Genomic DNA, 138,688 nt, shown 5'->3' on the forward strand with positions numbered 1-138,688 from the left:
TTTATGGGAAATTTTGGCCTGGTTAGTATGTTTTCAAATATATGTGTCCACATCCAGTTAAGGACAAAACCAGGTTTCATATGTTGGGTAACACATTGCTGGACTTGCCCCATGCAGTACAGACGACCTCCGTATATAACTGTACATGAATGACAACCAGCAAAAGCACCCAGAGGAAAGGTTTGCTGCTCTGTTGTCACTATGTAGGGATGGCTAATAGCATACAGTCAAGTGCGAGGTAAAACCCAGGACAAAATTACCTTTCTGTTAACAAACTGTGTAAAATTACCCAGTCTGGCTAACCTTGAATTCCTCCTGGTTTCTAGGGAATATATGTCCCAAATTCCTTGAACTATATAATAAGATGATTGCTATAATGTTTTATTTTGGTTGTGTGCACATGAAATAGGGCAGACTGGTAATACACCAGAGACTGTGTAGAGCAGCAGCTGTTACACTTTCAAAGAGCATTACTGAGCTTTTTATAGTTGGCTGCAGTTGACATCACGGCTAAATAGAGTCTTGCTCTATAATATATTCCACCCAGCCCATGCAACCGTAAAGCCACGCATTGCTGGGAGGAGAGAAGGCCACAGGCAGCAATGCAATGCCAGCACAGAAGTGAAAGCACGGGGGGGATGTTTTCTTCTTTTTCCCGCATCCCTTAGGAGAAATGCTCTTGAAAGACTTCTTCAGGAAGAGCAGCCGCCTCTGCAGAAGAACGACAGGGTGAAACCTCTCATCTCAGGACCCGACATTCAGATCTGGCCCCAGTCAGCACTGACTGACAGCTATAGTGACCTAGCAAGTAGGTAGCTCTCTCTGTGCCTCACAGATGCCTGTCCAGACCAAAAGAGACTAATGTCACAGCTGCTGCTTTTATGCTCTGACCCCGGTGCCGCTGGGATGCTGCTAGAAGCTGGGTAAAAGCAGCCATGCAGTAAAAACCAGTGCTGAGGAGCATCACACACCCAATCCCCTTTACGGACCACACCAGCAGCTCCCAGAGCTTTTGGATGAGTGCTTCCCACTACACTCACTGTAAAGAAAAATAACAAAGCTGAGTTTGAGGGAAGCTTATCCAGAACTGCAGGGTGTTGAGATAGTGGTCCCTGAGGGGAGGATCTGCTGTGGCACAGACCTCCTGAATGAAACCTCTGCACTGCTTTAAATCCTGGTACCCCGCTGCCCTGAGGACCTGCTGCGGTAGCACGAGTGGACACAGTTTGGGTACAAGTTCCATAAACCTGAAGACAGGGACTCACCACACTGATTTGGAGCAACTCCTGCCTGTGCTCTGCAATCTCTGCAGCTAACTCAAGGGGACTGGCGACTAAGGGAAGAGTCCTCCACACTGCAATGCTCCATGAACTCACCTGGACTACTATAGCATGCAAAAAGCCACATATTACTTTCCCTGCCTGCTAGAGAGATACGGGATGAGATACATGATGTGCTTCTTCCCTCTGCCTGCCTGGCATTTCTGTCCAGCTAGCAGCAATGCCAGCTGGTGGATCTGAAATTACACATACTAATGAAGTATTTTTCCCCAAAGAGTCCAGACTGTTGCCCAGGTTCCATCCAGGCTCCCTTTTCTCTTTCCACCCTCACATCTGTCAGCTGACAACAGAAGTGATGATAGAAGAAACAGTGAAGCCGCTGTGATTGCTGTATGTAAGTGGTTCTTTTCCATGTGGGGTATTCAGAAAACACTTTTGGTTCAGTTTCTTTCAAGGGTGCTGCTCAGAATCACACAGAATCACAGAATGGTTGGGGTTGAGACCACTGGAGATCATCCAGTCCAACTCACCTGCTACAGCAGGTTCACCCAGAGCAGATCACACAGGAAGGTGTCCAGGTGGGTTTTGAATGTCTCCAGAGAAGGAGACTCCACAACCTCTCTGGGCAGCCTGTTCCAGGGCTCTGACACCCTCAAAGGAAAGAAGTTTCTCCTCATATTCAGATGGAACCTCCTGTGCTCCAGTCTGTGCCTGTTGCTCAGGGCACTGCCTGTAGGATACAAGACATGCAAACTAGGATACAATAAAATAAGGAAGACTGAAACACCGCTGAATAAAGGTTTAGTGCAGAGGTTTCACCAGTGCTGATTGTATGAGGTCTATCCCCCAAAACTTGTAAATCCACCCTCTGCTCACGTGAGTCTGAATATCTGTACCACTACATTAGTGGACATTTGCCATGGGAGTGGCCTGGAGTTCCTGAGGTACCTTTCCCAGCTTTACACACATGGCACCCCCCCTCTGAGCCTGGGACTAAAGACTGTTTGGTTTTCAGCAATGGTTTCTTTTGAGATTCTCAAAGACTTCACAGGAAAATGTTGATGTCTTACTCTTTCCCTGACCTGCTCTATTTCATCTCACAGGGATCCAGCATCTTGGCAAGAAGCGCATTTAACAGGCCAAGCCAGGGCCGTCCAGCCTGCCTTCACCAGGAGGGGCTGCACAATGCGGGGAGACAGAGCATCACCACAGCCTGAGAGCCCTCCCAGGCGTTGGTTAGCTGGCCTGCCAAAAATGTCCTGGGCAAGAGTTACTGGTGCTGCCCCTTTCACAATCTGCCACTGTTTACTGTCTCACAGAATGTCAGGGAATGGAAGGGACCTCAAAAGATCACCTAGCCCAAATTCCCCTGCCGGAGCAGGAACACCCAGACGAGGTTACACAGGAAGGTGTCCAGGCGGGTTTTGAATGTCTCCAGAGAAGGAGACTCCACAACCTCCCTGGGCAGCCTGTTCCAGTGCTCTGGCACCCTCACCGGGAAGACGTTTCTTCTCGTATTTAATTGGAACCTCCTGTGTTCCAGTTTGTACCCATTGCCTCTTGTCTTATCGTTGGTTGTCACCGAGAAGAGCCTGGCTCCAGCCTCGTGACACTCACCTTTTACGCATTTATAAACATTAATGAGGTCACCCCTCAGTCTCCTCCAAGCTAAAGAGCCCCAGCTCCCTCAGCCTTTCCTCATAAGGGAGATGTCCCACTCCCCTCATCATCTTTGTGGCTCTGCGCTGGACTCTCAAGGGTGCAATGGCACAATGTGACCTTAAAACTGCACAGACACAAACATTCTCTATGCTGGAAAACGTCTCATCCTCGTAGCCAAGCTCATGGGCACGTCCCCAGCGCAGCAGCCAGGAAACATCAGCGCTGCCTTCCCCTGCCCAAAATGTCACATTAATTTCTGCTGACACAGGTGACACCAGCAACCACAGCAGCCCTTTCCAGCCTCAGCCCACGGTTGCTGCTGCCCTCTTTACCCTGTGCTCCCACCTGGCACTACACAAGGGGCCCAGCACAGAGTGTCACACCGGAGAGTGACTGTCACACCAGAGTGTCCCACCGTCTCCTCACTGAGGCACACGCAGCCCCTGTGCTTCGTGCAGGGAAACCGGGATCTTTGCTCTCCAGCGTCCCCCAATGTTACACCAGCACTACCCTCCACTCTCCTGTGCTGTAATAAAAACGCGGTTCTAACAGAAAAGAATCTCTGATTTTACAATGTCGTGGTTTAACCCGAGGTAGCAATACAACCACGACAGCCACTCGCTCACTCCCCCGCCTGCCGCCCCTGAATAGGGAAGAGAACTGAAAGTGAAGGAAGAAACCTGTGGATTGAGATAAACACAGTTTAATAAAATAACAAAATAACACCAATATACTACTACTACTAATATATATAAAATAGAATATAAAATAAGATACTCGATGCAATTCCTCACAAATTCCATCCGAACCGAGCAGCCAGTGCCAGGCAGCAGCACCTGGTCCCAAACAGCCGATCCTGGAGATAGAACAAAGGCAGAAAGGCCCAGAGGCCTCTGCAAAATGACAGGATGGAAAAAGGCCAAAATAAAGAAAGCCCTCAACAGAACTCCCCCAAACTGGTCTCAGTCCTGGCTCTGAGAAAACCTATGTGGAATATCTCAACTCTCCTCAAACACGCAGCATGATGCTGATGGCATGGAATATTCTTATGGATCCGTGTGGATGTCAGTCAAGCTCTGCCCCATCTCTGCCCCCTTCCTCGGTATCTCACACCTGTGGGCAGAGCTCAGCGGCCTCGGCTCCCAGACCAGAGCAATTACAAACATTAACTCTGTCCCGGAGCGTTATCTTCTTGTTCTCAAACTAAATCTAAACAATGACCATGCTAGCTATGAAAAAGAAAGGTTTCTAACTGCATGAAAGAAAATTAACTGGTTTTCAGTCAAACAAGCACATACAAGCACTGCTTATTTTCCTCAGGAAGGAGGTGGAAAATAACACTTTGCTATATAACAAAAGCCACACCCAGAGTATTTTGCTAATGTAGTCAACCAATAAATAGGTCTAATGGAGGCATTTCCCCACCAAAAAAAAAAGTGCCAGCCAAAGCAGGTACATCCCTCACTTACTTCTGCTGTGCCTACTGGAGGCACTGCTGGCAAAGGTATTTTAGACTTAAATTTCTCCTTCATATTTATACTATGCTTAATGGTCAGTTCCCAAACGGCCCAAACTTCACCCAGCAAAAATAGCTGCAAATATCTACACTGTGGCTATTCTGCAAGTTTTCCAAAGAGCACTTCATGACTGCTTTTTTTTTTTCTTCATGAATTCTACCTGTCTACGTGAAGAAAAAAATAGTAATTCTTTCCTACTGTGTGATGTGGTCCATGGTTTCTGCACCTGCTGAAAACACCAGCAAGAGTTTGAGAACTGACCTGGGCAACGTGGACAGAGAACAGAGGTCAGGGGGGCCTTCTGAAGCTCTTGGTGCATACTCATTTTATGTGGTCCTAAGTAAAACTCCCATCTGAAACCAGCTCTTCCCCTCTGGTTAGCCAAAGGAATCTGGTGAAGCTGCATTGCTGCAAGATGAGATGGAGGCCTGCAGAGCAGGAAGCAGGCACTGATCCTGCTCTGGGTCGGGGATCTTCTAGGAACAACCCTGTGTCATGCACCTTCCCTTCTGCAATGGGGCCACAGGCAAGTCACAGCGACATTTGATATATACGTATGGATGGCCCAGGCTTGGCTATAGGCTGTTAATGGCCGCCTGCTGCTGTGGGAAGCTCAAACACAAAGACCTGTTTGAGATGAAGGCATTCAGCACTCACACACGTGTTCTGGACACTTTGTTATGATGAGGAAAGAGCACAGCATACAGCAGTTCGCTTGTGTGGGCACCTTCTCACCTCACAGCTAGAAATTATCCTAGTCAATCAAGCAGGAGCTGGCTCCATGCAGCCAGTGGGAAGATGAGCATTTGTCCAAAGAGATGCAACATCAGGCTCTGTGCGATCAGTCTTCGGTCTGTCAGGATTTTCAGTCTCAGCAGGTTCCAGCTTCTCCTGGACTGCTGTGTACATGCCAGGACTCCTGCTGTCTTATCTGATAAGAAACACAAAACACGGAGGAAGAACCATTCAACCAAGAGAGATTAATCAAAGGAAACTCCTTATCTTCTCACTTCTGCCCTTTGAAGACCACAACCTTTTCTATCCTGACAAGATTTGGGAGAAATACAGCCTTTTTGAAACACTAGAAACCCACGAATGCTGCTATGCTGGCACTGACCAAGGCCCACGTGACGTGAAACACCCAGGTGATGCTGTGACTGGCATGATATTGTGCCCATTTTTGCAATTTCCAGCCACCATCATAAAGACTTTGTCTACAGTCGTGCTTCAGGCATTGACAATGAGCCCAAGGGTGGTGACAAAAGACGACAGCAGCGCTGGAACTGCAAACAGAAACCTACGCTACGACGCTGCTGCACCCTTTTCTAATCACTCAGTCCTGCAGCAAACTCCTTTATACCTTCTCTTATCTCAAAGACATTAAGACAGCCTCCAAGATACGAAGATACGACAGCAAAAGAGGAAAAGCGTGGCCTCATAAGGATACGGGGGATGGCTCAGATGGCAGCACAGAGCTGCTGCGATCGCTGCCGCCTGGAGTCACTCTCGATCTGGGATTGCAGTTGTCTCGTTTGGAGTAATAAATGTATTTGCTCTTTGGCATGTTTCCAGCGGCACAGAGAAACTTCCAGGAGGGCGGGGAAGAAAAGCTGTCAAGGAGAAAATTCTTACAAGCCCCACGTAATGTGTATAAGACAAGCTTGGTCAAATGCAAAAGAGAGCGGAAAGAATCAAGGGGACTAGAAGATAACAAAGTACCAAGGAAAGGAAAGAGAGGAAGACCTTTAGACAACAAAGGAGAGGATTAGACTAAGGAGGTGACAAGGGAGCGCCCTTGACAAACGGGGCCAAAGTCAAACAGAAAAATAACCCCGCCAGAAACAAAAGCAGAGGAGCTGAGCTTGAATACTGGGGGAAGAAAAGCAGCGGCCATATAAAATGGGGATGAGAGAACAAGGGGCATTTGGAAGGTCTGGAGCAAGAGCTGCCCGAGCAGGGCAGCCAGGGGGGCACCGGCCCAGGGGGGAGGCAGGGACAGGGACGTGCCCCAGAGAGTCTGTTTGCGGAGAGGAGAGAGGGATGTTACCGTGTGGGATGGTACCTGATGTGCGGGATGGCACCTGATGGCTTTTCTGGGACAGCTGAGGGAGGAGGACGGGGATAATGGGGGAGGAAGACGCAGATACGTTTCTGTGCAAATGTGTGGAGCTTCTGCGTGAGTCAGACACCAGAAAATTGTGCCGTGGGCTTACAGAAATCAGGCTAACCCACAGGAATAATGCCTACTGGGTTCGTTGCGTGGTATTTTATTTCTTTTTTCTTTTCTTCACTGTGATTTTAAATAGCAAAGAAATATGAGTCAATTCCTGCATGGAAGAGAATTACTTCATCAAATGGCATAGTAACGGCTGCACTCCCCAGCTCTGATCACCCGAAACTGCTGATTTAACGATCAACTGCAAATCCACAACCCATGTGGAACTTCCCACCTTCCATCTACATCTTAACGCCGAAAATCTTCCAAACTGTACCGAGCCCTGAATATCTTTGAAATTAAACACCTCAGAAAAAAAAAATGCTAGAGCAAACCAAAATGGTGTTGTTGCAAATGCCAAGATACACGAGGGACCAATATTCCCTTGTTGACAAAACTAACCAGAAAAAGAGATGGGAAACATTTAGAATGAATGGTAAGACTGAAGCCAGAGCATCGGCCTTGGCACACCCTGGAGCAGCAGCGGGGAAATGCAGGGAAATCAGAGGGAGAAATCCCCAGTCAATACTACTCAGAGAGGGAAGACTTCTGGGATTTAACAGCACCAGATCAGCCCAGGGCAGAGAAAAGTCCGTGTTCACATGGTAACATGCACCTGACCTTACTGGGAAAGTTCTGGTTCTTTGTGTTGCCTTCCGCTTTTGAACCATTGGAGCAAAATTCTCTTCACATTTGTATCCTCTTATCAATAACCATGAGATATAAGCTTTAACAATAAAAAGAAGTGAAATTCTCATTAAAAAAATCTGTTAATTTCAGCAACTCACGCACTCAGATACATACCAAACACTGCACGAGAGAAAGGGAGGATCTTGTGACTGTGACTTGCTAAGTCAGGGTAGAAGGAAGACCTCACCACATGCAGGGGATGATGATAAGGGCTAAGGGTCTGCCAGGAAAAGATACAAAACAATGCCTGAACACTGCTTGCTAAGGTCAAGGAGTCTGAAAAAGGAAGAGAAGGGACTGTTTGCAGCTTATATTTCTGTATTTTGGTGCTATTAAAAGAGGACGTGGCCCCTCTGCTATGTGTCACCCTGCCTCCCAAGAAGGTGCTGCACAAAAAGGAGGCAGAGTCCTGTCTTTTTCCTTAGCTCTTCCATTCTTGTATTTTTTGTTGTTGTTGTTTTTTTGGTTCATCTGCAGAATAGAGTTTTTTCCTTTGCTTGTACAGTGAATTAATTAAAAATTACTGGGACTTCAGACAACCCCCTGATTTTATATATAAAACCACCTGCATCGACAGTAGTTATACAATTCTTCATTAAGGAAAATACCTCTAAGAATGGAGCACGGCCTTGTTCATAGCACACAAGTAAGCAAAGCAACACCATGAGCTCTATTAAACAGAGGCTTTAGGTTCTCTCACAGTACCATTTGCTACGAAATGGCTCAGAGATAAACTGCAACAAGGAATTGTTGAAGCCTAGGGCTTGCAGCCGCAGCAATCTTTGTGGGACTGCCCACTTGCTGCAGAAGCAACACTGAGAGTCAGGTACACGCATCCTGCCGTTCTCAGGGCATCTCAAAATTCAAAGGCACGCTGAGGTTTAGCAGTTTCTAAATTCAACCCTAAATATCCCATGCCCTTGCAACCAGCCTCTCCTACCTCCAGGTATCTTCATCCCTATTGCCCTTTCCTTTCCCTCTGCCCACCCCCACCATTTGCTCTTATCTCCCGCCCACTCCCAAATCCTTGGTCTTCCTGTCCCTCCCAAGGTCTGGAGCCAGCTGCAGCCATCAGGCATACTCTGCTCTTGCCCCTTTGCTCCCTCTGCGTCCTGCTGAACCTGGGCATCTCGCCCCAAATCTGTTCCTGTCGGGATTTAGCAAATGCAGCCCCTTGATCTTTTCATATGCATCTGCCCGGCTCTTACGCCTCCCCCACGGCCGCTTTCTTCAAGGCTTTCTGTGTGTCTGAAGCTCTTATCAACTCCTCGGAACAGAATACACCAACGGCACCACCAGGTCTTGAAGTCCTGTCTCACACCTCTCAGGAAATGGCTTCCCTCAGCAAGTCACATCCCCCTCCTAAGCATAGGGCTGAAGTCACAAGATACTATTAGTCCCTTGTTGCCAAACCCGAAGAGAGACAGCAGTTTAATTTTCAAAGGAAAACAGATCATGCATATATAGATATAATCAGATCCTAGCCAAGCAAGACAGCCATCTTTCAGGGAGAACACAACTACTTGTCACATCGCATTTATTTTAACTGTGTAGAAGATCTGGCCATCGAGCTGTTGGGCAAGACCAGCCCTTTGCTCTGTGATCGGAAATAACTGGTGGCACTGTGGCTGGGCTGGCCTGCACGAGCAGCGTCCTGCCTTGGGGATTCATGTCACCAGGCTCTGACATCGTTCTGGATCTTCAATGCCATGGTCTCCACCGCCTATTTCTTACCTGTAGGTAGAAAAGCCCTGAAAGCCCCTTGGTCACTGTTCAGGGCACTGTGGCTGCACTGCCATGGGTCATGCTGTCAGCCACAGCGCAGGGACAGCACCTCCATGTCTCACGGGTGGAGGTGAGCCCAAGGGTCAGAGACAGCTGTTTCAGTTTGACAGATGGAGCAGCTGAGGTGCAGAAGTCAGCATTTTGCCTGGGACCACACAACAGACCAGAGACGTAGCTGTGACTGCAGCAGCGGCATCCTCAGTCTGTGGCGCTTTTCAAACAAGTGCCCGTACTGATCATACTGATCCCCCTCGCTACAGGAAAGACATTGAGGTGCTGGAGAGAGTTCAGAGAAGGGCAACGAAGCTGGTGAGGGGCCTGGAGCACAAGTGTGATGAGGAGCAGCTGAGGGAACTGGGGCTGTTCAGCCTGGAGAAAAGGAGGCTGAGGGGAGACCTTATCGCTGTCTGCAGCTACCTGAAAGGAGGTTGTAGCATGGAGGGGGTTGGGCTCTTCTCCTGAGTAGCAAGTGATAAGACATGGGGAAACAGCCTCAAGTTGCAGCAGGGAAGGTTTAGATTGGATATCAGGAAACTTTTATTCCTGGAAAGGGTTGTCAGGCACTGGAACAGGTTGCCCAGGGTAGTGGTGGAGTCACCATCCCTGGAGGTGTTTAAAGAGGTTCTTAGGGACGTGGTTTAGTGCCGGTGTTAGGTTAGCAGTTGTGCTTGATGATCTTGAGGTTTTCTTCCAACCAAAATGATTCAATGCTCTACACCTGCTGCACACGTGCAGCAGGAAGGGCACAGCCCTAAGCGTGAGTGTGCCAGCCTCCATCCTCCTGAGGCAGCAGGAGCCCTCTACATCACATATGCTTCCTGGGCTGACCAGGAAGGCAAACCCCCCCTTCTCAGTAGGCCACTGGTCCCTGTCTCCAGGGAGGCTGGGATCTGTTCTGGGGCTCCCCCAGGAGCAGAGGACGATGTGGGGCTGAGGCAGCAAGAGCCTCCTCAGCACCCTGCCGGGGCTCTGGCCAGGAGGAGCTCCCGGGGACACAGCTGAACATCCAAGATAGACAAGCAGCTTAGGTCTCTCAAGGATACGCTTCAAGACATCTCCAAACTGCGCCAAAGTGAGGATTATACACAGCCCACCTCCTCAAGCTCTTCCTTGTCATAGCCGTGATGACTAAAACTACAAAACTATGAAATAACAACTTTAAATTAAAAACATGACATCACTGTGGGATCTCAGAACTCTGCCTAAAAGCCTGGATGTGCCTCAATATATAGATCTTGGTGTGTGTACACTGGGAAGACCTGATAAACCTCTAAAAGCATTTGGAGGCTGTAAAGAGCTTTGTCACAGTGACTAGAAGCAATCGGAGGGAAATTAAACATTCATCTGAAGATTTCCTCTTAGGCAGAACGAAAAAACCCTCAAAACCTAAGCCTAACGTGCATTAATGATTTTTGCTATCAGGGCCCTGCTGGAGAAGCTGGAAATTATACGGCATTTTCATGCCAGCAGCAGCTCTGGAGCAAATGTAGTTATGTGTGCAACCATAATAATGTGTCTGGTCTACAATTAATTTCATTTGTGAGATAGTTATATAGGCATTGCTTCTTCAATGCAGTGTAAACTTAAGCTAAGTCTTAACAGCAAAAATGTGTGTTTATTTTTCTTAAACTTTCCCCAAGGTAATGAGATCAGGTTTGTGTGACCACTGTTCCTTTTTTGGTCAGTCTCCTAAGATAAGCTTTTGAACCTGTTGGCCAGTTAAAACCAATATAGAAATTGGGATCTCCAAGATACCAAGTCTTCACAAGCTTAGTCAGAGGGATGAGACTGCTAAATGTGCACTACTAAAAGCTTCACCTCTGCAGAGGTGCAATTCAGTGACTGAGCATGAACCTGGAGCCTGTGTGTGTGGTTCTGGGCTGCATTAACCATTCTGCCCACATGATTCAGTTGCAGAACTAGTGGACAAGCCGCACTCCTATACAAGGTTTAGCGCAACAAAGTTTAGTACATAGAAGTTATTTTTCTTCCACTGTAACGAAGTGGACCCTTTTTTGTTTTGTTTTGGTCTACAAATGTTATATCTGTGTCTCTGAATGAACACATTCAGGCCTGGGAAATGTCTCCATTCATTTGCTCATCAGGAGCAGCGTGTTAGCTGCTGTTACAAGACAGCTGTTGGAACACCTCTGGTACTGTCAAGTGCAAGGGAACTGAGAAGGTTTTTGGCCCGAAGGATGTCACAGCAGTCGGAGATCAAAGACTCAGCCCATTTCCAGATTTATGAGTTGGCAATAGGTCTATTAGCCCCCAGTACTCGCTCTTTCCTGAGTATGTATTCAATATGCAATGATAAAGTAGTCGCCTTAATGGGAAGTCTGACACTGAAAACCACCACGCTCCCGGGCAGCCTGTCCCAGTTTTGTCCTCCCCTGGCCCAGCACCAGGTCTGGGTGTTGGCAGGCCCAGGAGCACCCCCAGATGGGGTTCCCTCTTTTCCCTCCTGCTCCTCCTGGCAGTGCCATCTCGCTTGTGCGGCGGTCCCAGGGCTGCTGGTGACCCACGGGAGGGGAATCCCAGGTCTGGAGTAAAAAAACCAAACCAAACCAACAATGCCTTTTACTGTACAGTTAATTTAACTCGGATTAGTGCCCTGATCACACTGTGTGGACCCACACACGGCTTAGCAACCCACTTAGCTAAAAGGAAAGCAGCAGGATGGGGGTGAACAGTAGGGGGGCTGTGGTGTCAGCAGCTACTTGAGCCTGGGCTGTTGTTGAAGGAAAAACGTCTGTACGTGTGTGAAAAAACACTTTGCCCTGAAAAAGCTGCTGTCTCTGCCTGGTGCACCTAACCCACCATAACCAAATCCTAGAAACTGAAGTCAATGTCCCTATAAGGGCATAATTCAAAGTAGCATTAAATCCTTCAGAAACCTAAAGGATGTCACATCTCTATTCTGCATTGCACGAGAAAGAAATTTTCGCTTATGTTTTTCAGCAAGTGTTGTTTGGCGTAAAACAGAGGAAAATACTCATCACATAAATGTAACATGGAATAATTCCGTTTTCGTGCCACCTGTGGAATTTTCTAAACCCACACAGAATTTGCGGAATAACACAACCCTCCTCAAGTCCTTTATTAAAAACCTAAAATACTGCTGTGCCCGATTTGTGGATCACCGCTCATCTGCGCCCTTTCTCACCACCGTGCCCTCTCGTTACACCACTGAGAACGCTGCATGAGCCTCACAGAATCACGGAATGTCAGGGATTGGAAGGGACCTCAAAAGATCATCCAGTCCAATCCCCCTGCCGGAGCAGGAACACCCAGATGAGGTTACACAGGAAGGTGTCCAGGTGAGTTTTGAATGTCTCCAGAGGAGGAGACTCCACACCCCCCTGGGCAGCCTGTTCCAGTGCTCTGGCACCCTCACTGAGAAGAAGTTTCTTCTCATATTTAAGTGGAACCTCTTGTGTTCCATTTTGAACCCATTACCCCTTGTCCTACCATTTCTGACCATCATCTGCAAACTACAGGCCATGATTTTGGGAACAAACGACCTAGAAACTGCAGTAACGAAAGCACTCAGATCACCACACCACGTAAAAGCACAAAGTACAAATGCTTTAGAAATAAAACTTTCAAATATAGTTTTTAACAAACAAAACACTATTCTTTCATACAAAATAACTTCTCATAGGAAATAGTTCTGTAAGGGCAAACACTTTTCAAGGCACCTCGGTGACAGTCAGGCACAGCCTTTTGGGGCACACGGGCAACGTTTCAGCGCAAGACCTCTCTAGCTGGGAAACAGTTATCGCAGAAGTGCCTGGGCTGTGCAAGCAGGAGTTCGCAGGCATTAGCAAGAGGGTGGAAAAGGTGATGACACCAGTGTCTGTCTCTGCCCCATCTGAGCTGCTGGGTGTCTCCAGGTGTGTTCAACTTGCATCTTAAAAAGAAAGAGCTGTTTTTGCAGCAGTGGGCACCACAGGAGGTCGTCAGCGGGCCGCACAGCTTGCAATGCAAACAGCGCAGCTGCGGCCATGGGAAGAGATAACTTCTGTTTACTTTGAGTCTCACACTATGTGAGATGCCTCACTTGCCAAAGCAGACAGCTGCTGGAAAACAACCACCTCCACACCAGTAGCTGGAGGGACCAAACTCCGTAACAGCCAAGATATTGTATAAGAAATAATCCAGCTGTAGGTCTGGGTCCTATCTGGGGTGTCCACCTCTCAACACCAAGTTGTTTTGCCCACCGAAGGCAGACGCAAGCCCCACTCCACTCCTCCCTTTGCTGCCATGTTTTGTGCAAGGGGTCAAGGGTCTCCAGCCATCACCCACCCCTTCGGGCACACGTGGGGCTGCGAGGCCCCGGCCGGCGCTGAGGCCTCCGGGCTGAGCAAGGCAGGGGACGGCCCAAGCGGGCACCCCCCAGCAAGCCCGGGGTGCGGGGCCAGGCGGCTCGGCGGGGTGCCCGCACCTCCGCGCCCACCTTCCCCACGGGGCCGTGCCGCCCCCATCCCAACCCCCGCCCCTGCCGAGCCCGCTCCCCGGCTATAAAGGTGGCGGGACGGCCCAGGCCCCCTCGTCGCCCGCTGCCATGGCCGCGCTGCGCTTCGGGGACCCCCCGGCGGAGCCGCCCGCGTTCCCCGCAGGCAGGTGGGCGGGGGCCGGCGGGCCCGGCCCGCTCCCGGCCGCCCTCAGGGCGCTACCCCAGGCGGATTGGGGTCGGGTCGCGGGGGCGGCGGAGGCGTCGGAGGGGGCGCCGGCGGCCTCGCAGCGTCGGAAGCGGACCAGCTTCACGGCGGCGCAGCTGGAGACGCTGGAGCTGGTTTTCCAGGACACCATGTATCCCGACATCTACCTCCGGGAGAAGCTGGCCGACGCCACGCAGATCCCCGAGTCCCGCATCCAGGTGAGCGGCGCCGGCTGTCCCGCACCACCCGGGGCCGCCCCCGCCCGCCCTCACCGCCGCCCTCTCTCCCCAGGTCTGGTTCCAGAACCGGCGCGCCAAGTCCCGCCGCCAGCGGGGACCGCCCCGGCCCGGCCCCGCCGCGCCGCCCGCCGCCGAGCCGCCCCCGCCCGGCTTCGCCCTGCGCGCCCCGGAGCGGCCCCGCTACGCCCTGTCTGGCCTGGCACAGGTCCTCCAGCTCAAGGAGGAGGGCTCGGCTCCCTACGAGTGGGCGCCAGCCGCCGTCTTCCCCCCCGGGCCCGGCTTCGAGGGCTTCCCCCCCCGGCAGCCCAGCGGCGCCGAGCCCGACGCCTTCGCGGGGCCGCCGCCGCCGGCCGTGGGGAGCGCGGCCGGTCCGTACCCGCCGGCCCGCGGCTTCTGCGGGCAGTACTCGCCCGTGTCGGACGCCGAGGACACCAGCGGCTACTCTGAGTCAGGCTCGGAGTGGGAGGAGAACGCCCTCGGCGCCTTCCGAGCCCTCTGAGCGCTGCCGCGGGCGGGACGCGGCAACGTGGCATCACCCCAAAATGCCAAACCCACGGCGGGGGTACACGGCTCAGGCGGGGAGCAGTCACATCCCGTGCTACCTCACTCCTGCTCTGCCACTGTTGCACTTTATCTGGTAGTAACTGATTTTACCTATTTATTTAAGAAAGATACGGGTCAGCTCCATCAGCTGAGGGCATCTTTTTTACCCTGTATTTAAAGATTTCTATGAGCAAGTTTTCTATTCCTATTTAACCTTCTTCAGCCAAAAAGCTAACCAAATCCACTGTGTTTTGGGGGTGGGGGCTGGGCTTAGAAAAGTAGAAGAGTGGGGTTCTCTGTCGGGATTTTTTGACAGAGGAAAAAAAAATAAAGGTTTATGTTTTTGCTCTACTTGTGTGTGTGTCTGGGGCAGGGAAGGGGTTGCTTACCTTGGCTGAGGTGTGGTACGGAGCAGAGGTGGTAGAAGTCTCAGCTGTGGGTTTCTCTTACTACAGCATGGAGAGCCACGGCTGCGGTTCAGGTGTGAATAACAGACCTAAAGGGCCTGAAAGACAGGTTACAAAAACTGCCTTAAACCAGCTGCCAGTATTTGCTTTAGATCTGCTCTAAAAAACTACCCTGTTCCCTCAACTCTGCCATTTAGGCCAAGGTTAAACTATAGAAAAGCAGGAGTGTTTTGTGAACACTGGAAAGGTGCTTCAGCTTTGAATTTGAATACTAGGGGCTACACAGAAGCTGTTTATGTGATTGGTGGCAGGTTGTATGGCTCTGCCCTGAGATACCTCTGAGAACGCCAAAACTGGTAGTAAGAGAAGCCTCTCCTGTAATTCAGTCCATTTTTTAAAGAAGGATATCACAGAATGTTAGGGACTGGAAGGGACCTCGAAAGATCATGCAGTGCAATCCCTCTGTCAGAGCAGGAACACCCAGATGAGGTTACACAGGAAGGTGTCCAGGTGGGTTTTGAATGTCTCCAGAGAAGGAGACTCCACAACCTCCCCGGGCAGCCTGTTCCAGTGCTCTGGCACCCTCACTGTGAAGAACTTTCTTATATTTAATTGGAATCTTCTGTGTTCTAGTTTGTACCTATTGCCCCTTGTCTTATTGTTGGTTGTCACTGAGAAGAGCCTGGCTCCACCCTGGTGACACTCACCCTTTACATATTTATAAACATTAATGAGGTCACCCCTCAGTCTCCTCTTCTCCAAGCTAAACAGACCCAGCTCCCTCAGCCTTTCCTCATATGGGAGATGCTCCACTCCATCATCTTTGTTGCCCTGCACTGGACTCTCTCCAGCAGTTCCCTGTCCTTCTTGAACTGAGGGGCCCAGAACTGGGCACAATATTCCAGATGTGGTCTCACCAGGGCAGAGTAGAGGGACAGAAGAACCTCTCTTGATCTACTAACCACCTCCCTTCTAATCCACCCCAGGATGCCATTGGCCTTCCTGGCCACAAGGGCACAGTGCTGGCTCATGGTCATCCTGCTGTCCACCAGGACCCCGAGGTCCCTTTCCCCTACACCGCTCTTTAATAGGTCATTCCCCAACTTATACTGGAACCTGGGGTTGTTCCTGCCCAGATACAAGCCTCTATACTTGCCCTTGTTATACTTAATTAAATTTCTCCCCGCCCAACTCTCCAGCCTGTCCAGGTCTCTGGATGGCAGCACAGCCTTCTGGTGTGTCAGCCACTCCTCCCAGCTTGGTGTCATCAGCAGACTTGCTGATAGTGCACTCTATTCCCTCATCCAATAGACATGTATTACTATATACATATTTTTTAGACAAGGCCAGTTTCTCCTGCCTGCAAAGCTGCATCTCAGAGCATTGCAGAGCAAGTTGTAAGGCTCCAGTGATGGAAGAGCACCTGAATACCAGAGGTTTTGCTGGTTTGGAAGCACAGAAAAGCACGGCGACCTGTGTGCTGGTGGCAGAAATACCCTATATTGGGAATCATGCCCCATAGAATAAGGTTACCAATGCACAAAAGCTTTCAATGCTACTCTGTAACATCCCTGTGCTTGCAAAATCTGGGACAGCTGAACTGTGGTTGATCTGCGAGTTTGTAAGGGTAAGCAGCATAGTGGATTGCTGATTAATATTCTCCCTCCAAAAAAAACAAGCTCTCCTTGCAAAAAACATCAAGCAAAGAACAACTGACCAACCAAAATCAGATCTATGCAGCCAAGGTGGCCTGGGTGCCTCAGGAGCCGTTACCTGAGGGGTCAGGAAGACCCCAGAAGAGCAGTACTTGCAGCAGAAGACAGAAAATGAGATGGTCACTCCTCAGGGGTGCAGGGTGAATTCAAGTTTACTGACTGTAATAAAGCAAACTAACTTGTTCTGCTCCTGCAGACTTAAGTAACAGTAATTGTAGTGAGTTCCTGAGATTCCTACTACGCTTAAGCCACATTCAGCAGAAACAGTCATAATTACTGTATTTCACCAAAACTCAGCAACATAACTCTGACTCAAAATACTGGTAATCAAGGAGAAATGCAGCCTCTTGAAGAAGAGTCAAGACTGGAGTGTGCTGGTCTGCACGGGCAGAGAACTAGACCAAAAAGGTGAGCTGTTCTTCCACAGTGGCACAGCTCCCCAAACTGGCACACGAGCACGTGGGATGAGCAGCAGTGACCAGGACAGGGCTGTGAGGGGCCAGTTCCTTTTCCTCCAGTTACCTTTAGATCACATTTGTTGCTGTCAGACTGAACCTCTGTGCCTTAAGTGAGGCTTTGGCACCTTCCTCTGTTTAAATGAAAAGGGTGGTGGAGAGGGGACAGTGCTGTTGTCTTTAACAAACAGACGGTAACATCACAAAATACCAGGCAACATAACTACAAAAGCAATTGCAGGGACCACTACAATGTTCTATTGTGTTATGAGAGGTAAAACTTGCAGAAAATTAGTGTTTAGCATTATTTTGTAATACCTTTTAAAACAGCTACTCACCTTGTCCTCATAACGTTTCGTTTTCAGCAATTAACTTAAAAAAAATGAGCTGAGACCATCTGCAAAAAAGTTTGCATTTTTGTGAAATATATCAACTCTCATAGGTCAATTTATTCAGTTACAAATTTCCTTGAGAATAAAAGATTTATGCATTTCTCTTAATTAACAGAACAAGTTTAGCTAAATATAAACTCTGCACTAAAGTTTTGCAGTGGCACAATACCAACACAGAATACAGAAGCATCTTTAAACTATACAAAATTTGAAAATTGAAAATAATCCTGTTTACATATTCTTTATACATTAACATATAAAAGACCTCATTTAATGAGGCATCTAAAAGAATCAAAAACATCTCTACAGCTATCTCTGAAAATTCATATCTGGAAACAATTCATTACACAGAAGCTTTACAAGACTATTTAAACAAACCAATACACACTTTTTACAAGATTAACATTCCAAAAGGTACTCGTAGGCAGGTTGTCACTTTTTATTTTTGCAGTTTACCTCACTGGTTATCTTTAATTATAAAAATGTTCGTATTTATACATGTTGGGTATTGTTGGATAACCAGTAATCTAATTTAAAAGTTGTGCAAAACAAACAAAAATTTGGAAAAACAATAAGTTTAACCAGTCGTTTATATAAAACACCAACTAAAGTGCTTCTTTTGCCCTGTGTGAAGGGGAAAAAAAGCCAGAACCAATCTCTTTCTGGACAGTTACCAGTTACATTTTAATATTCCTTCATTAGACTCCTTCTATAAGTTACGATAAATTAAAAGTTCCGACGAGACATTGACTGATCACTAGACCTGCCCAACATCGTCAAGTTTACAGCTTCTGCTTGCTGTCTCGTCCTTCTGCTGCTTCTCTAGGTCAGGAACACTCCGCCTGCCTTGTCACCACCCTACCTGAAAGCTGAAATGGCCAGTGGCGACACTGAAGCGCAGCTTTACACAACAAAGACCAGCCGTGCAGCTACCAATGCAAGCCATTTCCTCTTCATCACTTCCAACATACCAGGAGAGCCAACAGCAAGAGGTGTGCAGAATTCATCTGAACTTTTAAAAACTAAGTTCAAATTATATGAAAGCATGTCTTCAAGTTTATTATAGTAAATGCAATTACTAAGAGATTACCAGTTAGCAAAACTACGGTATGTGAATAACAAATGGAGAAATCTAATGTAACGCTGGCCAGTAATGCTGGTTTTCTTAAGAAGCAGATAGAATATATTTTAAAGGGTCCTTTCTGAGAGGTTTTGTTTTCTTTTCCCTTATCTTCTGGCAGTTAGGATATTTGGTGAAGCCCACATAAAGGAAGAGGAATTTCCAGAATTACTTGCTGTACACTTGGAAGAAAATGTTCAGTCTCTGTTGGTGTTATTAGCTGCAAAAGCATGTAAATTCCCCATCTGGCTCAGACCACTCTGAATATGTGCAACATGGATCTCAACGTTGTTCTGAAAACAACTGCAAGAAGAAAAGAAAACGACAAAAAAGCATTAAACTCCATATTTAAGAGCAGTGCCTGGATATTTCTACAGAGAAAGTCAAGATACAAAGCCAATACAAAAATTCAGATGAATCAGAGAGCAGTACATACTAATGCAACTTGATAGAGACATGTGCAAACAAGAGTTACTGACTCAGGTACTTTAAAGAAGACTTGAACATAACCAGAGTTAATGAAATAAAAATATCACTAAGAGATGCTAAAATGCCCTAAGTATGGTGAAATGGAAAGATCATCACCTTCTTCACAGTGCACATCAACCTTTAGTTGAATCCATTCCAATGTGTGATTTGTAGTGTTGATCATAGAGAAGTTTCACTAACGCTTGGAGTTTATTTTTGTTTTTACTAATGAAAAATGCCACAAAACAGCATTTCTTAATAGTTATTTTTAAATCAAAAGGTCATCCTGCTATCTTTGTCAAAAAAAAAAATCATGTGTGTAGCCTCTCACTATTATGTAGCAATTCAAGCATGGAGGATAAGGAAATACTTAGCATTTAGGTGAATTTTCTAAATTGTATAATTTAGCAACATTATAATTATTAAAAAAATCCCGGTCACAAGTTGCTGGAGGGGGCAGCGCACTCCAGACAAGTATCACTACATTCTTGCTATTTTTATAATGCTTCCTCAGGCACCTGCTTGTGACAACTGGGGAAAAAGTACCCATTTAGATCAAGTGGGCCTTTGATCTGGCACAATACGGCTGTTCTTTTGTTTCTTGGTTAAAATATATGTAATTGTCTCATATACCACCTTTTTATATCTACAGGCAAGATGTTGAGTAACTATACAAAAAGAACACTGAAATTTTACTGTTCTGTGGTTTAAAGAACTTAGAATACATTTACTAGTGGGATTTCAAAGTCTGAAAATGTTCTAAAATAACTTATTAGTTGTCATAAATGACTGAAGAGCAAGATAGTGCAGCTGTTGCTGCATCAATTTAGCACTTTTTTAAAAATCAAGTTATTTCACTGATGGGTTCAAACAGAAAACTGCTAATTTCACACTCCCTTTAAGAAGCCCCCCTTTAAATGGGATCATTCCTATAAGTAAAAGTTACCAGATTAAAACCCTTGATTATAATCAATGTTGACCTCTAAAATACCATAAAAATTGCTTGCTGGCACAAAATGAGTAATTAAGAATTAAATATTCAAAAAGTAATACCTGATATTTGAGGAGTCTATTGAATTCTTAATGTCATTTAATGAATCTGTTAGTGATTTAAATTCAAATGAATTCAGGTCACCTCCTTCTGCTAGACACTGTGGGAGAAGAAAACAAAAATGTTCTTACAGTTTGGCACAAAGAAGCTGACGGAGCCTTAATACTATCTATTTTATGAAACTGTATTTTTTGCAAACATTTTACCTTAATCTGCAGTAATATTGCTGTAAGCCTAGAGATAAGGTCAGTTAAATTTTCACTTTCAACACAAAGCTGTCCCGTTGTTGAAGTATTTGCTTGCCTGACGATCTCCTGAGCTTCCTCTTCACACCTACGCCTCAGATCTGTGGGCTGGTCTGCAGGCTGGAGGCCCTGGTCAGGAGCAAGCTGACAGACACAATAAAGATAAACAAATGAATGGAGATCTCCTCTGCATTTGGTATACGTGCAAAGTGACAAACAATTTCACAGAGAGTTCACGAGTATGTAACACACAGTATTTTTACTTCAATTGTGTACATGCACGTTTCAAAACTGACCACTGGCATCAGTAGAAGTGTCTGCGTTCTGGTAAAAGAAACAGAGACAGACAGACAAAGGCAGCGACAGAAAGAGAAGCTGCTGCTAGTTTGATTTCAAAGTGACTCCCACCTATGCCCTATTCCCAGGAATTTTTTTTTTTTTGTACTTTGGTTAAGCAAAACTAAACAAGTACATACAGACTCCATCAAAATCTTACCTCATAACAATACTGTTGAACTTTATGCAAAACCTTATTTAAGTCTTTGTTTAGTTGTTCTAGATCTAGGACGATAGTTGCGTATCTTCTCTGAAACTCAATGCCTATTGGCATAGAATAGGATTTCTGTGGAAAAGACAAAGCACATAAAAGTTAATGCAATACTTGACCTAAATATCTTTTGAACTCATCAAAAGGAATTTTCACTTGGAAATAATACCGAGATATCTGAAATCCCAGTGTTTAACAGAAAAATGCCAACATTCAAACCTAGTATTCCTATTTAGAACTCCAAGTGACAACTGTGCAGTAACTACCATGCTTCTTATTCTCTTCATAAAGTGCTACTATAATCTGTGGTGGTAAACACTACACATGACCACTGTGGTCCGACCTGCTTGTTTCTCCAGTGGTTGGGTATGGCTTCTCTCCAGTGTACCAACAGAAAACTGTCCTGTCAGTAGAACAGTGTAGGACAACATGGCCACGACCATATGCGCTGCAGGATGGGGGACACAGTTGTCTAGTAAGTTAGTGGTCACCTGCAGGTGACACAATGCTACATACCTTCTGTTATAACTAACAGCTCTGCCAAAAAAGAACGTTACTAGAGCTTATATTTGGTAATAGAAAAATTTAGGGTAAGCAGAGTTTTCCACAAAAAAATGAATACTATTCTTGCACTGTTTTCACAGTCTGTCTTGACACTGGGTGATAGTTATGAAATGGAAACAAAATATACAATATATGGTAAAATTTACAAATGGGCTCTTGCAAGGTAAGTACAATGGATTGCCACAGCTTCTCAGTCACAAGTCTGAGATAGAGGTACCTTATACAATCAGACTTGTAGCCACAGATTTTACACCAGAAGATGAAGCAAATTGCAAAGTCAAGAGCCTTCAACCAGGAGGATCGAGGTCAAAAACTCATGATCGAGGTTTCAGTTAACAGTTCAGTTTTAACTTTCTCAAAGGAAAGGAAAGGCTAAGGTAAGGTGTTAGTGACAACAAAAGAAATACTTTCAGCACCAGCACTATTTCTGCCCCAGGAGCCAGTCGAGATCTGGGAACACTGACAAACAGCAGAACTGGCAGACAAAAGATGGATGGCTTTTAGGAGATGGAAGCAGGTGACATCTCTGCCACTGAGCATCTGCATGCTTCTTTGGAATGACCAGCATCACCTCTATACCGTGTCTTTATCACAGGTCAAGTGAAAAAATGGAGTAGCCATCCTTTTTATTGCAATTTGTTTATCCAAATGGGTATCAGAAAAGCATCCACTGTTTTATGTACAAGATAATTTGTTTATAGCCAGTAACCACGACTAGCAGAGATGTCAAGATGCTTAACTATTAATAAGCAGTCCTTTCAGAAAAATCAAATAGAAAATGTGCAGTTGTATGTATTAATAGCTTCTCTGAAGGCATCCCCTGCCTCATGTAAATTTATTATTATTGCCAGATAATAGTGGGCCACATTCAGTACCAGTTCTGATTTTGGTCAGTTTTGTTTATTTCTATATTGGATCAGTCATTTAAAGAAAGCTTCCATAAAAGGATTGCTTTAAACCAAGCAGTGGTGTTATTCTAACAATTATCAAATCACAGTTGTATGAATTACTATCAAAGTCTGACAACTAAACTATACATGAACGAACTCATAGGATTCTATTTCATTCATGTTCAGGTATGTTACTGATGTTCAAGTGGATTGGTGCCTGAAACAGATGCTTGTTAAAAGGAAACACATTTTACAGGAGAAACAGGATATACTCAGTGACACAAATGTAGATTGGATTGCCAAGAGACAAAGAGGATTAGAAGATGGTCTAAGAATATGGCCTAACAGAAAGGTATTACATCCTCTATTTTTATCAGAACAGTCTTGAATAGTAACAGAGGTTGCTTTATGATTGCTGGTTTACATGGAAATAGTACAAGGGAAGAATTTCAAAAGTATCTCAAAGTCCTTACCTAGGCTACAGCTGAGCTAAAATATATAAAATTTAATGCTTATTTCTGGATTCTGTTCTTCCCTGTTGCTTTTTGCTCTTTCGATTTTGTTATTTTCCTTGATACTCTTATTTCACAATACAGATAATTTATTATGTAGTAGCTGAGTGACACGTTATCTGGATTCTTGTCAGAGGAAGGCGACTGTCACTCCTATGGATTTCCTTACCTATGCAGACGTACTAATATCTTAGTGAGCTGGTTTTGGCTGGTGGAGAGTTAATTTTCTTCATAGCAGCTAGTAGTGCAGGGCCATGTTTCGGATTTGTGCTGGAAACAGTGTTGGTAATGGTGAACACCTGCCTGTCCATGGGCAGTGGTGAATAAATTCTTTGTTTTGCTCTGCTTGCATGTACAGCTTTTGCTTTATCTATTAAACTGTCTTTATCTCAAGCCATGAGTTTTCTTGCTTTTACCCTTCCAATTGTCTCCAATCTCACAGGGGGGTGGGGGGGGGGTAACGAATGAGTGGCTGCGTGGTACTTAGTTGCCATTTGGGGTTAAACCATGACACTCAGTAAAAACAAAGTTTTTTAGTTTAAGAAGATTTGATGATTTTTCAGTATCAGAATTACATGTCGCAATGGTATGTTTTAGTCTTGCTTCTTTTGCATCAATTTTAGTTATTAATACGCAAAACTACAAGACAAAACAGTTGATGCACAGATAAAAAAATGTAGTAACTGAAATGATAACAAGGTTTTGGAGAGCAGCATCACAGCACAAAAGAAAACTACAGACATAAGGATGGGGTAGTAGGAAGCAGAGTAACAGAGTGTACATGTGCATGATTGCTGAAGGGACAAGGAGGGAAATCTTACCACAATAAAATAAATCCTTCAACATTCAAATATTTTACATGAAAAAAAAAATTGCATTTTTGGTTTCAAGATATAAAAAGGATTCCTCTTCCTCTCCACAAACCTTTAGCCTTCTGCATGTACACTGTAGAGACTGTCTGAATGGATGCTAGCGGAAGGTTGAGACTGATAGCGTTCCACTTTCACGTTGATTGATAGCCATGGGAGGTAGAAGAGGCACTCTTATCATTTTGATTTACTGACTGATGATTAGATAAAGCCTAGCAAGAAAAACTATTCTGCTGCTGCTAATTATGTTGTAGCTGCTCTGGTATTGTAATTTTAAATCCCAGTCAAGGGCACTCAGAGTTTTATATAAAAAAATCTCTGAAGTGAGTTATTGTTTTAGCGAGGAAGCTAAATAAGTACCTACCATCCGCAAAATAAAATTATGATTAATGTCTTACCATATAAACTTGTACCTGAGATTCTCAAAGTACACAGTATTTTCTTCCTTTATGTGTCAACTGACATAGGTTATTCTGTTGTTAACACTAATCGGTTTCCAAAGCATAATGCTTCCAAAGGAGAATCATATTTGAAACAACTGACCTCTCTGACTTGTCTTCAAAAAATAATTAACAAATTTCACGTTATAGAAAGCAATAAAATAGCTTATTTAGACTCTAGTTTTAATAGTACCTCTTCGCATTAGCTGTTAAAACACATCCTGTTTTAAGAACGGAAAAGAGAACATTCTCACCAGCTTTTCTGCTTCTGTATTCATCTCTCTCAATTGTTTGATGTGTTCCTTCTTGATCATAAGGATTTTCGATAACCTGGTCTAAAACAAAGGAACTATTTTTAGAATAAAAAGATCTTTAACCTGTTTTAAAATGCCATAGGAATTCAAGATAATAAAACATGTTTATTTCATAATTTAAAAACACATTTCTCAGTTGTTCATCAATATGCAGAAATAAAATTTGATTAAACAATGGATATTACAGAGATTTTTAAAGCATTTTCAAGTGCCCTGGATTGGAGAATGCTAAAATCCATCAGCCAATATCCCTTATAGGAAGACTAATATAATTTATGGCCAGCTAGAGGCTGAAGAATCAAAAATAATCTTTTTTTTTTTTTTGGTAGCCTGAAGGAAAGCAGAGGGTGTTATCATCCTGTACAATAATTAATATCAATCACCTTACCATACCTTCTTCTCACACAGCTCTCAGCCTGTTCCCACTGAGCCCTCAACTGAGCACCAGCCCTTTGTGTACACTCCTGCAGTAAAACCTGGTGTAGAGATCGGATCTATTTTAAATAGATCATCTCTAGGCCTTCCACTTGCCTCTTTTGCAATTGGAATTACCTTGTGTTTGCTGCCACTGGGACCTTGCAGGCTGAAGTGGAAATCACTGGGAGAGCTCTCAACACACACATCACTCCTAAAACTGTTCATCCTCTCTAGGGCCCCAAGAGAAATCCTAGCTCCACTACAGCTAGCAACAATTTTATTACTGATGGAAATAGAGCCAAGAATTCAGGTTTTATAAATTGCAAAGGGGTTAACTGCATTCTAGTAGTGGAACATGGCACTGGGAGAGATAGGAACTCCTACTTCAACATACCTCTGCTTATATACAATCTCCTTTTTTGATTTTCAAGTGCAGTCTTAAAGGAGCCATGTTTCCTGCTCTCACAAATCCTAACGGAAAATTGTTCCAGACCCTCTTTCGGCCAATTATGAATCTTCATGGACTTTCCATGTTAAATGCATTCTTGTTCACTTTGTACCAATTTAGAATCATAGAACCATAAGAATCATGGAATAATTTGAGTTGGAAGGGAACTTCAAAGCTCATCTAGTCCAACATCCCTCTAATGAGCAGGGACATTCTCAACCAGTTAGGTTGCTCAGAGCCCCGTCCAGCCTGGCCTAAGATGTCTCCAGGGATGGGGCATCTACCACTTCTCTGGGCAACTTGTTCCAATGCTTTACTACTCTAATTGTAAAATATTTCTTTCTCATGTCTAACCTGAATCTCCCCTCTTCTAGTTTAAAACTGTCACCCCTTGTCCTGTCATAACACAACCTTCTAAAAGGTCTGTCCCCATTTTTCTTACAGGCTCCTTTTAAGTACCAAAAGGCCATAATAAGGTCTCCCTGGAGCCTTCTCTTCTCCAGGCTGAACAACCCCAACTCTCTCAGCCTGTCCCCACAGCAGAGCTGTTCCAGCCCTCTGATCATTTCTGTGGCTCCTCTGGCCCCTCTCCAACAGGTCCATGTCTTTGCTGTGCTGAGGGCTCCAGAGCTGGACACAGGACTCCAGGTGGGGTCTCACCAGAGCGGAGCAGAAGGGCAGAATCACCTCCCTCGACCTGCTGGCCATGTCATTTTGCCAAAGCTGTTTTTCAACTAAATATAAGCTCTTCCTCCTTGTATTTATGCCTGTTTATCATCAATAGTAGAGCACTGCTTCTTGACCCTCCTTTCACCACACTAATCACAACCCAAGCACTTCCAGTCTCCCATAAAAGGCTCTTGATCTCCTAAACTTTTGTGGCCCTTTCTGTATATAAATATATATATATATATATTTATACACACACACACACATATACATATATATATATTTTTTCTTTTTCCCCATTCACTGTCATCTTTCCTGAATGCGAACAACAGGAAGCCTGTAACTACTGCAAATGACAGGCCTGTAAATCAGGCCTGTACAATGGCATTGATACTTCTTTCTACCACAAATACTTTGCCAGATGGATCTTATGAATGGTTGGCAAGCCCTGGTCAGATGCACAGAGGCAATACCGCATAGGTTATTGCTCTTCCAGTTCTAGCTGCTCATTCTGTCCTGGTGCTGCCCCCAATGTCCACACTGAGCCAGCACTTGCATTTTTGCAGCTATTAATACACGCAGAACCCAATCAGGGAACTGATAACGAAAAATAATAAATTCAGAAAAGCCAAGGGAAAAAAAGTTTTAAAGTTGTTACTTGCAAGCTGGATTATCTCTCTGATCTGGTTTATAACACACCACACAAATGCTCATGTTGGCAAAAAACACCTGTGAGGGAGGAGAGCACCATCTCCCATTGCTGCCAAAATGTTACTCTTCAGGCTCTGCTGTTGTCACCATCTGGCAACTGCCCACTTCTAAGTCCTTAATGCAGAATATATTATTTGTCCCCAAAACTTGCAAGGTATTTGGTGTTTAACTTCTACTTGGATGTTCAGACATATTTGAGGATTGCAGGGTCCTACTTCCTCAGTTCACAAGATTGGATTTTAGATCATATTCATCCTATTCCCAAGTTCAATCCAGTGATCAGGGTAATCTGATTCTTTCTACAAGAAACTCTGATCTATTACTGTATTTGTGACGTCTACCAACTTTCTCTCATTGGTACATTTTATGGAATAGACTTCCATTTTCATTTGCTGGTATCATCAGTGAATGCTTTAACTCACTTCAGCCCTATTTTCCTTGCAAAATTCTTTCTTAACAGCTCTATTTTCAGCATAACTCACCCTCTTTACTGTTACAGTTTATAGTTCTCATTAAACTGGAAGTGAGGTTTTAGTACAATGCTTTTCCACGTTAAAAGAGATGAAGGAACAGCCCAACCAGTACATTTAGATTTCATTTTTAGTCAAAAGAATATTTATAAGAACATAAGCATTTCAAATTGAAGTGTGTAATTACTTACTAGGGGATATTTTCAAAATTTTCATAAGCACAAAGCTGTCAAAACCCCAGTATCCATTTTTAGATTTTTCCTCATGCATTGAGGTTGAGAAGATCACCCCTTTCCCCACAGCAATCCCTGAAACATCAATTCACTTTTCTGAACGTGCTGCATTAACCTGCTCCCTCTACTGGACATGCAGTAACCCTGCAAACAAGCTGTTTTCTCTTGGATTGTTTCCTTCCCAATCTATTTTTTTTCCCAAAAAGAGGAGAAGGTGTGTGGGGGGAAGCTGTAACTGAGTGCTGGAAAAAGCATGCTCCAAATTTTCATAATGACTAGAATGTAATCTATTGATTTTGAACTGCAATATAGCCTACAAAATATGTAAGGATACATTACGCAGAGCATGTAAGCATGAAAAACTTAAAAAACCCAATTTATTACTTGTTTCTTGTTGACTTCATTCTTAATATCACAATGTTAATTCTTGAGACATTCTTCTCCTAATATGCATATATTTGTCCACAGTAAAAACCAGCAAGAATAGCAGTCTCTGATGGCAAAATGTAAACACTTAGATATTAATATAATGGCTAGAAAAACTAAGACTCATCAGTGTAGAACTGTGACTAAAATAGTTGTCACAAGTCCAAATGTTTGCTTACAACTGCAAGTTATACCTAAAGAGAATATCCCTAACATTTATCTGTCAGCGTCTGCACATGATTTTGGCTACGCTTCCTTTTGTTCTGTCAGGGAATAGCTTAGCAGTTCCAAATTAATTTCAGAACCCATAAGAGAAAACAAAGGGGCTGGGCTGAAACCTTATTCAACGTGCGCTGCATTTTTTCTGTTTCATCCAAAATCAAGATTCCCATGAAATTGTTTATTCATGGTTTCATAAATAATTGCCTGGCAATAGTTCTCCATAAAGTTTTTTTTGAATCAGACTTTGATCATTTTGAGGGCTTTGACTTTTTTACTGTATCAGTGTATAAACTCTAACACAAAATTACCTCTGGACTAGTGAAAGCATTAATAAAACAGTATTCACCAGTCCCACGTACTTCCTAACACTAAATTTCAGTACCATCCTTAAACTTCCAATAAAAAAAGTTGATACTTAAAATGTTTAAAATGCTACAGTTAAAAATAATGCATGATCCTTTAATAAATGTTAAAACTCACAATTCTTTATTGAAAACCTGAATAAAGTATTAGGATGCTCACATAAACAAATGCCAAAAATCTGTGGCTTGATTTTGTTCAAAATCTTTTGACAATATTCAAGCAAAAACACCTATTAATGCAGTACCTTTGTAAAATGACAACATCTGTAATACAAGCTAGCGGCCTATACTTTTAAAACTCAGATTTCCTTCTAAGTAATAACATACCACCAAACGCAATTGAGAAATCACACATTTTCAGGTATAAAATACTAAACCAATATCATGGACAGATCAACTGAATGCACTTAATAGTTGTAAAGCTTGATACACCTTAGCTACCCAGTTTCATTGATGATACCCAGTGACTCAAGTAGGCTTGCTGCAGATACAGTCTTTGTTTATGCTGCTAAAGTGTATCTGTTGTGTATTCCTTTTTTTAACATAATTAATCTTACAGCAATGACCACTACTTAAATTTTCTTAGCTAATCTAGATGCCAAGCCACCTTTTTCAAAATTAGCTTAATATGATAAGTTTCCTCTAAAAAAAAAGATAGATCATTCTGTCAAATAAAATTAATTCTGTCGAATGGCCAAAATATTAGTGTCTCATGTGAACTAGAAACACAACTTGATTCTTCTGACCAATTACATACACTTTAAAATTTAAGAAGCTTTTAGCAACGTTTTTTCTCCATTCTTAACATTTGAAAGAGAATTCTCCTTTAGCATGTTCAAAACAACTTTCATTGTTAAAGAACTCAATCACAGATCTTAAGCTAAGCCAATATGAGCAATTACTTTTTTCCATCATCCTGAAGGGTAACTTGCTTTGATGAGTTTTGACATCCAATGGATCTCAGCTTCCCAACATTACTTGTCTCTGCTCTTCTGAACTGGTATACAAAACCAGGTTGTTTGGGTTTTAGTTTGTTTGTTGTTGTTTTTTAAATTTACACCATGTATGTTTGCTTTCAGGGAAAAGAGTGATGCTTTTCTTCTCCGAGAGGGTAGGACATAACACAAATATTATACAATATATGATAATGGACATGGACAAATGTTCTTTGCACAATGCAAATATATTTTAAATAAAAAAGACTTAGCACAGTACAAAGTTCGCAGGTAGAAATAATGTATTTTTTTAGACCAGTGGTAGAGTTGGGAAAAATAAGGCACACTTCTGGAGACATAAGCCCCTTCTGCAGTCTGAAGAGCAGCATATTTCAAAGCTTATGGACAAGTGAGAAAATTAAGAGGGGACAGAGGGGAATTAAAACAAATATTACTAACATCTTTTCAAAAGTTAATTTGGGTATCACCATATCTGTCATAAATCAACAGAAGGTCATCTAACTGCAGAAGAGCTGGCAGAATAAACACAAAAGGACAATACACAAAATTAAGAGTTGCAGTTAACACTTACCACTTGAATGAGGAATTCTACTGGGAAGCCGCCTAGTGTTTCACTATCTGTGCCTGAAATTTTGCTTTTCCACGAAGATTGTCCTAATAAAGGATCACTATCCTATACAAGAAAGAACACTTAATGTAATAGCTTATTTTTAGAGGGATTTGCTAAAATTCTTATCTTGCTGAATAACCTCAGAAAATTAATCTTAAAAACTGTTTAAGGCAACAGCTTCAACACAGAACCACAGAATTTTAGATGGGACCTCACCAGTGCTGAGTACAGTGGGACGATCACTGCCCTAGTCCTGCTGGCCACACTATTCTTGATACAAGCCAGGATTAATATTACATGAAAATTAACTTACTGTAATTGGAGACTGGAGCGAAGGTGTATAAGGCAATCGGGGAGGGGTCATAAAGAACCTTGAAGGCCGTTGCTTCTGTCCAAAGGCAGCGATGGGCATGGTTTCATGAGGCTCATTACTCTGTTGGACACAAAAAGAAAGGATATACTTCAGTGGTCAGATTAATTAACGCAACCTGTTGGAATTAATACACCTGTTTCAATACATAATACATTTCTGGAATCTTGACTAGACATGCCCCAAGCCCAACAACATTAAAAGAATAATGTTTTGATTTTGGGCTAGCAGGAGCTTCAAAATCATATTCCATTGCTGGAGTTTTCCAAGTGTTATGGCATCATGTGAAATAAAACCTGTAAGAATATTTCCAAAAATTCTAGTGGCAAGTTGCACATAAATCCTGACTGAACAGTAGTTCAGCAGAGGCTCCAAACTTGGATCATGATAGAGATTAGTTCTTAAGACAAATTATGGGCCCTTAGTAGATTCAGCATTACAGAAGATACAAAATAACGTGAGGTCCTCTGAAAAGCTTGCAGTCTAGGTCAGACTGTTTGGCAGGAACATTTCCTAGAGCTCCTAAGTTGGTACAAAAGTCTATGAGCTAGGAAATAACCCCAAATTGTTTGACCAAAGCAACATCCCCACAGGCAGTTTCATTAGCATAAAAAGTTTCAAAATGAGGTCAAATCAACTCATAATACTTGCTTGTGCCTACCAGAAGCCTTTCCAGACTTTGGCAAATTATAAAGGGCCAGGTTTTCTTGAACATTTCATGCAAATCCTGACAGGATCCCACAGCAAAATTTTCTTTGGGATCTTACACTATTTGTTATGTTTCTTGATATTAAACTCAAGCTATTACAATAACCTATAACAGTAGGTCTAGTAAATTATTCCAGCTTGAGCCATTATGTTTTTCTCATAGAGGGTTACCCTGTTCTATAAAACCATAAACACTAAAAGCTCATTCCCCTGGAATTTCCCATGCATCTCTTATGCTTGTTTCTACTTTATGACAATACCATCTGGATGTAATATTTTGAATTATCTTCTTTTTGATTAAAGGACATAATTGTAGATTTTTTTTCAAATTACAGCTACTTTAAGAATGTGTCATTAATACTTACAAGAACTTCATAATCTGGGATTGTGTGTGTTCCAAGCCCTGCCCTGTCAAAAGTCACTCTGTACGTAGCATTAAGAGTGTCTACAGCGTCTATCTGCCCAGTGAATAGCCCATCATGGACACCTCGCAAACGTGCTTTAAAAAAAACAAAACAAAACAAAAACCAAAGCAAATATTATAATGTTCTGATATCAATGAGAAAAATAGACTTAATTATCTTTTGCAAGTTAATTTTTATATAGATTAAAAAGACACTAAGGGAAAAAAATATTAACTCAGAAAAGGAATAGCATGCAACAGAAATACCACACACATTTTTGTCAAATTTATCTTTGCAATTCAATATTTCCCAAATCTAATCCTTAGCACTACACTTGTGTCTAAATAAAACACTATTTAACACCAAATGTCTTCCAAATAGATTTTGCAGGCAAAAGTCAACTTCTGGATGACTTTGCACACAATTTCTCTTCTATCACTTCCACTGATGGCTGCATATTTAGCAAAAGACAATGAAGAATGCAGCTCAAAGCTACAGCTCCAGGAGAGCGAGGAGACGCAGTGCTGTGCATACCTGCTCCTCAGCACAAATTAAGAGCACTGATGCTGAAGAATGCAAAAAGCCACGAACAGCAGTGGTTTGAGTGGGAGATACTGTGCTTAACTGACAAGCATCTGGACCACAAACAGACAGGACTGAGGAATTCACATTTTTATAAAATTAGACAAAAACTTGTGGAATGTTTTTAACAATATTTCTTCTGCAGTTATATGTTTTTTCAGTAAAGCGATGGCACATTCAGTATGTATGTCCAACTACACTCCAATATCAATTGTATATCTGTTTCATAACAGATACTTTTATTTTAATGGAAAAAATAACGCTCTGCATTTCATATTAGGTTAGATCTCAGACTTTCTGACAGCACTTAGCTCTTTGCATTTAAGCATCTCTCTCTCTCCAGGATTTTAAATATACTAGACTTAAAAAAAGAAACAAACAAAAATTCTACAATTTGAACAGCAGAAATAATAAACCATACTGGGTTTGTACCTCAGAACTGTCAGTGTTTTATAAATACTAGCTAATCCTTACAAGCACCTTCTCAATGAGCTAAGAATAAAAACATAGCAGTTTTTATGTTTTAAATTTACTTTAACTATGTACATTAATTATATTATGGTTTACTAAAATATTTACAAAACATTCGGCTATTTTTTTGTTTAAGAAATCACCTGTAACTTTTGTTCCTATTACCAGTGGTAATGGAATTTCTTCTGGAAGATCTTTGAACTGTGAAATATCTGCAACTTTCCGCTGCTGCAAAAGCCTTATTTTCTGCCGTTTCTGTTTTAATGCTGATCTTTCTTCCTCAAAGAATGCAGAGGAACACCTGGAACACAATTAGGTAAAACTAGACTTCAATTCAGCACTGAAAACATACATATAAGAAATATCAAATAAATAGGCATCATTTACAACTCATTAAGGAAAAAATGAAAAAAGCTTGAGATGAAGCGTTCAAGAGAAGGATTTCAGCAAATGGATTTCGACAGTCTTAGTCCCCAAAATTATCACTCCTAAAATAACAGTTTATTTTCAAATAATACTCAGGAATGCTAACTGTTTGCATTAGTATACCAAGACAGTACAACTTTTTAGGACTTTTCCTGCTTATAGGGATCTACCTGGCATCACAACAAAGCTAAAGCAGGTCTCACATTCACTCTACTCCGAGTACCAGCTCAATGAGCCTCAGGAAGACTTTCGTGAGGTCCCCGGCTGCCATCCCTTCCTCATACATAGTAGATCCCTTTCACGTGTGCTTATAGCTCAATTAAACTAACTTAATATGAAAGGGCACCAGACTCAGAACATAAAAGAACACCTCTCTGTCTCTTTGTACTCTGCACAGATACAAGCAACACTCAGCCACAAAATCTCTGTTCTGCAGATGAATTGTTCCAAGACTGATCATAGCAAAAGTACAAATTTGTTTGAACTTGGGCTATTGAGTAAAATCAGATAATCTCTAGCAGCCCCCTCCTCCATTTTTGGGGGTGGTGGTGTCTTAAAATGTCATTTAAAAGATGAAAGACTCCCAAGGCCCTTAGTTGGTTTTATTCATTTCCACTTTTAACCTACTGGATAGGCATGATATATAACGAAGATACTGAAAGCATGAAGATGTTAAGGACTCAATCCTACATCTTGTTCCTTGTTAAAAAAAAAGTTCTATCATTCCTACGTCAATGAAAGAAGTAATTTAAAAAAAGGAGTAGAGATGCTATTGTAGGTCTGCTTAATTGCAGCAGCAGTTATTTATCAAATAATTTACTACCTTTGCTAATTGCTTTACTGCAGTCAAATGCAATTTAAACATTTTCTGTTGAATTCATACTGTTATATATTGATTACTGATCAATAAAAAGTCCTCTTTTATGAGGTTATTTTAGAAGATACTGACAATCTCTCCACTGGTTCCTCCTTCTATACTGCGAACAACTTTCTGTTTTAAATCCCTTCAAGACTGTGCTCATTTATTTCTCTCTCACTCAGTATTGCAGAGTCATCTCCAATTTCAAAGTCTACTTCTACTACTCTTTTATTATATGCCAAAACATTCTTCTGTTTTCTTCTGTATATCCCCTCAGCTCCACAAAGCCATTTCGCCATTCTGTAAAATTTCTCTTTCTTACAATGTGTATGAGAAGATCATTAAGAATTAGTGTATGAGAAGATCATTAAGAATTAGGCTGCCAGGGTGCTGAAGCCACTTTGTTTCATGCTGATCAGCAGTTTCACATCTCTTTATGTGCACATGTCAGTTGCCTTTTATTACCACGCCTAGTCTAGACACTGTACTGTAGATTGAGCGACTGTAGGTGCATGTCCCACTCAGTTTACCACTGCACAGCAGAATATATTTACCTGGAGTGGTGTATTGCCTAATGATCCTCATTAGGAAATCAAAATATCTGGAAAGGGATATGGCAGAGAGAGACAGACAGTGTCTGGGAGACTTATGCAAAACTAATTTGGATATTCTCATTTAAAGATGCTATTTGCTTCATATTTGCTACTGAGGAGGAACAAGTGTGAAATAATGCTTGCCGTGTGCTGTGAATATGAAGTAGCGAAATGCAGGTCAAAGCTTTTTAATTTAATTGAGGAGAAGAATGTGACTAATCACAGCAAGACAAGAAAAAAAAGGTAATATAAACTTTAATATTAGTCCTGGTCATGTCCAGGGCCTTGCATCAGAACATCAGACACTGATGTTCTTTGACTCCTACTCTTACAAATACAAATTCAGATGCTAATATACTAACTACTGACCTTGAAGGTCCCTACAACAGCAACTACTCTGTTACTACTAGCTCAGATGTCCTTAAGAAGTCTTTGTTCCCAATGCTGTAGGTCATGAAGGTAGAAAGTATTTGCAATATATTTCTGGTTTCTGTTCCAGGAAATCTCCAACCCCATGCCCCCCAAATATATTTAATAAAGATTATCCCATCTTCAGGCCATCTGTGTGAAAAAATGAAGATGAAAACTATAATACAGGTCACATTGCAACCTCATTATTTTTCTATAGAGGTTTTTAAAGAGGTTGAACATTTTCACTTTCTACCTTGGGCACGAGAATTTGAACTAGCAGAGGAATCATACAGTGGCAGGATAAGCAAATCTGAGCTTAATTCATATCAATCACTATTTCACAACCCCAATGAAGTTTATGCAGAGTACACAAGACTAACTATTACCTCTTCCTTTCCTTGGAGCATATCTTTCCTCACAGTCTACTGGAATCTTACAAGCTTTGCAGGTTCCCATGAAGGATACTGTTGTGCCAATCAACCACACTGTTTATGGTGTGATAGGACATTTAAAGTAGCAGCAAACATAAGAAAATATTACAATATATTTAAAACAAACAAACAAAAAAGATGATAACCACGTGCACAGCTCTCACACAGAGACAATTTTATCCTCTGCCATAAACACTGTGGATGCAAAATCTCTTATTTTTTTCTCCTCCCTCATGGGGAGAATATCTGTATTGACATGGTATTTGGCTTACTTGCATATGATGAGGACAGACAGCAGAAATTTCTAACAGAATAGTAATGTCGAAAAGCTTTGCTCTAGAGGTAGATGAGAATTATCTTCAAAAAACATTCAAATGATTTAGAATAATTAATAATATTTTAGAACTGAGCCCAAGGACCACTCTGAAGATCTAGAAAAAGTACAATTTTTAAAATTATTATTATTAAAGAAATGAAAAGCAAATAGGAATGCTTATCTTAGGTTGATAAAAAGTAAGACACCATAAACTTCTGGTTAACAAACCAGGCTTTATATCCAGCCAAACACTTGTACTTCAGAATTCAGATAAAACAACTTCCTGCCCATTTAGAGCTGTGGATCCTTCAGCATGAATCTCTCTTTTTAAAAAAACTACCTATATAGTAGCTTAATTAAAAAAACAAAAACCAAAAAACCACAACCCAACCCAACTAACACCACTCACCCCTTCAGAAAAAAATATCAGAGGTCCAACATACTGCTGAATGAGGCATCTGATCTTTTACAGTGGTATGCACTTTTGGCAAAAGTCAAATGAATAAATGATGATTTAACCTTCAAATGCACAGATTTCTTCTTTGCAGAAAGCCTAATGGTAGAAAAACTAAAAGCTATGATATGAACCCATGTATTAAAGGAACTATTTTAAGGAGGCTCTGCTGCCTTCGGACTAGCTTTAGTTATGTGAAGTTGCTTACAGGTAAAGAAGATGAAACAGCGTCCATCGGACAAAACGTAATCTGACTTATTACAATGATCTATCAAATGGATTCACTGCTTTAGTGTGTGTGTATATATATATATATATATATATATACAGAACAGGGTGTGTGGGTAGTGGGGTGCATGCTCAGGGAACACCTTTTCAATAAAATGTTTTTCTACTCTCAGTTATTATTTTGCTTTACTACCTGCATGCAAAATTATTTTAGAAGCAACAATTCCAGTAGTTATACACGCAGTTATTAGTTGAAAAAAAAAAAAGAAAAAATTACCTCCGTGGTTTTCCCATTAATCGTCTGATTTTCCCCCATTCTACTCTTGTCAATTTTCTGGTTTTCAAAGTTGGAAAGGATTCTTTCAGGCATATACAGAAGTCATTATCTCCTTCAAATAGTGGTCTGTTGAAACATAGTTGGTTCTCTGTTAACTACACTCAGTAAACTTTTGTCACGAGATTCAAAAAAACATCTATCATAAGAAATACATTGAAAATGAAAAGTATAAATTAGTCATATAAACAAGACACTCCTATTCAAAGGACAAATTCAACTTGAAATAAATTCAACTGAAAACAAAGACAGAACACTTCCAGGAATATTGTTCTATTTAAGCCTCAGTATCACTGATGTTTAAAAATGTTCCTCTTTTTTTGTTACTACATATGATTTAATCCTGCTTTATGATGTATATAAAGGCACCAAATGAAACTTCAGCAAAGCCAGCGCAGTGTCATGAAGATATTGCAACACACTGAAGAAAACCATAAAGATATAGGGAGGTACTGAGAATAAAGGGAGGGACAATGTGATACTGAGAAAGACAGTGCCTTTTTCATAAATTTATTCAATTATAACCTAGATTCTCAATAGAGGCTTCCAAAACACAGGAAATTGAGCCAACTTGTCATTCCCTACAGCTATACAGGTGAGACTTTTATTATGGCATACCATGACTTCATGGTGAAGCAGAGGATCAGTATAATAGAAATGACAGTTCAGAGAACCTACCCACACAACTTATGAATTTCTCTTTGATGCTATGACCTGTCTGTATCTCTACGTTTTATGAGTGCCTTTTTCTTTGTAGTACCATATCCTTCTTGGGCTGAAGAGACAAGGGAGCAGCAATGGATATGACCATCTAATGGCAGGTTAATCATTAAAGAGTAAGTGCAACTGAAATAGATCTCACCTGGTGAGAACAAAAGAATAACTGCATCCTAGATGAAGCCACTTTTCTCCACTCTCTGCAGGGCACTGGGGTTTTGAGGGGAATATCCCCAAGCATGGAACAAAGAGGATCTTGGAAGCAACACCGCTTTCAAGTGAGCATGAGGTGGCGGGAGAGAGGAGAGGTGCATGGAGATAAGGAGACTCAGGCAAGAATGGAAGAGAATATTTTTGCAGCAGAAGGATCTGCAGCTGTGGCATGAAGTGAAAAGGAAACCACAAAGAGGGATCAATGAGGCTCAGGAAACAGACAAGGAAGTGTATAGGAGAGTTTTGTATTATCCAGTTTTATTGTTGCTAATGTAAGATATCTGTGTAAAGAGCAACTGTGGGTTTTGGGTTTTTTTGAGAAACAGAATCTGTATTTGACTGTTTTTACTATGACGTGTCCCTAAGCAGGCAAAGCGTAAATCTACAGCATCCACCAGACTGAAAGCTCTTGGAAATGGTGTAAGCAAACTACAGCTGCATCTGGTTCTGAGGGTCTACGATCACTGTAGCAGTAAGTAGCTCTTCAGAAGTCTCTGCGTGTCGGAAGTCAATGGGATTTTACAGAAAACAGTTCTCTGCAGCAGCATAGCAAGAATCCAACTGAAACAGCTTCAATAATCTAATAACCATAGATGACAATTGTAGAGATTAAAACATTTCAAACACTTATGGTAGACATGGCATTTAAATTGATGATTTCAATTTCAAATGAGATAATTCAATTAAAATATTTTGAGATTTGTACAGAGAGCCATATTTTGCCAGTTGACAGTTGAGTCTATGCTTTAAACTTTAAGCTTCTCATTGAGTCTAGATCATATCACTCAAAACAAGATACATTAAAGTTTTTCTTCCAAAGATATGTAGTTTCTCAGCAAACTAGGTTATAATATCTTAATATGGGTATATCTTTCTAGTCTTACAAGTATACATGCATAACTATCAAAGAGGTTGTCAGAATTACCCGCTAAACTCAAACTCTAGTCTCCTGATAGACTTAAAGTTCCACAGACAATTATTTGAGAATAAACTAAAAGCTCTTTGACTGTTGTAAAAATCAAAATTATAAATGTCACGTATTAAAGTTACTACTAGGAATAAGTAGGGTTTTTGTTTGGTGTGGTGTTTTGTTTGGGTTTTTTTTCTCTCCAAATAAGAAGGGGAAGGCATGTAAAGACTACTTTCAAAGGAATTAAATGCTACAGATGACAAATTTAAAACTATTGAAAATGGACATGTCATTTTTCTACTTGTGATGAACATAACCTGAAATGTTTTTCTGTTGCTATGACTGCCGTCTCACTTAAGAAAAACAGCCACAGCAATCGTGATTAAAATAGGAGGGAAAACCAGTAATTATTCTGTTATGAATAAATTCTGGAAAAGAATGTTGTTAACTGTGAAGCCATTCTTTAGAATAATAAATACTTGTGTTTCATATATTAGTCAGTGTAGATTTTAAGATTCCATTCATCAATACTGATTTTTACTTTTCAGAATTTCTAGTTTTTCATTATTAGAGACTAAATTAAAATAGTTCTTTTAAAGAATTCACACAACCTTGCTAGTGGTGTTAAGAAAACAAGCGCCAAAGACACTGAGGCACAAATTGCAGAAACAGTCTAGGAGGCTCAAAAAGTACTCTGATATCTAGACAACAGCTAAATAGCCACAACCCGGAGCTCTGTTAGTGATCACAATAAGAACAGAGTGATGGGGAACAAATACCCCAAAATCAACATTTACACCTTTTAGGGAAGCAGCACTTTATGATGAAGCAGTCCCCTTCCCCGCCTCCCTGTGTAACACTGATCGAAGGGTTAAAAAAAGTCTAAGTGTTCTGATAACTTCACGCTTAAGATGCTAAAAACATTATGAATAAAGTCTCGTATCTGGTAGAGGCAGAAGTGTTAAAAAGAGAATTATTTCCATGAAGGAAGGATTTCCATGGAAAACTACCCAAGTAGGTTACTCATAAAACACAAAACCACAAGTAACAAACCAATGAAATAATTTACAATAACTAATAATTTAAGAATAACTTTTGGAGAATCTGACCAATATATGGAAATTTGCAGCTCAATTTCAGAAAACTACTTGTTTCTATACTAATAAGAGATAATGGTATAAAACAAACATACTTATCTATATTTGAATAGAACCATTCGTATATGCACCACTTGTGAGCTTTGGGAAGTTTGAGCAGGTTACGAAGCCGTAAACCAATCTTCTGTGATACTTTCTTGTCTGGTGTTGGCATTGTTGTATTAAACTTCTATGTAGTAAAACAGAGGAAACAGTTAAACAGTCTAACATTCTTCAATGGTCAAATAATTAAAATATATTTTCTTGATAGAAGTTTGCACATTAATAATTGTTACTTTTTAATTGCACATACTGTTTCATGACAATTTTTTTGTTGGACACCTATAATAATCCTTATTGTGTTATATCAGCAATGCAATCAAACATAACAGATAGCAAATTTTAGCAGGATTGATACAACAAATGATCTTTATACAAAGGTCTTCTAACAGAAATGTTTTTCAACACTAAAACTACATTATAGGTAACAATAGCAAGGCATTGAAGTACACACAGTCTTCAAAAGTTTGAGGCACCATTGAGCAACGTCTCAGGTGAGCATACGTGATGTTGTGGCTCAGATGCCAGTGACACCGACTGCCTCACTTGCACTAGTGCTTCTACTCTTGCTAACTTGTTAAACCAAGGATGAAGCTAGCACAGGAATGTAACACAGCCAAAGCTTTGAGCAGAGTGTCTGCTTTTTAGAAAACTGCAAGATTAACTAGGCATGGACATAAGCAATCAAGTTTTAACTACATTTGAAAGCTATTTTATAAACTGCAGAAAATATGTTGTCTTAGGTTGCATGCATAATACAGAGACCTGTGTCTAAAAAGACCACGGAAAAATAATTCAATAATTTTGTTGCAGAGATGGCTTTCTTAACTGACTGAAAGAAAAACTTGCTTGCAAAAGAACAGATTTTTGAAAATATTAGTTAACTGGGTCCCTGTGCCATAATCAGTTGTTATCCTTCCCCAAATGCTCAAACATATTTTGATCTTTAGCAGCAGCAATAATAGGATAAAGCATAAGGCAGGCACCTTCCTGGCTCCTCCTGTGCACTACCACTACCTTCCAGTTACAAGTTCACTTCTTCCCTACTGGAACCCCAGGAAACACAGTCCAGCAAGATCTGTGAGCTGTGGCAGCTGCAGTCCCCCACAAATATTTGGCTAGCAGTCGCTGGACCTCCTGATTCAGGCATTTAAGTACAAACCAACCGGACTTACAACATTAATAATCCAGGCCTTTCTACTCTTACGAAATCATGGTAACAAATAGAGAGAAATGTCATGGTCCTCATCTCTGACAAAACAGACCCAGGAAAATGGCAACTGCTATGTCTTCCCCATTCAACACTACACAGTACAGTTCAGAAAGCAAGACAGACCAGGATTCAAATAGTACTTCAGAGTGGCAAATTCAGGCTCACAGGGTGATAGTACAGAGAAGCGATTTGGATGACAAAGGTACTAAAGAGCCAGTTCTTTGAGACTAAGAGATGTTGGCCTGTCTAACATAGCAAATAAAGGCTATGAGAAATTACAGCTGCTCTTTCATGCTATATCAAGGAGTAGACAGTCAAGCACAGGAATAGAAAAAAAAGTTGTTTGGACGGGAAGACATTATCATTACAGGATCAAGACGGTATAGATGTCCATGAATACATTTAGGCTGCATATCTAGAGCAAATTCCTAACTGTTGGAATACATTAAGTTCTGTAGCAGCCTTCTAAATGATGTAGTCAGTGCTAGAAACCTAGTCAGTTTTTAACTGAAGCTGAATAAATTCATGCAGACTACAGGATAAAACTGTTTGCAGGGGCAAGATGGGCAGCTAGTCTGGAATCCTTTCTAGGTCTGTATGCTTATATCCAGGATCAAAAAGAATGGGTACTCCCATAAAAAAACTGAGGACCCAGTTGTAAGGAAGAAAAATATAAATCTGTTTTGAATTGTGGCTTACTCCTAGCAACAGCTTTCCTCACAAGAATATGCATAAACTGATAATGCAACTTGAAAAGCAAATGTATTCTAATTTTCAGCTAACACAGAAAGGCTTGTTCCTCTTTTTGGTAAAAATATCTGCATACATGTAGGTACCTGTGCAACCATCGCAACCTTCTGATTTCTTTTGGGTGACCTTGTGTTTATTTGTCTGTCATCATCTTCACAGAAGAGTCGACTCCGTTTTGAATTTCTGAAGGGCTGCATGTATCAAAATTAAGAATGAATTACAAGAAAAAAAAAAAATCTGATTTCACTGTTCATGCACAGAATTCACAGTGAGAGAAATGGAATGCCTTTTCTGTTGCCACCTGTTGGTTTTAAGGCACATAGTATACAATAAATAGTGCCTCCTAGCAGTTACAGATCTAAGGGCTGAGAAAAGAAAGGAAGGGATTTAAAATTCCAGGCTTTCCAATGCTAACTATAACCCATTACTATACTGCTGGCCCAGTTCCACGGAAGTATTTAGAACGTAACTGCCACTTGTTGCCAGAGGAGTTAGGTGTCTAAACACTTGTGTATCTAAGCTTAAAATAGTCCTTGCTTTGGTTATAAGCACATCTGTTAGAAAGTTTGTTCTGAGTTTTGAGTCCAAAAAAAAGTTAATTCAAACAGCCTATTTGTTTTGGTATGTTCTCAGTAAAAATGTCAGGTGGATGCAATTTTTTTTGCAAGGATTTCTTATGAGTCTAATGAAGTGTTGTGGATTTGCTGGTTGTTTTTTTAACTCCTTGAAAATGCCTACACTGCAAAATGCTAAGAAGCTGAAGTCTGAAGAAACTAAAGCTTGAAAACGTTATGTGAAAATATCAGAAAAGGGAAGAATTTAGAATTTATGCTAACTGAAATTTACTTGTGTGCTAAGAAGTTATAGCTCAAAGAGAATTACAAGGCTTTCTGAAAACAAGAAACCACATTGCAAATATGTATCATGAAAAAATATTTCCATTTAGTTATTTCTCAACATTTCAGCCTATGACAAAAAACTTGCACTTTTAATGAGGACAAAAGAGTAACCTGTGACTGACTGTTGGTGCTGAGGGCAAGCAGCTTTTCCTTCCATGAAAACTTTGTGGCCCAGCACAGGAACCAGCCACAACTGAAATGTGTCTCTGTTGCAGAACCCCAAGGCTGCACCCTGTAGTGTTTCCTGTACTTTAAACTATTTACAAAGGTGACAAAGGCAGAACAAATGCAGATTTTACTTCTTTCAGTACAGAGGGTGAAAGTGCTATGAATTGATATGGGTATGAAATCTGCAACACCCACAATGTGAAGAATACTGATAACAAAGATAAGGGCTTAATAGGAGTCAGAAACAAAATAAATCAATAAAGTGAAATAAAACTTCACTAATAAGTATTTACACTTAATAAAGACATTTAATAAGTTTGTGAGTGACAGAAGTATCTGTTTGAAAAGACATAATCTCTATTAAACTAACTAGTGGAAGCAAAAAACATCTCTCTGTCCCATGCCATGAGAACAGCCAGAGCTTTCCCAGAGAAACATGCCTTTTTTACTCTAAATTATATATATTTTATAAATGTAACTACACAAGAGTATTTAAGTAACAGTAGTGCCCTGTATGTGCCAGACACCCCAGCACATTTGGCACACAGAAGAAAACACCCATTCCTTGTAGATGCTACAAACCAGGAAAGAGACACACACTGAACTATATGTTAAGTGCCCACATCATATTAACATAGTAATTATTTTATCAATATTTTTATAGATGTTATTTATCTCTCTTCACCTAGATATACTGAGTTCTTTTCTTCACATCTTCCAATTGACTAAACCTTAAGAACAATCTTAAATTTCAATTACAATGTCTTTATGTTCCTTTATACCATCTCTGCCATCCTTGACAAATCATCATCCTAAAAAGAAAGTGCAGAACTATTCTGACTTTTGAGCAAGAAACCAAATTCACAACACTGTTCCAACAACGAAAACCTCTTACACTGCAGAACTCCAGGACTTTTTAATTACAGCATTCTGCCCACAGGATGAAGAGCTGGGTTCCTGTTGAATACTTGCAACTATATTTCAGTCTTGACATTTGAGATGCTGGTTCCAGAACAACATTTTTCTCCCAAATACCTACACAGTTCTTGATTTTCTGACACTATATCAGATGAAAAGCACATGCCAAAATCAAAACACAAATGCTAAAGCAATCTAGACCAAACTGAAGAGTTCATTCAATCTTATGCTAAGGCTATGCTCTACATCAAGAGAACTGTTTTACAACCCTCAACAGAAGCTGCCAAATTCTGTTCCAAGGAACTATCCAAAACGATGAGGGTGCTTCATCAGTCTGGACTGCCGGTGCCTCACACAAGAATAAAACAACAAGCACAGCAGAGAGGCATCATCCACGTTAGCTAAGTCAGTCAGGCACTTTTGGAAAGATTTTTCAACCAACAGTACAACATATCTGCAAAAATTCCAGTGTTCAGAGACCTCTAGTACAGAACGCTACGTAACATCCCAGCAACATGGGCCATTGCTAACACACCAGATTATCCTCTGATCTTTCTCCCAGCTTTCTATAGAATACTCAGCTACATTCAAAGTTTGACTCCTTACTTTTAATACCTACAGCCAGCATACCTAAAGATTGACAAAGTTTTCATACAAATGTTAAGGCCAGTGACTTTGGTTCTTCAGCATATGCGATGTAAGCTACTAGAAAGGCTTGTTTCTGTGAGAAGATGAGCATTCAGCAGAAGAGCTGAACACTGTGACATGAACTCCTGCAGGAACTAAGGGCCAGCGCAAAGCTCTGGTCACTGTCTGGAACTGCGTTTTGTAGACCTTATATTCTGTAGCATAAACACATAGCAACAGGTATGTATATATACCTGTGTGAATCCTACCAAAATAAATACCTTCGCTGTGTAAGTTTCTCTCTACAGGGAGATCACAGGACAAGGTACATGACAGATGTCAGTCACATTGCTTAATGCACTACTGGATGCTGCTCAGATATTTTGATTATGTGCAGAGCAAGCAAGTGCAATAGTTTTCAAACATGTTTCCTTTCCAATAAACAAACAGTTCACAAAAAATAATTTGAATCAAAAACAGGTGATAGTTGGCAAGTTGGTCACAATTACTGTAGAAGAAGGCAACACCACCCAAGTATGCAAGAAAGATCTGCCTAGCAATTGAAACAGTGGCAAAATGAAACCAAACTCACATAATTCAGTAAAGTAGAGGAGGCTGAGAATAGTCAAAAGCTCAAATGCGATACAAGGGGGAAAGAAACAACAATGGTGTATTTCAAAAAGAGTGAAGGAAATGGTCAACCAAAACACTAGACACATGCCATTGGAGGCTGCAGGCTTGTTACCTTTCATTCCCCTACCCCAAGGCTGCTCCTTAGCATAAGTTCTCCTATGAGAATCTCAGAATATTACATGACATTTCACTGACATTCCCTTATTTTTATTAAAATCTGTACCCCCACAGACACAATGATGGAAGTGCATTATGACATTTTCCCTTCCTTTTTTTTATGCATCAGTTCTCACCCATAATTAGAAGTGAGATATTTCACAAGATAAAACAAATGGTTGATCAGAAATGGCAATTCTTAAGTTCAAGGTGGTAGATACAGTACAAACATTTCACACCGCGCTTGCTTTACAAGAAAAGACAGAAAACTATTATGAGCTATCTTGAACAATGTCAGCAATTTACTTTGTCTGATTGTTCATTTATAAAATATGTTTTCAGCTCATATGCAAACTGTGTAGACTGCTTGTGAAGGACATAGTTTAACAATCAGAAATACGAAACTACAAATCTCAGCCAAATTTTTTGATCCTTAAATTTGATTCACTTCATGGTATTTTACCAAACCTGAAGTTGTCTTTTTATTGCTTCTTACCATTTCCACTGCGGAACCAGCATTCTTGCTTTTCCAAATGGATGTTTTCTGCAGAGAATTATACTTTTCATTCCACGAACTGGATAAACTTCCCTCTGTTGTGAAAAAATAATGTCATTAATATACATACATGTATGTTTAACATATACTAGTTTTTGCATAGTAGTTATCATCAACTACTAATACATTTTTGTTACTCGCAACATATTTGGATTCAACTACAAATGGATTTTAGATCTAAATATTTTTAAATTGTTCTGAACCGTAATTTTAAAAAAATGAAACAGATTTTCAGTATAAGGAGAAACATGAACAAAACATTTTTTACTCCTGACAACATTCAGATTTCTTAAAACCTCCTTTGCTGGAACCAGTTACTTCCACTGCCAGGTTGACACACAGCTAGACAGCTGTACTGTGGCTGTAACTGAAACTTACAGAAGGTAAAGCTCTGCAAGACCTGGCCTTCTTCTGGTTCCAAAAAATTATTAAGTAGGTGCACACCAACAAATAAATTTTATTGAAACAAACCTATCTTACAACATATGCAACTGACCATGTCTCTTTCCTTGTGTAACAGAAGTCTTATAATATAAAAAGAAACTTTTATTCTTGGCAGATTGTCAGTATTACTTATCAGCAGTCCTGGCTAACTGGGGAGGTCCCAGTTGACTGGAAGTTGGCAAATGTGACGCCTATATCTACAAGAATGGCTGGAAGGAGGATCTGGGTAATTACAGACCTGTCTGACCTCAGATTATGGAGCACATGGCACATACAGAACAACCAGGAAATCACGCCCAGTCAGCATGGGTTTATGAAAGGCAGGTCCTACTTGACCAACCTGATCTCCTTCTATGACAACGTGACCCACTTAGTGGATCAAGGGAAAGGCTGTGGATGTTGTGTACTCAGACTTCAATAAGGCCTTTGACACCATATCCCACCTGGATGGGTGCACTCTGATGGATCAAGAACTGGCTGGATAGCCAGGCCTGGAGAGTTGTTTAATGGAGTCAAATACAGTTGGTGGCTGGTCACAAGTGGTGTTCCCCAGGGCTCAGTATTGGGGACAGTCCTGTTTAATCTCTTTATCAATGACCTGGATGGGGGGATTAAGGGCATCCTTAGTAAGTTTGCAGAAGACACAAGTTGAGTGGGAGTGTTGGTCTGCTGGAGGGTAGGAAGGCCATACAGAGGGATCTAGACTGGCTGAATCGTTGGGCTGAGGCCAGTTGTATGAGGTTCAACAAGGCCAAGTGCCGGGTCCTGTACTTGGGTCACAACAACCCCAGGCAGCACTTCAGGCTCAGAGAAGAGTGGCTGGAAAGCTGCCTGGCAGAAAGGGATCTGGGGGCGTGAATTGACAGTCAGCTGAACATGAGCCAGCAGTGTGTCCAAGTGCCCAAAAAGGCCAACAGCATCCTGGCTTGTATCAAGACTAGTGTGGCGAGCAGGACTAGAGAAGTGATTGTCCCCTGTACTCAGCACTGGTGAGGCCCTACCTTGAACCCTGTGTTCAGTTTAGGGCTCCTCACTACAGGAAAGACATCGAGGTGCTGGAGAGAGTTCAGAAATGGGCAACGAAGCTGGTGAGGGGTCTGGAGCACAAGTGCGATGAGGAGTGGCTGAGGGAACTGGGGCTGTTCAGCCTGAAGAAAAGGAGGCTGAGGGGAGACCTTATCGCTGTCTGCAACTACCTGAAAGGAGGTTGTAGCATGGAGAGTGTTGGTCTCTTCTCCCAAGTAACATGCAATAGGACGAGAGGAAATGGCTTAAAGTTGCACTGGTGGAGGTTCAGATTAGATATCAGGAAAAATTTCTTCATCTAAAGGGTTGTCAGGCACTGGAACAGGCTGCCCAGGGAAGTGGTTGAGTCACCCTCCCTGGAAGGTGTGTAAAAGATGTATAGATGTGGTGCTTAGGGGCATGGTTTAGAGGTAGACTTGACAATGTTAGGCTAACTGTTGGACTCAATGATCTTAAAGGTCTTTTCCAACTAAAATGATATTATGACCCTATTCAAAATTTGTATAAACGTTCATGAAGAAAATTTCAAAGAAAAAGATACAAGAAACATATTTTTGAGTCCACAACTTCCTGACAGAAAACATGACATTACAAAATTCCTTTCTAATGTCAGTTTTGTCACATGTACAGGTCTCACTAAGAATCCTCCTCCTATCTCATCCTCAAGAGAGTAAAGATTACCTCAATCTTCTCATCAAACCTGACGCCTAGGCAGTACTTAAGAAGAAAAAAACACATTTCGGGAATTTTGCCTAGAAGTGCAGTGTCTAAATACACCACAACATACGTACTTTCAACCATCAAGGATTATTAGTGTACAGAACTAACAAATATCCACAATAAAACCAATCATATTTCAAACAAAAACCTTCTTCAGTGTTATTTTCTTGAACTTTTTGAAGCCAGAAACTAAGTATACCTGAAAGTCAGACTGGATACAAGTAAATAACACATTAATTTCTTACCTTTCAAGCTCACAAGTGCTTTTGCTGAAGAACCTGCAATATATCAAAAAGTCCATATAAATCATAAGTTATTTCAAACCATAGAACCTATGCAGAGTCTACTCATTCTTAATTAATTCTTAGGCAGAAAATGTAATTTAATATTAAATATTTCACAGCTGAATGAGCGAACCCAGTGCACCCTCTGTGGCATTATATGTTTATTACCCAGTAAACCTTGAAAGCATATTCATGTTTTGTTTTTTCTTTTAGTTTCACATCTAAAAACAGCTTCAGATGCTGAGCACTTTTGTTTAACACAGCAAATTCTAAACAAGCTTTATGTGCAAAATGCATACTTCCACGCAGCTGCTTGTTTGATGTAGTTGCAGTTATATTATACAACTGGCAAGGAAACTGTAATGAATGCTTCTTTTTTAAAAATTATTTTTATAAATTCAAAATTCTGCAATTCAAAAGATTTCCACAAAAGCAGTATTTTATGCTCTCTAAGCTTGGTTCACAAGTAGGAGATAGACATTTAGTTGCCTCCTGGAAGAACCTCCTTATTCAGAAAGGCACTAGATTCAGATATTATAAATGCAGACAAGGATCCTTAGTTTGCTTGAACTGCTCAAACTGTGTAACACATCCATTGAAATTTCATTGCTCCCCATCTACTGCATCTGTAGGACCTCTGCAGTGCTTCTGGGCCAGGAAGGACAAAACTGGACCAGACTGCTAACTTTATGCTCTCGAATTTTCAAACGTCTCTCTAAGAATGAGCTATTTGAAACAACTACATTAGCAGTGAGGAATGCTCCATACTTCCATGCTTTTCTTTCAAACCAACTTTAACTTTCCAGTTATGTTCCAGTGTTGCAACCACTCCTTGCATTGCATCCTCTTCTCCCCTTCACTTTCCCCACTCTCTCTCCTTCAGCTTCTCTTTGGAACCTGCTGTTCCAACAACATTTCTGACTCCAAAAGTCTGGAAATTCCTTTTCTTGTGGCTGTCCTGTATCTAGGTCCTAGCCCTGCTAACTGCACAGTGCCAGAGATCCTCGCCTCTAAGAGGGTGCATTCCAGAGAATATCAGAACCAAAAAAAAATTAATTATTGCCACTTTCCAGGGGAACAGAGCATTCTGGCTTGAGGTGGACTGTTAAAGAGAATACAGGTGCAGCAATGGCAAAAAAACCTTTACGTTCCTTATTTTTTCATCATATTATTTTGTTTGCTGTCATCTTATTATGCCACATGTTAAAAAGAGTTCAATAAAAAAAAAGAAAAAGGAAATAAAGTTCCTATTATTTTCAAAAACCTAAAAAAAAAGAAGTTTAAGATAGGAAATGGAACTAGTTTTGACTCACTGGTGGTTTAGTGGGCCTCGACCCCAGTATCTCCCAACCTGTTGAATCTATACCAGCTAACGCATAGGGGATTATCTGCCAAAAACAAGGTGACAAACCTGTGCTATACCACTCTTGCACATTTATTTTCTGACATATCACCTTTGTTGGGTCAGAGACCCAACAGTGACTGGTACAGGAACATGCTTCTGTGATGATCTGATTCACAGTGAATTCAGCTCTTGTAACTCAGCTGCATGCTAAAAGGTATCACAGGATAAAAGCCTTTAAAAAAAAAAAAATTCATAATAATAATTGAATGCTGTATACTGTGCCTGCATAAATACATGGGTACCCTGCTGTCAACCAAGAATGCAGTCCTGAGCAGCAACAGTAAGAACAGTGAAGTACTAGTGTCACTCTCAAATTAACATAAGGGGTGGTGGGAAATGTGTGCAGAGATTAAGAAGTATAAGTAGTTTAAAAACATGGGGAAAGTTCATGTCATTGGGGGTGGAAAGGCAGAAGCAGGGTCGTCAGGATTGTCACATGGAGTTGTTGGCTTTTCAGAGTGGACAGCTATTCCAGAAGACCTCAGGTACTCCATATGTAAGGCCAAACATACAAGCATTTTCCTCTTTTTATGACCATCTCGCTTATATGAAGCGAGTTCAATCAGTTCGGTTGAGGGTAAGAATGTCAACAATGGAAACGGAACAACTCAGCATGAGGCAGCCAAGCTTTATATGGGGGGTGGTGCCCATCTCACAGCTGAAGTGCCTGAGATCCTTTGCTAAGCATCAAACTCATGTGCTTCACCTGTGAGACTGACAATTGGCCAGCAGAGATGGGCATTAGATAGCTGGCATGAGAAACAATAGGTCAAGAAGTGATGGACAGCAGAATGTTAATGCACTGCCTTCTAGCTTTGTAAAATTACTACCCAAAACCAGTATCAGTTGCCAAGGACTTTTCCACACCAGAGACTTAATCTTCAACAGATGCATGCTAGAATAAGACTACCAATTTGTTTTGACCTAACCTGCAACTAAAGTAATGTAACCGCAAAAGAGCATCTTTAATTAGGAATACAAGTGTCCAAGTAAGAAATTCCTGTTCAAAGTTAAACTAAATTATATTAATGTAATAAGTTGTAGAACATTATTAACACTAACTGTTCTGTAGCTTGAAGAATTAAAGAATTAGAATACATGTAGGATATCAAAATGACAACAGAGATGCCCATAAGCTTAATTTTACCTTAAAGGCAACAATGTAATATATGGGTTTTCTTCTCAAGTTCTACTATATTGATTTTAGGAGCTACCTGCAATACCACCCAGCTTCAAGGAATATGGTTCATCTCCCTACTTTTTCAATTTAGTTTGGCAGTACCGCATGTACTACCAGAGACACAAAACTAGAAACTAGGATGATCTTCTAATAAATTAAGTGTCAAAATAAAAAAAAAACAACCAACATTTAATACAGATAAAAGCACTTCAGAAACTATAAAAATTGAAAAGTGAGTCAGGATAGATTATGTTTATTAAAACTACCAAAATTTTAGTTAAAATAATTATTAGATTTATGATATTCCACACTCACATTAAATACCAGTAATTTTGTACACTCCTGTTCTGAATAACACATATATAATCATAGGCAGTCTTTTTAACCAGCATTTTAATTATAAACAGAGATTAAAGTAGAATATAAACACATGGTTGAATGTAAATACCTATTAGGACAATGACACAGATTTCATTTCTACAGACATCAAACACTTAAATGGGTGGAAAGGAAGAACCAAGGCCTATGCATCATTTTGGATATTACAACCAAAATGTACTTGCAGCTCTTCTAGGTTCAGATGATCATGGAGATTACTTAATATTACTTAATATCGAGAGTAAACAAACCTCAGTGTAGGGAAGAAATACAGCCAGCTCACCACAGCAGTGGCTCAGGAATTGGAAATCCCGCTTTCAGTAGCCTACGCTGGCAATACTATTCCAGTGCAAACTGTACGATTGGCTTAGTCTCGCCCTAGTATCCTTTGCCTATGTTGTTAGTAAATTATTTACTTGAACACAGTGTTCACACTTGACTAAGTCTGAAAACTTAGGAAAGGATTCAGAACAGAGCTAGAAGAAAGGCTGGAAGAACCAAAACCATGCCTTATTACGAGAAAGTCAAGACATTCCAATCTTGTTCTTCCCAAAGAACTCAAGATCTGCACTGATCATGATTATCTACAAAGGAAGATAATTAGACAGTAAATAGCTCTGCAGCCTTCTTTTACAGGGAAAGGCGTAACTAGATCTATTTGTTGGAAAATGACATTGAATAAGTTCAGGTTAGCAACGAATGCAAAGTTTAACAGATTTTACATAACTATCCTAAAAAAAGGTATGTTGGGCTCCCTATCATTCGAAGTCTTTAAACCAAGTTTACATCTACTTTAAAAGGGAAAACTACAGCTAAAAAGGAAGCATGGAATTGATACACAGAAATTCCAAATACAACTATCCTAGCATGCTCAATGAAGAATGTAAGACAATTATAATGGCCTTTTCTGGCCTATAAACAAACACATAAAATACACGCATTACAGATGTGCATTAAAAGTAACTGTATTCTAGCTTATGATGCATTTAATAGTATGATAACAGGAAGCTCATTAGTAACTAGGAGTCAGGAATAAGTGTATTTATGTTTTTTATAACATTTGCAAGAAGTGATTTTCAGGAAGTCCATGTAAAACAGAATTAAATTAAAAAAAAAAAAATCAACCTTAAAATAATCTTGAGTCTGCCAAGTGTGTCATGATAAGGACTGGGGCTGCGGGCGTGGGCCGGGCAGATGGACAACTGCCTGAGCCACCGCCCTCCCTGCGCCCAGGAACCGCTCCTCCAGCACAAGGGACCACATACAGAGGATTACCATGAAAAGAACCTAAAAAACGTCCTCTAAGCACTCTGCAAAAGCAGTATGAACAGACTTCAAAAGGAACTCTGATAGTCTGCCCTCCAAAAAGGTATTTCCAATGTGGCAATAGGCTTGGAGGCATGGGGGAAAAAGTGCAAAAGCTTTTCTCCTTTTCAAAGATTAAATTCAGGTGTAAGTTTAAAAACAACATTGATTTCCTCCCCGCACCTGAAAATATCATAACTGAACAAAAGAGGTGGAATATGACTGCAGTTCAACAGGGGCAGCTGTGGATGCCCTGATGGATATTTTCAGTACTAACGTGAAGTAAAGCAGTTTAAATACAACTTCTCAACAGCTGATCTTAAAATTCAAACAGGAACACCAACAAGCACAATACACTTGTGAAAGTGTTTTCAGACTTTTTTTTTTCTTGTAATTAATTTGTAACAGCCGATTAAAATTTTGAAAATAAAGGTTACAAATAACTAAAGGGACATTCCATAGACACTGATTTTACTAATATGCGGGCATAAAGGGGCAAATCTAAATCATTAGAGAAGATTCCAAGACCCAGATAAGCAATTACATAATGTAAAACCTTTTCTCTCCAGATCATTACACTATTTTGTCTAAATTCTGCACAGGTGAGCAGTTATTTCAACACTGGTTGCACAACTAGCTCAGAAGCCAATGTAATTAAATTACATTGCCGGCACTAAAAATGGTGTGACAGAGGAAAATCATGGAGTAGAAGGGAAAAATATGAGCCTTTATTATAGATTGAGTCATTAACCCTCCGAGAGATCATTCATCTACACAAGCACTGCACAAGTTGTTTCAGCAGAGGAAGCATCTCAAATGATTGGCAACTAAAAGGATAGTTTATCTAGGAAAGCTTAGAAAGTAAAGAGTATGCATCAGAGGAAAAAGAGGCTTCAGGCAGCTTTTAAGCTCCCCCAAAACTTTTGTCTTATTGAAGAGGTAAATAAATAAATAAATACACAAACAATAACTTTCTCCTTCAAGCATGAATCCGTAGTTATGAACCCACTAATAAACTGGCATTTGTGTGTTTCCCAATCTTAATTTAACTACAAGTCAGGTTTTCAGCCATGTGCACACTTTCACAGGACTTGTACAGATGATAACGACAACACCAAAGCCCTCTTTTTGAAGCACTGTGTTCTCATGATGGACAATGCGCTGATACCATGGTAACATATGATTTTAAATGTATGCAGCACAAAGGATCCCAAAATTATTAGTTGTGGGTACTGTTTAGCAGCCACAAAACTAACCTTGAGCCTTCTCACAAATGCTGTAATCTCATATAATTCTGCTGACTTTTTTGCCTCAAATGCTCAGAGCACAGTAATGTTAGGCTCAAAGTAGCAAGGTGTGTCACATCCCTCCTGCAGCCACCCAGGGGAGCGTTGGAACAGAGCTGTGCAGGGACAGGGTGCCTGCGGACCACAGCATAAGGTTGTGCTGGGGGTAAAGGCAATGATTTCTGTGTGCAGTGCTGCCCTTGTGCTGCAGCCTCCATCCATGGAATAAAAGGCCATGTAGAAAGATCCTCGTCCCCTCTTCCCTTCTGCCCATCCTAAAACACAAGCCCCTAAATCCAGCAACGTCTACCAACATATATGTGGTAATATACTATTGTTTCAGTATTTGTACTGTAAAAGGTTAACACTTGACACCAGTCTGGCTTCTTTCTGCAATTCACCTGCCACTTGGTGTTTGCCTACACATAACATAGAAGACTGCACTCTGCAGCAGCTCAGAGGTTTAGTCTTGGCGGTGGTCCCATGCTGATGATCATTTAGTTAGCTAAGCATGCTTTCACTTCTATAAAAAATGGCATCTCACCTCACTTCTACAGAGCCGTCCTTCTCATTCAGACTCGCTTGTGCAAAAGAACGCACTAAGATGCAGCTTTGCCTGTGCTGCTGCCAGCAGAGCTCTGCCTCTATCAGGACTAGGACAGTCTTCTAGTCACATCTGCACGTGTTGTGTGTTTTATCAAAGTCCCACCTCAGCTTTATTCTGTGCACTTTATAACCAAGTAAACCACAAATACAATTGCTATTACTAGCAGCAAGAGACAGGGCAGCATTATGTACACTCCAATACAATCAACTGTTTTCCTTTTCTGAGACAAGACAGGCATCTGGTTTGCAGCAGGAAAACTGTCCACCATTTACCTCCCCTGCAAAACTACCAGGAGATAAGGAAGTGGAATACCTTGACTGAAATTAGTCACTCATTGGGCACCAACCCAACAGTCTGCAGAAACAAATTTTGTCTCCAAAATATAAATCAAATTATTTGTATTGGAAGTACTTGTGCATTCAAGACCTTCCATATTCTGGAATTTTTCAGTTACGAGTATTTGCCACAGAATTGTTCTTTCTTCACAGCACTCTGCTCCATCCCAGGTTACCATATCCCTTTTCCCTAGCAGCACTAGTAACAAGAGGCCTCAGCTACAAGAAATGCATGTAAACTCATGCACTGCCATCTTCTTCATTTTTCAGGTTGTCGACGTGAACTCTTTTGTCCATTTCAAAAGGACAATGTCAGCTTCAGAGGACAGGATGATAGGAACTTCAGCAGATAAAATAAGCACATATTACAAGACAACTACGTGCATTACATTCCTCTCACTCCTGGGTTAAGGAATATTCTCTGCCCAGCTGCTTTACACAACTTGCCAGAGGGCAAGTAGATGCTATCATAATACCCTGGGACAAATACCACTTAATCAGATTTCCAATTGGAAAGTGAAACCACATAGTTATTACCACACTGCAAAAATTCATTCTTCCTGTCATCAAGTACGCTGTGTTTACTTATAATTTTTTATGTGAAAACTCAGTTTTGGTCTACTATTTTACTATAAGCTATACAGGAGAAAATTCACAGGAATGATACATTAATCTGAAAGTCTTAATCATGAACTATTCTAACTTATTTAGAAACTCATTTTTACACCACTATGGAAGGTTCCAAAAAGAATTTTTGAATGTTTACTGTTGTTATACCTTATAAATTAAGTTTCAGACTGAAAGCTGCATGAAGTCAGTGTTAAGTCAGTCAGGACTAAGTTTACATCTTGGTTTTAAGTATAGGACTGGAAATGAAAGAACGATGAACAGCAATAGTTACAGTGTAATTTGAAAACATCTGATTCACCAAAATTGGAAAGAATAGGAATGGAAGCACAAGGCAAACATGCTTAGAAACTTTCACATTTCCAGCAGTTCAGCAACGCTACAGGAAACATAAAGCTCCCTATTTGATGGAAAGCCAAAACATCCCCTACTTGCACCAAACTTAGGTAAATACAAACCTCAGCGACAAGGTCAGCACAGCAGAAGCCTCTTGCCTTCACAAATACACACACTGTGCATCTGCTTCACCTGCCGAGCAGACACCATAACGATGACACTGCTGGTAAGGGCCTGCAGTACAGCACAATCCTAAGGGAAACTGAGTCACACTCTCTGTTCTAGTGTCTGTTACAGGTGAGGCAATAGACCTGTCAAACCTTCCTGATGCCCCTGTAGGCAATATAAAGGTGGCAGAGACAAAAAAATTATTTTTCATACTTCATGTTAACTTCTTGAAACACATTGTGCCTCCCATGGAAAATGGCAAAAGAAGGAACAGTAACTTAAACACTATCCATTCTAGTGAAGAGGCAAATTTGATTCAATAAACAATAAAATGCTGCTAATTATTAATTATGGTTATCTCAGTTGGTGCATGACTTGTATTAATCAGACTCTAACACGGTACACTGTACATGACCGAGCTGTATCAAACTGAGAGTGCCAGTTCTACCCTTAATTTACGATGATCCTTCACAAATCTGTTCAGTTAACATGACGACACTGGCCATGCAGGAATATTAGTCCATTTTTCTCCTGACAATTGGTGGAGTTGTAACAAAGACCCACACAGAATAGTCAGAAGAATGATTTCAATTCTGAGTTACCTCTCTCAATATAGAAATAGTCGGTATCTTCATTAATTTGCACAGTGATGCACAAAACAGTGTCATCAAAGCTACAAGTATATCCTGTTGTGTGCACGTTTACTGAAACTACTAAATGCCCTAGTTTTAGTATAGCATGTATTTACAGTTTGTAAGAAGACATACCAAGATAGCATGTAAGACACCTGTTACATTGAATAATTTCCTCCTCTATAACACTAAAGCACCTTGTATGTGAATCCATATACATAGCAACACGTGTATCTTTTTCATCTATATCTAAGTTTTTATCTAATCCTCCTATGCGTTGAAAACAACATCCACACAAAGTCTATGTAGATGTATAGGTCTGTATGTACGCAAGCCTGTATTTTCACGCTGTCTACCTACACAAGTAGTTTTCATTTACTGGCACACAATACAGGGTCTTCGAGCTCTTCCCTCTGCATTTTTCAGTGCCCCCTAGATGCAATGTACACGCCCCAGCCCCCCCAGTCCTTCAGAGGTACTCACACTGTGCACAACACACGCTATGAACACATAAGCCCCCCCTCCCCGCCAGGACGACAGCAGGGACATAACACCGGGCTACTCCCCCTTTCCCCGGGGCAGGACGCTCTCTGCCCTGCACTGCCCGCACGCCACAGGCAGGCCAAGCTGTCAGACGTGCCCCGCACACTCACGGCCTCCCCTCCCCGGCCGGTTCCCGCCCCACTCCCCACCCGCCCGACAGGTGACGCCGGGCCAGCCCCGCCGCCTCGGCCGGGTGGGGCGGGGGGCCCAGCGCCGACACCCCGAGGGCAACGGGGGTCGCACCCTCAGGAGGGAGCTCCTCGCCCGCCGCCCTCCCTGCGCCACCGCCCAGGCCGGGGCCTCGCCCAGAAGGGGCGACGGCGGCGGGGTGGGGGGGGCCGGGCCGGCCCGGTTGCCAGGGAGGAGGCTCGGGCTCCGGCCCCGCACAGCGCCCACAGCTAGCGGGAGGGAGGCGGGCTGGCGGCGGGGCGCGGCGCCGGTGCCCCGCCGGGGGGAGGAGGCGGGGGCGAGGGGGCGGCGGTGTCGGGCGGACGGCGGCGGCGGGGGCACGGGTCGCTACTCACTCTCGTCAGGCAGCTGATCGAGCTCCGCCATCTTGAACGAGCCGCGCCGCTTTTTCAAAGGCTGCCTGGCGCGGTGCATTCTGGGGGAGGAGACGGGGCCTTGCGCGAGGCGGCGCTGGCGCGCGGGGACGGGGCTCGCGCGGCGGGCGGGCGGGCGCGTGCGCGGGGCGGAGGGCGGGCGCTCGGCCGGTAACGGGCGCTCAGCGGCCGGAGGAGCCGCCGGCGGGGCGGACGGGGCGGCGGGCGGGTCCCCCCTGCTCCCGGAGGGCTGTGGAGGCGAGCGGGAGGCTGGTTCTGCCCCGATCCGCTTGTGGTGGGGAAGGGGACAGCGCCTGTGACAGAAACCGTGCGCTCCCCCCGTGGCCGTCCTGGCTGCTGGCGGGGCGAGGGGGGACGGTCGGCTGACACTTGGTCCGAAGGGTCACTCTAAAGTAGCCCGGCTAGCTTAGTGTCCTTAAAAATGCCCCTGTTATGTCATCTTCATTAAATGATATTTTTTTTCTAAAATGTACTTAACTTTCCTCATCTCTGCTTTTCCCTGTCAGCTGTCCCATGCCCAAGGAAAACGGCAGCGAAGTTGAGGCATCAGGAGGAGTAAGTGATAAAAATAAAAACCCCAGCATAACCAGTCCTGGCCCTGAACTCGTGCTCTGTGTCACTCCTCCTGAAGGGACGACTGAGACGCTCATCCAAGAGCAAGGCCTGAAGGTCAAGGTCTCACCTGTTCCCACCAGGGAGATCCAACAAGCTGCCCTGCCTTGGCCTGCCCTCCAATGCAGCCCCCCGCCCTCATGGCTTAAAGCTTTCTGCAAGCAGCAGAGGTGGGTTCCTTACATGGCTCATTTAGGTCTCTGCACCACAGCAAATTTTAAAGCTGCATCAAGAAATGGAGATACTGTAAACTACAAGCACCTTAAATGCTTATGGACCAGACTCTCTATGGGTGTGGGGCTTTCACAATAGTACCTACTGCTACTCATACCAAAAAAAGGAATTTTAGGGTTTTTTTTAACACATGAAAATGCAAATTGAAGCTCAAAATAAATTAACAGTATATCTTCAGCACGGCTAAGTCAGTGTTACATTTGAAACATATTGCCAACAGCACCATGGCATGATGCAAAATGGAAGCTATGCCTGTTTGCGTGTCTTTAAAAGCATCTAAGTGAAACTAAGGATTCTGCAAAACACAGAAATGTGTATATTGGGACACAGAATATAGTTTTTAGTTTGTGTTCTTAATTTGCTAATGAAATCAGACAACTAGGCACTCTAGGAGGTTGAGGGGCAGGATGTAGGTCATGTTATTAAACAATTTCTAAAATAAATAAATCAATTTAAAACCCAAATGCTGCCCTTGAGCTTAAGAGGAAAAAAAGTGAGTTTATAAGACAAGAAAAACTGAGTAAAATCCTTTAGAAAATTTCCCCAGAGCTTTCCATGTATGTGGGGCAAAAAAAACAAACAAAAAAGAGGACAGAGCCTAGCAGGCATTTCCACCCTCTTGTTCAGGTCATTTTGAAAGGCTGTTTGAGCAGCCGTCTTTCCCCCTGGCCCCCACAGTGCCTAAGATGCTTCAGCGAGATTTCCATACCGCGCAGTGCAAAATAAAGCCACTACAGCAGGCAGACGCAAAACAGCACAGGCATAAACACTAAACTAACTAGTAACAAAAAGCAACAAAACAGTACTCTGTGCCAGTTCAAGGGCAAAAGCCACACAACACCAAACGCTGTACAATGTTCCGCTTCAATGAAACACCTCTGCCACCCAAGAGGCCTGATATGGACCAGACCTTCCAGGCTCGGGGAAACAATAATCCGCTAACAACACTAATGCTTTTTCTGTGTTTCAGCTGAGCTCCCGTTGTTCCAAGGCTTGTGTGTTAATGCTCAACTGAGAGTGGAGATTTGCACAGCTGACAGAAGACACCGATCGCCAGCAAGATTTTTACTGCTCCGCTTTTAAACCTTGTCATCAGGCCTCCCTGTGCTGAAAGCAGAGGTCACCCAGTGCCACCCTGATGCTAGAGCTTTCACCAAGGCAAGGGATTTTCAAGGCATCTTCATGGGAGGGAAGAAAAGTTTTCCACAACACAGTCACAGCTTAAAACAATCCTAGGGCCTGAATGTCTAGAAGGGAAAGGAAAATGGGGTAAAAAAAAAAGATAAAAACCCCAACACCTTTCAAGACTTCTTTGTACATTGTGATAAAAATAGAAAATAGACAAAATAGCTGAGAGATTTCCCCCCACCCTCAATACCTCCTGCTAATCATCCTAAAAATTACCAGGGCAGAAGGTAAAATTCAGCTCCCATCAGCATGACACAGAATATTCCTGCATTTCATTCCAACAGCTGCACTTGGAAAATATCTAGCAGAAGCTATTACCATGCACTGTGCTGAAAGGTAACAATCAACACTCTTATTTTCAAGATTCCTGCTATAAAAGACCTTTTACATCTTGGCCATTTAGGAATGCTGCAGTATCTATATTCTAGTTTTTAACTTTTCCTGTGCATGCTGTTTCCATGTCACACAAACACAGCCCTGCTGCCATATGAGTACGCAGAAAAATACACAGTATTTTCAGTCTCCTTTTACAATCCTGGCAAATTTGCAGTTTGCACTTGGGTGATGTGGAAATGACACAATTATTGCGACAGGCAGCCACGGTGACCGAGAACATCTGTGCTCTCGGCTGACAACCTGTGCGCAGGTACTGACTCACCTGCCTCGCACCGAGGGAGGCAGAGCTTTACACTACTGTCACTCTTGCTGTTTGCTTCCCCAAAGGGTCATGCTAGGCAAATCCTCTTAATGGTCTGCACCAAAATGCTGCAGAAAGCATTCCCATTTCTCCTTAATTACTGCAGGTGATATTAAGACAAGTTACAGCACCTAGTAATCAACACATTCAGAGTCTCATCAGAGCAGTGCAGGTAGTGCTACAGGAGGTGGCCAGGGGGCAATTTTCTCACCTCCCCTAGGCAGGCACTGGTAGTAGGAAAGCTGAGAGCTGGCAGAAGAGTGTGCTCTTCAGTAACTGAAGCATGTTCTTGTGAAGTCCTGCTGCATCAGTCCCATCATGAAATTGGAATCTGTAATGAGAGGGCAGGGGAAGCAGCCAGTTTCCCCTTTCAGTTGTTGGGAAGTCATTCCTCCTTCTTACCTTCAGACTGTACTTGGGTATCTCACTTTCCATGAAAGCGACCCACAATGCCCACAGTCTCCACACTGGAACAAATCAAAACCAGCAAGTCATCTTGACTGGGATCTCTAGCAGCCTTTCTTGTCATAGGTGCCACTGCATTTCCAAAATGATAATTTCTGGAGAAGTAGCCTGGCATTTACTTGAAAGTAGCAGGACACACAAGCTCTTGGTCAGACGCATCTACTCCACAACAGTGGAAACTATTTTTTTAATGGGCATAACAGAAGGAGTGAGAGTAGAATGGACTAAATTGGGTGCCTCACCAGATACAGAAGAGTAATTTAAGCAAACTCTAAGTGGTATATAAACTGGCTACAAAAACACTTCAGCAGAAAATTATGTCCCTAGAACTCAGAGAGGGAGGTCTGAAGGGAAGATCTCACTAGTTACAAAGACTGCATTACTCAGTTAAGAACATGAGTAAAACTCTGTATGGTATTAAGAAAATTTGATGTGCCCCAAGGTCTTTTTCACAAATAAACTGTCTTTTTTTTTTTTCCTCCTTGGATTAGAAACTGGGGGCAGGGGGGAGGATGTCATTAAAAGCTGTACCAACTGATTTAAAGGCTGGTTTATGACTGACATACAGGGTTGGGTGACCTGTGCTGTGCTTTCTCAGCCACTTCTTTCCTGCATGATCTTGGGCATCTGACAAACAATATACACTGCCAAGTGGCTTAGGCTGGCATCCTTCACTTTACCCAATTCATATAAAACTGCATGGACTATCTTAACATTTGCGAGCCACTGTACAACACAGCCTCCAGCCATGCTAAATAAAGATAAAATGGTTAAATATACATACATTTCTACTTCTTGTAGTTTAACATTTAGATCAGAATTCATTCCTCAACATCACTCCTCTAAAAGAAGCAGAGGATGTCATGGAACCTAATGTCTTGGGAACTCCTTCCTCTTAAGTAATTTTGACAGAAATGGGACTACCTATTCCACTCTGCTTCATGCACATTTTCCACAAGTAATGCCTTGCGTGGTTGTCACTGAGCAGCTCTTCTCAGCCGCATGGACAGGCTGGTTGCACACTGGGTCACGGCAGGAGAAGCAAGGCTGCAGTCGGACAGGCTGGCAGAAGCAGCACCCTGAAATCACATTGGATTCCACTGCAGCATAGTCACACCCAGGTCTCCTAGAGTCCCCAAAGGGCACCTGTTGCCTCTTCACAAAGTCCTGTCCCACTGTCTTTTACTGCTGTATTTGCAAGGTTAGAGACAGCTTAGGATATATTTGCTCGTGCTCCAGCTATTAACTCAGCATTAAGTACATATCATAAACCACTCCTTGCACTACATAGTGCTTATGGCCAAATTTTAGGGCAGGACAAGAGGTCTTAGAGCAAAAGAGAACTCTGAACCACCTCTGGTACAGGTGACAGAGGGAACATCAAAAGCACAGACCTTTAATTCCTGGTCCTAAACTGAACTGTAAGCTGGGATTTTTTTTTTTTTTTTGGGGGGGGTGGGGGGAAGATTCTACCTCACAACTAAACGGATCCATTTCTTATGTTCTTTTTCAGAGACTGACAAGATTACACTTAAGTCTTAAATGCATGACCAAAAGTTTCTGTTGGAAGTAAAACAATATTAGCCACTGGTTAAGCTACTGAAGAACAGAAGATAAGGGCCACCCTCTTCCCTTCCTCTGAAATTCATGAGCTCTGACCTCAATTGATTGTTTTGTGTTCAACTGTCCCCAAGGCATTACAACTTACCCAGTCCTTCCACATCTCCTGCTCTTCCCAAAAGCAGCAGCTCTGTTTTCCATCTACCATTCCTCATTCTCCTCTTCTCCTTCACAGGTCCTGGAAACAGCTGCACCATAAACAACCGCTTTGGCTTGGAGCTCCTCTTTCAAAAGGCAACAGGGCATCACAACATTTAAGGAAATGGAGCTGTTTTTTTCCATGCAGGTTACCAAAGACTAAAGCTGCAGCTGTCAGGATGAGGTTGAACTGGCCCTTTGTAGGAAGGGAACTGTTGCAGTTGAGAAGATACTGAATGCACTATCCATGCAGAGCTGCCCCTGGGGATCACTCACCTTGCCCTAACAGCTCAGGGAAATCAGTAATTTTTGAAGAGAAAGAACTGGTGTTGCACAACAGTCAAATACTCCCATATTGCTCAATGACCTACTGAAAGTGAGTTAATTTAAGAGAAGTAACAAATGTCACTGAACGTTGAAATTCTTAGTTTATGTTGATGTTCCAAGACAAGGAATTCAAGACCATCCACAAAGTGGCAATATACTTCATTCCAGGTCATGATCAGTGAAGCATGAGCCCAAACTCAACTTACAGCTTTGTTAGGACTTGAGTATACAACAACCAACTTACATCACGTTGACAGTAGATATTTAAAGGAGGTTTATTGGGGCTAATACTAAATTCAAACAGCCACAAGTTCATTTTCCATGTTTACCACACCAACTGTTGACAGATGAAGTCTCAGTGGAAAGTCCAAATTTCCATTTCACCACATCTTCCTGAAACGTGACTACAGATTTCAAGAGTTGGCATTTGAGAGAGGTATCATGTTTAAGAACATTCTACGAATACATTTAAATCATGACTCAAAACCAAAATGATTTGGAAGTTTTGAAACATAAAGCTGTTAGTATGAAATTAGCTTTTATTTTTTACCTCAAAATAAATGCACATTTATCATTTATTCAAAGGAAAACTGAAAAAGCGTATCTTAAACAAGAGGGAATCTTAACAGAGCAAATATCGCAAATATCCTCAAGTTCCTTCTCCTGCTACTGCCCAGCTCTGTTTGTCTAAAAACAAAAGCTTTATTTTTTTTTGTCAGTTTGGTCAATTAAAAGAGACACTTGAAAGCCCCAAAATTAGAAGTGGTATAAAACAAAACCAGGTACTCGTTCTCATCAGAATTCAGGTCCATGTGTTACCACACATTTATATAAAACTTTCACTAAGTGTTGTACTAAGTAGGATTTAGTAACCTCTTCTGCAGTTTAGCTCTTGATATCTTGGTAAGAGAAGTCAATGCTTAAGCATGTCAGAAGTCAACGCTATAGTGTAACTACAGTATAACTCTAACAGGGCTTCTAAATACTGTTCACCAGAGTGATGTCTTATAGTTGAATTTCAGTTTCAGCAGGTACTTCAGATTTACCTGAGCAACGTCATACACAATATATCTGAGAAGAATGTTAAGGAATAATTACGGTTGTTAGTATTAGTAAAATAGAAAAACCTCAAAACACAATCAAGCTTCACCTTTGAACTTAAGGTACCACAGAGATGCCTACGTGATTACACAGCTCTAACAGCTCAAATCACAAATCTTTAAATTTGACTTTTCTGTGAATCTGTTTTACACAACAGTTAGAAACAAGCAACTAACAGTCATATAGAGAATAAAGGGTGGTGCAGTAGGAATCCTGAGTGACAGGCAGGTGAACTGACCTGGATACAGGGCTGTAGCTCTTGAAGATTATTTTTTGTCAGCCAGAGCCGTAACATAGAACATCTTTCTTTGCTGTTTAAACAGTGGCGCAATGTCGCCTAGATGAGAACTGCCGTTTACAGACCTGGTATATTCAATTATAACTGCAGCTCTGTTGCTACCTTCCAGCACAAAGCCATTAATGTCCTCTTAATTTCCCACTAAAAAACCCAAACTGGAATAACAGAGAACAGCTCTACAATGGCTGGCAGTGCTTGCACATTTTATGACTGCACTGCATCATTTTATTATTTCAGGAGACAGTCCCAGCTCACCCCTTTGTTTCTCAATGCTTTAAGCCTCAAACTTACCTCTAATCCCAATTTTAGATTAAAAGCATCCGCGTTAAACACAGTGTAAAACAAAATGAATGCACATCATGTAACTTCAATTAGCTATTATTACCTGTATTACATTTTAGCATCTGTCTTGGTCAGATGATATGTTTAAGAAAACTCAAGTCAAGAACCGTATTGCCATAAGTTCTGTTGCTAAAACTGCTTGCAAGAGCAAAACAGCTCACCAAGAGAAGACAGCTTCTACATAACATAGTTTTGTAGAATCTGTGGGTTACTTGCTTCACTGGCAGTGAAGATATTGATATGGGACTTCACACATCACTTATGACCTCTTGTGAATGTTGTACACACATTAGTTCGGAGGCACTTCTGCCTAGGAAGAGGCTTGGTGGCTACGTCTCTGATGGGCATCTGAGGTTTACCTCAATACTTTTGAAGGGTCTGGGAATGTAAGAGAAGCTGTGTGATGAGGGACTCACAGAATCACAGAATGGCTGGGGTTGGAAGGGACCTCTGGAGATCATCCAGTCCAACTCACCTGCTACAGCAGGTTCACCCAGAGCAGATCACACAGGAATGTATCAGGGTGGGTTTTGAATGTCTCCAGAGAAGGAGACTCCACAACCTCTCTGGGCAGCCTGTTCCAGTGCTCTGGCACCATCAAAATAAACAAGTTTCTCCTCATGTTTAGATGGAACCTCCTGTGCTTCAGTTTGTGCCCGCTGCCCCTCATCCTATCGTTGGGCACCACTGAAAAGAGTCTGGTCCCATCCTCCTGACACCTACCCCTGAGATATTTAAGTGCATTGATAAGATCCCATCTCAGCCTTCTCCAAGCTGAACAGACCCAGCTCTCTCAGTCTTTCCTGATAAGAAGGAAGCCATGGAGCTGGCTCCTTGACATCCTCCTGGCCAAGCTGGCCAGCCACAGCATCACAAGGAAGAAACCAAACTGGAGTCATGTGGAACAACCACAGGTTGCATTCCCCTTCCCTGGTCCCAGCATGTCTCTGGGCAAGGCTCTACTGGGCAGCATTGTCTGGCTGCTCCAATGTCTTCAGGTATTGAGCCCTTTTGGGACAACAGCTATTTGCTGTGTGTATTGTTTCATTTTTTTTTTTCCAGAATGACAAGTGTGACAACTGTAAAATCATCTCCCTTGGAGAAGGGAGTCTAAATTGTCTGCAAGTCCTCCAAAGCGGATCTAAAAGAAACAAAACACACTGCGCCAAAACTCCTGACCGACATCAGCGAGGTCCTGCTAAACTCAGCAACACTCAAACACAGCATGCAGCCAACAAAATAGCAAAGGATACTCATTATACAGAAGACAGGTATCATTAATTCCCGTCGAGATCCCATTCCCTAAGGGAACCTCCACCCCACCAAGAGTGGTAGTGGCTGTGGGATCAGGTGCAGTTTTGCCTAAGCCTAGAAAGGGAAAAAACATTAGTTACAATTCTAGAAGGCAAACACAGACTTTGCACATAGAGAAAATTACTCAGCCAGCCAAATATTACTTCACATGTATTTCCAAAAGCTGAGCAAGTGGCAAAAGTATCTTAAAAGGACACAAAGGAAACAGTCTGTTTATTCAATTCAGCATCACCATACTAATGGTAGTCATACTCTGCTACATTAAAAGTGAAAATTTTAGACTTTTGGCTGTTAATTATCTAATCTGTATGATCAAAGCAAAAGCAGACCAGACTTACAGCTCTCATATCCTAGGTCCATTAATGAAAATATGCACATTACAACGTTTTCAGAGAAGCATAACAAACCAATTCTTATTCTCTTTAAACTCTTCAATGCAAATCTGATTTGACATCCATAATAGTGTGAGTAGTATGTATTAAAAAAGATGCTAAATCACATTTTATTCTACTTTGGGCAACTGATTTCTTAAGCCTCTCAAAATGAATAGTTTAAGGAAAGCCACTCATTACTGAATGTTACTGTTCTTCTCTGTCTCATCTTGGTGCAGAATATAGCCATGATTACCGTTTCTTGTGCTTGAATTGGAGAGCTAAGTTTTTTCTCTCATCTTTTTCAGTGCAATATAGTGATACTTTTTACAGATAGAAATGTAATGAGAACAGCTGTTCCATCTGAACTTTTATTCTTAGCTTTTCCCTTCCCTCCAAGCTTCTAAAGCACTTTGAAAGCTAAACAATTATTCTTCTGATCTATCCAACCTCTCATCTTTCTTCTAAAATGCACAGTATTGTTATGATGAAAGTGAGTCAGAAGCTGGAGAACGCACCTTACATATTCTCGTGTGTAATATCAAATGAAAGTTTCCTCCTGAACTTCAGGCAACACACGAACTTCAGTCTTAAGCTTCCAAGTGCTTAACTCCCATCTCAAACACCACATACACGTATAGAGGTGCAAATACAGGGCAACGTTATGCAAACTGTTAAAGGAAGTACAGCTATGAAATGACTCTAGTTCTCTTTGCTAAGCAGAGAGCCACAGGAACTTGCCACCAGTAACATTCCCAGTGATGACTACTAATGCTTACCTTTCACACTGTGTTTTCCCTTGGGCAATTTTGTTATGTGAGAAGCGTTCTTGAGCTCATACCTGGACAGCACAAAGAACACACAATGGCATTTTACATTCATCCTAAACTATCTTGGTAAACAAACAAACAAACACTTTTTCTTTTTTTTTCCAGGCTTCACTTTATGGTGAGTAAATATAAAGTTAATTTAGATTCTACTCTACTGGAACTCAACAGCCTTTCTTCTTTGTCTCAGTTACTAATGTTAATGTGTTGACATTTAGTAAAAAATTCTAAAGTGCAACCCTAATATTTTTTCCCCCACCAAACAGCTCTCACTTTAAGAAGGAAAAAAAAAGTTTCCAAAGAAATACAAAGTGCTCTTTCTTCACACTGAAGAAAAGGTTTGTAATTTTAGCAACACTTTCTATGATTATATATTAGGCATGTTTGGTGAATACTCTTTATAAGTTACTTACATATTTCCAAGGGCAACTTCTCCCAGTAGTACTAAGCCTATAGGATCAGCTTGAGATGTGTGGCAGTAGTTGGCACTCTTGGATACCATGTCTGCAAAATAGATGCCTTTCCCAAACATGTAGCCAGTCTGCAAGCCACAAAAGAAAAAAAAGGAAGGAAAAAAAAGTTGTCATCTGCACGCTGAGGGATAACACTGGGCTCTCCCCACACAGAGATTCTATTTGGATTGTCTCCAGCTGTGGCCACCTCTGGGCACAGGGATGGAGGCAGACAGAGAAGGTGTCATTGAACGTACCACAGGAGCTTCAGGGGGAGCTATCCGGAGACCCTGCGAGAGGATCCCGGCGAAGTTGGTGGTGCGGGATCCGTGCCACAGCAGCTGGCGATTGTGAAGCTGCTTGAACGGCTTGTAACGCTGGCTCTCTCCTTCACGCTCAATCCTGAATATCTTCAAGTCAAAAAGGGGTAGGAGAAAAAGAACAACCAAGCAAACAAACTGTTACCTTCATGCAACTAAATAAGTGAAAAAAAAAAAATCATTCAGTCTGGAATATACACTAATCTGCTAGGAAAATGGGTCTGGATGGTTTTTAGTATTTGCAGTTTGCTGTGTCACGCTAGCAAAAAAGAGGTAGCACTGATCACACAGTACTTGTTATTGATTACTTCTTCACCTTCCCTTCTGCATTTTCATGGGAACACAGTTTTCTGAAAAATCATTCAATGAACTAAGGCTCAGTTTTAGAGGATGATTATTCCTCCAGCTCCTTTTTGAGGCCAATTAAATTAAAATAAAAACGTACCCCCAAAGACGCCTCAGTAAGCTTAGACTCATCTCTGCCTAGACTTCAGCTGTGCTATTAAATAGTAATTGGTCTATCAAACCATCCCTTCAGCAATGGAAACTAGATAAGTTACTCAAAAGGAAACTGAACAAGTTGACTTAGAAGAGTCCATCGTCACAAACTGAAACCCCAGTATTGCCCAGCTTACATCCACGACTTTGAGATCATATGCGTTATGAGTAGCAGCATGAGTATTTTTCACATATTGCTTAATAATCTTGGCTTCTTCGGAATCTTTGTCAACAACCTGCAAAGAGGCAAACAAGAGAAGTTTCTTTAACTAGCAGTCTTCTTATAACATATCATCCACCACATGCTTGCAAATCCCCGTTTGAAGCCTTCTTTATCATTTAGGTTGATATTCCCAGCTAGAGAATATATACAGACAGCACTCAGTCAACAGGATGTCTCGGATGGGAAGGCACCTCTGGAAATAGAGATGATTTCCAACTCCCCTGCCTTTTCTAGTGTCTGACCACCCTCACAATAAACAAGCAAACCAACCAACCCCAAACCAAACAACATCAACAACTAAAGCTTTTTCTTTTGTTTCAATACAATTTCCTGTATTTCAATTTGTGCCCATCACCTCTTGTCACTGGATACCACTGAAGAGAGTCTGTCTTCTTTACTCCCTTCGTCATCAGGCATTCATAGATATCAATAAGGTATCCCCTCTGCCTTCTCCAGGTTAAAAGCCCCAGCATTTTCAGCATCTCCTCATACAACACGTGCTCCAGCCCCTTAACCATCTCAGTGACCCTTCACTGAACTCATGCCAATACATTTGCCCACTTAGAGATTATGTGATTTCTTATACTCCAAACTAACAGGACATCAGCTTGTATTCACACTCACTCATTTCCTTTTATTTCCTTTACCTTAATATCAGTTTTAAGCTTTTCATAGTTGATGTCAATTGGGTCTTTATCTCCATCTTCATTTCCACCTCTGAGAAGGCTATAAGCAACCTCAATATCAAGCAAGTTGTCCAACATCTGCACTTTAGCCTGAAGAATTTAAAGAGGTTATTTTACTAGTACCTTTGACATGTTCAGAATAAATCTGGAATACCCCGAGTCATAAAAGCGTAGGTGAAATCACTGGCCACACACTGGCATCTAACAACACATTACCTTCTTCCTTTCTAATATATATATATCCTTAAATATACTAAAATATACATGCACATACACATATATATACAAATAGGCTATAATATATAACATATATATATATATGTGTATCTTCTAACACCTTATATATATTTGTATATGCATAAAATCATAGAATCATTTCAGTTGGAAGAGACCCTCAAGATATAGTCCAACCACAACCCAACTCTAGCACTAAACCATGTCCCTAAGAGCCTTATCTACACATCTTTTAAACACCTCCAGGGATGGTGACTCCACCACTTCCCTGGGCAGCCTGTTCCAGTGCTTTACAACCCCTTTTGTGAAGGAATTTTTCCTAATATCCAATCTCAACTTCCTCAGCACAACTTGAGGCCATTTCCCCTTGTTACTTGGGAGAAGAGACTAACACCCTCCATGCTACAACCTCCTTTCAGGAGACCATATACACACATTTATGCACATGAACAAACAAAAAGATATTCTGAAGAAAAACAAGCTTAACCTCATAGAAGCATGAGGTTAAGTTAAGTCTTAAAACCTCACAAATTCTCTGTGTTAGATGTCTGATATCAGACCTGTTGCCTGCAAACCACATACTGTTTCCAGTCAATACCTGAATGTATTCCAAGTTATTTAGGAGAGGTGGTTTCTTCATCCCGAAGTCATGAGGAATCAGAGTATAGAAGCGGTTGGAGAGGTCCAAGATCTGGGATTCTGAACCATTGTCAGAAACTGCCTAGACAAGACAATAAGCACCAAGGAAATTATCTTAATTAAGTCTCCATAGCAATATACACAAAAGTTACTTGATTACCAGTACACAAAAGCAGCAATGCAAATAATGTTAATGCTGAAACTCTCACAGAACTAAAAAGGGCAATTCTATTTAATTGTTTTGCGTGTAGTAACGCACAGTACTTGCACAGAAATATAAAGAATTTCTGATACAAGAAAAATCTAAGGGAGATTATGTTTCTGGAAGGCAAAATAAAGGCTTCTGGATATGGAAAGGACTCATGCCCTTAGCAAGGTTCTGGTCTACTCTAACAATTGAAGTAAAATTTCCAATATCTATGTTTTGTCAGGCAGATCATGATGTGTAAATACAGTAATATCATCAAGCCAGACCCTTTCCTGTGTCAACTTTTATTTTTGTCCTCAGACAGACTTCCCTGGGGTGGAACCACCAGCTCACTACTAGATCAAGACACCAGCTTCATTTGCTCAATCATGAGCCATGTCTGGCCCAGCCTGAAGTTTGTGCTACAAAGTGTGCAAGACAAAAGTACTGTCCAAACTGGTAAAACAGTGAAGGGAACAACCCAGCACACCGTGGAAGCCACATCCCCTTCTCCAGCAAGAGAGAACATGGATCTTTGTACCTATAGCTCAGCATTCATCCCATTCTGAGCCCATAACAACTTCTGAATTCCCCTCTTGCTATAACATTTCTTTCATGCTCACCTGCTGAACTTCATTGAGGATGGAGTAGGCACTCTGGATCTGTCGCTTGCTCAGTTTTCCCAATGGCATCTTCTGTAGGTCAATCTGATGAAGATTTAAATGATTAAAACAGGATTTTACTACACTGAAACCACTGCAGCATTCCCTCTCTAGCTCCTAGGGAACAAATCCCTCCATCCTGGTAAGACTGACCATACAATAAATAGAAACATTTCAGACTTGGTATTAATCTCTGTGGATCGGAGGAACAATGTCAGAAAGACAGTGCATGTAACTGAGAAGACACCCTATGAACAAACGAACACTGCAATAGGAAACCAAGTATGCATGCTAGGGCAACACAAAGATAGCGTACTGAGCATCTGACTAGAAGTTTAATATTGACCTGGTATCACATGGATTCCTCAATCACCTCAGTAACCATACTTTTCAGGCTGGCAAAGAAGCAAAATGAATGAAGTTACTCTGGTTCATAAGATCATCTGTGTCTATAGGTACAACCTAGACACCTTCTTCCAACTTTACCCTACAATTATCAACAGTCAAGCGCAAAGAGGTTATAAGATGCTTCATATTCATAAATGAAAAACGAACCATAAAAAAAGCAGCTAAATTGAAAGCAATGTCTTGGTTGCCTGCATTTATCCACTCATTTAATTTATGTTGCTTTTGTTTGCATATTGATGGGTCTTCGGAGAGTTTCAGATCTGCATTAAATCCTTGTGTAGTTAAGGACCATCTGAATGCAAAAACATTTGACAAAAGTCAAGTCCAATGGACTCTTTGACAAAGATCATACACACACCATCTGGACTGTTGACAGTACTCACCCTACACCCTGCAGGCGTCAAACTAGATTTTACTTAACTTGATGGATTTAAGATTCAGCTTAAGTACAGAAGATTCTATGAAACCATGTATATCCTGTACCACCTGGATAAGTTCCACATCATTTATTCACTATGGAGCTAGGAAACCCAGCTTTATGCTTCTGAACTCAGAAGGTTCTTCCAAGCTACAGACTAGTGTGAAAGCCCTTAAGTGATTTTTGTATGGAGACTTCCATCCTGTACTAAGTGTAGGAGAACTTCCACCTTTAGATGCAGCTAAACATACATAAAGTCAAATACTAAGAAGAGCCAAGATGGACTGGAAGAGAGAAGGCAGGCTTCAAAGCTAATCATGTCTTGGGGACATGAGAATCACAAAGCCAAGATTAATAACCTAACGAAAGATAACTTGCAATACATTTGTAGCTCCTAATCTTTTGAGGCCAATGCTTTCTTGTTGAGTACCATTTCTGTTATTATCCAATGATTAGCTGAAAAAAATCACAAAGGACACGTAAAATGGACCATTTAACTTGGATGTGCAGAATAGTTGTGGACATCTATACTAACTATAAGTTATACAAACCAATAAACTAACATGTAAGCACTAACACCAATAAACCAATACATGTGACTGAGTAATTAACCTCTTACAGAGCTGACACGCAGCCAAAGGGCTGGAGTCTGTGTCTCCTGTGAGTCACAGGAGAGGAACAGAGTCCTGCAGAGCTAATATAAAGCTAAACTGCATCCAAAGCTTTGTCATTAGATGGATCAAAAGAGCAGAGCAGCCAAGGGGCTGGGACTAAACAACACTGCAGTTACTGCCAGACACACTGAGCTTGGCCTCCTTAGAATTAAACCTTGCGAAAGGGGTCAAGGACAACAGAAAGAGCTTCTTCAAATCCATGGCAGATAAAACTAACACCAGAAGCAATGCAGGCCCACTGATGAATGAGGTGAGTGTCCTGGTGACAGAAGATACAGAGAAGGCAGAGTTACTGAATGCCTTCTTTGTCTCTGTCTACTCTGCTGGAGGCTGTCCTGGGGAGCCCCATACCACTGAGGCCCCAGAGGAAGTCAGGAAAATGGATGAGTTTGCCTCAGTTGATGAGGACTGGGTTAAGGACCAATTAAGCAATCTGGACATCCATAAATCCATGGGTCCAGGTGGGACGCACCTGCAGGTGCTGAAGGAGCTGGCTGAGGTCATTGCTGGACCACTCTCCATCATCTTTGCCAAGTCGTGAGAAAAGGGAGAGATGCCCGAGGACTGGAGGAAAGTAAACGACACTCCAGTGTTCAAAAAGGGCAAGAAGGAGGACCCAGATAACTATAGACCTGTCACCCTCACCACCATCCCTGGGAAACTGATGGAACAATTTATTCTTGGTGCCATCTCAAGGCATATCAAGGATAAGAGGGTCATTAGGGGCAGTCAACATGGCTTCACCAAGGGGAAGTCGTGCTTGACCAACCTCATAGCCTTTTATGGGGACATAACAAGGTGGATAGATGATGGCAAAGCAGTGGATGTGGTCTACCTTGATTTGAGTAAAGCATCTGACACAATCTCTCACAGCATCCTCACAGCTAAACTGAGGAAGTGTGGACTGGACGATTGGGTAGTGAGGTGGACTGTGAACTGGCTGACAGGAAGAAGCCAGAGAGTCATGGTCAACGGAGCAGGGTCCAGTTGGAGGCCTGTATATAGTAGAGTCCCTCAAGGGTCAGTACTGGGACCAGTACTATTCAATATATTCATCAATGACTTGGATGAGGGAATAGAGTGCACTATCAGCAAGTTTGCTGATGACACCCAGCTGGGAGGAGTGGCTGACACACCAGAAGGCTGTGCTGCCATTCCGTGAGACCTGGACAGGCTGGAGAATTGGGCTGGGAAAAATTTAATGAAACAGAACAAGGGCAAGTGTAGAGTCTTGCATCTGGGCAGGAACAACCCCAGGTGCCAGTATAAGTTGGGGAACGACCTGTTAGAGAGCAGCACAGGGGAATGGGACCTGGGGCTCCTGGTGGACAGCAGGATGACCATGAGCCAGCACTGGGCCCTTGTGGCCAGGAAGGCCAATGGCATCCTGGGGTGTATTAGAAGGGAGGTGATTAGTAGATCAAGACAGGTTCTTCTGTCCCTCTACTCTGCCCTGGTGAGACCACATCTGGAATATTGTGTCCAGTTCTGGGCCCCTCAGTTCAGGAAGGACAGGGAACTGCTGGAGAGAGTCCAGTGCAGGGCAACAAAGATGATGAAGGGAGTGGAGCATCTCCCATATGACAGAAGGCTGAGGGAGCTGGGTCTGTTTAACCTGGAGGAGACTGAGGGGTGACCTTATTCATGTTTATAAATATATAAAGGATGAGTGTCAGGAGGATGGAGCCAGGCTCTTCTCGGTGACAACCAATGATAAGACAAGAGGCAACGGGTACAAACTGGAATATAGGAGGTTCCACTTATATTTGAGAACAGTCTTCTTCACTGTGAGGGTGCCAGAGCACTGAACAGGCTGCCCAGGGGGGTTGTGGAGTGTCCTTCTCTGGAGACATTCAAAACCCACCTGGACACCTTCCTGTGTAACCTTGTCTGGGTGTTCCTGCTCTGGTGGGGGGATTGGACTGGATGATCTTTCCAGGTCCCTTCCCATCCCTGACATTCTGTGATTCTGTGTGATTCTGTAACATGAGGAATTAGCTCCACATCACAGATGTGTGCACCAAGGCTCTCATGAGGGGCAAGGGAGATGTTTGCCTTCCACCCACACAGAAGACACAGCACTAGAGCAGATTCAGGCCTCTCACTGGCCTTTTCATGTAAGGCAATGACACAGATAATTTTAAGAAACCCCTGTATGCTCAGTGAGGTAAAACTCTCGAAATCTCAATTAGAAGTGGGAAGAGAAATGCATCAGATAAATCTATTATCATGTAAGATGAGTACTAAGAATCTGCTATGGTCTTGCCAGAGTGAGAGCACCTTGATGGAATGAAATACTGGAGATCAGGCTGATTAAAGGAAGCAAGCAGCTGTTTTAAGAGGATGCACAGAAACCTCTAACTAGGAAAAACATTATTTCCTCTAACGGAAAACAGCTGTTCAGCAGCAACAGCACAGGAAGATAAATCTAACAGGAAGACAGGCCCATCTGGACTCCCAGGTCTCCTCCAGATCTGCAGCTGGTGTGAATTAACATACTTTCAACAGAGCTCTACAAAGCCAGAAGACATCAGATGCTGCACAGTTCAGAGTCTTTACCCACTTCCAGTTACTAAGAATTATTATTTTAGAAGACTTTGATATAAAGAACCACTGAAGATACAGGAGAACACAATTAACCCACAGTACTACAAAATGTTAGGCAAGCCACCTGAAAGCTTTCAGATAAGCTGTAGGAAATGGTGCAAAGCCTGTTCTGAAAAGTAGATACACAAAATACTAATACTGAGACCAAACAACACTTGATTAAATACAAAGCCTTAGAGCAGGATAACTAAGCTGGCAGAAGAAAACTGAAATTAGTTATTTAGAATTAACCCAGTCTGAATGGCTGCATTAAAACAAACTACATTATCTCTAAACACCAGTAAAACTGTTCCCATGTAAGGAGAGATGGATGACACTACCACACCACTCTCTGAAAACCTGTGAGAAGCATGGATCAAGAAGCATTGCAGAAAGAAGAATGAATAAAAACAGAGCATCATTAGAACAAATGTGAAACACAACAACAACAAAATCTCAAGTTTGGCCCCATTCAGAAGAGGATCTAGACTTTGTCAAGGCACTTCATAAGTGCATGTATCAACTGGCAGCATTTCTCAAGTCTGAGCTGAATGTTCAGTTGCTACCTTAATTAGTGGTAGTGCTGCCATCCCCCCCCCAAATGTGGTTCACCGTCCACACACAAAAAAAACCCCAACAAACCAAACCAAAACCAAAAACCAAAAACCAACCAAACAAAAAACTACACCACCACCACCATCCCACACATTAGAATGATTGCTGATGCCAGGACTGGCAGATGAGTTTGCCATAGGCTTGTTAACTTGAAGATGCTGATACAGACATTCCTCACTGAAGAACAAAGAAGACCCCCATGTTTTAAGAACTGTGCACATCGTAGCTAAGTTACTATTCCCAGTGCTTGGCAACTTCTGGTCAGACTCTTGTTCTTACTTTAAGGCTGATGTGAAATTCACACAGACTTCTGGGAAGTATGATGCACCCTGCATTGCAAAGAACTTGCTTCTGGCTGTACAAGTGACACGTAAAGAGAGAAAGGAAGGTTAGAGGCGAGTAACATGAACATGTGTGGTCACCTCAAATTCCACCATCGCTTTCTTCATGCTCTCCACATCAAAGATCATCTTAATAAGGTCTTGGATTGGCTTAGGAAGTTTTGACTTAGTCCCAGCACCCACTGTCAGTTTCTTGACAGCTTCTTCATCCTGGGAGGTAAAAATAGTACCAAAATTAGCAAAAATCACAAAGGATAAAAGTAACAGGCTGGCTGCCATGGTAACAACTCAAAACCAATTTTGTATATGCATACTATGACTAGCCAGAAGTTCATGGGGAGCGTGGGACATTGTTTTGACAGTTTGGAACAAAGAGGATTTAAAAATCCACCTATTCAGTAATTTGGCAGATATTCTTTCAAGAGGTGGCACTGTAAAATATAAGTAGAATTAAGGGAACGTGAACTCCTTGTGCATCTCTGCTTCACCTCAAGCAACAATATTAGTAACTTTTTCTGCAAGCCTTCTGTTGTATAGAGACCTTGAAATGAAAAAATGTCTGTTTACTTCGTTGCTTTTATGACAAAATAGAGAGGTAATAGGTAATTTCACTAAGTTTTTGTAATAAAAACTCTTACAGATGAATATAGGAATCATCAATTAGCCATAATACCACCTAGATGCTTTCACGGATAGAGCATTGCACCAATAAAGCATCTGCCAGATGCTTCAGAATATCAGTGTACAGACACTTCAATGCTGCAATATTCAAATTTCCAGAAATAAAGCTAAGCAGCAAGTACTTTGCACTGAAAGACAACATCCGGTAATGTGACCACAGAAAAATGCAATGTCTTGAAAATATGTTCTCTGGTATCTTTATAGCTATTAACAGCATTCAACTATTTCATCTGAAAATAATTTAAGTTATGGTTATGCCTTTAAATAAACATGCAGAGCCCCACTGGACAGAAGGAAGAGAATTCTTCTTTAGCATAGCTGTCTGAATCGCCAAATCTTACTGTCAACACATAATTTTTCTTTCTCAGCCTGCTCAATATGTGCACTAAGCAGAATGCTGCATAGGAGCCACTTCACCGTTTGGGAGGATTTTGGATGCGGAAGACAGATGAAAAGTATCTATTTAAACATAAGAAAATGGTGTTTTCAGACAGGAACTATGTGAAATGACAGCTCAAATAAGGTCAAACTCATATACTTAGAATTAGAGAGTAAACAGGAACGAGGACTCAAGGGACTTCAGACTTGACAACAGAAAACTACTTCATTCCTCAACACATCTATTTTAATGCACGACGCCTCTTGATCTACAGCTCTTTCTGCAGCACCAAGATGCAATAGTTGCACCTGCACTTCATTCAACAGGTTAGTGAAGTGTGAGTGATCCAGCAGTGAGCACTGAACAGAACAGTCAGAGGAACACAGCTGAGCAACACTCCACCTGGCACAGGGACACTGCAGAGTTACCTGCCCATAATCTATTTCCAGCGGGTAGAATTTCTTGGGATATTTAGTGAAGTTCTTCGAATGCCATGAATTTCCAGTTTTCTCTTCATACAAATTCAAGAAGTGTTCAACGGCATCTTCTTTCGATGGCATCTGCTCCAGCTTGTTACTCCCGATTACAGTGCCCACACGACCCCAAGATCTGAACACCCAGTATCTATAGAAGTAAAACATAAGAACAGATATAAGATACTCTGGCTCCAGATTTCAATCCAAATGAAACTGATCCTGCAGCAACCATGCAACCACGTGTGCATCAGCCATTTGCATACCATTTTATGGAAGACACTCTGTCAGCAACTGCAGGAGAGCAACAGAAAAGCCATCACTGAGCATATGTTGAAATAGTGGGGTGAAAAATTGCCCAGTGTCAACACACCAGCCCTACAGATACGTGTGCATACAGCAGGAATAGAGAGGCTAGAATCTCTTCAGTGTTAATATTTAACAAATACAAATTTTCAGGCTATTGGGATCATATATTTGAAAAGCAAACACCACATATCTTTAAGCCTCAAGTCCCAGAGTTTGGATTTTTAGAGAAACTCAAGTATTGAGTAGTAACTCGAGTATTTTTTATTGCTAACACCACCTCGGGTGAGCTTCCCTATTATACACTCAATCAGCTTTTCCAATTTGCCAGGCTGGAACGCAGGCACAGACATCCCACCATGTACTGAATCACAGATCCAGACACACACTCCACATACAAGAACCAGCAACAACAGCTTATTGCAGACATGGTAAAGTGCAATAAATGCAGAACTGAACCAGGGCTGTTGCTGACAGCCATCAGCTCCTCTAGATTCCTGTGCATCCTTATGTGCTTGGAGGAGCAGTTTCATTTTGAAGAACCCTCTCCACTTCTTTACCTGTGTTCAGTAACAAAACCACTGGATGGCTCTGCCATGTCTGATGAGACTGGTAAGCTAAACACATGATGGTCCCCTGACCATTTTGGTGCATTTTGTTAAGCCTCAGAGCACCCAATTCAGGACTACATTGTGGCAGAATAGCCAGAATCTGGTTTTGGTTCCCAAGGTTACTTTTGTCTTCTAATTGTGAAGCTTCAAGTTGGAGAATATGGGAAAGATTCCCACCATTGCCAAATTCACATATGGGGTCTTGATGTTAGAACAGAGGAACCTTCACCAAATTCTGCTTCTGTATTTTCAAGGGCAGCCCTGAGGCAGAGAGCACTCTGGCCCTCCTGCTGGCCAATTAACCCTGTCCTAACGACACCAACTGTACACACCTCACTCACCCCAGCATGCAGGGCTGCAATTCCACAAACTCACCTCCCAACTTAGGTTTCATCCACACCACAAAAAAATGCCTCCACTCTGAGCAGATTGTTCATATTTTGCTTTTGTAGATGCCAAAAATCCAATATTTATTGGAAAAAAAGCGAAGCCTTTCTAGAGAATATGAAACTCACCTGTTCTCTCTGTCATCCTCTAGCAGCTGCAGTTTGTAATAGGAATTTGTTCCTTTCACAATATCTACTAGGCCCAGGGTTGCACTGAAAATCTTTCCACCTTTTTCAAAGACATGAGCAGAATCCTCCAAACCTACAGAGAAGAAACAAATTAGAATGCAGAGGAGGTTGCCATTTTAGGTCTCCTTCCTGTATTCGTGCTCACCCAAAGGCTTCACAAAGTAGCGTGAATCTTAACAAAAATACTGCAAAAAACAGTGACCATGTGCTCACTCAAAACTACTTGAAGCATGTTTTATTTAAATACATTGTGAGCATGCATCTTTAGATAGACAAGAGGGAACATCAATCGCAACTACAGAAAAAAAATTGTAATTTTTGATAAAGGACCATCTAAGATCTAGTATTTAACACTGCGTGACTGGCTGAAGGAATTCTCAAGAGAGATACAGGTGTCATGTTAGCAAATGGACTGAAAAGCCAAATGCTGGCTCTGGATGCAGTACGAATTCTCAGGACACCACCTGTCATCATAGGTTTGGAGAGCAGCATCAGCTGCCCCCAAAGAGTTCAGGGGCAGGTGCCCATGCCAGACCCGTGGCCTCTGCTGGCTGCACCTTTATTCACCCAATGACAGACACCACTGAAGCTGAACAATGTGCACTCCTTAGTTTAAGTGGTCCTTCCAAAAGCTGCGCTAGAAAACCCTGGAATATCCAGCTCTGGATGTCAATCAATATCCTTCCTTTGACAGCAAGAAAGAAAACAGTTTAAAAATTCATGTTCCTTTCATGGAACCCTTATCCTTTCACAGAAGAACATTTTGCAAATGATCGCAAATCCTGAAGGCTGTAGGTGGTGCAGGCGCAGGCATTGTTATCACTCACCCGAATCAGGATCTACTGCCGCTCCACCCTTCACTGTTAGCTTCATTTTCTTTTCAGACTTGCTAGGTCCTGCAGCAAAAGACAGTTCATCTTTTCCCTACGCCGGCAACACAGTCTGACTTGAAACATTTAAATTCTCAATTTGCATAATTATCACCCTCAGGAAACTTCAAATCAGATTCCCAGTCTATGAGCACCATGACTTCAATGGCTTTTTTTCCCCAGCTTTAGCAGACAATTCACAGCCCCCACCCCACCAATTATATGAAAAATAAGATCTCCCCAGATTCTATCTTCTTCCTTCTGGCCCCAAAGGATGGGCCATATAATTTTTCTTTACTTGCTGTGCAGGTAAAAGTCACATTTGTGGTTGTGTTTAAGTGGGATTTAAAAACCTCACAGGGCTTGAGGGGTGTTCAGGTCCCCTGGAGATGCTGCTGCTGTGAGATAGTCTGGCAATAACACACACAATTGTATAACAGAAACCTACACGTGGAGGACACAGAGAAGAACGTGTTCTGAATATAAGCGAGCAGATCTGATGGTTTTGTTTGCTGCCCAGCATTATTAACACAAGCTCTCTATGGCATTGGTGAGGAATATGTCACTGGTGTTTGATATTTTTCCTCCTCCATTAAAAAAATATAATTGCTCTGGACCCTGATATTTTCTCACTCGCTAACACCCCTTGGGGACCACAGTAGTGACTGTCGCATCTCTGTGTCCCAGCACCTCCTTGGAGCTGCAACACTGACCGAAACTGGCAGGGAAGCTGGCGTGTTATGAGGAAGAAACAAATCCAATGTCAGGGAGCCTGAGCACATGCAGCACAGATCTCTGAAGTGAGACAGAACTAGGGGAAAAAAGAGCCAGCTGAGGAGAGAGCTTTACATTTACTTAGAGCTAGTCTTGCTTTGGGGTCTCATTATTTAAATTTATTACCAGAAAAAGGGCAGAGAACTCAAGGAAAGAGCAAGGACAGATTATACCCAGGTTTGCTTTGTGCATGCACAGCATTGAACAGGCCTGTGGAGAAACAACCACTTTGTTTTCACCTTGTTCTTCTTTGACCTTCCCAGCACTCTTCATACTCGGGGGCTTGCTGCACTTCCCATCCACGGCCATTTCCTCATGCTCCATTTTCACCTCTGCACCCCAAGGTGAAAGCGCATGGAGAGACACAAGCTCCTGAAAGTCCTTGCTGGAGGATTTCACATCCTGAAGAAACTCCTCTGAGACTACACGGACTTTGGCCGCCTTCACTTCTTCCATCTTCTTGCTCATTTTCTCCACATCCTCTGCAGAAGTAGGGTGGGAAATAGAAAAAAAAAAAAAAAGCATCAGCAAGGTTTCAGACTGTAGCCCTTCCCTCTGGCCATGATTCAGGGCTCTGCAATGCCTTGTGGAAACAAAATTCCACCATGTTTTAGATTCATCATGGTTTTGGAGAGCAAAATCCCTACTGGCTCAAAGCTGCAGTCTGGGCTAGAGCAGGAACACTACTGTTCTACCTGGCAGGTCCCGCTTCCCAGAGCTGGGCTGGGGCTGTACAGTCCCTCTTGGACCTTCCGGCAGGTAGGAGCATCTCCTATCTCAGCAGCCAGCTTGTACCTCGACTCCAACAGGGAGCAGGAGCAAACCCTAAGTTGCCAGCGGAAAAAAACTGCCCTGAGGCACCCACAGTCAGCTCTGCGGTTTCTGCAAGGATGGACAGCCCCAGCACCCCACATCCCAACAAGGGTGGCCTGCACACCACCATGGTCTGCATACAGACTTGATCTCCATCACTGCAGACCCAACAGAGCCTTACGGTACAACCCACAGGGTTAACAAGCTAGGTAAGCAAAACTTAAACAGCACACACCTGTCTTTGCTTTTCCAAGCACACCAAGGCCATGTGCACACACAAAACACTCCCCCTAATCCAAACACTGATCCCCAGACAGCTCCGGGGATGTATATCCTCTGTAATCCACCCAACTCTGCTACCAGTGCTCCCAGTAACCAAGGCACGGCTGCTCACTCTGCGTGCTGATGCACAGAGTGGCCTTGTTAGCTGTCGTCGTCATCTTTCCCCCCAGGTCCTCCACAATGCTCTTCACCTCCTCCTTGTTCTTTGACAGTTTTCCAAGAACCAGGATCTTCATATTGGTCAGCGGTTTGTCTAGGAGTTCAGAAATAACACAGCACGTTAGCCCCTGGGACAAAGAACACACACTAAGGGACAGAATCCCCCCTCACTCAGTACAAGCAGCCCAGCTGGCAGGGGGACAAACAGGTCTGACCTGTGCTAAGCAAGTGGGAGAAATCTCTTCTTCACCTAGGAGAGGCAACAGAGCTCAGCACCCACCAACATACAGAAGTTATGAAAGACACGTGAAATTAATGTGTAGATATGTTATTTGTCTGCCTGTGTTTTTTGTTGTCATTGGTTTTGTTGTTGATTTTTAAGAGAGAAAAATAATAATTTAAACAAAAAATATCAGTCCGCTTCAGCACTGTGCTACTAGAGACTCTGCTTTCCTCTTCTTTTGATGCCTGGACAGCATGGGAGAAACTCACTGTAACGTGAAAGCTCCTGCCTCTTCAAAAGGAAATCTGGTTTTGAAGGGCTGGAGAAAGAGTATTATCTCTCAAGGAACAGTGTTCATGCATGACAGTACATCTGAGTCTTGATCTTACAGACAGATACTACACAAACCCTGTAACAAGTCAGGAACCATCTGAGACTCCATCACATCCTCACGTTAACGCTTTGCAATGCAGGTGGCAAGCGTCTAAGAGCGTATCTGCACTGCTAAAGATAAATGCTATCAACTCTGGCTGACCAGCTGAGGATTTTGGTTCTTCTTCTCCCCACAACTCAGAATAGTTAGGTTGCTCACAAAGTAACATGGCTTTAATTCTGGTCAATGTTTTGAGTTTAATTTTAGAGCACACTGGAGCTGGAATCAACTTGCCACTCAGAAGCAAGACCTGGGTTGTCGTCTTTGTTGAAAGAACATGATCTGGCTAAAATCAGCTGCGCAGAATTACTCCTGTCCTTTTCACCAAGTAACAATAATCCCCTGCTCCCAAAACTATGCCCAGGGCTAAAAAGGGTGAATAAGAAGTCAGCATTGCTTTTAGTGGACATGCTACACCAGCAAAGCATGCATCTCATTCCAACAGCCTACACGGAATTTCTGGAGTCCAACCTTTTGCCAGTTTGTGGGCCGGAGAGAACATATCTATTTTGCACAAAGGGAATCAGTGTTTGGTAAAGCCAAATCCCAATGGGGGACCTAAAAAATAAACCAACCAACCCCGAAAAAAACTCTTGCCTTTAAAACCTAACACGATATGGAGTATCCGGCATTATGGAGGTCCCTGGATGTTCCCCAAGAAACCAAAACCAAGCAAGAAGGCACTTCACAGCAGATCTCCCTTGGGACACATTTTGCAACATTGGCCTTTAAACTTCAGCTTGCAAACACATAATTTCCTCACCATCAACAAATACCCCAAATGATTTGATAGAAACCAACCAGGACCTCAAGCCCATGTCCCCAGGTAACCCACCACAGGATCTACCTGCGCTGGGAAGATGAAGCACATGAGACTCTGCTATGCTGTTTTTTACCAGGAGAGCTCTGCCTGCTTGGGGGCAGTAGAACAGCATGCCTGTTGGGACTGGCACATTTGTCCAGCTGGGAATAGCCCTACCCACTATCCCGACCTCCCCGAGCCATGCCTGGCCAGCTGCCCACCTCTGGGTGCGGACACCGTCTCTGTCGGAGGAGCAGATGCGGAGGGAGGAGGCACAGAGTTCCCAGTCCCAGCATCTGGAGGGAACACCCTGTCCTGCTTCTTACACTTAAATTTCTTCAGATAAGGGATTTCCCGAAACTCCTGTGGGATAGAATAATAAGTACAGTCTAAAACCAGCAAATACTATTGTAAGATTTAAAGGCTAACAAGCACTGGCCAGATGTTGGCATTTACTGAAGGTCTTGGAAAGGATTTCTGACACATTCATACTAAGACAGGCAAATACCCACCCTACTGACTGTGAAAAGAAAACTAGAGGAGGGTAAATGATGGGTTTCAAATAAAATCAGCAACATGTCTTTCAATTTGGTGCTACTGGAAAAAAGATATGATTTAGTTATCCCTTAGCTGCCTGCCCCAGACAGGACTTTCCCACTGTTGCAGCTGCTCAGCACTGCAGGACCCTGCTCTCCAGCACCCAACACTGACTGCCACTTATTCCATCTCCTTACAAGATGTAACATCTGTTTACAAATGTGCTTCAGATTACCAAATTTGCAATAAACACCCACCTTTGGGATCACCCAGTCTTTCCTGTTGGGAGTCTGTGTTTTAGCAACACACTTAGTCCAGGCAGTGATATCCCCCGAACAGTAATACGCGTCGCTCTTGAACACAAACTGCCCCTTACACTCCTCGCACGGGAGCAGAGCTCCGAATGCCATCCCATCTGCTACTCGGTCCAAAATCTAAAGCAACAAAAAATACAACACAGGTCATGGCAGAAGGAGGCTGGAAGCCCACACATTACATCACACTGGGATGCACAAGCAAATAACCGTCAAGTTGCTGGTACGCAGGCGTAGATGGCTCCAGCGCTTGTCATGCATACAATGCACAAAACCCAAGACTCTTACCAGAACTGAGCGATTTATGACACCCTAACGACCAGTCACACTACATCTGCTCACACCAACAGCTCACAGTCTCTCCTATCCAGATTTAGCGTTCCAGAGAACATACCCACCACACTGCACCTCACCAGGCAGCCCTGCTAGAACAGCCAAGAAGGAGACGAGCTACTGCATCGGAGCTCATGAGTAGGCAGGTGGGAATGTCGGCTCAGACAAGTCCAGGTGTTCCTGCCTAGAGGGTATTTCTTGACCTTTTTGAGTCTAGACACTTCCCACATCCCAGCCCACAGTCCTTACAAAGTCTTAATAAACACAAATAGTTGAAGTGATGTATGGCTCCGGAATGGAGAAGACACTCACAAGTTCCACAGACTAAGAAGTTACTGTTTTTAGAAAAGATACCAGGAAGAATTTCTGCAGCTTTTGCTTCTTTTTGCATAATTTAACAGTTAAGGGAGGTGACATGAGGTGCCATAACTATCCTGCTCTTCAAGAGCCAGCAACAAAAAAATCATGGACCAGTCTGGGCACAGCAGAATAAACGCACATCGCTGAGGCACTGATTTCAGCACCACACACCACCACACAGCCCTTCACAAGCAAGCCTAACAGCAACGGCATCGGAGTCCTGGGACAAAAGCACCGGCTTTGCACCGAGTTTCTTTCTGAAGTGTTGTGTTAGGAACATGCTTCAGACTTGTGGACCTCAGAGCAATACTGGCTGAGGTCAGCTCCTCCGACTGAAAGACCCAGCACACATGCAAATCAAGTACAGACCAACTCACGGCATTCTCCCCTGAAGGAACTTCCTGCTTGTTGGCGATCAGCAGCTCTTTCAGGTCATTAGTGGAACAGACCTTCCTCAGCTCATCCTTGATGCTCCAGATCAGCTGTGTCTGCTCCTGTTGACAGAACCCAGCAGCTTAGCTATTTGCAATCAATCGCTTGCTAATAACACTCTGGGAACTGCAGTATGTGGATGCAGTGTTAGCAAGCCCACAGTATCTCAAACACAGACTGTCACATAAAGAACCAAGAACCAGTACCAAAACAGAAAGTCACACATTTTACCGCAAAACCTACAAGAGACCTTTAAAGCCACAAACTTCAGATTTCAGTATGAATACATGAGCACGTTGTGCCTTCAGCAAATACTCTCTTCTCAATATTACAGTGGAGGGATATCTCTACAGGATTCTGTATAAAGCATGGTTTCTCTACCATGTATGTGTGAAGAAAGGTCATGGAGTAATCTTCACAGCACTATCCCACATAAGAAGGTACAAGCGATAGTAACAAGTCAGCTTTTAGGTAGAGTGGAACCCACGTTTGTGTCACATATCTACCCTTAGCGAGTTCTGAACAGCCTTCGCAAATGCCACCGAGTTAGTTGACACCGACAACAGCAGCAATGTGGCTGCATTTGAGTCTTGCATTAAAACAAAAATCAGAAGTGTTGACTGGCACTGTTCTTCTGTTAAGCCATGAAAGCATAAGAGGAATTTCTACCGGATCAGTCACCTGCATCAGTCAAGAAGCCTGCACATTCTTTTTGGCCTTTCTACAAAAGATTAAAGGGTTGGACAGCAAGGAAGCATCCTAAAGTAACTCAGATAGTTTCTAAATGTAATCCACTGGCTATAGTATAAATGCAGTCTAGCCTGGAAGAACTGTTTGACTGTGTTAACTGGTTTAACTTTCAGCATTAATGATCATACTCAATGACATGCTGTTAAAAAGAAAAAAAAAAAGAGTGAACCTAAAGTTAACCCTAATCCACAAATTGCCTTGATCTGACCTAAACATGTGCACTGCAGCAGCAAAATCTTGATAATGTCTCAACTAAGTTTTGTTGAAAATTAAGGTATTGCCACAAAACAAAAAAAGAAAACTTTTGTTCAAAGGCAGACACATCATTTTTCTACAGCTCCACTAAGACCTCAATTGCAGAAAAAGCAGCTTATTTTTTCTATTGGAAAGTACCAATGCCAAACTTTCAATAAACACAAAATTCTTGATGTTCTGTTGAGAATTCTTCCCACAATATTCTAGAAAATGAAAGGTAGAAAGCTGTGCTCTATCACACTTTGTACTCAATAACTGAATACATCTCCCCAGAGAGTGAAAAAGATACAATTTCTCATAATCTAGTTCTGCACTTTACCTCTGTCTAATTTTCACAATGAGCTATTTATTGTTTTCCAAGCTGTTCTGCAACAGCGCTCAGGCTCAGAGCTTCAGCCACCACAAGCAGATAATATGGGAAGGACCACAGAACCAGCCCCCGCCAGGAGAGAAGGCATTTAACCTAATCTATTTAAATCCAATAAGCACAAGTCCTAGAGAACGTCCTTCCTGTCTCTCAGGAGAAAGCAGCAGGGGGAACTGCCTTCAGCAGAGCTTTGGGGACACGACAGGGCACCTTGTGTGCCAGGACACAAGGACCTGCTGTGCTGCAGCTCTGCAGTGTCTGGGCAGGAGGTACAGACCCGCTCTGGGTCAGTGCCTGACACCACACGCTTCTAACAAAGCCATTTTTAGGATGTGGTCAGCTAAAACTCACCTTCAGCTGCTTTTCCTGCTTTGATTCTTTCTCTTTTTCCTTTTTCGGTTTCTTTTTCACAGTCACATTTCCATCTACCTCTTCTCCTTTTCTCTTTCTAATAGAGAAAAACAAAACACATACACATGAAAGGAAGTTATTGAAATGCCTGTGCAGCAGTTACCAGAGCTCAGTTTACTGACTGCCGATATCTGCAGAGGCTTGAATATCCTCAGTTTTGGCAGGCAAACCCATTTTTCAAATTCCTCAGGGCTAGATTGTAGGCATGTACTCGGCTCTGCAACTGAGCCACCTCAATCAGGTCAAGCACACTTAGAACTTTTCCACAGGGTAACTATGGTCTGGCAGAAGAGCACAAGAAATATTGCAACATTTTCAGGCATATTCATCTACACTTGTATTATTTACACCTCAGGCATATCTAAGAATCACTGAATATAAGTGTACCTCTCCAAATTTGAAGAGGTGAAGCAATGCAGATTGAAAGACTATGGTGCCTTTCAGCTGAATCAGCAGCTTGATTTTTCAACATAAGACAGTCCATATTGAAATAAAGGACAGCAAACTTCGTAACTTTAGTAAGCTAGTATGCTGGGAAAATAGATATTTTCCAGCTAGTTTCTCTTCAGACTGGAATGAAGTGATGTATCTGAAATCAGACAGGAGGAAGTTTCTACTTGTAAGTGCTCCCATGCTGACAGCAGTTTCGTGATGTGCTGCTGTGCAGTTGTGTGCAAGGAAATTCATTGTCATTAGCTGGGGCCTTAGAGCTGCGCAGGGAGAAGCTGCAGAAAATGCTGCTCAAGAAAGACTGGAAAGAAGAGGAAGCCAAATGAAAAGTGGAGGATTTTGGCAGACTTGAGAATGACAAGAGACCTCAGAGTAAGATAATTTATGTTTCCAGAGTCAAGTCATGTCACCTCCTTGGTCTGTCTGGTTTTAAAATACATCAATATCAATAAATCAGATTAGTGTCTGCTCGCCTCATGGGAAATAAAGGGAAATTTTGCCCCACTTGAGGCAGAATGGGTCTGGATCTTGAGACAGAGCACAAGCACAGCTTGGATCCTGCACTTCATTTTGACAGAGCTGCTACCGTTTTGAAACATCGGCCAGGTTTCTTTTTAAGAAAGCATCTGTCTTAACTTTATAAGCTGTGGCTGATGGTTGAGCCATAAAGTTGACATTCTTGATTGCTCTCCTACTTACAATTTTAAACATTTTACTTTCTAGTGCTTTGCTACTGTTAAGACTAACGCTGTATGACAGCTTATTAGCTATAAAGCTGCAGGAGGATGTTAAAAGGCACTTTTCTTCTGAAGACTCATGTGTGAGAGACCTGTAAGTTCCAGTAACTGTCTTGGCCTGAAAACGGGCCAAGTTCTCATTTTACTTACAGTGGTCACCATTCACTTGTCACTAGCACCTCTGACCAAACCATCATTCAGAGCACTCTGCAAGCCTTCAAGGCACCAGATTTGCTGAATTCATCTTTCAGCTGTCCCCCTGCAAGGCCCTATTTGTGAAGCTGGGGGGCTATGCTGCACGGTGCCTTGTCCCATGGGGGACAACAGCCCTGCTGTGCTACCAGCAATCACTCACATTTCCTGAGGAAAAACTCCATATTGTTTCCTAAATCAGCAAATGGGAACCAGTGTGGCAGGACTGGATACAGCACACGCAGAGCTGTGCCTTCCAAAGTCTCCAGGCCAAGCAACCCCAAACTCCTCCCCAGCAAGGAGCAAGACCTGAGCATTCACGGAGCCCCACCACGAGAATGACGACTTCTTTAACAGCAAGGGGTACACAACACAATCAGGGGAAAGCACATCAGCTTGAGTACAAAGTGCTCTGCTGCACCTTCTGAAGCCAGAGGGCTTAATAATTTATTATGAAGTATTTAGGAGGGGTGCCCAAACGCTGTGCATCTGCAGTGCCTCTCCCTCAGTCGGCTGACAGTCAGGCTGGCTCTGGTGAGCCAGCACTCGCTCCTGTGCCGTAACTTGTCTCCCAGTCCCCAAAGGGAGGAAAGGCAGCACACCAACCACTGGAAGGCAAATACCCTGCCAAGAGGCCCCATGACCCAGGGAAAGCATCCAAATTCCAGCAGGGACTCACACTTTTGGCAGCTCCTCCTCAGAGTCAAGGGGACAGCGGGTTGCTCTCCCCAACAGTAATTACTGTACCTGTTCCAGCCACTGAACAGACCACAGAGCAGGAAGGATCATTCCAGCCGCAGAGAGGCAGAAAGCTGTCAGTCACCCCCCTCTCTTTCATCCCTGGCTATGTCCAATGTCTAAAGCAAACACTAATCATAATTTCATACAGCCTGGAGAAGGGAACGGCAAAGCTGAATTCACCTTGCATCCTTCCAAAACAGCAAATCTTAAAACAATCGACAAAATACACAGTCACTTCCACACACAGTCAGCCACTTCCACACACAGTCAGTTCATCAGCCATCCTCGGGACCAAACACTGTGAGTCACAAACAGCAGCTGGGTGCCACTGTCTACACCCCTTCTGCTGGGGAAGGGACAGGCTGCCTGAACACAACAGGTATGGCCTGACAGCTCACTTCGAAGGACTGGGACTTACCAGCCAACACAAACCCCTTCTCACCTTCATGGGGGATACACAACTACAGGGTTTATCCCAACTTTCAAGAAGAGGGAGGTGAACTGTCACACACTAGCCTGGCCCTTCCTTGCCACCCATTCCATTTTTCACGTCCTTCCAACAGTGAAAGTGAAGGGTGGAAAGGACACTCATGATAGCTGTGAAACATAGCAAGGAACAACCCCCCTTTTCTCCTCCTCCCTGTAAAGCACCGCTAGGTTGTTGCTGACCTGAGTATTTACCCTCTGCCTTAGGCAACCTCTGCAGTTAATCCGGTGCTGCATGACATCTCTGCAATGACACTTTGCTCCAGTCCTGGGCAGCAATTCTACCCCAACAAGCGAGGCAGAAAATACAGGAAAGTATTACAGCTCGGGGCAGGAGGGCCAAACACATGCTACTGAAGAAGCACAGTCAAAGAGAGCTCGCAAGCTGCTCCTGCATTTCCTACATCGGTACACGAGCACTCTTCCCACAGAGAAGCTGCTGGCAAGGACACAAAATTCTCTTTCTCCAGGCCTGCAAAGTGCTTGTGCTCGGGCATGACAGCCCGTAGGCCAGGGGAGACCAGAGCCGACTGAGGAACGGTGCCAGGATCCTTGCAGGAAACATTCCCATTTTTGCCCTTCAGAGGGAAGGGATTTTCTAACCTACTCTCGGTATCCCTGCTTGGCACCTCACTTCTCTCATCTGCAATAGGAATGTCACGCTGCTGTCCTTACGGAAAGGGCTGACAGGGCAGCCCCACACTATGAGCTTCTCCTCGGAGCAAGGGCTAGACATGTAGGAGCAGCACACGATTTGGATGTGTCACATCTGAATTGCAGAGACATCTGAGTCAAGATGTAACTTGGATGCAGCACAATTAGAAATATCTTTAAAGATCATTTTGAGAATCTCACCTACAGCAGATGCTGTAACAATTTCTGTAAGATGCTGTAATTTCTGTCATTAATTTCTGTTATCTGATTGAATGCACAAGATGAATTATCAGACATAACTACATCTCATTCAAGCTTCTGGGGTGTTTTTCTTTTGACTTCTCCAGAACTCCTATGCTTGGCAGAAAAATCACCAGGAAGCACGCCACACCTCTCCACTTGTTGTTTATTTACACTCTCACTCATTCAGTTTGTTTGACAGACAACTATTTTTCCAATTGACCCCTGACACCTTTGGCTCAAACAGCAGAAGAAAGGTAGTGGAGCGTAAGAGCCGGCCAGCACCTTCACGGTTGAGGGTCTCATTCATGCAGTGCTTAGAAAGCAGGAAAGATGAGACGTCCTGCTGCTTTTCTGGTGTGAGGTCTTGGTTCACATTACCCTACATCACCAGTCTAAGCTTTTTTCCACTGCAATTCAAAGCTTTTATTTACACTGTGACTTGGCAAACTACTCTGTGGCCTATCTTTGCAAAGCCTTCACATTTTGTATAGCATCCCAGGAGTGGCCCAGAAAAGCAGAGTCGGGGCAGGCAAGCAAAACACTTACATGGTCAAATCTCTAGGGCTTTGCTGAAGACACAGGAAAAAACTACACATAATCCTGTTAAACTCACACACTGCTCTAGAACGAAGAGGAACACGCACCTCGGCACAAAAAGCAAAGGACTGCTTGAAAAGCTGCATTAAAATGCTCCACTTCTCCTTACACCCTGCAGCACACAGAGGTGAAATGCCGGCGTGAGAAGATGGCCGGCTGCCGTGCAGATGGACACAGCTCATCTCAGCCTCCAGCAGTGCAGCCCAGAGAGGTGAACAGCACAGAACCTCACGGGGATCTGGCACGAGCACCTGCTCCTGCGACACTGTAGGACCATCCACTCCTGCGACACTGCAGGACCATCTCCACAGCACTGTGGGATACTTCTGGAGTGATCAACAATAAAGCATGGAAGTTGAACAGCAGCCTCTCAATATATAGATCAGGTAAAGCCTGCTCTGCTCTGTTACCTGTGACCGAGGATGACACACACACACACGCACGGCTCTGAATGGTACACCATGCCCACCAGCCATGTCTGGAGGACCAATACTGACAAAGACTGCATAGATTTGAGGTGGCTACAGCTTCTCAGAACCCATCATCAGTCTCACTGAACAGTTCTATGGCGAATCCTTGCAAAAGCAAAGCTGAATTCCTCCTATAAGGTACATGGAGAAGGACAGTGTTTCATAAAAACAAGATCTTTCCTATTTGTAGGACGCAGAAGCACCTTATGTTCCTTCCTCCATGGGGACAATGCAAAGCTAGCTTGTGTTATGAAGCATGAATCTAGGCAAAGGCACTTCAAAAAGCAATAACAAAAGTCTTCATTAACAGAGAAAGATTGACCGAAGCTAGCAAGCCAGCTGGAAGTGCTTCTCTGTCAGTATAAGTTCCATCAAGAGCCTCAACTAAAAATTTCAATGCAAGGCAATGAAGTTTCAGTTATACCATGAAAGATTTAGCAAAGAAAAGCATCCAAGTGTAAACAGTACGTGCCAAATAAACACCATTATCAGATTCAGTGCCTGTCACAGATCAGCAGCTCATAGATAAGACATGTCAAATCAATTCTCTAACAAGTGGTTGGAGCAGAGAAACCATCACTGATAACAGCATCACACAAGCAGGCACAGAGCCTAGTATCCATTTGTATTAAGCACACGTTATTTTAAGGTTGAAAGCCCTGCATCAGTCCTTCAAGTCACAGCTGCTGGTCTCTGCACTTTCTCAAGGCAGTAATGGAGGCAAGAGGACTGCAGGCTCCAAGGGATAGGGAATTTGTCTGTTGTCATCTGCCTAAGGTCATAGGAAGGACCAAATCCTCCTATGACCAATATTCTTTTAAGAGAGACAATGTCACAAAACATTTATCATGGATGCACTTGAAGGCAAGCAATGGCTCCTCTAGACAAGGCAATTTATTGCAACCCCACATACCCTTCACTCTTGGTAGCCGGGAGCTGCTTCTTCAGAGTTTCTTTATCTTCAGCTTTCAAGATGCTGAAGCCCAGGAGCTGGGTGGCCCCGTACACCGGGAGGAAGCCCAGCTCTGCTCGGCGGCTCACGAAGCAGTCCGGGTGGTACCAGTTATCTATCATTCCCAGCTGCGGCTTCTCGGGATGCACCATCTTCTTGGAAATCCGGATCTGGCCCTGAGGCAGATTAAAGCAACGCAAAAGCAATTGTTAGACCCTTCTGGAAAGGGCAGGGTGTTAACGAGTTACCAACATGATGCTTCCTAAACACCTGTAAAACAGCAACAGTTCCCCTGTCAAAGCCTACAACTTTTGTTCAAGCTCTTTCACTACGGTTCCTCTGCTTTCTTCAATACCCCTTCTAGGCTGAAAAAAACCCAGCTTTTAACATAGTTTTCTGTTGAAAAAGCACTCAAAACAGATAATCCTGTAGTCTTTACTCCAACTCCCCAACTCCCAGTAAGCCTGAACAAGCAAAACTCATATAATAAATCCCCATGCAGGCAACTCTAAAAAACAACTTCATGCCCTACCACTCAAGCATGAGCGCTAATACAATCTCACCCTGTCATACTGCAAATTACTTTTCAGATGCCAAACAAGTAGCTGTTTTAGGAGCTTTTAGACTGCAATACTTCATGCTCCAACAAGGAAATGTCCACACAAGAGTCATCAATGTTTCTGTAGACACAAGCATAGCAGCACTGGTGTCTGGCCCTTGCCAGCTTCACCCAACTGGCAGGTCTATTCACATCAGTCACAGGCTCACAGCTTCATTTTGCCAACCATCTTTAAAAGCAGAGCACCAAGACATGTTCAACAACAGAGCTGCACTGCTGTTTTTGTCTGCTTTCACGGAGTTAACAAACTGCATACAAGCAGAGCTGGTCTGGCTGAGGAGGAGGAAGAAGCCAAAACCTTTGCAGTCTGCAACGAGCAGGAAAAGCTGCAGATAGGGGTGGCTCTCTTGCCACAGAAACGCTGGGGATTGGTGTTCCAGCCTGCTCTAAGACCCAAGTGAAGGGAAGCATCAGCAGGTTGGAAGCCCAGGCTAGAACACCTGAGCAATTAATTGGACCTGGTCGGGGAAAAGAGACGGAGAACTAAGAAAAGCTTCTTACCTTTTCTATTTTCTGTTCGCAGCCTTTGCAAGTACTTCTGTTAGACTTGGCATATTCTGCAGCAAAGTCATTCAGGCTCTTTTCGGTCTTGCCACCTCCTTCCTGTTCCCCTCCTTTTCCTGGAGAACAAAGCAAATACAGAGTTCAGCTTTAAAAGGCATTCCATTATTTTCTTCTTCTCTGTCCCAGATTGTTAGCAGTCTAGATTAATAAACCTCTGTGTTCCAGCAACATATCTGTCAAGAATTTGAATACAGAGCAAGATAAGCAGTCCATGCCCAAAAGCACTTTTAAAATAGAACAAGTTCTTTAAATAGCCAAGTAGCAGATGTACGGGATCGCTTATTTAATGATTTTAAAAGACTTCCAAAGGTGCACAGAGCTGACCCTTTTTACTTCTTTCCTGCAAGTTGTGTAAAATGAGATCTTATTGAAGAACTGACTGTAACAGGAGTAACAAACAGCTCTGCTTCAAAGCAGAACTTCTCTTTTTTGTATCATGCATTTCAACAGGCAGACATAACTCTAAAACTGTCCAGCATCCCTGGTTTACAGGGATATGGCGAGTTTAGTCTGGTCTGTCCTTAGATCCTTCTCACTTAGTCCCCTGAGTCACTAGTTCACAGTGCAATAATTTCAAAGACCTACTATAACCACATGCTGCAGTGAAGGTACCATTAAAATAACATACTTCAACAACACTAGTTAATGTTAATATTAAAGAACTGAAAACAAAATACATCAATCATGATAATAAGAAATATTTGGCAACACATCTGGCAACTGACTTGGCTTTTTCCCTTGTTGATTTAGCATGCCAGATCACACCGCCAGCATCCTACCCCTGGAGCATGGAGATGTCACAATTCTTCTGATACCACTTGCTGAAGGGACACAGCAATCAAATAACCACAATGACAGCTTGAGAAGAGAGAGCACAGTTCCAGCTGAACCTCCAAACACCAGAAGACCTCTGCTTACCTCCTCCAGGGCCTCCAGTTTCAATGGCTTTCTTGATCTTCTCCTGGTCTTCCCACCGGAGCTCAGGGAAGCCGTCAATGTCTGCATGGGACAAGATTCGAGCTCGCTTCCAGAAGCAGCTGTAGTGGTGCCAGTGAGGGACTTTGCCATCAAACATGGGCGACTAGGAAGAAAGCACATTAGGCCATGATGAAGCAACTCAGAATCAAGAAGTGGGGGGGAGATAAAAAGGAGTATCTGGGCAAACAAAATTGATTTTTTTGTTGTTTAGCTAAGAGATGGATACTATTTAGGACAAAGTCTAAGAGAAAATCTCATATGACAGACAAGCTGCTGAAGAGAGGTCCCGAAGGGGATATATGTGGAAGGAGCATTTATCTAGCTTAACCAGTTCATCACCCTGCTGCTTAGCCCATCTGTTTTACTCAAAACAAAAAGGTCATAGCCTCAGCGTGGCTATGCCAACCCTGAGCAGACACAGAGAGGTTTCTTCTCTATGAGAATCAGGCCATCTGCAGGCACAAGCAAAGCAAAACGGAGGTTGCGGAAGAAGTAACACAAGTAACAGCACAAGGCTCATCTGCTACAACCTTCTTTGGGATGGCTGCAGCACAGGAGGCTGCTGGCCTCATTCTGCAGGACCTCCCAGTGCAACGCGCAAGCTCTTTGAGAACCACTTCTCAAGCAAACCGTTCATGCTCTGGAGAGCCCATCACCAGGCATAAGACAGGAGGAGCAGCTCCAAGGACTGTGGCCTGAAGAAATTCCTGAGGGGGTTGCAGAAGTCAGAAGCAAGATTTAAGGGAAACACCAGAGCCTGGCAAAGTCCTGCAGTGGGATAGAAGCATCACCCATGTCCTCCCCGAAGTGCAGCTAAAGAGCGCCCTGCCTCGCACCAGCCTCGCCGTGGAAGTGCTCTGCTTGCCCATGACTCAGACACGTTGAGTACCAACCTGGTACCGTTCCAGTACACATCAGACAAAATAACCGTATAGCGGTTTGGCTCCAAGGCATGCACACGAATACCCGCTGTACTAATAATGCTCAGCTTTGAATAATTATTATTGCTGATGACAAAGAATTAATGATCTAGGAAAGCATTCTTACACATCACTCCCCAGCAGAAGGGAGATCTCCAAGCTAAAAACAACAGCAGTTTCCTGCAGGAGCAGGAAGGAGGAGGAAAGGGCTTCAAAGACCACAGGGTAGGCCTAGGAGAGCTGGGAGCCCCGATTACAACTAACCATCAAGCAAAAGTGTAAGTTGACATTTGTATTTCCAGATGGGCCCTTCCCACAAGCCAGGATTTGGATCACCCAGTTGGTCACCCACTCTGAGTTGGGCTCAGAGTTTTCCCTGAAAAGGACTCATGGCTCTGTAACCAAGACAAAGGCTTTGGGGGCATAAGGCACCGGGGTGTGTGGAAGGGTGCCGAGCTGACTCAGTCTTCAGGACAACCATGCAAACAGTGAGATCTCCACCACATGCAGCTGTGCTCCTGCAGCACGACTTCTAGCTGTGTGGGAAGTGAAAGGCCTCCAGGAGAAACAGACCTTGTTTACAGAACTTCTCCCAGATTACCTGTCTGTAGGCCATGGTTTCCTAAACAAACTATGGAAAAAGAAGAGACCATTTTGCTTTCACGTTGCACATGCAGATAACAGAAACAGTTCAGTTCCAGCTAGAAACAAAAGTCAAAGCCACGCAGGGCCTCAGTGCCCGCCCCATGCCAAACACTGAGCATCCCACTGTCATTCAGAGCTCTTCACGTGAAAACCAAAACAAGAGGGCAGTTATAGTACAAATGGAACCTAGATAACAACTTGGTCTGGGCCTCCCTTTAACTCCTTCTGCACAGTTTGCAGAAGACCTCGGTGCACTGAAGGCGGTGGTGCAGAGGCTGCTCTGCAGGGGATTTCCCCAGAGGAAACAAGGGGCCCGGGTGCTCCGGTGAAATCCGGGCCCTTGTGTGGGGGATGCTCAGGTTATGGAAAGTGCTCTGCTGGCACAAACACTGGCAGCAGGGAGAGAGCCCTTTCCAGGAGAGATCAAGCAAATTCAGGAGTGTTTGAGAGCAGGAAAAAAAAAATATATATTAAAAAATCATAAGGGGCTGGTGTAAGTCCAGCAGTTTTGGGGAGATGGTTGGCTAAAAGGCAGTGGCTCTGTGAGGGATGCTGCAGACCCAGCTGCCACCAGAATATCACTCAATAAACCCAACCCTACAGAACCACACACATCCATTCTGCCCGGCTCCCTGAGCCAATGCACACTGCAGTACCTCAGGACCCAGCCTGAGGAAGGCAAAACTGCCTTGCACCAGCTTAAACTGCTGGAGAAATACAAGACAGGCAGGGATAACAAACGTGAGGGAACCGGAGAAGCAGCAGCCAGAGCAGGGGAGGAGGAGCAGAGCAGACACCGATGGAGGGCAGCAGAAGAAACAAAAGGAGAAGGCAGCCGGAACACGTGCGAGCAAACGCTGCAGCTTGGCACTGCAGGGCCGAACAGCCTTCCCGGGGGACGGAGGCTCTGGGGAACAACAGCAAAAGCGGTATTTCCCCTCCGGGGAACCAGCTCCTGCCTCCAGCCCGGACAGCCCCGGCGGCCGGGCACTCCCGCGGAGAGCCAAGCCCCGCCAGCCCCGGCCCTTCCTCGGCAGCTCCAAGGGCAGCCTCTGCCGGGGCACAAGCGGCTCTGGGCCGCACAGAGCGGTCCGTTCTCCAGCAATGGCTCCTCAGGCGGCTGGGAGCCTCAGCGCCCAACCGCAGCGCTCAGCCCTCGCGTTCGCAGCCCGCGTCCTTGCTACCCTTCCACAAATGCACCTACGCGCGTTCGCCTGTCTTTCACAAAGGCACACACACCACCTTCAGCCCGCCGTCCCTCTGCACCACCTGAACGCTGGAGGTACTTTTTCACCCCCTTAGGTAGAACCAGCCCAAGACCCGCAGCCTGGGACGGCAGCTCTTCGCCCTTCCCCAGCGACCTCCTGAGAGCGGCGTTTGCCGCCCCTGCAGAGGCCGATTCCCTCCCCATCTTCCCACAACAGCGTGCGATTTCAGGCCAGACAAAACCACTGCACAAGGCTTGTGCACAACTCCCAGCCCTCCGACCCCAGACGGAGCCCTTCCCTTCATTTTGCAAGGAAAACGAGCAAGTCGCTTTCCCCAAAAGGCAAATAACTTGAGGACTGCTGACAGCAAAACATGCCTTGGCGTTCAGTCTGCTAATCGCAGTTCGGCTCTCTGCTTCATGTCTGCAATGTGCCAGCCAGCTCTGTAAAAACACCTCTCTGCAGCTGGCAGCCCAAGCCTGCCCGCCAACCCTGCAGCTCTCCGTGCTGGGAGGGGAAAACACGGGGCTGTTCGCGGCCTCCAACGTGTTTCGGGTCTCAGTTTTTCCTGTCTCGTATGCAAAGCGCGCACCGAACGCAGATGTTCCTGACCCGCTGCAATACACCCCGAGTTACAAACGCTTCCCCGGGCACAGAAAAGCCACGGCGCTCGCCTGCCTCCTACGCCCACCTCCCGCTCCGGACAACAAAGAGCCTCTGTGCGCGGCCCCGAGCCGACCCCTCCGCTAAGGCACTTAACGGGGAACTTTGCCCCGCGTCACCTCCAGATGCCTCCACAGCCCAGGGCACCGAGCCGCTCCCAGGGGTCGCCCCGGGGCGACGGGCGAAGGCGCCGCTACTAAAAATAGGCTGCGCTCGCCTCCGCGGCGAGGGAGACAGGCCCGGCCGAGCGGCCCCGGACGGCCGCGGTGAGCGGAACCCCGACCTGGCCCCGCCGCCGGTGTGGAGCCCCGCGGTCAGCCCGCCCCCCTGCCGGCCCGGGCCCCGCCACGCGGTACCTGCACCATGAGCGCCAGGCGCAGCGAGTCCTTGGCGATGCTCTCGCCGCACTTCTTGCAGGACGCGCGGCCGCTCTTGGCGTACTCCGCCCGGTACAGCTTCTCCGCCGGCTCCGCCATCGCCGCTGCCGCGGAGCCACCCCGTGCCCCGCGCCCGCCGCCCCGCGCTTCCCCCCGCCCGCGGGACAGCTAGCCGAGCGCCGAGCGCCCAACCCCGCCTCAGCCAGCCGGCCGGATCTGCCGCTCGGGCATCGATTCGGAGCGCCTGCCGGCGCCTGGAACGTTCCGGTGCGCTGCGGTGTATCAATGGGGGGTGGGGAGCGGCGGCGCGTCACGTGGCGCCGGGGTCGCGCTGCCCCCGGGGCGCGGACGGGGCTGGAGCCCCGACGCACGCGGTGCCGCAACCCGGAGCAGCCGAGCCCGGCACCGATGCAGGGCTGTCCCCTTCCCCCAAAGAGCCCTCCGGAGACGCGAACAAGGCAGAAGAAAAGGGGCTGCAGAACGGTGACCGGCTCCTCCCGGTGCCGCTTCATCACCCACCCCCTCGGTCTGAGCTCTCCAGGCCCGGCCGCTGATCTCCCACAGGCGGCCAGGAGCGGCTGGAGCCGCGGAAGGGCCCGTTAATTAACACCGGGCGGGGCCGCTCCCGGGCTCCGCCAGCGCTTGTCGGCCCGCGGCTTTGCGCGGCGTGCGGAGCCCCAGCGGGGGCGAGCACACATCACCCCGCTGCGGAAAGGCAGCGCCCAGCACCCCCCCGGCGCGCTGGGGAGTACGCGGGCGAGTCTGCGGAGAGCCTGCCCGCAGGGACCGCCTCGCTGGGGAGCCCCGGGGGTGCAGAGAAACGGGCTGTTTTGTGTGCGGACTCGTTGGTGCCGCTGCCTGAAGTAGCTGCTCCAGCCGGGGTGGAGCCCGCTGCAGAAAGCCGTCTGTGTCCGCAGCTGTCCCGCACACAAGTACGGTTTCACTCCCAGCCAGGAGTTTCCTCCCATCCCTGGGGATAACAGTATGTACGGGTGCTGAAGAAAGGGAAAAAAAGGCACTTTGATTAGTTAAATCTTGAAATCTTGGCTTTTTTTGGTTTTATAGGAGGTAATATCCTCAAGTAGCAGCGGGTAGCATTGGTTCTGTAGCTTCACTGGAGTAAGGAAGAGGAGGGCACTGAAGTTATTGCAAACGCTTCATAAGAGTTTGTCATGACTTTTATTGTGATTCTGGAGTTAGGGTTCAAGTAAAGCAGGATGCTCAGTCCCAGGTGAGCTTCAGACGCCTTGCAGGTATCAGTTGGAGTTGCACAACAGCATCTCAGCAAGCCTGTATGGTCTGAAATGTTAACGCACCTCTCATTTGCACTTCCCACTTCCCGGTTTGTCACACACTTGCTACAAAAGTACGTGGTGTTTGTCTTCCAAGAGCCTACAGACTAGCAGTGTGCCAGGGACGAAAGGATGTACCCTGAACACATCCCTACTGATTTGGGGAAGGAGGGTAAAAAAAATCTCTGTAAAGCACTAGATGGTGCTGCATCCACACCATCAGATGCAGATGCTACATATGCAGAGTCTTCTGCTGTTTCTAATTACTTCTTACAGAAGTTCTTGAACCGGATGCCAGCAGTTCAGAGGCAGATCAACACATTTAATCTCACACAAGAGAAAAGTGAAAGGTCCAGGAGAGTTCACCTAGATGATCTGACCAGGAGCCAGAGGTGGTTCCCTCCCCATGCTGCCCAGCATCTGTGCCAGGGCTTTCCCCATTTTGAAGGTGACTGGCAATGAAGTGGGGAGTTGCATTCACCCATTTCAACAAACCTACTGCCAGCCTGCTCCATCAGGTTTTTTGAGAGAAAAGCGAATTACACACAAATAATGTTTGACTCGCAAGAGTTGTCCTGAGTCAAGTCAATGGACTGTTTAACTTGGATCCTGCCTCTCCCTGTGACCACCTGCCAGGAGCTGACATAAGAAAGGCCAAGCGAACAGTACTTGTTCTCCCAAATATTTCCCAGCCTCCCGAGATTTGTGGCTCAGGGATTTCCTGCCTGCCATCATCCCGGGGATAATTTTTCTTCCAAGAATATATCCAGTTCCTCTGAAAATACTCGTTCGTTTATACGGTATTTATTTATAGGGCTTGAGCAAAAGAGAAATGGCTTCTTGTTAGTGTTTCCTCCAGCTGGGGCCATTTTCACTTCTAAGGAAAAGCAGCCCTATCTAACTATCAAAGTGCAGCTCCACAACCTGCAGCCTAGAGAACAGCTGGGGATCTGTACAATATCATGAAGTAGTCTACGGAACAATACACAGACACTCACCAGCATGCAAGCATGCAAACAAGCAAAGAAAGTCACAGTAACAAGTCACTGTTCGAAGTTTAGCCTAATTTTTTGTTTGTTTGTGAATGCAAATCACTAAATTAATACTACCCAAAATGGGGTTTAGTGGATTTTATTTTTTAAAAGGGGTAGGTGGTTCTTCTGTATGAATGAGCCCGAACACACTGCTTGAAAGGATCAAGCTGAAAGCTCTGGGCATTTTACCTTTTTGACCCTACCTTGAGAATGCATGCAGGAGTTTGGATGGTTATAACCAGTGTAAGTCTTGCTTTGAAACAGGAATGTCTACACTAAGAATTATGTTGTTATGGTTCTTTTTACTACGATGTAATTTCCTCTGTAGGCAAACTGCCGACAGTTTTGTGGTGGTAGAGTTGCCAAATCACGTTAATCCCTTTCATAAATCTGTTGATCTCAACAGATCTCAACCTGCCTTGCTCTGTGCCTCTGTTGCCTGAGTGTGACACATGGATCACGACATGTCCCTTCCCCTGTCCCAGGGCAGCGGGAATCCGGTGAGTTAGTGCTCAGCCAGGGCCCTCACTAACACAAACAGCACCGCGGACATACAAATTTTGTTACAAACCAGAGAATGCTCTGGCGGCAGCCATGAGAAATGGTGTTTGCGTGGCCAGTTTCCTGGGGGACCATCCCTTTAAGTAAATCTGGTATTTCAAGACCCCTGGTATTTGGCTGCTGGGTTTTTCCCAGGGGCTGCAGCAGTAGCAGGGACAGTAAAAGAGGAAACAAATGTTTATGATCCCATGCAGGCTGTCTACATCCCTTTCTAACAATACTCCCATCTCAGTGCACTGCTTTCTTTTAGGATCCTGCTGCATGACAACTGCTGCATAGACATGTAAGACTAATGGCTTGGTTTTTTTTCCTCTCTGTTACCAGAGAAGAAATCATGAATAACAGCATCAAAATCCTTAGAGATAAGTTTTATTTATCACCAAATACTGACGCTGAGATGCCAAACTGGCTGCTAGTGCTTACAATGTGGTGCTTGCCAGGAAAAACCCATATGACACATGCAACCATGGGTTCCCATAGCTGCACTGTGGACAGAAGCATAGGTGAGGAAGGGGAACTAGTCAAAGGATCTGATTTTCAGGCTTCATCATAAATGTCAGGGTATTTGGTGTTTTTCTTCAAGCTTCTGTTTCTGGACTTGTGATTATATAGGAATCTCACCTTCAGGATGCCCCCAGCAATTTCTGACCTTCAGAGGCAAAACCCTCCAAAAAATGACGAAGAAGAGCAACCCAAGAAAGTCCAGCTCTGACAGTTTTGAGTATCTCATTATGTGAAACTCAATACCGAGCATTCCAGTGCCTGGCTTGTGACTTCAGGGCACCACAGAGAATTGTCTTTTCCTTTCTGGGCCATTTTGTATTAGATTCCTCTGAGAGCCAGAGGGAAGCAGGTCAGACTCCCAGTACCAGGAAGCCCTAAGTGTCACAGGGCCAAATACTTCCCCTCACATTGTGCTGTCAGTACCCTGAGCACTAAATCTTCCAGACTGCATAGCTTTGGGTTCAATTTCTGACACATGCTTGAGATGCCTTCCTACAAGATTTCCACCCTTTCCATCTCATAAAGGGTGAGAAAATGTTTGACATATATAGGGAACATTATTGCTTATAGCCTATAGGGGAGTCAGAACCATTCTTGCTCAAGTCTGAATTTGCTGCTGAGGGAGAGTTTATATTATCTGCTCTTTGATGTTGGACAGCTGCAGAGTTTTGTAACAAAAACCCGTACAGTGCTAGGTTATTCTGTCTATATTGATGATCCACTGCGTTCATGCTGCTGCACATGATCAGGATGGCTGGTATGACCCTGTTTACATTTAGGCGAGAGGCTACAGGCAACAACTGCTATGGCTCAGCTGTGCCTTCCTTGCTTATGCAAATGATCCTCCCATTGACATTGGTGGGACTACTCCAATGGGAAAAGGATGCAAAATCACACCCCCCACATCTAATGGGGAATCATACTGTCAGTTCTTTCCACTGAATAAATCAGAGTGCTTTTCATCCTGTGTGGGAGTTCTAAAAAATGTTTTGGATAGCTTAATAACCTGCCATGGCTCATCTCTCCTGGATGATAATTAACAAATGCAATCTCTTAAGCTGAATTTAGAGTCTTCACACAGGGCAGAGGTGAGTTTTGGTGCCCAGAGGTGACTTTTTTCTCAGCCCTCCTCAGCCATTTTGCATTACAGACAAGCACAGAGCTCTCTGGGAAGCAGCTCTGCTGGTTCCTCCATTCTTTAGAAAACTTCCTTAAACAAACCTGGTTTTTTTAGCTTTTGAGATGCCTGGGAAAATAGATGTGGGAAGAGGCAAGGAAGGAAGGGGTGACAGAGGAGAAGCAGCACTTCAGACTGACTGGGAGCTTAAATGAGCAGCCTTCCCTCAGTAAATTCAGTGGTAACCTAACAGCGGTGTGACTTACACATGCTGGGTCTGGGGAAGATCACAGTCTGAAGTCAGCGGCAGAGAGATGACTGCCGCCACAGCACTTGCCATTGTTAATATCTGGGTGCTTGCCAGGCCCTGAGGTTATTCACTCAGATATTATCCCCTTATAGGAAGGACTGTATCATTATCCCTGTTTTACAATCCCCCTGTGGCAACTGAGACGCAAATGACTATTTGATAAAATGAGAGAGTGGGAAATTAAAAAAAGGGTAAAAGGAAATTCATTCTCATGGCAGGTTAATTAAACCAGAGAGTCTACAGCCAAAGGCAGATGTTGTGGCAAACTAATGCTGGAAAGAAATTACTTAAAGTTCTCCTAACTGCAAATGTTAAGAAGAGACATAAAACATAGAGCTTTGGAAATGAAGCCCAACCTCATTAATGACCTTCATGAGGAGACGTAACATGGGGAAGAGCTGATCCCCAGTCTCACTGAGCGTTTTCCTTTGAAACGCTCAGTCCAGTGAGCTGGAGATGGATGAGCACTGCCAAATGGGCAGCTGTGGTCCATTCTTGATTTTGGCTACCTGCCAACAAGAGTACGAAATCACATCTATGCAAAAAGCAGGTCACAAGTCTCCCAAATCTGGGGCTAATCCCACAGCCATTTGGCCAGCCTTCAGCAGAGGTCATGAAAAATTATGGCAAAGTCCCTCCTGGGCTACCTTGCTACTTTTTTTGTGTGGTTGCTGCCTAAAAATTTGTTCCCCGACCTGAGGTCCCAAGCACCATCTTTCCCCCGTATGGTGCAGTGTGGCTGTTAAGCATCTTGCCTGTGTGGATGCCACTCACAAAAACCTTTGCTGCCAAAGGAATGAAGCATCAGCTGCAACACTGGAAACGTTCAAGAGTAGGAACCAAGAGAAGGAGTTGGAAGGTTCATGTTCTGAGATCTGTATGAACCGGTCCCAGGCTATAGCATTACGGAGTTTTAGTTAAGGCTGGCAGTTTCCCCAGCCAAAACTCTGATCTCAAATGCATCTTGTCTCCAGGTAGGCTTGAAACCAAGCTGACTCCTGATTAGACCACCATGCTATTCTGGACCCACAGTAGGTGACCACACCTCTGGGGTGGCAGATATCTGTCCTATCTGAGACAACAGCCTGGCTATCCTCTGTCCCAGCACAGCTGCCAATATACATGCGCAGCACAAGAAAATAACGAGAGAGTCTGGATATGGCTCCTAGTTTGGGTTCCTGAATAAATAAAAGCAAAAAAGGAGAGCCAGAGGGCTAAAAGGGACAGAGTAGTTAATGACACTCTTCAGTAGCATTGTGCTAATGGGCTACAGAAGAAAATTACATTTCTACTGTCTTGCGCATGTGTTGTGTTAGATTCAGGCTGCACTGATCTATAGGCTCCTTCCACAGATAACACCTGCCTTTGAAACAAATACATCTCTGAAATGGTGATTTCTTACAGCATCCTAAATTCTGTTAAAAAGCAGTGAAACTGCACATGGAATCGGAACATGTCAAATTACTTACCTAGTCCCTACAGTTTATCCAAAATCTAAATCCCGTCTGATTTTGATGGACACAAACAGTTGAGACCTTGCTTTCCTAGCACAGCTGAAGACGGACTTTGCTTTGCTTGCACCTACACTGGCTCTGTCAGGCAAAGGCCAGGCATACATTTGTGCAGATGTTCTGCAGTTCTTTCCCAGGTGAGCAGCAGGATGTTTTTTCAGGTCTTTGATATGACTAATTCCAGTAATTCATTAGGTGCAACAAGTGAGTGGTGACAGTGGAGGTTACACTACCCCATAATTCAACTCCCTTGGCTCCTGATGAAGAGGTTTCCTGTTACACCGGACAGAACTCTGCTCATTGCTCTCCTTACAGGCTCTCTCATTCTCATCTGCCCTCAGACACAAGCCTGTCCAGTGCCAAAAACATTGTACGCTCTTTTTCCTCAGTTGCCAAAATTATGCAAGATGCTTCCTGTCTACAGGACCCTGGGTTTAACTAAGAGCTCAGCATCGCTTACCCTCATTTAGAAGAGCTAGATATTTCTGCCTGGGTCATAACTTGGTAAAAGGCCAGTCTAGCTCTTCTGTAATCAGTTGGTTTCAGAAAACTGTAAACTGCTTGTATAAAATCTCACAACAAAGAGCACTGGCCATTTATCTAGTTGAGTTTGCTTTCTGAAGTATTCCTCAGCTCTGACTATTATAATGGCACAAGTTCATGTCAATAAATATCTCCAAGTATGGATTTTTATCTTGACAGTCTTCCTTTAAATTGTGTATTCCTGGTACGGAATCTTAGTCTGGCTTTGTGACTAATAACTGCTAGGATATTGCTTAAGGCCTAATTGGTTTCTTTGTCTTCATAAAAATGAACTTTTTTTAGGGGCATCTGATATATTCAAAAATCTGAAACACATTCAGCCACTAATTTAGGTGCCTTGCATTTATTCAGGCTTCTAATTCTAGAGATCAGATTTACACAATTTACTCTGTAGTGATCACACAGAGAAGGAAGGCTGGAAGCAGAAGCTGGGAGTTCTTATCCCTGCTCTCCTGATCTTTGAGAACACCAACACTGAGCACCCGTGCTTCCGTGTAATTAGAGCAGACCAGGTACAATCGGATTAACTTTGCACCATGTTTGTAGACAAACTGTACATTAAACAAACCAGAGAGCTGCAGTATGCAGGATAATGGTAATATGTGGCGCAAAGAAAGCAGTGGTGAAAGTGGCTGCTTGATAAATACATCAATCCAGCCAAAGGCAACACATTTCAGAAGAAAATGCTAGTTTTCGGTTAAGCTGCAGCAATCTCTCCAGCTGCTAAATGAACTTTACAGAGGATCAGCGGCCCTGGAAACTGAATTCCTCTCTTCATCCAGAGAAAAATGGCATGAGGGCAGTACAAGGCCAGTTTTGCCACTAATACATCTTATTGCTGGACACACAGACCTCTTGGTAGGGGAAGGAGGGGAACCCATCCACCTCTTTGCTGAGGCTGTGGGCAGCCAGAGCTGGCTGTGCCGTTGGTGCTGCCAAGCAGACACATCCCTTCTATGAGGGACCTGGTGCCCACTTTGTGAGGCTTAGCACACGTTTGGCTGCTGGCAGCTCATTTTGGGTACAATCAACATTTAGTTACCTGCAGGGAACTTACACGGCCCTGACTTCCCACAACACGTCTGGCTGCAGTCCAGTGCTGTGGAGGGTGATGCAGAGGACAAGCAGCTCTTTCCTGCTGCGATGCACTGGCAGTGGCGGCTGCTGCTGCAGAGAAACCAGCTTTGGCATTTCTCAAACGGGAAGGCTCCAGCTTTGCTCACTAGGTCTTGATTATGGGTATCCCTTATAAGCCTTATCCCTGCTGTTGCTCTGTCTGAATAAGGGAGTTATCCCCACGTGCCCCAGAGCCAGCTTTGGCAGAGGCCTTGTTGCTATTCTCAGCCTCCTCGGGTCATGTCCCCTCTGCTGTGTCAGCCCGATCCCATGGTCTACAGTTACACTTCACAAATTGCTTTTGGAAAGTGTGGTCCTCCTTTACAGTCTCTCTTTAGCAGAATCAGCTAGTCGCAGGACTGGTGCTTAGGTGGTAATCACCCATTTCATTAAAGGACCGAGAAATCAATGACCTCTGGGATTGATCCTGGAGTCCTATGGTCTTCCTCTTCCCAGGGTTGCATGCGTAGTTGCTAATTTGTTGTTGTGTGCATGCTTATCTCAGTGGCTGCTCATTAAGTGAGACCCATTATCATTACTGCTGACGGGAAGAAATGCTCAGACCCCCCACTGAACTAGGAGACTGTAGGAGTGAACGGGATATGATACATTTCATTATCTCCTTCTCTAACATCAAGAATTCAGTGACCAAAACCAGCAGGGAACATGTAGCAAGGAACTTGCATTTCCTAGCCAAGGGAAAGCATATGGAAATAAATTATCTAGGGCACGAAACACTAATGGTTCTCCCAAAGGAAAATATTGTTTAGTTTAGCCGTTCTGCAACTAGTCTTAATTAGTTATCATGCGTCATATTTCTATTCAGATCCACAGGAATCAAAATAGGCCAATACATGGCAGTAGATACTTCTCAGGACAAAGTAAAAAAACCCAAAACATATAGCAGCGCTTTGGTTTACACCAGCTTTCATATGGTGCAGCTTTCATACTGCACCTCTATTTGGGCCACCTGACACCTCAGAGGTCAGAGCATCCTGACCAGGGAGGACCCTGGTGTGAAGCAGCCCCACATGGTCACTCCTACTTGGACAACCCAGGGAAGCAAATGGAGCCAGGAGCAGCTGCAAGGGAGTTTGGTGTTGACTGTGCTGGTCACAGTCAGTCCGCAGCGTCTGGCAGAGGGGGACAGAGAAGTTCTGCAAGAGCAGGTGATGGTGATGCCGTGGTGAAGCAACCAATGCCATTTCTATGTATCAGCAGTTCTCCTGGCCACACTGCTGCTGCTGGAGTGTTACTGAAACTGAGTGATGAACTGTAGCCCTGCTGCTGAAACGGGCACTGAATTTTTCTCCGGTGGCTGTGTGGTTAGTGGCATGTATTTTTTTATCTCCTATAAGGAAAATCATAGAATTGTAGAATAATTTCTGTTGGAAGAGACCCTCAGGATCACTGAGTCCAAACATAACCTAACTCGAGCACTAAACCATGTCCCTAGGAACCTGGTCTATACATCTTTTAAACACCTCCAGCAATGGTGACTCAACCACTGCCCTGGGCAGCCTGGTCCAATGCCTGACAACCCCTTCCATGAAGAATTTTTTCCTAATATCCAGTCTAAACCTCGCCATGCACAACTTGAGGCCATTTGCCCTTGTCCTATCACTTGGTACTTGGGAGAAGAGCCCAACCCTCTCCATGCTACAACCTCCTTTCAGGTAGTTGCAGACAGCGATAAGGTCTCCCCTCAGCCTCCTTTTCTCCAGGCTGAACAGCCCCAGTTCCCTCAGCCGCTCCTCATCAGACTTGTGCTCCAAACCCCTCACCAGCTTCGTTGCCCTTCTCTGAACTCTCTCCAGCACCTCAATGTCTTTCCTGTAGAGAGGGGCCCAAAACTGAACACAGGGTTCAAGGTGGGGCCTCACCAGCGCTGAGTAGCTTTAGACTGACGTATCCTCTAGTTTTCAAATAGAACTGATTCTTTTTTTTGAAGTAAGGAGCTGGCAAAGCTTTATGCCCTCCCTAGTCCTGATTCAGCAATGTTTCTGAACTCATTCGCATGGGTTTTATCTGCCTGTCTAGAGTTAAACGTACACTTAACAGGTCTTGTTGGATTCCTAGGCCAGATGCCCAACACATATTTTCTTTGTAACTTTGTATTGCGCAGTTTTCTGTTGAGGTGACACTAGCACCCAAAAGCGTGATCTTCAACAGAAGAGACTTGTGTAGCTCTTCAGACACTTGAGAGTACAGTTCCCTAGAGACCTCTCACAGTTCTTTAAGGTTTACTGTTTCACAGATGCTACTCTCATGATCCCACATTGCTGCCATTGCCATCAGGTGACCAGTGCATTGAGCCAAGTTCAGAGCTGACCTCAAAGTCTGAACACATTGATGGAATTGCAGCCTTTTACTCCGTCTTTGGCTTTGACTCAATACACCAACCAGTTTTAAGGGGATTTGCATTCCTGAGGGAATCAGCACTTAACATCACATTAAATCCACCTGGAAGGACAAAGGGCCGTCTCAGATGTGACCACCACAAAGTGTTGGGGCACTCACAGGCTTTTTCAAAATAAAATTGGACAATTTATTTGGAAAGCTTTTTGGAGAGGAGTTTCCCTTTGGCTTTTCTTAGTGACAGATCTGGTCTGAATTCTTTGATCTGTGCAAGTCTCTGAGTAATGTTTGACTCTCAGATCAAACATGGGTTTCGTACACTTTGGTTCCTCACTTAAAGGTTATCTGAATCAGTAGCTCAGGCTAATTCCCCTGGAGTTGTAATATCTGAAGTCTCAGTCTTTATATGCATTCTGCAACTCTGCCCATCTTTTTTTTTTTTTTTTCTTATATGGAAGGATGGAAGGCAACAGAGACAATTTGGAACACAAGAGATTATGACTCTGATAGCAGGAAAAAAAGACTATAGTGAGTGTGGTGGAACACTCGAACAGGTGCCCAGGAAGGCTGTGGGATCTCCATCCTTGGGGACATTCAAAACTCAGCTGGATGAGGCTCTGAGCAACCTGCTCTCGCTGGACTTGATTCAAGCAGAGACCAGCAGTGATCCCTTTCCATCCACCCCAGTCCATGACTCTGGTATCAAAGCTGTTAGCAGCACATAGGAAAAAAAAAGTAGCAATTTCCACATTTTCTTTAAAGTAAATTCTTGTGTTCCTGATGAAGGACCAATGGAGTAATATAACATTTGGCATGTCACCAATAATAAAGTCATAAACTACACACAAGTATAGGGACCGAATCCTGCCAGTAGCTGAGTGTGTGCATTGAGTTTAATGGAATTTGAGGCTGTTCATCATTTTGTAAGACCAGTTTTTAAGAAAAGGAACCAGTATGAGGTGCTTTTCACACTAAAGTACATGGCAAAATGTCTGGCAAGTTCAGTGCATGCAAGCACGGATGCCTCAGTTTTCAAGCTCAGAGCACACATTGTAATGAAGTCTGATAAAAATTATGCAAAGTGCTTCACCCCATCCTTTTTTATAACCAAAACAGAAAGCACACGCAGGAAGGTGACGTCATGGCTGCCTTCTGAAGGGAGGCTGAAGCCACAACCATTTTGCCTCAGTTCCCTCCGTGGTGGCCTCAGCTGTTCAGGATGGTTTTCTGACTTCCAGTGCTTTTCTCAGCAAAACCTGTTTCACACCTGGTTTCAAATCCCACTCAAGCTTTTGTTCTTCATGGAGGAAAGACACAAACACCAGCTTGTCTCTTTTCAATCAAGGAACATGCAGTGCCAGAGGATGAAACATCAGATTCTTTACTCTTGATTGAGACTAATTAGAGTTTCCCCTACAGACGATTAGAAAAAAAAAATCCACTGGGTATTCAAAACAGAAGTTGCCTGAATTCACAACCAGAGCAGTGTTGCCTGAAGGAACTGAACTGCCTGATATAGCTCCAGAGGTTTTCAAATGCTTGTTTGGAGATCTCATTGATGGGCGAGGAGGAAAGCCCATTGAAGGCAGCTTCTTTAGCTTGCTTTACGAGCAGCAGAAGTCTCTGCTTTTAAGAAGCTACAAAAAATCCCCACACTTGGAGAAAGTATGTCTCTGCGCTTCTGAACCCCTCTGACTTTCGCAGTAGGAATACCAACCATATGAGGCTCAGGAATTCCTGCTATGGCTGTAGTCAGGAACTTAACCCTCTCTTTCTGAGCAGGGGAGGCTCCAGGACTGGGGCCTGGTGATGCCGCCAAGAGGCTTTGAGTCAGAAGACAGTAGGGGATGAAGTCCTTCCCTTCCTTGAGGGCTGTGTTGCCCCACTCCTTAACTCCAGGGACAGCAGTGCTCTGGCTGCTTGGGACAGGCACAGTCCTGCTCTACAGACTCATGAGCTGGGAGTTGTCCCTTGTCAGGCAGCCTCAAAAAACACAGGGTGACCCCACTCTGCTTGCAGTTGGCAGCGCAGATAAGTGATCCTGAGCCCTTGCCTGGTTCCTACCTTTTCTGGGCTCCAATTTCTGCACCTGCTCTGCAAGGAGACAAACCACGGTGCTCCTCACGGGGAACCCCTGCATCCTGCCGGCCGGATCAAGTTCACAAGGTAGATGCTGCACTGGAAGTATCTTGTAATACACAATCTTACGGCACAGCACACTGAGGCTCTGTGTGACACCCACTGGGGCAAACAAAACAGCCAAGGGAACGAACCTCTTGGTGTCTGCTTGTTCAAAGCAGCTATTGGCACACACATGTTGGCCACTCGGGCATTCAGAGTGTGGGCAGAGATCCTGGAGCTTGCTGTGCGTTGCTTGCTGTGAGGCTCAGCAGCCGGCCATCCCCTGGGCGCTGTGCAAGCGCAGCAGATGCATTGCCAAGGAAAGGCTCTGGCAGGGCATTTCTCTCTGGTTCCTCACAGCTGACCGGTCTCACTTTACTACTGGGTGTGGATAAATGGCTCTCTCCTGTTTCTACCTCTGGGTAGGTGTGTTAGAGCTTGGATCTTTGTTTTCATCATTTCTCACCCAAAATTTGGCTTCACCAATACCCACACTTCAAGTCCCAGTGGCTCTTGCACAGTTACAAGCCTTTACCCCCTCTGCACTTTAGCATACCTTAACTGTAAAGCCTCTTTACATATGCAAAGTGAAGAAGATGCACACATAAGTTTCATAACAAGTCATGGCCCTGGGAGAAGCTGCTGTTTTGCACACACTGCTGCACTAAATCAACCAAACAATTTTTGAAGGTCTGATTTTCTGGGCAGCAGCAGAGGTTTGACCAGAAAAGACAAGTGCCAGTGCTGTGCCTGTGGCTGAAAAAGAGGTGGCTGCCAGGCTTGAAGGATGCTGGTGGTCAGCCCTCTGCCCCCAGGACTCTGCTCGCTGTCTGTGGGACGGGAGGGCAGCTGGTGCCCGAGCTCTTCCCCGAGCAGCAGGACACCGGGTACATGCAAACATTCATTTGCATCCAAGTGGAGTGTGGAACCCACTTAGCTCAAGAAGTGGCTTTGCTTTGTGAGCCTCACCCCAATCTGTGACACGCTACCCATGGATGCTGTGCTCTGCACTTTCTCTATCTGCACATAACAAGGGTAATCAAAACATCACTTATGGCACCAAAACAAGAGATTCCATTTTTGCATCTAGTCAGTCGTGTCCAGGAAAACTCTGTTCTAATACAGCATTCCTCCTTTGTTAGATGCAATGCTTTTTGGGTTAAGAAATTGTTACCTTTGACTTTTAGAAATACATGTTTTAGTATTTGCAGTATGAAATAGTGGAAGTATAAGATGCTACAGAAAAAAATATCAGCAGGTAAGTAAGAGGAGAGCTAGGAGGAGGATAAAAAGGAACAGAATAGGAACACAGAGGAAAGAGAGGGAAGGATGAAGGACAACCTGAGATCCAGAGCTGGGCTGCAAAGTGGCTCCTTCCCCAGGTCTTGGAGACAAATCTGAGTTTGGGGCGCAGGCTCTAGTACCTCCTCAAACTCTAAGATTTCCTCAAGCTCTGTGATCTACATTTATGGCTGGTGACTAGTTTTAAAGTAGGCCAAAAAAAACCTCTACATCTGAATGTAGCTTGATTGTGGAGAAATGTGCCTGTTAGCACAGATAGAAAGCTTGTGTCCTGGACACAATTCTTCTCATGTACTCCAAGAGATTTTTTTTTGGTGGGATGAAGCTAAATTCCATTGCTTAATGGTAAAGTTCACATGGATTTGTGCTGAACAGATGGGAGAGGTATTGCATAAGGACCAGTTCCTGTGTTCTTTCATTACTTACTGCCTATTAGCCTTTTTCTCAGACTCTTGGAAACACCAGCTTTCTATCAAAAGGAAATGTCACTGCTTTAGCTAATACACTTTTTTTTCTTTCGTTTTCAAAAGGCTTTAATTGATTTTTTTTTTCAGTTGAGCACAGCTTTAAAAAGGAATATTTAATGTCAGGCACTAAAGTTTCCACATTGGCTTGCAGAGGAAATCTCGACTTAGAGAGATGCTTGTCAAGAAAAAGAAAAGGCAAACCATGCCTCCATTCCCTGCCATACATGAGAAAGGATTTGTCTCAGTGTAGCTCTGCTACTCGATTGCATAGGTGATTTTATGTCTGAAGGGAACTTTTTCCACCCAGTCCTTCCTGAAGGGTTCTGAGTGGTGGCAGAGCCACCTCCAGCACCCACTGCCTCCAGCACCCGCACACTCCATTCAGAGAAACACTGGATCTGGCAGACCTGTGACTCACTCCTGTCCAGAGTCAGGGAAACCTGCCTATTGCATGCGACCAATGTTTTGCATTTTTCCCCAGATGAATAATTCCCCAGCTTTACAGATGAAGCAAGAAGCATTAAAATTGCTCTGCAAAACTGCGTGCCAGGCCCTCTGAAGCAAATGGAGGACATATAACAAATCTGTTGAACACTTGTTTAATTCCACATCTCTGCTTAAACTCCTTGACTGCAGGCTTAAAGCGTCAGCATATGCTTTGTGCAATACCAATTCAAATATTTGCAGAATCGGGGCCATCTGAGGCACCTTTTGTATTACATGACAGTCGATGCAATAGCTAGATCACAGCCACCTCCTGCCACCCCAGGGCAGCCTGATGGCTGATGCCATGCCCATTTAAGAAACCAGTGTTAATTTCAGTGAAGTGCCATGTTTAATATGACACACGGAGCTCTGAGGGTTGACCAAGCATTTGCAAACAGCCACCCTGGCCCTGCTCTCTGCCTCCACCCTCACAGCAGCAGATACTCTCCCAGACCCCCAAACAGGCAGAGACTAATCCACAGCACAGCCCATGGCAAGCTCTGCTGCTGCTGCAGACAGACACTTGTGCCTTCTGGAAAGGCCAGTGAAATAATAGCCTGACTTGCAAAATGCCAGATACTTATCAGCCCCTTCCTTTGCCTTAGGAGAAAGCCTTGAGTGCTGCAAGTGGAATGCTGGCTGTGGCTGCCACTGTAATCCTCGTACTGTAGCATCAAGCCTTATGTCCAAGTTTGCTGTGTTAATCTGAGACTAGAGCCAGTCCTGTGCCTCCCTGGGAACTCCCCTCAAGTGTATTTTTGTGAATCCTGGGAATATTAATTGTTCACTATTAGCAACACTTTATAGTTTAAGGGAAGGCACAGACTGCCATGTGCCAGGAAACTCAAATGGATTTTACTGAGAACTACATTCAACAGGAAGAGTTTTCCAGATGGGAACAGATCACACTCACCTACTAAGTATCTGGTCCACCTCTGCTGTTTCAGGGGAAGGTCTGAGACTGTGAGCTGAAAGAAGCTATAGTAATGCAAAGTGCTACCATGAACTAGGCAAGAAGGTGAATAGTCAAGTTCTTCTCAGAATGGTGGCAAACAAATGCTAAGAGGATGCCTCAAGGTTATATCCCTTCCTGACCCGGCCTCAGGGACAGTTTGTAGTGTGAAGATTTCCATCTATGTTAGAAATGGTAAGCACTGCTTTTATCCAGAGGGATATCTGATCCTTTCTGTTAATCTACTAAACCATTTTCTGCCTGTGCAAATCATGAAAGGAACATTTGAATACAGCTAATTGCTAAAAATAGCCCTATTTGCAGCAGTAGAAGAGCTGGCAGTTCTTTTAAGTCATGTTAAAAATACTGCTTTAGCATGACTTCAGCAGAGAGCTGCCACCTCTGCGTGCTGTGAGCATGAGTGGGGACTGCCTCGGCCCTGGGTGGGATTTCCTCCAACGTGTGACATGACTTGTGGGTCCCACAGCTCAGAACTGGGTAAGCTACAAGGACTAAAAACGTGACTGCAGTAACAAATGAGTACCTTGTGCCTGTGGATTCTTCTTTGCAGCTCTGCATGTTTTGAGTCCAATTTAAGGACATACCTCCAACTGTTAGTTTGAAGTGAACAAAATGTTATTTCTTATCAGGTAGGAACCTTCTGGTTCCATTGGTGTGCAAGCCAGGTGGTCTGAAGCCACAATAAAGACACGCTGATCGATGTTGGCATCTGATAATGAAGAAAAGCAGCAAGTCACGTATGCTGGAGAGGTCCAGACAGCCAGTGACTTCGCTGAGCTGGGTATTCTCCACTGGCAAGGGGAAATGACTGTGACATACCAATGATCGACATTTTAGTGTGTGACAGCTTGGGACATTTTGGTTATAATACAGTTCAATAAATATGTGGAAGGTCTTTGGATTTTAGAGGGTAGCCTGCTACAAATCCAGTTATCTAAACAAAGTCTCAACTTCTAATTTAAAATCAAAAGATCACTGTATTTTTGGGGTAGAAATGTTTGAAAAGTCAGGAGGACATGATTTTTACTCAACAATAGCAGGAAGCTCGTGAGAACAGCTGGATTCTGCTACTCAGGATGATGGAACTCATGCAAAGAGTGCAAGAGAAGCTGCCAAATTAATGTGTACTGTGATTAAGTTATAAAAGACATAACCATCATTAACCAATTAACATGATAAATGCTTTCTGACCACCTGCAAAATGAGGGGATATTTTTCAAGTTTTAGATCCTTCTGCATGACAGGAGGGAGACAGCAGATTGAGTAATACATTGTTTAGAAGCAGAGTGCTTAGTTTATATGTAACTTATAATTAATAGATGTATTCTAAGTAAAAAACTAAACAATTATAACTAACATAATCAATTATTTCTTAGTATAGATGTATTGTATGTAAAAGTTTTCAAAAATTGTAATGCATATGTAATAATTATGTGAATATAAGCAATGTAAGAGCATCTAGTCATTGGAGCACTTATGGAGGATGATCTCCAGTGTTCCCCAGTGCTGATAAAATAAATAATGCCACTTAACAATATAATTTACTCTGCTGTTAAGTTTATTACTTTGTTTCAGTAGCTGTGTTTCAGTACTGAATCCTGTTTCTGAAGTTACTCTTAACTCAAACATGACATGTTAGCCCAGCTGTACTTTGAATTTATGGATCTGGAAAGTGGAGGAAGAATTCATGGCTCAGGGAATATTTAAGACAGTTCAGCTGGAGTGAGACTGGAGACTTGAGTGGTGTGAATGTGTCCACACAATACACCCACTGCACGAGAGTATAGATACATTGATAGCCCTTAAGGAACAACATTACAATCACTTTGTGTGTAATAGGCAGATAGCCTTTTGCTAACCTGCAACTATAATGTATCTAAATATTTTTTATCTTTGAGTCATCAAGTGCTAGGATGGAAATACAAGCTTTTGCTGGGCTCTAAAGAGCAACAAATTTGTCCCAGCACCACAGGTGACCTGGGTGCCAAAACTGTCCCTGGAGAGTGGGTCCTGCAAGGAGCTCTCAGTGGCAGCACATCTGTTAACCTTGGCTGCTTAGATGTGCCAGCCAAAGAGACACTCTAATCAAAACTGGGAGTCCTGGTGGACAGCAGGATGACCATGAGCCAGCACTGTGCCCTTGTGGCCAGGAAGGCCAATGGCATCCTGGGGTGTATTACAAGGGGGGTGGTTAGTAGATCGAGAGAGGTTCTCCTTCCCCTCTACTCTGCCCTGGTGAGACCACAGCTGGAATATTGTGTCCAGTTCTGGGCCCCTCAGTTCCAGAAGGACAGGGAACTGCTGGAGAGGGTCCAGTGTAGGGCAACAAACATGATTAAGGGATTGGAGCACCTCTCTTATGAAGAAAGGCTGAGGGAGCTGGGTCTCTTTAGTTTGGAGGAGACTGAGGGGTGACCTCATTAATGTTTATAAATATGTAAAGGGTGAATGCCACGAGGATGGAGCCAGGCTCTTCTTGGTGGCAAACAATGATAGGACAAGGGGCAATGGGATCAAGCTGGAACACAAGAGTTTCCACTTAAATTTGAGAAAAAACTTCTTCTCAGTGAGGGTGCCGGAGCACTGGAACAGGCTGCCCAGGGAGGTTGTGGAGTCTCCTTCTCTGGAGACATTCAAAACCCACTTGGACATGTTCCTGTGCGACCTCACCTAGGCGTTCCTGCTCCAGCAGGGGGGTTGGACTGGATGATCTTTTGAGGTCCCTTCCAATCCCAAACATACTGTGATACTGTGATAATGTGAAAATGTACCAGACCCAGAGGCTATGATCTGTCCTGTTTAATTAGATCTAATTTTGTTCTGCTGCCTTTCAGAAGTACAGGATAGTGGCCAGTAAGGTGTACCCAACTCTGGATTCTCCCTTTGAAGCAAGGGCTGGAAGTTGTTTTCTCCAGCTTATGACAGCTCCCAAAGGTACACAGGAAGTGCTTAGTGGGACCTAGTAAAGAATAAAAGTCCCAGTCAGACCGATGTAACTCAGTGACCCAAAGGAACAGGGTGGCCTTCACGACTGAACTATATATATTTTTTCATTTTTCTTGTTTTTATTCTACCTTTTTCCTTTTATCTCCCAATCTGATGTTTTCTTGTCTTCACTGCTTCTGCCAGATGTATCTGTAAATCTGATACCATCACAATCCAACATCTAACTACAGAAAAAGAAAGAATTTACAAAACGTGTATGCTATGTTAACCAAAAAAGAAATTCCTCATGCTCTATCCAGTGCAAGTTCCAGCTGAGCGCTCATATTTTATAGGATGAAAAAAAGCAATTTGAAAAGATGTTGTCTTGTGGATGAAGACCAGATCCAGGGTTTTGTAGCGGATGGAAGGAAAGGAAGAAAAAAAGGCTGCTGTTTGTGAACCTGATTCCAGAAATAAACAGAACTCAGTGAAGCTCATCCTGGACATGATGACATGACACACTTGCTGTGTATTCACGCACTGAAATTGTGTGTCAGAGGTTTTGGAGAAAAGGATGCGCTCACCGTGCTGCGACTGCGGCCAGCTGGTGCGTAGCTGCTCCTGCTGCCCTCCCAGATGTCCTGCTCGCCACAAGGACCAGTGTGCAGGGTGGGGAGGAGGAATGGATCTGACAGAGCAAGGAGTCTTGCTGGAGAGGAATATCTGCAAGATAAATTTGTAGAGAAATGGTGTTTCATACAGTGATGGGGTAACCTTAATAGGGCGGATGAATAGCATATATTTCAAAGTAAGAAACCCTAACAATTCAAGAAGGAATTTAGAAAGCTAACAAGTGAGTTTTCTGAACAGCAGCAGAAGGAGTTTGGGAGCCAGGGACCAACAACTCCCATCTGCACCTGTGGTAAGGTCAAGCTCAAGTGTCCATAGTCACATCCTCTTCCACACCACAAAGATAAGCCTGGCCTAACAGCAGCGTCTGCTCATTTCAAGGGTTCTTGAAATATTTCTGTTCCTTGTATCTCTCCCAGAAAATTCAATACCCTCTTATCTAGTAAGCTTTCTCAAATGAGTTGAGACAACATGTTGATCACCAGTTAAACCTAATGATACCTGTTGCTGCCAGCTGAATACAACACAGCTACCCAGCCTGGGCACTGCAGGAACACAGACAACACCCACTCCTGCCTCAAGAACTGCTTATCCAGATTCAATATATGGAAACACAAAGAACTAAATATTAAAGCTCAAGAGATTAATTCAGTGGTGTTACACTGAAACTGTACAGCAGGCAAAAATTCATTCTGCCTTCCCATCCCTGATGTGTTGCACAGCAACTCTGCAACAGTCTCTCCCACCCTGCTGCCCCTTCCACGCTCTGGCAGGATAACAGCCTCTCCTTGTCTGGTCATGTCCCAGCCATGTGGCACTGGTGCTCGTGGTTTAGTACTCCCATTGCTGCTACAAAGATGCCAAACTTTTTATAAACATGTTTGGACTGACCAGCTCCCTTAGCCCACTTGAGCCCAGATTACAGGAACATCTGTGGTGTTTTGGGGCTGTGTTCAGGTTGGGTCTGTGATCCCCTGAGCTTCACAAGGCTACTGGTGGAGCCCAAAAGCAGTGTCCCAGCATTGTCATGTGTTCTATGGGACTGCCTGTCTGTAAGTTGAGATTGGCTTTCTTGCCCACCTGAAATAAAAGGCATGCATCATGTACATGCCTTAACACAAGTTAAGCATAGAGTCATAGAATCATTTTGGTTGGAAGAGACACTCAGGATCATCAAGTCCAACTGTAACCTAAATCTAGCACTAAACTGTGTCACTAAGAACCTCATCTATGTGTCTTTTAAACACCTCCAGGGATGGCAACTCCATCACGTCCCTGGGCAGCCTGTTGTAGTGTTTCACAGCCCTTTCTGTGAAGAAATTTTTCCTAATATCCAATCAAAACCTCCCCTGGTGCAACTTGAGGCCATTTACTCTTGTCCTATCACTTGTTACTTCAGAGACCAACACCCTCTGTGCTACAACCTCCTTTCAGATAGTTGTAGAGAGAACTCAGTGTTTCCCCTCAACTGGGACCTTTTCGTGCATATTGCCCAATTCTTTCTGCCTAAAAACCACGCACCCTTTACAAGCCCACCCCATGTGCCGCAGGCTACTGGGCCCCAGCAGCATCTGGCAACGTGCAGCACCAGAGGAGCTCTGGTCCTGCCGCCCTTTAAGACTCCAGCACTGCCTCTCTCTGTGCACCCAGAAAAGCTGCCTGGGGGTGAGGGTTTTTGTTTTGCTTGCTGAACAACAAACATACTGCAGCCTTGCAAGGGAGTTTCATTAGTAAATTAAAATAAATTTTATGATTAGATAAGATTCAACAAATTAATATGTTCCATCAAGGGATCTCAAGGCATTCTATCAACTTAAACTTAATTATGCATCAGCTCAGTGGAGCAAGGCATAAATCAGTGGGATGTCTTCTGCAGAAAGGAAAACCAAAGCAAAGAGCCCACTGCACGCCAGCGGCAGAGGTCAGGATCTCCGAGCCCTCAGTGCCTTGCTCCAACTTCTGGCTGAGCTTCCTTCTGGTGATGGATCGATTGCATACGCACTATATGAGATGATAACGTTATGTAAGTAAGAAGTAGTAGGATTATGGGTGTGGGGGAGAAAGATCTCCTGGGGAGAGGGGACATTTTGCATCAATCACTCCCTCCCCCACAGCCACCCACTGACTGCAGGGATTTTTCAAAGCACTAAAGATGATATAGTTGGTACATTTTAATCAGTTTCTTACCCCAATAGAATTATGGTAAAAACATTGTTCAAAAAGAAAAAAAAAAGAAAGAAAGTAGACACGCAGCAATTAGGGGCTACGTAACCTGCAAAGGAGCTACACATACGTGACAGCATGTGCACTTCAGACACCATGGAAGAGACCATAGCTGCCACCTGTCGTCTCATTTCACCCCACTGGACAAGAACTGAGTCAAGTACCAGGACTGCAATTAAAAAGTGACAGCAATTTGAGTGCAAAGTAGAGCAGAGAAGCCTGGGAAAGGACTGTGGCAATGGGAGGTGGGATACCGAGACACACATTTTGCCGGGGGGAATAAAACCAAATTCTGTTCAAGAAGCAAGAAAATGTGTTAGAAGTCAGCTAGAGGACTGACACTCTGATTCTAGTTTGGCACTCTAGAAAAACCCTTGGTACTAGAAGTCAAAGTTGTGAGCCAGATCTTCCTCAAAAGAACAGTGAAGATCTCTGTCCCTGTCCTCATTTTCCTCTCAAACCTTCAATTATTTGTTTTCCTGTTCTGGCCCACAGTCATGGGGAGAAGGGATGGTGCTGAGGCAGCTCTCTGGGCCAGAAGCATCAGAGGAAGGGAACAGCACCCTGTGACTATTGTAGTCACGGTGGTTTCAGCCAAGTCTGGCACAAATTGGTAGTCTTTGGGCTACTGCTCATCTCTGCTTATGTTAGGGTTGTACCTGAAGGTCTCATTCCCAGGGCAGAGAACATCAACAGTGTCAAAGAGAGAAAATAAATATCAAAATGAGAGAGAGAAATCTGTTTTGCTGCATGCTGTAGTAAGCCCTTCAGGGCCATAAATCTATCATCTCTAATTTTAACAAACTGCCTGAATCTGACAGTCAGGAAATCTAACTAGCTGTTGAACCACAAAAACATGGTTTATTTTTCTTGTTCATTGAAGAATAAAAGAAACAACCCTAACAGGCATCCAGACCCTCCACTGTGTCTCAGATTACCTGAGCCTGGCCACTTTCTGCAGCCCACTCCCTGCTTAGTCCCTGAGGATGCTCAGCTGTTGGCTTAGGGATGCTACAGGTTATACATCTACAGAAGCTGCTCATCTTGTCAGTGGAAAGGCTCAGCCTACCCTTGAGTGCAATTTTGTCCATGTGAGATTGCCTCAGGGTGCCTCACAATTCTGCTCGCTCACCTGAGCTGCAGTAGGATGGCTGGTTTGTGCCTACATCCTCTGTGGGCAGTGATGTCGGTAACAAAGGAGGGATCTCACCCTAAAAAATTGACTTTTTCTGCTAGTTTTTCCTCCAGCCTTCCCTGCTTAAGAAAGAAGTATCCAGAGAGGGCTTAGATGGTTAGACTGTTAAATCCTATTGATTTATTCCTGCTTTATGGTAGCCTGTCAAGCAAGGCAGAAAGTTTGTCTTGTGGAAGCTAATCTTCCGTTCCTATTTCTGTTACTTTATAAATTTTAAAGGTTTGTGTTTTTTTCAGGGGCAGTGCTTATTCTTGTAAAAAATCATTATCTGCCATACAGATTCTGTGCTGTGGCAGCACTGTGCAGCTGTATGGAATTGAGCACAACAGCAAGGGAAGCCCTTTCACAGGCTGCACGTGAAAGAGAGAAAAGCATGGGATAAAAGTGGATTTAGTGCTGTTCCTCTGGTGACACTGACTGGGACATCCTAGCATCCTGTGATACAGCTGCTCCTCCCTCCATCTGGGCACAGCAGTCTCAGCTCTTGAGGGACACGCAAAGCTGACCAGCAAGCCAAGCACATGGACAGTACACAATGTACCCCAGGTCCTGCCCATGTCTCCAGCAGCCAGAATCAGATTTGTGTTACTCTGCCCGCTGTCACACTGTGGCTCCATGTGAGCCCACCCTGAACACTTGTCTTTGGATCTGCAGCAAGCGTCAACATTTTGCAGGGGGCTGGCCCCAACAGCAGCCCAGCAAGAGACCATCGCCTGCACCAAATGTGAGTTCAGAGAAAGGCAACAAGGCTGGTGAGGGGTCTGGAGCACAAGTGTGATGAGGAGCGGCTGAGGGAACTGGGGCTGTTCAGCCTGGAGAAAAGGAGGCTGAGGGGAGACCTTATCGCTGTCTGCAACTACCTGAAAGGAGGTTGTAGCATAGAGGAGGTTGGGCTCTTCTCCCAAGTAGCAAGTGATAGGACAAGATGAAACAGCCTCAAGTTGTGCCAGAGGAGGTTTAGATTGGATATTAGGAAAAAATTCTTCATGGAAGGGGTTGTCAGGCACTAGAACAGGCTGCCTGGGGAAGTGTTGGTGTCACCATCCCTGGAGGTGTTTAAAAGACGTGTAGATGAGGCTCTTAGGGACATGGTTTAGTGACAGCGCTAGATTAGTGGTTGGACTCTATGATCTTCAAGATCTTTTTCAACTTAAATGATTCTGTGAAATATGCTGCGAGGGGAGGAAGCGGACTAAGCAACAGGCTTAGCCCATCTGCTTCTAGCACTTCGGTGCTGCAAAATTAGGAAAACATCCTTCCAGCCCCTGCCAACTGCACATAGCAAAGGGGGGACAGTGAGGGATCGAATGCAGGCACGCAGGCTCCAGCCCTGCTAGCCACAGCGGGGAGGCTTCCTGACCTACCGGGAGAGAAATCAGTCAGCCAGACAAGGTCTGGAGTGGCATCCAGAGCACATGCATGCCCTCTGTGGCATCAAAAAGCCCCCCCAGCTTCCTCTGCCAACACAAACACCAGAACAAGAGTGAAGCATAGACTTGAGGATTCTGTGGCAGGGCTCCTGGCATGGGAGCTGCTGCAAGAGCTGGGCCAGAGTGGCCGGCTGAAGGGAGTGGGTGCTGCAAGCCAGCGGGCTGGCCCCAGCACTTGCCTCTTGGGCAGAGAGACACAGGGGTAGAGGGGAGCTTCTCTCCATGCCATTCCAGACGTATCTCTCTGTTGTTAATGGGCCGGGAAACTTCTCCCAAGGATCACTGAGCAGCTCTCCGGAGCAGCAGCACGCTGCTGGCTCATGACACAGGTAACCAGTGACCCCACAGCTGGGCACATGCTGGAGGTGTTGAGAGAAGCAAAGGTCCAAGTGCCCTGTTTCTCGCAGAAGCAGAAAAGCGAACATGCAGACAAGCCTCTCAGCCCATGCTAAGGCGGAGCAAGAAGGCAGCAAGGAGGCAGTAGTCCTGGGGCAGCTCCCTGCTGTTGTCCCTGGGGTTGGACACAGGTCCTGACCCCATGGTGGAGGCACCCACAGGCTGCCAGTGGCACAGAAGTGCATAGGACGAACCACTGTCCACCTCCAGCAGCTGCTCAGCGCTTTGTGCCCCAGATTGGCGCTGTGGTCTTGCCAGTCTGGAAACTCAGCTCCTGTCCCTTCTTTCATCTATCACAGTGCAGCAAAGCTCAGCATTCCTTCCAGCAGCTCAGCGCTTCTGCCTTTATCCCCACAACTCATCTGCTCCCCCACTCCACATGTGATTGAGCTGCTATTAATGGACATCGAGAAACCTCCAAGAAAATCTCCTGGCCCAGATTTTGCCTGCCCATTTGCTGAATAAGTCCAAAAAGCCTTCTGCAAAACCTGCAGCTGTTGGAACACGCATCCTGCACAGCAAGACCAAGTCTGGCTTTTTTTTTTTTTTTAAGCAATTACTTGCTTTTAGTAAATGGAAGAGTAATCTAGAAAATGTCTGACTACTAGGCACAGCCTTCCTTAGCATACCAGTTTGCACTGCATGGAAAGCTGGTTTGATAATTCTGTTAATATCAAGTGTATGAGATCTTGCAACCTCTTCACAGCTGCTAGCAAATGGGCAAGTGCAAGTCTAATTTATCTGTCTGGTTTAGGTAGCACGAAGAAGAACGTTGCCGTTACTATGAAAGGCTACAAGTGAGACATCTAGAGAATAACATAAGAATTCTGTCCAGGTTGCAAGACCTTTTGTGTTTGGCCTGGTAGAAAAATATCTAAAGAAACATACAACTTTGAAAAGGACAAGGAACAGCCTAAAAACCCGTTGTGCCTCAAACTGGATTCTCATTAGAACTAGCTGGAAGACGACATGAAGCCTAACGTGTGGGATCTCTCAGATGCCCATGGCTCACCACCACTCCTACCATAATCAGTCTGCTCTTGGTAAGAGGCCAAGGAGAGGCCACAGGGTGTTACCGCTTCTGTTCCAAATGATCCACCAGATCCGAAGTAAGCCCTGGAGTACTTTCAGTTGCATTGCTTGCCATCTGTGCTCAGTTCCATCAGCTTCTCTGCCTTGTCTGCACTTGGCTATTATTTTCTTTCCCACCCCCAGGCTGGTGGAAGCCTGGGCACAAACAAGTCTCCAGGGCTGCAGGGTTTATAATACATTCTGCTCCCAGCAAAAACCAGCAGCATGGAAAGCAACTGTGGGATGGTTTGTTTTTAGGCTATTGTGATTAAGCTACAATCTCTGCAGGATGAGATAAAGTTTGTTGAATACACCTGAATTTGCATCTGAAGCCACCCTGGCAGGCTCTAATGGGGGAAAAGTTCAAGCAGTTCAGTGGAAAATTTGGACAGTTGCTGCCAGGAGAGGAGAATCATTTCAGTTCACTGCCCAGATGAGTTCTGCTGGATTGGGAAGCTGAGACCAAGGGTCTAAACCAGGTGGCTGTACTGGGGGAGATGGTGGGAAAGAAGGACAGAAGATAGTAGACATGCCTCTTAACCCTAACCCTCCTGCAGTGAAGGCACTCTGATGAGACATGTTTTTTGTAGTAACTGCGTCTCTATGCCTCACTGGCTTTCTCCTCTGGTTTCCACCCGTCCTGACTGTGGTTCTGCCCCAGGGATGCCTTCCTTTACCCCCACCAGAGAAGTAATTTAGCATATATTTCTTAAAATGGGACACCTCTGCCTAGGGCTGTCCGCTCAGCCACAGCAGCACCTCCAACACTTGCTACACGGCCGCCGTGGCTACCTCCTCAAAGCTGTCACAGCCACTCGCTCTGGTCCAAGTGCCTGTCCATTGCCTCAGGTCCACTCAGGTATACATCAGAATCTCATAAGGAAGAGTCCACATGACTCCAAACAGAGATTTTTGTGATTAAAAAAAGGCCATTATGAAAGAAACAAACAAACCAACAAAAGAAAACAAACACACACCTCATATCATCCAGCTGCTCTTTTTCCTGGGAGGACACCAAACTTGCCCACTTGGGCATTGCTGGTCGCAGGTGCGAGAAGGGTTGATTGATTCCCATCAGGGCTGGAGCAGCCTCAGGAAAGTCGGCTCCTGCCCTTGCCTCTTCTGTCCCTCTCACCCCTGCTGAGACCTGCTCTTTTCGGCAGTGACACGAAGACCATAGCATTTAATCTGAGCCCAAGGGAATGAGGAGGAAGAGCAGGAGGAAAATGGGGCCAGAACTGCCTTTGCTGGGGCCTGGGGCTCAAGGGTGGCATCACTGGAAGAGCTGGAGAACTGCTACTTGAAGGGTTTCTGGACACAGGTAATTTTACACTAGTGCTGTAATTAAGGTCAGTGTACCCTAATCTATCAGGAGGGAAAGGAAAAGTCCTTTCTGAGGCTTTGATTTCTCTCCCCTCCACATCCCGAGGAGAATCAATATTTGTGGTTTGTTGTAGCTCCCCACAAAGGCCCCGACTTCCTTTGCAGTATTCCTGGCTCCATGCACACGGAGACGGTCGTTTGCGCTGAGTGAGAAGATATTTGCTGTCTCTGATGGATTACTCCCCCAGAGACAGCAGCAATAGCACTTTTTCCTAATTGTTAAAGCAGCCACGGCAATACCAGCTGGCTTGCCCAGGCGCAAGTCAGCTGTGCAGCAATGGTCCCTACACCCTCTGCAAATGACTGAGCAAAGAAAACAGTTTCATATGGTTGGTCCCCGGAGACTGGCAGATCCGCACCTTGGTGCCATCACACAGCAGGAGGCAGCTGGAAGTTATAAGCATGTAGGTGGTTTCTATCCATGAGCAAGAGAGAATGGGAAATGCCAGTCTGCCCCGAGAGTGATTAATCCTGCAACTTAACGAGCATTTGCTTAATCCTAAACAGGAATGAGTTTTCCTTAATTAACATTTATTTTCAGAACTGCTGGCCCACATTAAGTCTGAGAGCTCATTCTCCGACTCCCTTGTCTCTCTGGAAGGGACCAAGTGCCACTTCTGTGCCACTCTGAAGGACTGAAGAGGCCTCATGTTTTGCAAAGGGCTGGCACATCCCTCCTCGAGGAGGCTGACACATGAACTAAGTGATGCACAAATGTAATCGTTTCTGTGCTGAATTTTAGGTGCTCAGCCAACCTCAGTCTTTCTGAGAACTTGATAGTAACTACTAAAAATGTTCCCAGGCAGCTAAGCTTTGAGAATCACAAAACTGCCAGACCTTTCAGTTTGGATCTAGCTTAGTGTTTTTAGTGCCCTGTCATGCCACCCACGCAGGTGCAACAAAATACAGCTGTGTTGGGTAAAGTGCTTTCACCTAGGCGTCTTTGGTTCCAAATCATGTAACTTCTGTTGGGGCATTTGGGCTATACTAGGAGTGGCCATACAACAGGGAAGTGAATCAGAAGTGAATAGAGAAGCAGAGAACTCGAAAGGATGGAAGGGTGTGCACAGGAAGAAAAAAGGCAGAAAGAAACGCAATAAGTAAAGAAAGAATCCATGTTCAGTTAGCAGGCACACTGAGTGGAATAAATGGGAATGAATCATGGCCATTTTGTATCTTGACCTATGATCTTGCAAAACAGAAAGAGAATGAAGTTTGAATTGCAAAAAAACCCCTAAACAATTAAAAAATGCTAACCCAGCATTTGGTCATGCTTTGGACACTTGATGGAAATACTTATTTTTGGATTCGAAAGAAGAGCACAGAGCAGCAAGAAATAATTATAAAATGAAACAAAACTGAAGATTAAACTGGTGTGACTGAGAGTCAACACCGACAGCTGGCCAAGTCCAATAGCAACAGCACAAGTACCCCAGCTAATAGTGACAGAACTTAGCCAAACGCTGCAAGCGGAGGACCTGTCACTGCAGAACATTGTTTTATTAGAAATAGGGTCTTTTCAAAGTGTGAGAAAAAGAAAGCACAATTTTGGCTTCTAACGCTTTTTTTTTCTTTTCTTTTCTCTTTTAAGTGTAACAGAAAAAATGTTTAATTTCCACATGCATTGTCAGAGACAATCAGTAACACATGCTGGAGACGAATCATGGAAAAGGATGAGAAGGCACTGTGCACACTGTGTCTTACAGCTGAGCAAACAAGTGCTGCTTATAATGCTGTGTCCTGACTGTTTCTCTGTTGTAAGACCCTATGTTCAGTAGCCTTCAACTTGGATAAATTTCCAGTGGAGCAGATTTAAGATTTCCATGTCAAATGCCTACCTCTGGGTCAATTTGTGGTTCAGACAATGAAGTAAGAAGGTATCTGAATAAAGGGGTTGGATTATGCTCTGGGCATAAACTCCCTTAAATAAGATGCACAGAAAATAAACGACCACATAAAGAGAAGCCTGAGGAAGAAGCAGCCAGCAAAGTGAGGCTTCACTCAGCTCCAGCCAGTGAAAGAGCAGACACCATCGCTTTGAATACAGCCACAACATAAATCACTGCTGTCTCTCTCCAATCTGCTTCCGTCTTCGCCAGCTTAAAAGTCTCACCTCTCAGACTCTCAGCATTCTGCACCATTTTGTGCAGTGCCTCAGACAATGTGGCTGGACCTGCTTGGCTTCTGAGTGCTGTCACAAAACAAATGTTTAAAAGTAATGGTAGCTATGATGCTGAAGGTTTTTTTCAGCTAAGGCCCAAGCAGACAGAGGCTTAGTTGTGGTCCTATGGTTGTACTGTGCATGTGTGAAGCAGCTGCTTGGACACACATCTTTATTTACAGGGTCTGTAGTTCATCTTTTTGTTAGAGGGTAAACATTCGCTTCCTGATTTTCTTATCATTTGAGTTGGAGTTTTAGATTTCTCCTCTTCCAAAAGACTGAGGAGGCAGAAGTTCCTGCTGCACAGTGGCAGACTCCATCTTTGCTTGAGCATGTGCATCAGCATCATGGTTCATGCAGATGAGTATCTCTAGGGCAGTAAATTAACCTGAGATCTTTCTGGCCTTCTGTTTAGCCGATATATATATATATATCTAACAAACTAATACCTGAGTGGAGAAGCAGTGAATTCAGTGTAGAAGGAAATCAGCAGGAGTGAATGTGAGAAAACCTTTGTATTTCTTGCAAAATAATGGAAGCGCTAACACGATTAAAACAAGTAATAATAAATCAATCAATCTTTCCTTCAGCAACCTGTTGCTGTGGTGGCTTTTCTGTCACTTTCTACTTTCAAATGCTTTGTGTAATCAGGGGAGATAAGAGAAATGGAAGCTATATTTTGATAGCTGCCTCAGGCAATTGTCTGTCACCGATTAACTTAGTCTCTGCACTCTTGTGACCTTTAATTCCCTCATCCTCACAACTTCTCTGTGACAGCAGGCAGAATGGGGCCAAAAGCTGGTGAGGGAGGTGCCCGCAGTCCCTACCACCAACCCTGCCACCAGGGCTGGCATTTGCAGAAGCAGGGCTGGTGAGCAGGCTGGCACCATTACAGAGCTCAAGTTCCCATGGCCAGAGCTGGTCTCTCCCATCCCTGTCCCCATCACCACCATCATATCGCTGACCCAAGAAGGCTCTGCCCATCCCATGGCCATGGGCTGAAGCAGCCTGGCTCAGGGCAACACAGTGGATTAATGGCAGAGCACCAGTCTCCCAAATGCAAGGCAAGGGTGCTTGTGAATGCCTGGTTAGCCCTCTCTTCACATTTTGCTATGTGATGCCCAATAGGTTAAAGTCACGGCAAAGCAGCACTTAGAACTAAAAAAAAAAAAACAAACACAAAAAACAAACCCCAAACCAACCAACAAACCAACAACACACAAACAAATACACCACCAAAAAGCCCCAAACCACCAAACCTGCTCATCACTGTAAAGAAAGAAAACACCAAGATCCACGCTGCTTTCTTCTGTAATAGCTCAGTACTCAACCCTGACCCTCTCCAAGTCAGTGAATTTACATTTGGTTCCCATAATCAAGACAGGCTCAAGATCAGGGCCAGATGTGAATCCAAATACAGAGTTTCAGGCCTGCTTCAGTTCATTTGGACTGGCTGATCTAGTTCAGTGTTTTAGAATGAGCTGGACCTCTTGGTGCCAGCAGGAAAGGAAATATCTTCAAAACATTTCCCTCCTTTACATAAATAAGCTGCCACTGTAGCAGCTGATGGAAGCAGCATGATTGCAACTCTATTTTATTCCAGTACACGTAATACATGTCCCTGTTGGTTACTTGGAGTATATATAGTGCTAGATGCACTTGGCAAACTAAGAGGAGAAGCTATGATTATTAATCCCTAGATATATGCTTAGTTTAGTGCTAAGTCATTTTCTCAAATATATTACCTGGGTATTTGCTTGAATTAAGATGTCAATTAGTTTGGTTTCATTCATTCTCTATTCACTTATTGGTGTTCTAGAAAATGAAATTCTTGGTATGTGTTTGCGCATACACAATAGATTTTAAATCAACTAATTCAAGTAAATCCAGACACAGGACAAATCTCTAAATTCTGTGATCAACCAAAATGGAACAGAAGTACCCTTGGAATACCATGTCCCATCAACCTTGCCCCCCCTCAAACCTCAAACGGGGAGCTGACAAACACCTGGACATCAAGAATCATACTAGTAGAAGAGTCACATATACACACAAAATTTACAAAAAAAAAAAAAAAAAAAATCAAAATCTTTACTCCATCATTTTCCACAAGAGGACTATTTATTCAATTTGTGGAAAAGAAAGCAAGAACTGCAAGTTCAACTAGTAATTTTAAAGTGAGCAGTCAGCTTATTAATGACATAATTCATATCAGAACTATTTTCCACAGCAGAGAGGAAGAAAATTGTAGGTTCATTTAGAAGGCAAGATTTGCCTTAATAAGAAATCAGCTGTACAACTACACCAAACTACAGACTGAAATATTTCCTGATTTGTACAGTTTTCACTTATACTTTCCAGAAATTAATTAATAACTCTTTCCAGAAATGTACGTTACAATTGCATTCAAATGTAGTTTTTATTTTTCTAGTTGCATATCCAATTAAAAAGTAAATTAATGCCTCTTTTCACTTGCCCACGGAGCACCTTTGAGGTGGGTTAACATTTCCATACTTCTATGCTATGAGGGCTCCTTTTCCCAGCTTGTCATGCTGATTCAAGAGGCTCAGACACACTTTGCCAAAGCCACTCGGTAGGTCTCAGAAGACGAAGAGCTGCAGTGACTGCTGCTGCTTCTAGCTGGGGGTCTATCGGCAAGGTAACTCAAGTCCCATTCCCAGTCATGTATGACAGTTATTTAACTAAGCGCTCTTCTTTCCCAATAATTACTCAGCTCATTCAGAAAACACCATTTTGCTTGTGGCAACCACACACAAATAATCTCAGTTTCCAAAGCAGTGTTACTCCTCTGCGCCCCCCGGAAAAGGTCAGAGTAGGAAATATGACAAGAAAACTATTCCCAGCACATTCCAACTGCTGGGTCACTGAGCTCCATAGCCCATACTAACCGACTTCTCCTGTGATAAATAACTGTTTGGAGATGTCACTGCAACAATTCTCTACACTTAAGGCATAGCTTGCTGCAGAGATGATTTATTCTTTGAGAATCACCTTGTTATTATTGCAATTAAATTGTTCCTACCCTACAAACACAGTGGTAGCTGAAGACTTTCCGCTATTTCTGTAGGCAATCTCAGCATAACAAAAGGACATTCAGGAGCCATAGGTTTCCATCAGAGACTTTAATCACCTGAAAATGGATTTCCGGAGCATATTTCCAGCACAGTTGTCTTCCACCAGAGGGTTGCTAGAGGAAGTAAAAGACCTTCGCAATAAGGCAGTAGTTATTCACAGGATCTGATGATCATTTCTGTTACAGCAAAGTGCTTGCAAATTTGAGACAAATAAAGTATTTTTTATTAGAGAAAAAAAAACAGTAAGAAAAAAAAATCCAAATGCAAAATAAATTAAAAATAAAAATCTCAAGGGGACCTAGCACAGCTGAGACCTGAAATCACAGCCTAGCTCACAACTGGCCACAGCTCCAAGCTGGACCTGCTCAGTTCCTTTCCCAGCCCTTCCTCAGCTCTGCTACTTGCCTGTTGCCACTGTGAACCAGATCCCAAAGCTGAGCCAGTGGATATCTCTTCCTCCTTTTCTGTGGAACTGCGGTCTCCACCATCTTTGCTACCTGAATTTAGCTTCTGTGTGGCCAGATAAATGCCAGAACTGGTACAAGGAAAGCCATAGGATCACATAGGGGCTGAGGGAAGAAGAACACCCCCTTCCCTAGCTGGCAACTGTTAAATCAATATCTGATGAGAAACTGCACCCTGAAATGCCATTCACAGCATGTTCTCACCCTTGCCTTTCAGCCAGGGCTCTACTCAGATCCCTTAGCTAGAAACTGGGCTCAGCTGCCCGCAAGCACCTTCCCAGATGAAAAATCCAGCTGCTTGTGCAGGTCTTTAGCAATGTTCTTTTACATCCATCTCCCTAAGTGCCTTATTTGCATAGCCCTAATACCTAATGACAACTTGTTTGGGTTGTGGGGTTTTTTTTGTAAGATTGAGAGGGTGCTTGTGCATGGATGTTCCCTAATATGACAACAGCCAGATTCTACTGTCTAAAAGAAATAATGCGGCAGGTCCACAGCAAGCTCTTTGGCAGGGACAGCCAGCTTACCCCAGCTACCTGCCAGGCTTGTCATCCAGCCAAGAGCCACCAGAGATACGTCACATTTCATGGACACAGGCAGGGAACAACCGTAGCCTACCGGCGGTTACACTACAAGGTGACACTGCAGTGGGCACATAGCTGGAGTCTGCAGCAATGTGGAAATAGGAGCCCAGAGCTCCCTGCCTCCTTCCCTTCATGGCAAAGGGGAATATCCCAGCAATGTCTGTGCCTGCACAGTCTCTGTGGAGGTCATGGGATGTGGCTGGGGTGTGCAGGAGCCACACTGCAGCTGTATGTGGTGCCTGAGTCTTGCTGCAGAGCTGCTCCACTGTGGACTTTTCTATCCCTTCCATCACTTCTATCGCTTTTCACCACGTGGGGAATAGGAGTAACAAAGGAGTCTTAACCTTTTCCAGACATACAAAAGTCACCAAGACTCCTGGGTCACAGCCTCTCCTCTGCTGCGTTCTAAATCTATGACCTCTTCCTTGGAAGTCTGACATAGCTCTATAAAACAGAGAAATAGATGTTACATTTCTATATCACAGGAATGCTGGTTATTTAGCTTAACTAATGTTTATGATGTGCTTTGAGACTAAGTGTGATCTATGTGTAAGTCTGATCATTTTAATAGACTTTCACATAGTACTAATGTTGCTGTTTACTAATGTTATTTTTCCTAGGCTATTTTCAGCAGTGTTTTCAATATGTACCTTGGATTTATTCTCTCTTTGCCTATTTAAATGGTGCCCACTGAAAAAGCTGAGGGATCAATAAGAAATTTGAATATTACCAGTGTATTTTATCTGAGGTGGCAGATTTGACATCTGTGAATTAGTGCAGTGCTTTATATTGCAGTCTACTATCGAGGGCTGTGATCTTGTCAGGTCTCATAAACTAAACAAGGTCAGTCCTTGGATGGAAACCTTAGAAGAGCACCCACATGCTACGTGAAGTAATATTTCATCTCTGAATCATCCCTCTTACCCCCGAGTCATTTCTATAGCAGGAGTTCAGCTAAGGGTTTGGGGTGCTTTGTTGATAGTTATTATAGTTACTATAGTTATTACCATTCAAAGTATGTTCAGAGAGGGTCCTTACTATCTGTGGTCATTAAAGAACTCAGAATTCTTACCTCACAAGAACAAAACTATTTGTATAGGTATTTTGCACAGGTGACAGGCTGTACTTTATCTTAGGAAATCCTGCCAGGAATTTAATTTGGATTCAGTATTTTTGTCCTTTTGTCTGCCTGGAACAATGGCAAGCTGCTACAGGTTTTATTTCTCCCAGACACTTGTGAATAATCATTGTTACGAGAGAACCAAATTGCTGATCATCCAGCAGACTCCTGCAGCTTCCAGAGAATGTAGAAGGGAGCTGCAGGGGCTTGACATACCTCTGAGCTTGGCCCCAAAGGATTTTGAGTTTTGGACACAGCTGAGCACTACTCACATAACACTCTGAGCGCTTTCTCCTGGCCCTGAGTGCATTAAGATCAGGAGAACGTGCTCTCAGACATACACACTTGCCTACCTAAAGAAGTGCCGGTGCATTCAGTGCCTGGGCCCTCTGCACAGGCTCCTGGTGTTTCCCAGGTTTGAAATGGCCATTCCGAGTGTGGGCCGAGTCCTTGGCCCCCCTGCTATCACCACAGAGGTGGGCTTGAGCTGCCACATTTCAACATGTACAATTTCACGTCTGGATCTCAAAAGCCCCCATGCAACACCTATTTGTACCTGGAATCTGGATTTAAGGATCATCTTTCTTTTTCTATGTTATCGATTTAAAGAGTCCTAGTTGCCTTGCTTGCTTTGCAAAGAGTAACGCATAATTTGGCCACAAATATTACTTGTTATTGCTTTAGAAAGATGAATGGTAGCCTTCTCTTCCTAAGTATCTCTGTAAGGCATAAGAGACATGTTCTCCTCAGCCCATTCAATGTTTTCATGGGGAGAATTCCATTTTTCCTGTACAGAGCCATCTATAATTTATTTTTAATTTGTATGTATGGCACAGTTTTGTCTGGGGAGCCTGCTACTGCAGCTCTTGTAATTTAATATTTCAGGAAGATTAGGATAAAAAATGGTTTGGAGAAACTCTATGACAGCTTCATTCCTTAGTTCTCTTTCTAACCATGGAAGTTAACCCAGGCTTCTTGCTTCCCCCACGGATACAGTGGCTTTTTTGTTTGTTTGTTTCTGATTCTATCAATGATCTTCCCTCAGTCACTTGCAGCTTCCCTCAGTGACAGCTACTTGACCTGTTTCAGGTGTGAGAGTGTATCAGCAGAGAGATAAAATGTAAGATATTTCTGCAGAAAAAATTGGTGATCAAAAACATGCTTGCAATAGTGACTGCTTATTTATCATACTCTCCCTGAAGAGCCTCAAAGTGTTATCAGTGGAAAGCCTGAGAAAGCTGTGTTTTCAAAAACTTGTGAGACTGAGAAAACATAATTGCTTCATTATATAAGAATGGTTTGTTGCAGCTTCTGTTACCTTGCTGTCTAACAGAGACAATGCTTTCAGCTTTAGCTTCTCAGCTCAGCTTCGCCACTATAAATTCACCAAGATGCTTTTATTGCCTTTCGTGCTCATCTGACATGAACGGTATCATCAGATGAATGCTTGATATTACACTAAAGCTGCCTCAAAAAGTTACTGTGCCTGAACCAGAGATCCCTATTGCACTGCAATAAGCACAGTAATCAGCTGCATGCACACATGCTCTGTTCCAACATGACAAAAATGAGTACAGATAAGTCACTTTCAGCAGGTCACTATGGAGCGTATGATGAACAATTATTGCTGGAAGAAGCTGGAAGCAGGGACAGTAACTTTCCATCCACCTGATCACTCTCAAATGATGCCTCTTTTCAGCAAAATGTAGCGCTGGGATTGGCAAAAAGGAAGTCAGGATTGTTAGGTGTAGCTCGCAGATTCATGCCAAAGTTAAGTGTATACTTACCCAAACTGTTTGGGACAAGGAATTCTTACCAGCCTCTATTTTGTGTATGTACTTCGCATGAGGCACCCCGATCTTAGTGGTTCCTTAGGAATTAATGGAAAAATAATAATGTTGTGACTTCTAAAGATCTGTTGGTCCCAAGCTAAGAAAAATATATTGCCAGCTCATAGCCCGTTTCCATGAGTCTAGAATATGAAATAACAAGGATGATGGCTCACCATCTGTTCAGTAACTGATATGAAAAGGCTGGAGGACCTCAGTCCAGTTCTTAGCAGATGTCTATCAATAGCATCCGTATCCATCATGGGTGTACACACTTGTGAGCAATAGGCTGTGTGGAGAAGGCAAGATTTATCACAGGGACTGCCTACACATTGCTTTTGTACACGTACAGCTCTAAGTCCCTCCTCAGAGTGGCAACTTCATTTTCAAGTTACCTATATGCCCATGTCCTGCTGACTCAACAGAGCATAGCAGATTGTTCTAGGGCCCTCACTGATATATATTACACCCCTTTAATTATGCCCATGACAAGGCACTAAAAGGGAAAGCTCTGTAATAAATTATTCCCATTCTAATGGCCTATTAACACTGCAGCTAAGGTTTTTTTCTGCTGGATGCATTCTCCCGCTTCAGTTATGTGTTCCTTCGATCTTTCTGTAAGCTGTACCAACTTTTCAATTTCACTTTAAAAAGTGAAGACTTTAAAGTCTAAGTTCGTTCAGAGGTCTGCATTCAGAGCTTCACCCGTCTGCCAACTGTATAGCAAACTGTTAAGTTGCCTCAGTGTTTCTATGGAAACAGGAGAATGGCTGTTAATTTTAAAATACACAACAGGATATGCCTTCCAGATGAGTCGCTTCATATTTAATTAGGCGTTTGCTTTTCTCACCTGCACTACAAGGTTTTGATTGCGTCTAATCTTGCTGGATGTAGTGGCCTGGATCAGGCTGGCTCAGACCTCCTGCACAGACCTTATGCAGCCAAGGACTTCACAGGAAAACTCTTGCACTGGGAGTTCTACTAATAAACACACACATGCTTTCCCCTGGATTTGTTTCACAGGCAGCTGAGATTTCCAGCTTCAGTCTTCCAGCCTTGGGGAGATCAGCAGCCCAGTGCAGAGGCTCCCAGGGTACCTGCTCCTGTTCTTGCTGGAAATACTGAGAGAGCAACTGGCCTTGTGCTCCCTCATCACACATTACGGCTGCGCTGGAGGTGTGTGCAGCTGGGGAGAAATGGTTCATCTTCGCCTAATGAGAGAATAAGAAACAGAAGAGAGCCAATGCCTGAGGAGGGAAGAATGGGAGAAAAATGGCAATGCATCCTGTGTCTGTTGCGGCATGGAGGGTGTTGGTCTCTTCTCCCACATAGCAAGTGATAGGACAAGAGGAAATGGTCTCAGGTTGCACAAGGGAAGGTTCAGATTGGATATTAGGAAACATTTCTTCACAGAAAGGGTTGTCAGGCATTGGAACAGGCTGCCCAGGGAAGTGGTGGAGTCACCATCCCTGGAGATATTTAAAAGATGTGTAGATGAGGCTCTTACGGACACAGTTTAGTGCTGGATTTAGGTTATGGTTGGACTCGATGATCTTGAGGGTCTCTTCCAACCAAAATGTTTCTATGTTTCTATCTGAACAGAGGAGAGGCTGATATTTGATCAGGAAGAGATACTTGTAAATCGTGGGAAGTTACAAGATTGAGAAGGGATGGGAACCACTGCTGTCCTTGAGTTGCACAGACTAGCTGGGGAACCCAAATTGCTTTTCACCTGTGAGCACACCATGGGCATCCCAAACAACACACCCATCTAAAGATCTACAAAGCCACTCATGCCAAATAGCCTTTTCTTCCCCTCAAATACCAACTGGGAGTCTTAGTCTTAGAAAATGCACTGAGACAGTGAGGCTGGAAGTTCCTGAGTCCCTGGTAACTGAAAGCTGGAGATGTATTCTGAGGAAGAACCACTATTGATTTTCCTTGTTCTTATACTCTCCCCTAGGCATCCTTTCTTGGCCACTGCTCGGGGACAGGATGCTGAGCCAGATGGACCTTTACTCTGAGCAAGTATGGCCTTTCTGATGTTCCTGTGTAAAGTATGACAAGCTGGCAGTTACAAAAACCAGTGGAACATTTTAATTTAGTGCAGATGAAAATGTCAGCTTAATATCCATTGTTTCAGCCCTTAAAATTCCTGATACACACTTCTGTTTTTGTAATGAAAACAACAATACCCATTAAAAGCAGAAATAATCAGAAGCGTGCTGTTCACCAGGCTGCTTGATCAGCTATTGCTTCTACATTTTCTAAATTTATTCTAGTTTTTCAGACTAAAACCACAAGAATATGCATAACTGAAATTGCAATGAGGAGTCACTACGAGAGCAAGAGTTTGGAGAGCAGCCTGGAACCACTGCTCTACTTGGATTATACAGGCTTATTGGGAACACAGATAGTTTGTCTTCCTCTGAGCGCTCCATGAGGTTATCAAACCACAGACATGCATGTTTACCGTTGCGGATGCACACAGTACTTGATACAGAAATAATCTCACTGGTTGCTGTCCAATCTATCTGTCAAGACTGGTGTTCTTTTAATAAATGCATGTTTGCAGTGCAATTCCCACATGGCTTCAAGTGAGCTCACCATTTCTTTACTATCTTATCCTAAAGCGTTACATAGTATTGCTATAATTAATTAAACAGATGTCCAGAGTTAAATGATCACTATATGCTATTCACTGACTTCATCTGGGTGCTTTCAGATTTAATTAATTAATATTCCCAGAGCACTTTCTAATCATTGAGTGAAAAGCCTTGTAGCACCCAAATGGAAATGTGTTTGCTGTGTTAACCCGTCTGACAGCAGTGTGAAATGAGAATACTGATTTGAAAGGACAAGGAAGAGTAAATTGTCTGAAGGAGCAGGCCAAGCAGAGACATGATGTGACAGGCCACAAAAAGCCAATATTGTGATTTTGACTGAGTGATGAATTTGGCCTACTCATTGATGTCAACAAGATTTCTTTGTCATTAGTAAGGAAATGAAGGTGGATTTTCAGGGCGCAGGATTGCTGAAGCTGGCAATACACGATTTGTTGAACATTAATGGCACAGACTTTTTTTTTTCCTTGAACAGTTCTATATAATTAAAAGCTTCCGCTTGAAGACTGTTAATTTTGATCTTTATGGCATTTGTTGAAAGAGTTTTGTGGATTTTCGAGTTACTTTTCTGGGGGCAAAACCCTAAAACTACACTCTCATTATTCCTTTGAAAGAAAATAACTACCTGGCAAGGACAACTACCCATGTCCAGAAAAGGCTAAAAATTAGCTGTTTGAGAATGTGATAGATCATAGCACAGAACAACACAACGTAAACAGCAGAGGGTCTATGTTAAGGAATAGTTAAAATCTGCCCCCCACTTCCATCTCTGGGTTCAATAATTTCATAAGCAGGTGGGACCACGTTGTTATAAATTAAGTACTAAGACTTAAGTACAAACACACTTGATCTAAGTGAACACAAAGGCTGTGACTCACTGAGCCTGCACTGGTGGCTGAGAGTCAGTGAGAACAAGTTGGATCGTCCCGTGTTTACACAGAAGACATGGGGGGAAGTTTGATTTGAAAGTCACAGCAGTGACTGAGTGTCAAAATCTTGGGATTGAGGATCAACTCCACCCAATGCACCAATTTCTCTGTCCTTTCAGTGGAAAGCGTACACTGAATCATATTTCTTGCCGTAAATTATTCAATAGCTTCTGGTCCCTTGGCCTAAGATCAGCTGGCTGAGAAATTCACAGTTGAGCTTACTGAATAAGCTGTTGGAGCTGTGTGCTGGGACTGCTCAGAGAATACCTTCTCTGGCGGATAAATAACAATTTGTGTGTGTTTGTGTATATAGATGGTTTAGGTAGAACTGC

General features: G+C 43.7%; 3 protein-coding genes across 5 annotated transcripts; 1 reads left to right on the forward strand and 2 right to left on the reverse strand.

The window, feature by feature from the left end:
• Positions 1–13,716: 13,716 nt before the first annotated feature.
• On the forward strand, positions 13,717–14,551 carry MIXL1 (Mix paired-like homeobox; the record flags this gene model as incomplete). The annotated part of the gene is made up of 2 exons (XM_080341246.1): positions 13,717–14,031; positions 14,105–14,551. 2 exons carry the CDS (start codon positions 13,717–13,719, stop codon positions 14,549–14,551), a joined length of 762 nt encoding a protein of 253 aa, XP_080197372.1.
• A 3,041-nt stretch (positions 14,552–17,592) lies between these two features.
• On the reverse strand, positions 17,593–57,530 carry LIN9 (lin-9 DREAM MuvB core complex component; the record flags this gene model as incomplete). Of its 2 annotated transcripts, XM_080341706.1 has the most annotated exons (15): positions 17,593–18,987; positions 20,206–20,303; positions 20,410–20,592; positions 20,945–21,070; positions 24,525–24,605; positions 30,070–30,171; positions 30,422–30,541; positions 31,552–31,685; positions 32,787–32,944; positions 36,639–36,764; positions 39,728–39,861; positions 41,781–41,885; positions 45,592–45,686; positions 48,087–48,119; positions 57,452–57,530. In XM_080341706.1, the coding sequence occupies 15 exons, from the start codon at positions 57,528–57,530 to the stop codon at positions 18,882–18,884; spliced, it is 1,680 nt and encodes a 559-aa protein (XP_080197832.1). In that variant the 3' UTR covers positions 17,593–18,881. The 2 variants fall into 2 exon arrangements, with proteins under 2 accessions (XP_080197832.1, XP_080197833.1); XM_080341707.1 differs by lacking the exon at positions 41,781–41,885.
• Positions 57,531–63,760: 6,230 nt separating this feature from the next.
• PARP1 (poly(ADP-ribose) polymerase 1) lies at positions 63,761–98,701 on the reverse strand (the record flags this gene model as incomplete). 2 transcript variants are annotated; one of them, XM_080342721.1, is made up of 23 exons in its annotated part: positions 63,761–63,842; positions 65,766–65,880; positions 66,977–67,038; positions 67,438–67,565; positions 67,734–67,886; positions 68,432–68,530; positions 69,165–69,293; positions 70,036–70,158; positions 70,887–70,970; positions 76,049–76,177; positions 77,456–77,651; positions 78,933–79,065; positions 79,820–79,877; positions 80,864–81,117; positions 81,843–81,983; positions 83,569–83,710; positions 84,142–84,318; positions 85,269–85,385; positions 87,047–87,143; positions 92,590–92,804; positions 93,749–93,861; positions 94,730–94,892; positions 98,582–98,701. In XM_080342721.1, the coding sequence occupies 23 exons, from the start codon at positions 98,699–98,701 to the stop codon at positions 63,761–63,763; spliced, it is 3,030 nt and encodes a 1,009-aa protein (XP_080198847.1). The 2 variants fall into 2 exon arrangements, with proteins under 2 accessions (XP_080198847.1, XP_080198846.1); XM_080342720.1 differs by having other exon boundaries at positions 79,820–79,888; positions 80,875–81,117; positions 93,749–93,867.
• Positions 98,702–138,688: the final 39,987 nt, after the last annotated feature.

Source organism: Nesoenas mayeri, assembly GCF_963082525.1.
Source record: "Nesoenas mayeri genome assembly, chromosome: 3".
Taxonomy (NCBI): Eukaryota; Metazoa; Chordata; class Aves; order Columbiformes; family Columbidae; genus Nesoenas; species Nesoenas mayeri.